General features: G+C 43.1%; 3 protein-coding genes across 7 annotated transcripts in view; 2 read left to right on the forward strand and 1 right to left on the reverse strand.

Moving 5' to 3' along the window:
• Positions 1 to 60298: 60298 nt before the first annotated feature.
• Positions 60299 to 80484, forward strand: APH1A (aph-1 homolog A, gamma-secretase subunit). Of its 2 annotated transcripts, XR_009630323.2 has the most exons (8): positions 60299 to 60474; positions 62923 to 63093; positions 66654 to 66727; positions 70525 to 70647; positions 73421 to 73548; positions 76322 to 76445; positions 77517 to 77640; positions 77735 to 80484. XR_009630323.2 is itself a non-coding variant. In XM_060758028.2 (7 exons), the coding sequence occupies exons 1-7, from the start codon at positions 60362 to 60364 to the stop codon at positions 77579 to 77581; spliced, it is 798 nt and encodes a 265-aa protein (XP_060614011.2). In that variant the 5' UTR covers positions 60299 to 60361; the 3' UTR covers positions 77582 to 80484. The 2 variants fall into 2 exon arrangements, 1 of the variants encoding a protein (XP_060614011.2); XM_060758028.2 differs by having other exon boundaries at positions 77517 to 80484.
• Positions 80485 to 86780: 6296 nt separating this feature from the next.
• Positions 86781 to 120077, reverse strand: CA14 (carbonic anhydrase 14). 2 transcript variants are annotated; one of them, XM_060758026.2, is made up of 11 exons: positions 119638 to 120077; positions 113468 to 113488; positions 105688 to 105864; positions 105352 to 105494; positions 101530 to 101625; positions 100822 to 100888; positions 98162 to 98319; positions 95040 to 95166; positions 93365 to 93385; positions 92651 to 92735; positions 86781 to 90224 (listed from the first exon to the last, which is right to left on the reverse strand). In XM_060758026.2, the coding sequence occupies exons 1-11, from the start codon at positions 119729 to 119731 to the stop codon at positions 90155 to 90157; spliced, it is 1059 nt and encodes a 352-aa protein (XP_060614009.2). In that variant the 5' UTR covers positions 119732 to 120077; the 3' UTR covers positions 86781 to 90154. The 2 variants fall into 2 exon arrangements, with proteins under 2 accessions (XP_060614009.2, XP_060614010.2); XM_060758027.2 differs by having other exon boundaries at positions 90136 to 90224; positions 92598 to 92735; positions 119638 to 120075.
• Positions 120078 to 131531: 11454 nt separating this feature from the next.
• Positions 131532 to 144179, forward strand: part of CIART (circadian associated repressor of transcription) — a 23475-nt gene continuing 10827 nt past the window's right edge. The window contains exons 1-2 of one of the 3 annotated variants that reach the window (XM_060758024.2): positions 131532 to 131833; positions 143039 to 143579. In XM_060758024.2, coding sequence (XP_060614007.2) covers positions 131814 to 131833; positions 143039 to 143579 — 561 coding nt within the window. In that variant the 5' untranslated portion in view covers positions 131532 to 131813. Of the gene's footprint in view, positions 131834 to 134970; positions 135068 to 143038; positions 143580 to 144179 lie in introns of those variants that run through there. The other 2 variants (XM_060758023.2, XM_060758025.2) reach the window with 2 other exon arrangements.

A 144179-nucleotide genomic window follows, 5' to 3' on the forward strand; every position in this document is an offset into this window, starting at 1 on the left:
GCATCTGCGGAGGATTTGGGACAGTTTTAAAGGAGTTCTCCAAACATCCTGTTTGAATGCAAGCAAGTACTCAAGAATGTACATTCAAAGAGGAAAGCAAGGCCGTCGTCCTTGAAAGCAGAAGTAAAATCCAAACAAACTCAAAAGAAGTGAATGGTCTTGAGCTGTGTCCGAAACTCAAAAGGGGCTTTTGCTGGAGGGATTCTTCCAAAGCCAAACCAATGGTTGGAAACAGCAGAATTCACTGAATCATACTAGTTTGGGCAGGAAACTACGAGGGTTGAATGAAAAGTAAGGCGTCCACCTTTGTTACTTGGGTTTGGATGAGAATATTTTAATAAAGCAAGTGCAGAAATAATCCTTAGAATGTGCTCTTTAATGACCACTATTCACTTTTTGACATAATCACCAGACAATTGGATACATTTCTGCCAACCATGAACAAGTTTTCTGAAGCCATCACGGAAGAAGTCTGTGTGCTTTCATTTCAGGCGTCAGCATCCTGGGTACCCATCGTGCACAGATCTTCCGATAGCCAAGCAAAGCAATAACGTGACCCACACATAATCACCAGACAATTGGATACATTTCTGCCAACAATGAACAGGTTTTCTGAAGCCATCACGGAAGAAGTCTGTGCGCTTTCATTTCAGGCGTCAGCATCCTGGGTACCCATCATGCACAGATCTTCCGATAGCCAAGCAAAGCAATAATGTGACCCACACATAATCACCAGACAATTGGATACATTTCTGCCAACAATGAACAAGTTTTCTGAAGCCATCATAGAAGACGTCGATACTCTATTTCCGCAACCTATCGTGCACAGATCTTCTAATAGCCAAGCAAAGCAATAATGTGACCCATACGTTCTTGTGAAATTCAATTTATGCTTGAAATTTCTCTCTGAGTGATGCGACGATCATCCTGAATCAATCTGTCAACCTTTTGCTTGTGAAACTCTGTGGTTGCTGTCACAGGACGTCCAACTCTTTGTTTGTCAGGCAAGACAGATGTTCCCACCACAACATCTTTAAACTTTCTCGCCCAACGACGCACAGTACTCACATCAACACAATCACAATAAACAGCTTGCATTCTCTGATGAATCTCCTTTGGGGTGACACCTTCTGCTGTCAAGAATTCAATGACTGCATGTTGCTTAAGTCACACTTTAACAACACAACTGTTTAATGCTAAGGCTTCCTGCCAAAATGGAACTGTAGAGGAGAGTCTACTGAACAAGCCAGTACCAGCCACATATGTTACTTAAGTCGCATTGACTGACCATCTGCAAAGTGTTCCATACTTCGCACTTTAACAACACAACCGTTTAATGCTAAGGCTTCCTGCCAAAATGGAACTGTAGAGGAGCGTCTACTGAACAAGCCAGTACCTGCCATATACATTGCTTAAGTCGCATTGACCGACCATCTGCAAAGTGTTCCATAGTTCGCACTTTAACAACACAACCGTTTAATGCTAAGGCTTCCTGCCAAAATGGAACTGTAGAGGAGAGTCTACTAAATAAGCCAGTACCTGCCACATACATTACTTAAGTCACATTGACCAACCATCTGCAAAGTGTTTCACACTTCGCACTTTAACAACACAACCGTTTAATGCTAAGGCTTCCTGCCAAAATGGAACTGTACAGGAGAGTCTACTGAACAAGACAGTACCTTCCACATACGTTACTTAAGTCACATTGACCGACCATCTGGAAAGTGTTCCATACTTCACACTTTAACAACACAACCGTTTAATGCTAAGGCTTCCTGCCAAAATGGTGAGCATTGACCTTGAGTTTTGGAGTTGTAGTTCACCTCCACCCAGAGAGAACTGTGGACTCTGGAACAAATTTGGCACAAATACTCAATATGCCTACATGTGAACACTGATGGAGTTGGGGGAAATAGGCCTTGAAATGTGGGAGTTGTAGTTGCTGGGATTTATAGTTCACATCTAATGAAAGAGCATTGTGAACCCCACCAACGAGAGAATTGGGCCAAACTTGACACACAGAACCCCAGTGACCAACAGAAAATTCTGTGTTTTCGGATGGTCTTTGGTGACCCCTGTGACACCCCCGCACGACCCCCCTAGGGGTCCCGACCCCCAGGTTGAGAAACTCTGCTCTACACCAAAGCTAACCAAATGCAAAAAAGATAATGAACAAATAGGACTCCCCAGACCCTTGCTGGATGGTTCCAAAGGGCAGTGGCACTGGAAGAAATGTACATCGCATTAGAAATCATCCCGACTTACCTCTTATACTCGGAAGAGTCCCAGCCAGCAGAAGGAAGAGAAATACACCCATCTTTCTCACGGTGCTTCTCTTAACTGTCTTCTCTCAGAGGGTCACGTTCCTTAGAGGAACAAGCAAACAATGTTATGAATATTACAGGAAATGACACAATTCCAAGGAGGGGGCGGTGGAATTGCCGTCCCGTTGTTTAGAGAGAGCAAAAATAATATTTCCTCAGGTATGTTCTCAACTTGTTCAAGAAAGAAAAGCTCAAGTCATTCACTTTAGAGATATTGAGAAGCTGGAATGTGTCCAGAGGAGGGCTTTTTGTCAGGAAGGCTTTGATTACGTTTTCTTGTCCTGGTGAAGGGAGTTGGACTGGATGGCCTTTAGTATTTTCTGTTGGTCATAGGGTTTTGCATGGGAAGTTTGCCCCAATTCTGTCATTGGTGGAGTTCAGAATGCTCTTTGATGGTCTCTGGTCAAAATGGTCCCTGGTCAAAGTGGTCCCTGGTCAAAGTGATCCCTGTTCAAATGGTCCTTGGTCAAGTAGTCTCTGGTCAATTGGTCCCTGGTCAAAGTGATCCCTGTTCAAGTAGTCCCTGGTCAAAGTAATCCCTGATCAAGTGGTCCTTGGTCAAGTAGTCTCTGGTTAATTGGTCCCTGGTCAAAGTGGTCCCTAGTCAAAGTGGTCCCTGGTCAAGTGGTTCCCGGTCACGTTGTCGCTGGTCAAGTAGTCCCTGGTCAAGTGGTCCCTGATCAAAGTGGTCCCTGGTCAAGTAGTCTCTGGTTAAGTAGTCTGATCAAGTCGTCCCTTGTCAAAATGGAACCTTGATCAAAGTGGTCCCTGGTCAAAGTGGTCCCTGGTCAAAATGGTCCTTGGTCAAGTAATCCCTGCTCAAGTGGTCCCCGGTCACGTGGTCCCTGGTCAAGTAGTCTCTGGCCAAGTGGTCCCTAGTCAAAGTGGTCCCTGGTCAAAGACGTCCCTGGTCAAAGTGGTCACTGGTCAAAGACATCCCTGGTCAAAGTGGTCATTGGTCAAGTACTCCCTGGTCAAGTATTCTATAAATCCCAGTAACTATAACTCCCAAATGTCAAGGTCTATTTTCCCCAAACTCCATCTGTGTTCATATTTGGGCATATGGAATATTCGTGCCAAGTTTGGTCCAGATGATAATCCATCATTGTTTGAGTTCACAGTGCTTTCTGGATGTAGGTGAACTCCAACTCCAAAACTCATGGTCAATGCCCACCAAACTCTTCCAGTATTTTCTGTTGGTCATGGGAGTCCTGTGTGCCAAGTTTGGTTCAATTCCATCGTTGGTGGAATTCAGAGTGCTCTTTGATTGTAGGTTAACTATAAATCCCAGCATCTACAACTCCCAAATGACAAAATCAATTTTTTTGAGTGAAGGACATACATTGGGTTGTTAAGTGTCTTGTTTCCAAATTTGGTGTCAATTCGTCCAGTGGTTTTTGAGTTATGTTAATCCCACAAATGAACATTACATTTTTATTTATATAGATTTACATTTTATTGTTGTTGTCATGATGTTATTATATGCTAATGTTTTAATTGTATTTATGTTTTTGTGGCATTGAATGCTGCCCCGTAAAGGGCCTTGAGTCACCTGAGGGCTGAGAGGGGCGGTATACAAATACAGTAAATATAGAAATAAATAAAATAAGTTTGCATTTGCCTTCCTCTGAAGCTGAGAGAGTGTGACCCACCCAAGAGGGTTTCATGGCTGAGCGGGGATTCAAATCCTGGTCTGCGAGAAAATGTTTCTTCTACTTCTACTTCTTCTTTCTCTTCTCCTTTATTGTTGAAAAGGAAGAGGTGGTGAGAGGTGAAACAGGAAACAGCAAGGGCAGCCAAAATGAATTCTTGCCCAGAGTATGACTGCACTTTTGACAGTTGCATTCCTTTCATTCTCCTGCCCTTCACAAAGCAAAGGTTCTACGAGGGGCGTTCATTAAAGATTTCCGCTGACCCACTTCTATTTATCACAGGATGCCGAAACTGCCCATGTGTAATGATATCAGTCTCTATAGGTTACGTGCTAGTTTACAACTCAGAACTGTTAACGGCCTTGATTTTAGAGGTGCTGAAGTGGTGTGAGGTTTGAGAATGGACCTAGTGGAAGACAGAGCAGTCCTGGAAAGAAGTAGCGAGTGGAGTGCCATCAGCAGGGTTCTGTCATAGAATCATAGAATCAAAGAGTTGGAAGAGACCTCATGGGCCATCCAGTCCAACCCCCTGCCAAGAAGCAGGAATGTTGCATCCAAATCGCCCCTGACAGATGGCCACCCAGCCTCTGTTTAAAAGCTTCCAAAGAAGGAGCCTCCACCACACTCCGGGGCAGAGAGTTCCACTGCTGAACGGCTCTCACAGTCAGGAAGTTCTTCCTCGTGTTCAGATGGAATCTCCTCTCTTATAGTTTGAAGCCATTGTTCTGCGTCCTAGTCTCCAAGGAAGCAGAAAACAAGCTTGCTCCCTCCTCCCTGTGGCTTCCTCTCACATATTTATACATGGCTATCATATCTCCTCTCAGCCTTCTCTTCTTCAGGCTAAACATGCCCAGCTCCTTAAGTTGCTCCTCATAGGGCTTGTTCTCCAGACCCTTGATCATTTTAGTCGCCGTCCTGTGGACACATTTCAGCTTGTCAATATCTCTCTTGAATTGTGGTGCCCAGAATTGGACACAATATTCCAGGTGTGGTCTAACCAAAGCGGAATAGAGGGGTAGCATGACTTCCCTAGATCTAGACACTAGGCTCCTCTTGATGCAGGCCAAAATCCCACTGGCTTTTTTTTGCCACCACATCACATTGTTGGCTCATGTTTAACTTGTTGTCCACGAGGACTCCAAGATCTTTTTCACACGTACTGCTCTCGAGCCAGGCGTCCCCCATTTTGTATCTTTGCATTTCGTTTTTCCTGCCAAAGTGGAGTATCTTGCATTTGTCACTGTTGAACTTCATTGTGTTAGTTTTGGCCATTCATCTCTCTAATCTGTCAAGATCGTTTTGAATCCTGCTCCTGTCCTCTGGAGTCTTGGCTATCCCTCCCAATTTGGTGTCGTCTGCAAACTTGATGATCCTGCCTTCTAACCCTTCATCTAAGTCATTAATAAAGATGTTGAACAGGACCGGGCCCAGGACGGAACCCTGCGGCACTCGTCACTTCTTTCCAAGATGAACTGTCCTGGGCCCAGTTCAGTTTAGGATCTTGATCAATAATAATAATAATAATAATAATAATAATAATAATAATAATAATGTATTGTCTAAGGCTTTCATGGTCAGAATCACTGGGTTGTTGTAGGTTTTTTCAGGCTATATGGCCATGGTCTAGAGGCATTCTCTCCTGACATTTCACCTGCATCTATGGTAAGCATCCTCAGAGGTAGTGAGGTCTGTTGGAACTAGGAAAAAGGGTTTATATATCTGTGGAAAGACCAGGGTGGGACGAAGGAATCTTGTCTGTTGGAGCCAGGTGTGAATGTTTCAACTGACCACCTTGATTAGCATATAATGGCCTGACAGTGCCTGGAGCAAACTTTTGTTAAGAGGTGATTAGATGTCCTTGTTTGTTTCCTCTCTGTTGTTTTGCTGTTGTAATTTTAGAGTTTTTTTAATACTGGTAGCCAGATTTTGTTCATTTTCATGGTTTCCTCCTTTCTGTTGAAATTGTCCACATGCTTGTGTATTTCAATGGCTTCTCTGTGTAGTCTGACATGGTAGTTCAATTTCATTGTTGGTGGGGTTCAGAATACTCTTTGATTGTAGGTGAACTATAAATCCCAGCAACTACAACTCCCAAATGACAAAATCATATTTTTTTTTAGTGAAGGACATACATTGGCCTGTTGGGTGTCTTGTGTCCAAATTTGGTGTCAATTCGTCCAGTGGTTTTTGAGTTCTGTTAATCCCACAAACAAACATTACATTTTTATTTAAATAGATATGTGTATTATGTATTTCCATCATGCCTTCATCAGGTTAAACTGCTGAGCTGCTGAACTTGCTGACCAAAAGGTCACAGGTCTGAATCCGGGAAGAGGCATGAGCTCCCGCTGTTAGCCCCAGCTTCTGCCAACCTAACAGTTCAAAAACATGCAAATGTGAGTAGATCAATAGGCACCGCTCTGGCGAGAAGGTAACAGCGCTCAATGCAGCCATGCTGACCACATGACCTTGGAGGTGTCTATGGACAACGGCGGCTCTTCAGCTTAGAAATGGAGATGAGCACCACCCAAAGAGTCGGACACAACTAGACTTAATGTCAAGGGAAAACCTTTACCTTTACCAATAGGAGTCTAGTTCCTAGATCCAGGCCTCTATAGTGTCTAGAGCCCGAGAAGTCATGCTCCCCATGCTCTATTCTGCCTTGGATAGACCACACCTGGAATCACACTGTGTCCATTTCTGGACACTCACAATTGAAGGGAGATGTTGACAAGCTGGAGGGTGACTAAAATGATCAAGGATCTGGAGAACAAGCCATATGAGGAGCGGCTTAAAGAGCTGCTGGGCATGTTTAACCTGAAGAAGAGAAGGCTGAGAGGAGACATGGTGAGGGCCATGTATAAATATCTGGTCATCTAAGCATAAGCCAACAATGTGATGCGGCAAAATCCCTATAGAGATCCCGGGACGTCATGCTCCCCATGCTCTATTCTGCCTTGGTCAGACCACACCTGGAATCAGACTATGTCCAATTCTGGGCAACGCAATTGAAGAGAGACGTTGACTCTAAACTGGAATGTGTCCAGAGGAGGGCGACTAAAATGATCAAGGGTCTGGAGAACAAGCCCTATGAGGAGCGGCTTAAAGAGCTGGGCATGTCTAGCCTGAAGAAGAGAAGGCTGAGAGGAGACATGATAGCCAAGTATAAATACACAAGAGGAAGTCATAGGGAGAAGGGAGCAAGCTTGTTTTCTGCTGCCCTGGAGACTAGGACACAATGGAACAATGGTTTCAAACTACAGGAGAAAAAAGGAGATTCCACCTGAACATGAGGAAGAACTTCCTGACTGTGAGAGCCGTTCAGAAGTGGAACTCTCTGCCCCGAAGTGTGGTGGAGGCTCCCTCTTTGGAGGCTTTTAAACAGAGGCTGGATGGCCATCTGTCAGGGGTGCTTTGAATGTGAGTTTTTTTTAGATGATGTAAGGGGGAGAATTCAGACCTGATCAGAGGAAGTGAAATGTATTTCTCCCCCCAACATACACATATATACACACAAAGGAAATGAAGTAAGCAGCTCATAAAGAGAATACACACTTCCTTCACGGCTGGAGAAGAAATCAGACCAAGGAGGGTGTTTGTGCGGGCCATGGAAATGCAGCATTCCTGTAGGCTATTTATATATGTCTTTTCCTCCAAAGAGCCAGAGGTTGTATCATTTGGGATTATTGGATGCTGAACTGGGAAACAGCGTTCCTTTTCTCCCCCCAACCATCCCCTATTTTATAGGAAAATTCTATCAAATTCCATGTTTTTGGTCTTCCAACAATCACAAACCAATGTGTTTTCGAAGGCTCTCATGTCCAGAATGACTGGCTTGCTGTGAGTTCCTCGGGTTGTATGGCCATATTCCAGAAGCATTCTCTCCTGACGTTTTACCCACATCTAAGGCAGGCATCCTCAGAGGTTGTGAGGTCTGTTGGAAAGTAGGAAACCGGGGTTTATATACCTGTGGAATGTCCAGAGAGGGAAAAAGAACTCTTATCTGTTGGAAGCAAGCATGAATGTTGCAGTTAGCCACCTTGTTTAGCATTGAAAAGCCTTGCAGCTTCAAAGCATGGCTACTTCCTGCCTGGGGGAATCCCTCCTTAGTAAGCATTAGATTGTTTACTGTCTGGAATTCCCCTGTTTTCTGAGTGTTGTACTTTATTTGCTGCCTTCCCTGAGCAGGAAGCAGCCAGGTCTTGAAGCTGCAAGGCTATTAAATGCTAATCAAGGTGGCTAATTGTAACATTCACTCTTGCCTCCAACAGACAAGAGTTCTTTCTCCCACCCTGGACATTTCACACGAATCTTCTCTGTATCGTTCTCTGTATGTGCTGCTTAAGCGAATGGCCTTGCAGGTTCAAAGCCTGGCTGGGAATCCTTAGTTGGGAGGTATTCACTTTTAGGATTCCTCCAGGCAGAAAACAGGCAGGCTTTGAAGCTGCAAGGCCATTAGCATATCATAATAATGATAATAGTAATAAAAATAAATAAAATAAATAATAATAATGATAATCTATATAAATAAAATTGTAATGTTCGTTTGTGGTATTTACAGAACTCAAAAACCACTGGACGAATTGACACCAAATTTGGACACAAGACACCTAACAACCCAATGTATGTCCTTCACTCAAAAAAATTGATTTTGTCATTTGGGAGTTGTAGATGCTGGGATTTATAGTTAACCTACAATCAAAGAGCACTCTGAACTCCACCAATGATGGAATTGAACCAAACTTGGCATACAGGACTCCCATGACCAACAGAAAACACTGGAAGGGTTTGGTGGGCATTGACCTTGAGTTTTGGAGTTGTAGTTCACCTACATCCAGAGAGCATTGTGGATTCAAACAATGATGGATCTGGACTAAACTGACACCAACTTTGGACACAATCAAGCTGGCCATTTGCAACATTCGCACTTGCCTCAAGCAGACAAAAGTTCTTTCTCCCACCCTGGATATTATTCCACAGATATATCAACCCCACTTGCCTAGTTTCCAACAGACCTCACAACCCCTGAGGATGCCTGCCATAGATGTGGGTGAAACGTCAGGAGGGAATGCTTCTGGAACATGGCCAGACAGCTCGGAAAAAACCCACAACAACCCAGTGATGCTGACCATGAAAGCCTTTGACAATACCTGGAAATATTGCATTTTTTTAAGTGTTCTAGTGACTGAAAATGATTAAATAAAGAAATAGGAATAAATAATAAAATAATAATAAATAAAAATAAATAAAATAATAATGATAATAGTAATAAATAATAAATAAAATAAATATTCATTGTGTACTTATGTTCCAACATTGTGTACTTATGTTCCTTACTTTAAAATAATCCTCGTATTATATTATTAGCATAGTACAATATCAGTATTATATATTACTATATTGTACTATACCATTATATTGTAATATTATTAGTAATGTTACATATAATCTATATAAATAAAAATGTAATGTTCCTTTGTGGGATTAACATAACTCAAAAAACACTGGGAAAATTGACACCAAATTTGGACACAATACACATATTAGGTCAACGAGTGACCATCACTCATAAAAACACAGAAAAACACCGCAGAAGGGACTTAAAAACCCAAAAAACCAAAAAAAAAACATTACAACGCATGCGCAAAACCACATATATACACAGATGCACAAATATATACACACAAAACACATATACACAGACTGGGCCACAGCAACGCATGGCAGGGGGCAGCTAGTAATAATATAATAAAAATAAAAATAATAATGATAATAGTAATAATAGTAATCATAATAATCATAATAATCATAATACTCCTGACCTTACAATTGTGTTAAAGCACCAAGTATGAATTGTCGATGTTGAGAAATGTCAGGAGAGAATGCTTCTGGAATGCGGCCATACAGCCCGGAACTCTGACAACAACCCCATCACAAACCATTTGCTGTCTGAAATTCCACACCTCTCAGGCTAAATGTTTTAAAAGTGTGTTATTTACTTATCAGAAGTATGTGCTAATTCCAAGGCAATGCGTACAGAGGCCCCTTCTACACTGCCATATAATCCAGATTATCAAAGCAGAGAATCCACATTCATTATCATCTTGGAACTGGATTATACGAGTCTAAACGGCCAGTTAATCCAGTTTAAAGCAGATAATATTTAACAGAGGCAAAACATTGTCGAAGGTTTTCATGGAATCACTGGGTTGCTGTAGGTTTTTCGGGCTGTACGGCTATGTTCTAGAAGCATTCTCTCCTGACGTTTTGCCTGCATCTGTGGCAAGCATCCTCAGGATGCTTGCTACAGATGCAGGCGAAACGTCAGGAGAGAATGCTTCTAGAACATGGCCATACAGCCCGAAAAACCTACAGCAACCCAGATGCAAAACAGATTGTAAAACCTGACATCAAACACAATGGCTACACAACAATTGGGTTTTAGGTTCTGGAAACCCAACGGAATTGCCCTATTTTTCCTCTTGGTCGCCATAAAGAGTTTATTTTTGGACACTTAAATCTTTACATCAGAGAGACTGTCCTTTTGGAGATAATTTATTTTGCCCACCTCTCCATCCATGGATTACAATGACCTTTGTTATCAGGGAGGAAGTTGGAAGACACCCAGAAAGGAAGTCTAGAAGCCGGGATGAGCAAAGCTGTGGCTCAGGGAACAAAGCCAAAGCTGAACGAATGGAGCGATGACGAGTCTTTTTGAGGAAGGAGGTGTTTGGATTTTCTGTCTGCAGCTGCAAATAAGAGATATGGCAGCCAGATTCTTTAACAAAAGGCATTGGACGTGCCATGAGATTAGAAAGGAAGTGCAACCACACGTCAGTTCACAAAGTCTCTTCCAAAGTGCTCTTCCAGTAGTCACCAACCAATCCATCTGCAATGCCAGAAATACATCCTCATGCTGTAAGGTTAGAAAATGTGGACCATTTCTGCTCCCTTGGCAGCCACCTCTCCACAAAAGTCAACATTGACACTGAAAGACAACACTGCCCGAGCTCTGCAAGTGCAGCATTGTTCCGAATGAAGCAGAGAGTGTTTGAGGACTGGGATATCCGTAGGGAGACCAAGGTGCTTGTTTATAAAGCTATTGTCTTCCCAACCCGGCTATATTCTTGCAAAATGTGGACTGTCTACAGACGTCAACATTGACACTGAAATACAACACCGCCTGAGCTCTGCAAGTGCAGCATGTCTCCAAATGAAGCAGAGAGTGTTTGAGGACCAGGACATCCGTAAGGAGACCAAGGTGCTTGTTTATAAAGCTATAGTCCTCCCAACCCTGCCATACACCTGCGAAACATGGACTGTCTACAGACGTCAACATTGACACTGAAATACAATACCGCCTGAGCTCTGCGAGTGCAGCATTTTTCCGAATGGAGCAGAGTATTTGAGGATCGGGATATCCTTAGGGAGACCAAAGTGCTTGTTTATAAAGCTATTGTCCTCCCAACCCTGCCATACACCTGCAAAACATGGACTGTCTATAGACGTCAACATTGACACTGAAATACAACACCGCCTGAGCTATGCGAGTGCAGCATTCTTTCGAATGAAATAGAGTTTGAGGACCGGGACATCCGTAAGGAGACCAAGGTGTTTGTTTATAAAGCTGTTGTCCTCCCAACCCTGCCATACACCTGCGAAACATGGACTGTCTACAGACGTCAACATGGACACTGAACTACAACACCGCCTTAGCTCTGCGAGTGCAGCATTCTTCCGAATGAAATAGAGTTTGAGGACCGGGACATCCGTAAGGAGACCAAGGTGCTTGTTTATATAGCTATTCTCCTTCCAACCCTGCCATGCACCTGCAAAAGATAGACTGTCTATAGATGTCAACACTGACACTGAAATAAGCGGTGCAGCATTCTTCCGAATGAAGCACAGAGTGTTTGAGGACTGGGACATCCGTAAAGGGAACAAGGTGCTTGTTTATAAAGCTATTTTCCTCCCAACCCTGCCATACACCTGTGAAACATGGACTGTCAACATTGACACTGAAATACAACACCGCCTGAGCTCTGCGAGTGCAGCATTTTCCCGAATGAAGCAGAGAGTGTTTGAGGACCGGTACATCCATAAGGAGACCAAGGTGCTTGTTTCTAAAGCTATTGTCCACCCAACTCTGCTATACCCCTGTGAGACGTGGACTGTCTACAGATGTCACATGCAACTCCTAGTACGATTCCATCAGCATTGCCTCTGCAGCTTATATCTGTTTAAATTGTTCTTTATTTATTGTATTTTTAAAGTATTTTTTGCACTACAAATAAGATATGTGCAATGTGCATAGGAATTCATTCATGGTGAAATTTTTTTTCACATTATAATCCAGCCCTCCAACAGTTTGAGGGACTGTGACCTGGCCCTCTGTTTAAAAAGTTTGAGGACCCTTGTTTTAGACCTTTCCAAGCACACAGAAACTGGATTCACTTTACTTGAGCAGCCCTTGTCATTTTCTGTCGAAGCCTGGCAGAACACCGAAGGCATTGCTCGGCCTGTTTGTTTTGACTAATTTCAACCCAACTATATATACCAGTGGTTCCCAACCTGTGGGTCCCCAGGTGTTTTGGCCTACAACTCCCAGAAATCCCAGCCAGTTTACCAGCTGTTAGGATTTCTGGGAGTTGAAGGCCAAAAACATCTGGGGGCCCAGGTTGAGAACCACTGATATATACGCTCATTAGTTTCTGCAGGTGCCGAGTTGTTTTCAAGCTCCAAATCCTGGGAACTCTCTGGGAGCAATTCAGGGAGCAAGCCATCATCCCTATGTCCTGTAGGAAGATTCTCATGGGGAAACTACACTTTGAACAGGTGTCTCTATGTTGAGGGATATATTGAGCATGGTGATCAGATCATGATATGAATAAACATAACAGTTTAAATCATGTACCAGTAAGGCCTTCTCGCAGACCACCCTGAGAATTTTTTTTGGGGTGGGTGGGTGGCTGAAGCCCCTCAAGCCCCCCTCCCTGGTTACATGCATGGCGGCCCTTATCATTTTTTGTAGAAGCCTGGCAGAACACCGAAGGCATTGCTCGGCCTCTCTATTTTGGTTAATTTCTGCCCACCTATCTATATGCTCATAAGTTTCTGCAGGTGTCGAGTTGTTTTCAAGCTCCAAATCCTGGGAACTCTCTGGGAGCAATTCAGGGAGTAAACCATCATCTCTCTACCCTGTAGAAATATTCTCATGGGGAAACTACACTTTGAACAGGTGTCTCTCTGTCCTTCTCTGCATCAATATCACTGACCAAACCATTGCCATCTTGAACCTCATTGACATCATTCCACACATCCAAAGCACCCTGATCCTGAAACACAATCACAGGCTGAACTCCAACACTGGGCAAGTTGAACCTGGTGAAGAGAAAACAGGGATTTGTTCTCTGCTGCCTCAGAGCGAAGAACCAGATTGTAAAATTTGAAGTTACAGAAGGGTCGGTTTTGACCGAATTGTAGAAGGCATTTAGTTTGCGTCATGCAAAAGGACCCTTATGAGCAAGCAAGAGGGGGAGGCAGAACGGCAAAATGGAAAGTTTGCAACAGCCATGAGACTATAACGTTCGAGATGTTATCATTCAGAGAAAGCTCAGCAAAGAGACCAACCTTTGCTCGCCTTTGCAAATTTCTATCTGCACACTTTGTGGCTGGTTTTGGACGGAATCTGAGCGTCACCGAGGTGTTCAAGGCCCTTGTGACTAAAGTGTTTGCGGTATCCGACTCTGAAACGCACAGGCAGTGCTTCTGACTTGTTATAGCAGGTCAGGAAAACCGCAGAGAGAAAGAACGAAGTTTGGTCAATATATATATGTACTAGCCATCCCCTGTCACTGTGGCCCAGTCTGGTGATCTGGAAAATGAAGTAACGAGAAAGTGTTGGTTTCTAATCTATGTGATGCCTTTATGTGTGTGGACAATTTCAACAGAAAGGAGGAAACCATGAAAAAATCAGTCTCTCTGTTTTTTTTAAATACTGAGAGCCAGATTTTGTTCATTTTCATGATTTCCTCATAAAACATGGGAATTCCAGACAGGAAACAATCAGGGCCAGCTAACACCTCCCAACAAAGGAATCCCCAGGGAGAAAGCAGCCAGGCAGTCAGACAACACCACCTGAGCTCTGTGAGTGCAGCATTTTTCTTTCTTTTTTTAAAAAAAAATATCTTTATTGAAATTTTTCTTTACATATTAAAAATAGATCCGGTATTCCCAGTATAACGTATAAAGAGAAAGAGAAAAGAGAAATAGAGAAATAAATACAGGATAGGAAAGAGAGAGAAGGAGGGGGGAAAGATAGAGGGAAAGGGGGAGTGAAAAGAGAAAAAGACGGAGGAAGAGTTGAGTGTGTGAGGAGTGTGTATAGAGAGAAAAGATAGACGGGGTAGATGAGAAAGGGAAAGAAAAAAGTAAGAAAGAAAAAAAGTAAGATGTGAAATTTTAAAAACAAAGCAGAATTGAAGATTGAGGTTTCCCTCTTCTTTCGGTCCGACTTCCCAGTGTTGTTGAAGAGGTTTCCTTTTCATTCTTGATGTCTATTCTTTTATGCCTGATACTGTCATAACTTCTTGGGCTGTAGAGTGGAGAGATTTTCTCTTTTTCTCTATCCATCTATCCTTTCCATCCAAAATATTCGTTTATCAATGTCCAATCCGTTTCCTTCTCTAAGAATCCTTTGCCTTTCTGTATTAAATAACTTAGTCTATCCATATTTTTTATGCAGCATTTTTCTGAATGAAGCAGAGAATGTTTGAGGATCGGGACATCCGTAAGGCGACCAAGGTGCTTGTTTATAAAGCTATTGTTCTCCCAAACCTGCTATAAACCTGTGAAACATGGACTGTCTACAGACGTCAACACTGACACTGAAATACAACACGGCCTGAGCTCTGCGAGTGCAGCATTCTTCCGAATGCAGCACAGAGTGTTTGAGGACCGGGACATCCGTACAGAAACCAAGGTGCTTGTTTATAAAGCTATTGTCCTCCCAACCCTGCCATACACCTATGGAGCCCCCGGTGGTGCAGTGGGTTAAACCCCTGTGCCGGCAGGACTGAAGACCGACAGGTCAGAGTTTCGAATCCGGGGAGAGGCGGGTGAGCTCCCTCTACCAGCTCCAGCTCTTCATACAGGGACATGAGAGAAGCCTCCCACAAGGATGATAAAAACATCAAATCATCCGGGCGTCCCCTGGGCAATGTCCTTGCAGACGGCCAATTCTCTCACACCAGAAGCGACTTGCAGTTTCTCAAGTCTCTCCTGACACAATAAAAAAAACCCTGTAAAACATGGACTGTCTACAGACGTCAACATTGACACTGAAATACAACACTGCCTGAGCTCTGCGAGTGCAGCATTTTTCCGAATGAAGCAGAGAGTGTTTGAAGACCAGGACATCCGTAGGGAGGCCAAGGTGCTCGTTTATAAAGCTATTGTTCTCCCAACCCTGCTATACACCTGTGAAACATGAACTGTCTACAGATGTCAACACTGACACTGAAATACAACCCTGCCTGAGCTCTGCGAGTGCAGCATTCTTCTGAATGAAGCAAAGAGTGTTTGAGGACCGGGACATCCGTAAGGAGACCAAGGTGCTTGTATATAAAGCTATTGTCCTCCCAACCCTGCTATACACCTGCAAAACATGGACTGTCTACAGATGTCAACACTGACACTGAAATACAACACCGCCTGAGCTCTGCGAGTGCAGCATTTTCCCGAATGAAGCAGAGAGTGTTTGAGGACCGGAACATTCATAGGGAGACCAAGGTGCTTGTTTATAAAGCTGTTGTCCTCACAACCCTGCTATACACCTGTGAAACATGGACTGTCTACAGACGTCAACATTGACAATGAAATACAACACCGCCTGAGCTTTGCGAGTGCAGCATTCTTCCGAACGAAGCAGAGAGTGTTGCAACATTCACACCTCCCTCAAAGAGCCAAGAATTCTTTCTCCCACCCTGGACATCATTCTACAGATATATAAACCTCACTTGCCTAGTTTCCAACAGACCTCACAACCTCTGCAGGTGTCTTCCATAAATGTGGGTGAAATATCAGGAGAGAATGCTTCTTGAACATGATCAGACAGCCTTTAAAACTCACAGCAACCCAATGCTGATTGAAATGGCATTTGCCTTCTTTACTACAATGTCACATTTGCAGTATGTTCAACCATAATCCCAAACTCCTTTTCACATATGGCGAGTGGCTAGTTAGGACACATCCTCGATTTGTGTTGGTTCATTTTCCGGTCATTTGGACAGAAGGAACCCATCCCAAATTAACCCCAAGGATACAGAAGTTGCCTGATATGGTATTGCATATTCACGCCTTTTTTTATTTGTCTTCTTATCTTGATAAAGGCATTTCGATAAAGCCATGTCTACAAAGCCATTTTATATCTTTACAAACATGCGTCCAAATGTTCATTTTCAGGAGCGCTGTATTCATTCCAAGGCCAAGGTATACTTTTTCCAGATCTCGCACCAGGCTCAACCATCCATTCATCCATGGCCATGGTCAACCTCCGAAATTGCCAATTTTCCACTCAAGACGAGGATAATGTACTCTTCCTTCTGGTCTGACTCTTCCTTGGGAAATCCAGCTGGGAATAGCAAAGGCCATCTTCATCCTAAAAGGCAAAGCAGAAAAAAAATTATTGTCGAAGGTTTTCATGGCTGGAATCACTGGGTTGTTGTGTGTTTTCCAGGCTGTCTGGCGATGTTCTAGAAGAATTCGCTCCTGACGTTTCGCCCACATCTATGGCAGGCATCCTCAAAGGTTGTGAGGTCTGTTGGAAACTAGGCAAGTGAGGAATAATGTCCAGGGTGGGAGAAAGAACTCTTGTCTGCTTGAGGGAAGTGTGAATGTTGCAAATGGCCAGCTCGATTAGCATTGAATGGCCTTGCAGGTTCAAAGCCTGGCTGGTTGCTCCCTGGAGGAATCCTAAAAGCAAACACCTCCCAACCAAGGATTCGCAGCCAGGCTTTGAAGCTGCAGTGCTAATTGCAACATTCACACTTGCCTCACACTCACACTTGCTCTGCAGGAGTCTACTATATACCATACGGCTGTGGACACGTCTAGATAGGGACCACAACAAAGGATTCCCAGCCAGGCAGAAACCAGCAAGGTGTTGAATCTGCAAGGCCATTCAGTGCTAACCAAGGTGCCATAGATGTGGGTGAAACGTCATGAGAGAATGCTTCAGGAACATGCCTACAAATATTCATCCTTGTAGAAGGAGGAAATAGTTGGGGTTTTATATCTCTACTTCATGGAGATTTCATTTGCATCTGGGTGCTTCTCAAAAAATTAAATAGAGGAGACATGTACCTCTGGTCCATCTGATCCTGGAGTTTCAGAGATCTTGGAGGAGAATCCTAGGAAATGAAAATAATGTAAATTCCACTCACTCTGGACTCGTCCACGCTTCACTATTAGTTCCACATTAACAGCAATGGCAACACGAGGAAGTTGGGCAAGGCCCTAGAACAGTGTTTCTCAACCTGGGGGTCAGGACCACTGGGGGGGGGGGGTCAGAGGGGTCGCCAAAGACCATCAGAAAACACAGTATTTTCTGTTAGTCATGCGGGTTCTGTGTGGGAATTTTGGCCCACTTCTATCCTTGGTGTGGCTCAAAATGCTCTTTGATTATCAGTGAACTATAAATCCCAGCAACTATACCTCCCAAATGTCAAGGTCTACTTTCCCCAAACTCCACCAGTGTTCACATCTGGGCATATTGAGTATTTGTGCCAAGTTTGGTTCAGATCCATACTTGTTTGAGTCCACAGTGCTCTTTGGATATAGGTGAACTACAACTCCAAAATGCAAGGCCAATACCCACCAAATCCTTCCAGTATTGTCTGTTGGTCATGGGAGTTCTGTGTGCCAAGATTGGTTCAATTCCATCATTGGTGGAGTTCAGAATGCTCTTTGATTGTAGGTGAACTATATATCCCAGAAACTTCAACTCCCAAATGATAAATCAATTATCCCCCACCCCCCATCCCGCCAGTATTCAAATTTGGGCGTATCGGGTATGTGTGCCAAATTTGGAGTTCTGTATGCCACATTTTTGTCATGGGAGTTCTGTGTACCACATTTGGTTCAATTCTATCATTGGTGGAGTTCAGAATGCTCTTTGATTGTAGGTGAACTATAAATCCCAGTAAATACAACTCCCAATTGTCAAGGTCTATTTCCCCCCACACTCTATCTGTGTTCATATTTGGGCATATGGAATATTTGGGCCAAGTTGGGTCCTGATCCATCATTGTCTGAGTCCACAGTGCTCTCTGGCTGTAGGTGAACTACAACTCCCAAACTCAAGGTCAATGCCCACTAAACCCTTCTAGTGTTTTCTGTTGGTCATGGGAGTCCTGTGTGCCAAAATTGGTTCAATTCCATCGTTGGTGGGGTTCAGAATACTCTCTGGTTGTAGGTGAACTATAAATCCCAGTAACTACAACTCCCAATTGTCAAGGTCTATTTTCCCCACACTCTATCTGTGTTCATATTTGGGCATATGGAATATTCGTGCCAAATTTGGTCCAGATCCATCATTGTCTGATTGCACTTTGATGGTAGATGAACTATAAATCCCAGCAACTACAACTCCCAAATGACAAAATCAATTATATTATACTAGCCAACCCCGCTACTATTCAAATTTGGGCATATCGGGTATTTGTGCCAAATTTGGTCCAGTAAATGAAAATATATCCTGCATGTAAAGATATTTACATTATAATTCATAACAGTAGCAAAATGACAGTTTTGAAGTAGCAACGAAAATAATGTTATGGTTGGGGGGTCAGCACAACATGAGGAACTGTATTAAGCGGTTGCAGCATTAGGAAGGTTGAGAAACACGGTCTTACTTGGTTTAGGAGGACAGAATCGTTGCCAAAGAATGCTGAGGAGAATCAGCAGCAATGCCAGTCCTCCCACGCCAGCCAGGGACACGGCGTAAGGGGGACATTGGCCAGCGGGTTCTTCAGAGGAAGCTTTAAAGGAGGAAGAAGAGACTCAGTCAGGAGCTGCTCTGCTTGCAAACACCCGAAGCCTTGCATTTTGCTCCCGCTTTCCAAGATTTGCAAGAAACGACTGGAAGTTTAAAGGGATTTGTCCAGCCGAATCAGGGCCGTGGAAGGTTAAATGAAAAGTAATGCCTCCACCTTCGCTACTTGGGTTTGGATGGGAATATTTTAATAAATCAAACACATAAACAATCCTTCGAATGTGCTCTTTAACTACCACTATTCACTTTTCCACATAATCATCAGACAATCAGATACATTTCTGCCAACGATGAACAAGTTTTCTGAAGCCATCGTGGAAGAAGTCGACACTCTGTTTCCGCAACCAGCGTCAGCATCCTGGGTACCCATCGTGCTCAGCTCTTCCAATAGCCAAGCAAAGCAGTAATGTGACCCACACATAATCAGCAGACAATTGGATACATTTCTGTCAATAATGGACAAGTTTTCTAAAGCTGTCACGGAAGAAATCGACACTCTGTTTCCACAACTAGCGTCGGCATCCTGGGCATCCATCGTGCACAGATCTTCCAATAGCCAAGCAAAGCAATAATGTGACCCACACATAATCACCAGGCAATCGGATACATTTCTGCCAACGATGAACAAGTTTTCTGAAGTCGTCACGGAAGAAGTCTGTGTGCTTTTATTTCAGGCATCCTGGGTACCCATCGTGCACAGATCTTCCAATAGCCAAGCAAAGCAATAATGTGACCCACACATAATCACCAGATAATTGGATACATTTCTGCCAACAATGAACAAGTTTTCTGAAGCCGTCGCGGAAGAAGTCGACACTCTGTTTCCGCAACCAGCGTCAACATCCTGGGTATCCATCGTGCACAGATCTTCCAATAGCCAAGCAAAGCAATAATGTGACCCACACATAATCAGCAGACAATTGGATGCATTTCTGCCGACGATGAACAAGTTTTCTAAAGCAGTCACGGAAGAAGTCGACACTCTGTTTCCGCAACCAGCGCCAGCATCCTGGGTATCCATCGTGCACAGATCTTCCAATAGCCAAGCAAAGCAATAATGTGACCCACACATAATCAGCAGACAATCGGATACATTTCTGCCAACAATGAACAAGTTTTCTGAAGTCGTCACAGAAGATGTCGACACTCTATTTCTGCATCCAGCGTCTCACAGTTCTCTCATCCTGGGTACCCATCGTGCACAGATAGCCAAGCAAAGCAATAATGTGACCCACATGTTCTGAAATGCCAATTATGCTTGAAATTTCTCTCTGAGTGATACGACGATTGTCCTGAATCAATCTGTCAACAACCACTAATCACTTTTCCACATAATCATCAGACAATTGGATACTGTTTTGCCAACAATGAACACGTTTTCTGAAGCTGTCACAGAAGCATCCTGGGTTCCCATCGTGCACAGATCTTCCGATAGCCAAGCAAAGCAATCATGTGACCCACACATTCTTGTGAAATGCTGATTATACTTGAAATTTCTCTCTGAGTGATACGACGTTCGTCCTGAATCAATCTGTCAACCTTTTGCTTGGGAAACTCGGTGGCTGCTGTCACAAGACGTCCAACTCTTTGTCACACAAGTCAGATGTTCCCACTTCAACATCTTTAAACTTACTTGCCCAACAACGCACAGAACTCACATCAACACAATCACCATAAACAGCTTGCATTCTCTGATGAATCTCCTTTGGGGTGACACCTTCTTCTGTCAAGAATTCAATGACTTCACGTTGCTTAAGTCACATTGACCGACCGTCTGTGCAGGGTTCCATACTTCGCACTTTAACAACACAGCCGTTCAATGCTAAAGCTTCCTACCAACATGGAACTGTAGAGGAGAGTCTACTGAACAAGCCAGTACCTGCCGCATACCAGTACTGCCATCTGTTATGAAGGTGGAGGCATTACTTTGTTTGCTAAGGCTTCCAGCCAAAATGGAACTGTAAAGGAAAGTCTACTGAACAAGCCAGTACCTGCCACATACCAGTACTGCCATCTGTTATGAAGGTGGAGGCATTACTTTGTCTGCTAAGGCTTCCGGCCAAAATTGAACTGTAGAGGAGAGTCTACTGAACAAGCCAGTACCTGCCTTATATCAGTACTGCCATCTGTTATGAAGGTGCAGGCATTACTTCGTCTGCTAAGGCTTCCGGCCAAAATGGAACTGTAGAGGAAAGTCTACTGAACAAGCCAGTACCTGCCACATACCAGTACTGCCATCTGTTGAGGAGTTACGAAGGTGGAGGCATTACTTTTCATTCAACCCTCGTACTTTTCAAAGGAGCATGCAAAAAATCACTCACAGACATTGAATATGGTGCTCTTCTTCACGCTGGTGCCAGAGTAGTTGAACCTGACTTCACACGTCATGTTGCCCCCTCTGCTTTGGACATCCTTGGGAATAGGAAGGAGGCTGACAAAGGTCAAGGAGTTACTATCGTTGTTCACTAGGAATGTCTGGCCTTTTTCCTGGAGTCCTTCGGAAACCTCCCAGAAAACTTCAACCAAGTTGGAGACTCCATGGACCATACAAGCAAGTTGCTCGCTGTGCATATTCTGGGAAGACGGGTCTTGCACAGCGGGATGTAAAAGCATCACCCGGGTGCTTGAGGTGTAGCTGTCTGAGGAGAAGAAAGGAAGCAGAGAGGGTTAGTATTATTCAGGGTCGAGCGTGACCTGGAGAAAAGTCCAAGTAGAGATTTGAACTCCCAGAGCCTTTGTTCAACACACAAGCGAACGCATTGCATAGAAACAACCCTTACTTCAAGTTGTTTTGGCATAAAATCAGAATACGATCTTAGATCTGTCTACAGACGTCCCATGCAACTCCTAGAACGATTCCATCAGTGTTGCCTCTGGAAAATCCTGCAAATATCTTGGGTAGACAAGCGGACAAATATCAGTGTGCTGGAAGAAGCAAAGACCACCAGCACTGAAGCGATGGTCCTCTGCCATCAACTCTGCTGGACCAGCCATGTTGTACAGATGCCTGGCCACCGTCTCCCTACTCCGAACTCAAGAACGGAAAGCGGAATGTTGGCGAATGAAGCAGAGAGTGTTTGAGGACCAGGACATACATAGAGATACCAAGGTGCTTGTTTATAAAGCTATTGTCCTCCCAACCCTGCTGTATCCCTGCGAAACGTGGACTGTCTACAGACATCAAAATTGACACTGAAATGCAACACTGCCTGAGCTCTGCGAGTGCAGCATTTTTCCAAATGAAGCAGAGAGTGTTTGAAGACCGGGACATCCGTAGGGATACCAAAGTGCTTGTTTATAATTCTATTGTCCTGCCTACCTTGCTATATGCCTGCAAAACGTGGACTGTCTACAGACATCAACATTGACACTGAAATGCAACACTGCCTGAGCTCTGCGAGTGCAGCATTTTTCCAAATGAAGCAGAGAGTGTTTGAAGACCGGGACATCCGTAGGGATACCAAAGTGCTTGTTTATAATTCTATTGTCCTGCCTACCTTGCTATATGCCTGCAAAACGTGGACTGTCTACAGACATCAACATTGACACTGAAATGCAACACTGCCTGAGCTCTGCGAGTGCAGCATTTTTCCAAATGAAGCACAGAGTGTTTGAAGACCGGGACATCTGTAGGGATACCAAGGTGCTTGTTAATAAAGCTATTGTCCTCCCAACCCTGCTATACGCCTGCGAAACATGGATTGTCTACAGACATCAACATTGACACTGAAATACAACACCGCCTGAGCTCTGTGACTGCAGCATTTTTCCAAATGAAGCAGAGAGTGTTTGAAGACCTGGACATCCATAGGGATACCAAGGTGCTCGTTTATAAAGCTATTGTCCTCCCAACCCTGCTATACGCCTGCGAAACGAGGACTGTCTACAGACATCACACTCAACTCCTGGAACGATCCATCAGCGCTGCCTCTGAAAAATCCTGCAAGTCTCTTGGGAAGACAAGTGGACAAATGTCAGCGTATTGGAAGATGCAAAGACCACCAGCATCAAAGCAATGGACTGGCCACGTTGTCTAAATGCCCAATAACCTTTCCCAAAGCAGTTACTCTACTCCCAGCTCCAGAGTGGGAAACGTAATGTTGGTGGGCAGGAAAAGAGTTTGAAAGGTGGGCTTAAAGCCAACCTTAAAAACTGTGGCATAGACACTGAGAATTGGGAAGCCCTGGTCCTTGAGCGCTCCAGCTGGAGGTCAGCTGTGACCAGCAGTGCTGCAGAATTGGAAGAGGCATGAATGGAGGGCAAAAGAGAGAAATGTGCCAAGAGGAAGGCGCGTCAAGCCAACCCCGACCAGGACCGCCTTCCACCTGGAAACCAATGCCCTCACTGCGTTGGTCAAGAATAGAGCTCCACAGTCACCTATGGACTCACCCTGGAAGACTATCCTACTCAGACAACATGGGATCGCCTAAGTAAGTATCTTAGATTATCCATGTGCCAACAAGAGGACAATTACAATCTTCTCATGAATGGCCATGAAGTGGGAAAGCCTTTCTTTGATGGCTTCTACGTTTAGAGTTGGGGACTTGTATTTCTAATTGTTGGGATATGTGATTTCCGGCCACCTTTCTGCCCGGCTCACTCACCTCCAACTACCAGTGCAGTGACCACGTGGATATCTTCAGCTCTCGGACCACACAGGTATCGCCCAGAATCTTCCCTTTGAGTTTTGTAGATTTTTAGAACCAGCTTTTTTTCACTGCGTTTGCAAATAAATTTGCCAGCAGCCTTGTCATCTCCGCAACTCTCAACGATAAGAGGTATTTCATCATCGGCTCTCGTTTTGTACCAGCTGAATGAGATTCCTTCATCTTCAGGTTTTCTCATGAAAACAAACTGGATCTCTGCCTTGTCCCCAGCTTTCACAAACTGGAATTGCAGAGACTTGCAGGGTGAAATCAGGCTTTGCAACCCTGTGGAGACACCAACCAAAAGGACGTTTAGTAATGCACATCGCAGACATTTTTCAGGTGAAAACTGGGATTGTATGTGTTCAAGGAATACCAGAAAGTGGTCAAGAGGGCAGTTGTTATGAATGGGGCAGAAGAGACAAGCATGGAGAAGCTGCAGTGGTTTGCTTTTGCCTGAGACGTCTGGGAAAGGCTAGATTTGGCTCCGTCCCCTTCTCTCCCTGTTACTGAAATTAACAGAGTGCACTTGGAGCACAGTATTTTCTGTTGCTCATCGGGGTTCTGTGTGGGAAGTTTGGCCCAATTCTGTTGTTGGTGGGGTTCGGAATGGTCCTAGGTGAACTGTAAATCCCAGCAACTATAACTCCCAAATGTCAAGGTCTATTTCCCTCAAACTCCACCACTGTTCACATTTGGGTATATTGAGTATCTGTGCCAAGTTTGCCCCAGATCCACCATTGTTTGGTGTTGGTGAACTACAACTCCCAGAATTCAAAAACAGCCCCTCCAACCTCACCAGTATTCAATGTTGGCCATGTAAGGTCATGTGCCAAGTTTGGTGCAGATCCATTGTGGGCAGGGTTCAGAGTGCTCTTTGATTGTAGGTTAACTATAAATCGCAGGAATTACAATTCCCAAATGTCAAGGTCTATTTTCCCCAGACTTCACCAGTGTTCACATCTGGGCATTTTGAGTATTCATGCCAAGTTTGGTCCAGATCTATAATTGTTTGAGTCCACAGTGCTCTTGGGATATAGGTGAACTACAACTCCAAAATTCAAGGTCAATGCCCACCAAACGCTTCCAGTATTTTCTGTTGTTCATGAGAGTTCTGTGTGCCAAGTTTGGTTCAATTCTATTGTTGGTGGAGTTCTTTGATTGTAGATGAACTATGAATCCTAGCAACTACAACTCCCAAATGTCAAGATCTATTTTTCCCAGACACCATCAGTGTTCACATTTGGACATACTGAGTATTCGTGCCAAGTTTGGTCCAGATCTATCATTGTTTGAGTCCACAGTGCTCTTTGGATGTAGGTGAACTACAACTCCAAAACTCAAGGTCAGTGCCCACCAAACCCTGTCGGTCATGGGAGTTCTGTGTGCCAAGTTTGGTTCAATTCCATCGCTGGTGGAGTTGAGAATTTGATTGTAGGTAAACTATAAATTCCAGCAACTACAACTCCCAAATGACAAAATCAATCCCTCCACATGTCCACCAGTATTCAGATTTGGGCCAAATTTGGTCCAGTGAATGAAAATGCATCCTGCATATCAGATATTTACATTATGATTTATAATAGTGATGACATAACAATGAAAATAATGTTATGGTTGGGGATCACCACAACCTGAGGAACTGTATCAAAGGGTCGTGGCATCAGGAAGGTTGAGAAACATTGCTGCAGCGCAAAAGGCTAATACAATTCTAGGAGTCTAATATCTAGATCGAGAGGACTCATAGTCCCGCCTTATTCTACTTTGATTCCTTCAACTTGTTCAACTTTGGAACATTGACCAATGGCAATAATCCTGCAATTGGTCAAAATCAATCCACCCAACCCCACCAGTCTTCAAATTTGGGCATATCGGGTATTTGTGCCAAATTTGGTCCAGTGAATGAAAATTCATCCTGCATGTCAGATATTTACGATTCATAAAAGTAGCAAAGTTACAGTTCTGAAGTTGCAACGGAAATAATGTTATGGTTGGGGGTCACCACAACATGGGGAACTGTATTGAGGGTTCGTGACATTCGGAAGGTCGAGAAACACTGGAATCATGAGAAGCCTTACCTGCCCAAGCCAGGACAAAGTAGTTAGCCGGCACCATCTCCAGGAGTAGTGTCCAGAAGAAAGGATCAGAGGCATCTGGCAATCTCCAGAGTGCAATCTTCAAGGGGAGGGTCTGAGGTCTGCCCAGTGCCTTGCAAAGGGACAGCCTCTCCCAGTGGGAGGTCCCACCTCCTGATCAAGAGAAGCCAAAGAGGCTCCTGCATGCATCCGGCATTGGAGCAGAGGGATTGGTCAGCCCAGGACATAGTTCCTGCCTGTTGGGGTCGTTTTACTTCTCCGGCTTCAGCTCTTGTTCTAGACTTTTCAGGTGTCAGACGACGCGATTTCACTAAACTACAGAGTGGCAGGTACAGGAGAAGGTTGGCCATGACAGAACCTTTCTTGTTCTATTAAGGTTGCAGTGAATTTGGAGTTTCTGCATCAGGCGGTGGGTCACTTCGTCATCCAACTTCCACTCTTTGCTTCCACAGAAATTGTCCGCAGACTACCAGGTATCCCCGAAAGGGACCAAGACAGGATCCGCTCACCTGCAAGCCTCTTTTGGGGTTCAAAAGCCAAGAGGACCATTTTCTTGGAGATGAGCTTCCACTTCATTGGGATGGTTCTTCTATCTCTGCACAGTGAGTGTTTTTGGAAACTCATCTGTCCAATTACTGAAACTCATTTACTTTTACTTACTTTTACTTACTTACTTAGGCAATCCCTCATAGTCCGAGGATGATGGTTCTCCAAGTTCGGTGTCCTGGGGTTGGGTTCGTAGGTGGCTGTGGAGCCCTATTCTTGACCTGCATCTTCTCCCGCAATGAGGGCATTGGTTTCCAGGTGGGAGGCGGTCTCGGTCAAGGTTCCTCTTGGCACGTTTCTCTCTTTCGCCCTCCATTCATGCCTCTTCAAATTCTGCAGCACTGCTGGTCACAGCTGACCTCCAGCTGGAGCGCTCAAGGGCCAGGGCTTCCCAGTTCTCAGTGTCTATTCCAGAGTTTTTAAGGTTGGCTTTGAGCCCATCTTTCAATCTCTTTTCCTATCCTCCAACATTCCGTTTTCCGTTCTTGAGTTTGGAGTAGAGCAACTGCTTTGGGAGACGGTGGTCGGGCATCCGGACAACGTGGCCGGCCCAGCAGAGTTCATAGTGGAGGACCATTGCTTCGATGCTGGTGGTCTTTGCTTCTTCCAGCACACTGACATTTCCCTGGCTGTCTTCCCAAGAAGTTTGTAGGATTTTCCGGAGGCAGCAGTGATGGAATCTTTCCAGGAGTTGCATGTGACGCCTGTAGACAGTCCACGTTTCGCAGGCATATAGCAGGGTTGGGAGGACAATTGCTTTATAGACAAGCACCTTGGTATCCCTGTGGATGTCCCAGTCCTCAGACACTTTTTGCTTCATTTGGAAAAATGCTGCACTCACAGAGTTCAAGCGGTGTTGTATTTCAGTGTCGATGTTGACTTTGGTGGAGAGGTGGCTGCCAAGGGAGCAGAAATGATCAACATTTTCTAATGTTACACCATGAAGCTGTATCGCTGGCATTGGAGAGGGGTTGGCTGGTGTCTGCTGGAACAGAACTTTGGTTTTCTTGTTGTTCAATGACAGACCAAGCTTCTCGTATGCTTCTGAGAAGGTGTTTAGAGTGGCTTGTAGATCTTCTTCTGAATGCGCATAGACGTTGTTGTCATCAGCATACTGGAGTTCTATAACAGATGTTGTTGTAACCTTGGTTCTGCCGAAACTCATAGCACATTGGGAATGGGATTCCCAAAAGGATGATATTGGGTTTTTGTTGTTTATTTGTTCAGTCGCTTCCGACTCTTCACCACCCCCAGCTCCTTCAAGGTGAAGCCAATCACTTCAAGGATGCTATCCACTCACCTTGCCCTTGGTTGGCCCCTCTTCCTTTTTCCTTTTCTTTTTTCCCATTATCATTATCTTCTCCAAGCTTTTCCGCCTTCTCATGATGTGGCCAAAGTGCTTCATCTTTGCCTCTTATCGCCTTCCCTCCAGTGGTGCAAATTGATTCTGTATTTGGCCTGCAAATCTAAAGCAACATCCTTTGCTCTCTACTTTTAGCTGCTGGACTGGTGGAGACCTCGCAGAGGCCACAAAAATTGGTCCAGATTCTGGCAACTGCTGGGGAATCTGTAACCATGGAGTGCGTCCTTCCAACAAGAGACAATATTCTGTCCTCCTTGACCTGGTATAAGGAAGATCAAGACCAAAGCTTGAGGAGGATTGACTACCCTATTCAGTACTCAAAATCAGGATTACTCCCAATGAATCTGACCATCTCTTATGCGCAAAGGAATGACTCTGGTGTTTATTACTGCGCTCAGATTATCTATGGGATGTTCATCATTGTGAGTGGAACCAGACTTATCATCTCGGGTGAGTGGATCGGTGGAGTTGGCAAATGTTTATGAACTTGTTTCCAAGGCAAAATCCATTCCAGATGAAATCCAAGAAAAGGCTCAGAGTAGCTTTCAAATTCAGGACTTACATACTGTTGTGATTGTGTTTCAAGATCAAGGTGCTTTGGATGTGGGAAATGATGTCAGTGAGGGTCAAGATGGCAATGGTTTGGCCAAAGATATCAATGCGGAGAATGACATAGAGATGCCAGTTCAAAGTATAGTTTCCCATGAGAATGTTCCTATAGGGTATAGAGATAAGAGTTTACTCCCGGAATTGCTCCCAAAGAGTTTCCAGGATTTGGGGCTTGAAAACAGCTCGGCACCTGCAGAAACTAATGATCATATAGATAGGCAGGCGGAAATTAGTGAAAACAGACAGGCCGAATGTTCCCACGGGGTATAGGGATGAGAGTTTACTCCCTGAATTGCTCCCAGAGAGTTTCCAGGATTTGGGGCTTGAAAACAACTTGGCACCTGCAGGAACTAATGAGCATACAGACACAGGCATGTAGCCGGGGGGGGGGGGGGCTTCTGGGGCTTCAGCCCCCCCCCCCCCCGAAATTCTCATGGTGGTTCGCGAAAAGGCCTTACTGGTGCATTATTTAAACTGTTATGTTTATTTATATCATGATCTGATCACCATACTCAATATATCCCATATGCATGGGGGTATTGGGGTAATGATACAAAAGGTTTGCTAGGGTAGACCCTCTTTCACTCAGACTCAGCCCCCCGAAACCCCCCCTGAAATTTTTTTAGCCCCCCCCCCCCCCAAACGAAATCCTGGCTACGGGCCTGTACAGACAGCTCAACCAAGGCCTTCGGTGTTCTGCCAGGCTTTGAGAGATAAGGATGAGAGGCATTCAGGGTAAGCGAAACCAATTTCTGAGTGCTTGGAATAGCTTAATGTGAGGATATAAAGTTCCAAGCCTGGGAAATATAGTCAGATGAAGCATCGTTTTAGATTCCTGCTAAGTTCTTGCTCTTGTCTCATGGAAGCCTTGCTTGGAAGATTCATTTTTAAGGATTTCTTGCTGTATGGTTTGGCTCTTTGTCTCTTGTGATCACCTACTCATGCCTTGGATCAACGTTTCCCTGTTTCTTTGGATTTTATTAAAGAAGTCTGGATTTTGTTTATGAGCTTTGCTGAATCATACCTTGGACTAATTTGTTCCTTCTTAACTTCTTACCTAATTGGATTTACCTATTCCCTTAAAGTGTTTTTTTCTACTTTGCTGCTTTTACTTATCTATATAAACAAAAATATAATGTTCGTTTGTGGGATTAACAGAACTCAAAAACTATTGGACGAATTGACACCAAATTTGGACACAAGACACCTAACAACCCAATGTATGTCCTTCACTAAAAAAAGGATTTTGTCATTTGGGAGTTGTAGTTGCTGGGATTTATAGTTCACTTACAATCAAAGAGCATTCTGAACCCCACCAATGATGGACTTGAACCAAACTTGGCACACAGTTCTCCCATGACCAACAGAAAATACTGGAAGGGTTTGGTGGGCGGTGTCCTTTGGTTTTGGAGTTGTAGTTGAACCAAACTTGGCACAGACATTCCCATAACCAACAAAAAGCACAGGTACGCAGTCTGGGAGTTCTCCTGGATTCATCGCTGAGCCTGGAACCCCAGGTTTCAGCGGTGGTCAGGGGAGCATTCACACAATTAAAACCTGTGCGCCAGCTGCATCCGTACCTTGGGAAGGCTGACTTGGCCACGGTAGTACACACTTTGGTTACATCCCGCTTAGATTACTGCAATGCTCTCTACGTGGGGTTCCCTCTGAAGACTGCCCGGAAGCTGCAGCAAGTCCAACGCGCGGCAGCCAGATTACTAACGGGTGCAGGGTACAGGGAGCACACCACTCCGCTGTTACTCAAACTCCACTGGCTGCCGATTAGCTTCCGAGCACAATTCAAAGTGCTGGTGTTAACCTATAAAGCCCTAAACGACTCCTGCCCTGTTTACTTCTCTGAACGTATTCTCCCCTATGAACCATCAAGACCACTAAGATCGTCTGGAGGGGCCCTGCTCTCGGTCCCACCGCCTGCACAAGCACAGCTGGTGGGGACGAGGGACAGGGCCTTCTCGATGGTGGCCCCTCAACTTTGGAACTCCCTGCCATTAGAGATCAGAACTGCCCCCTCCCTCATGACGTTCAGGAAACTAACAAAGACCTGGTTGTGGAATGCAGCATTTGACAACTGATTTAATTCTTTGCCCACATGAAAGGAGGAGGATGAATGGGATTGTGATGGTGTCGGACGATTTGGCTCTTTTAACTGTGATGATAATGTTTTAATGTGTATGGTGCTGATATTTTAATCGTGTAATGAAGTGGCATTGTGTTGTTATTGTATATTCTTTGTATGTTAACACATGTTGTGAACCGGTCCAAATCCCTCTTTGAAGGTGAGAGGGTCGGTATATAAAACCTCGAAATAAATACATAAATAAATAAATAGTTCACCTACATCCAGAGATCACTGTGGACTCAAACAATGATGGATCTGGACAAAACTCTACATGAAAACTCAATATGCCCAAATGTGAACAGTGGTGGAGTTTGGGGCAAATGCAATCTTGACATTTGAGAGTTGTAGTTGCTGGGATTTATAGTTCACCTACAATCAACTGGTTTTCTCAACACGTGGTCTTTTCCAGGCAGAGGAAACAGCAAATTGTTAGTTGTTATCATTTTTATATTTCAGATGCTTCAAGTCCAAGTCCTTCCATCTTCATGCCTTCCTTCATGGAAGGGTCTCAGCTCCATCATAGCATCCCCCTCCTCTGTGTCTTCTTTGACCCACGTCCTTCTCGGGATGTGATCTCTTGGGAAATTGATGGAGGAACATCTCATGAAGACCAGAAAGGCGTGAGTTTGATAGACGGAGAAGGAATCCTCAGCATCTGGAGTCTGAAGCTGATTCCACCAGAGAAATGGATCCCAGGGATGTCCTATCATTGCTCAGACCAAGAGAACAGAACAATCGGTGCTGTAATTCCTATGAATCCCACATTCAGAGCGAGAATTCCAACGAATCTCATATCCAAAGGTATATTATGATGAAACATGTTGTTTTGAAATATTCTCATGGAGGCAGTGAACGTATGCTCTGGATAAAACCACCCACTCCATTCTCCATCAGAACTTTGGGAAAGGTTTCCACAAAACTAAATTACCTACCATCCTAGAATCTTTCTCTCAGTCTGGCTCACTGGAGGAGTTTGGGGAAAATAGACTTTGACATTTGGGACTTGTAGATGCTGGGATTTATAGTTCACCTACAATCAAAGAGCATTCTGAACTCTATCAATGATGGAATTGAACCAAACTTGGCACACACATTCCCATAACCAACATAAAATACTGGAAGGGTTTGGTGGGCATTGACCTTGAGTTTAGGAGTTGTAGTTCACCTGCCTCCAAAAAGCACAGTGGACTCAAACAATGATGGATCTGGACCACACTTAGCACAAATACTCAATAAGCCCCAAGGTGGATACGGGAGGAGTTTGGGGAAAATAGACCTTTGCATTTGGGAGTTGTAGTTGCGGGGATTTATAGTTCACCTACAATCAAAGCGCATTCTGAACTCCACCAACAATGGAATTGAAGCAAACTTGGCACACAGAATTCCCATTACCAACATAAAATACTGGGTTTGGTGGGCATTGACCTTGAGATTTGGAGTTGTAGTTCACCTACCTCCAAAGAGCACCTTGGACTCAAACAGTGAACATTAGAAAGAACTTCCTGACTGTGAGAGCCATTCAGCAGTGGAACTCTCTGCCCCGGAGTGTGGTGGAGGCTCCTTCTTTGGAAGCTTTTAAACAGAGGCTGGATGGCCATCTGTCGGGGGTGATTTGAATGCAATATCCCTGCTTCTTGGCAGAATGGGGTTGGACTGGATGGCCCATGAGGTCGCTTCCAACTCTATTATTCTATGATTCTATGATGGATGTGGACCAAACTTTGCACGAATACTCAATATGCCCAAATGTGAACATTGATGGAGTTTGGGGGATATAGACCTTGACATATGGGATTTACAGTTCACCTACAATCAAAGAGGACTCTGAACCCAGCCCACAATGGAACTGCTCCAAACTTGGCACACTACCTACATGACCAACACCAAACACTGCTGGGGTTGTGGGGGGGGGGGGGGGCTGTTTTTGAATTCTGGGAGTTGTAGTTCACCAACACCATAAAGGAAGAGGACAGACCTTCTCTACCAAAAGCGTTCCTAAGACTATCAAAAATATGTATTTTCTGATGGTCTTTGGTGGCCACTCTGAAACCCCCCTCGCGACCCCTCCAGGGGTCCTGAACCCTAGGTTGAGAAACATTGCCCTAAATTGTCCCGGTACCCCCAAATTAGTACAAAACCCATCCTAGTTGCTAATTCCCTTTCTCTCCCATGTCTTTCCTTTTAATAGCCAACTGCATTGCCATGTTATATATCAGGATTCCTTGCATTGTCGGTCTCTTGATGGTTCCTCTCTTGATTGCCCTCTTCTGGAAGCAAGTCTTTGGAGGTAACACATTTTCTAAAAATGACACTTTTAGAGAATAATTCAACGAGATCCACTCCATTATGGATGTTGTGTAGGATTGCACTTTGGCTCTTGTTTATTTATTTATTTACGACATTTCTATGCCGCCCTTCTCATCCCAAAAGTGGCTTTCAAGATATATATATATATATATATATATATATATATATATATATATGTTGTTGTTGTTGTTGTTCATTCGTTCAGTCGTCTCCGACTCTTCATGACCTCATGGACCAGCCCATGCCAGAGCTCCCTGTCGGCCGTTACCACCCTCAGCTCCCTCAAGGTCAGTCCAGTCACTTCAAGGATGCCATCCATCCATCTTGCCATCCATCTTATATATATATATATATACACACACATAATATATATTATATTGTTAGCATAGTACAATATCAGTATTAAATATTACTATATTGTACTAAACCATTCTATTGTAATATTACGTGTAATATAAATATATAATTATAATATCATATTATTATTATTTGTATTATATTGCATTACATCTATATAAATAAAAATGTAATGTTCGTTTGTGGGATTAACATAACTCAAAAACCACTGGACGAATTGCCACCAAATTTGGCCACAAGACACCTACTAACCCAAGGAGTGACCATCACTCAAAAAATTGATTTTGTCATTTGGGATTTGTAGTTGCTGGGATTTATAGTTTACCTGCAATCAAAGACCATTCTGAACTCCACCAATGATGGAATTGAACCAAACGTGGCACACAGGACTCCCATGACCAACAGAAAACACTAGATGGGTTTGGTGGGCGTTGACCTTGAGTTTGTTCTCCTATATCCAGAGAGCATTGTGGACTCAAACAATGATGGATCTGGACCAAACTTGGCACAAATATTCCATATGCCCAAATATGAACACAGATGGAGTTTGGGGAAAATAGACCTTGACATTTGGGAGTTGTAGTTGCTGGGATTTATAGTTTACTTGCAATCAAAGAGCATTCTGAACCCTACCAATGACAGAATTGGGGCAAACTTCCCACACAGAACCCCCATACTTAAGACCATCTAGTCCAACTTCCTTCACCAGGGCAAGAAAATGTAATCAAAGCCCTCCTGACAAAGAGCCATCCAGCCGTAGATATAGAGAGATAGATATGATTCACACACACACATAAATTTGAAAGGGACCCCTAAAGAAGGACAATCATATGTTGTATGTTCCAAAGCTGACATACCAGACATCTCCACATCAACACTGACAAATAAACAGCAAGAAATACTGTTTACCCACAAGCATAAAGAAATTACATTTATTAGAAAACAACACTTTCTAATTACTTTATTTTCCAGATCACCAGACTGGGCCACAGCAATGCGTTGCAGGGGACGGCTAATAATAATATAAATATTATATGTATATACAATATATTATATTATCCAGTGGACACTTTCCATTTGTTTGCAGCCTGAGGATGGAGTGACAAGGCCCATCGCTTGCCCTTTCTGCTTCATTGAGGAGCACTGGCTGAAGTGGGCAAAGTCAATGGGTGCATCCACACCGTACAATTAATGCAATTTGACACAACTTTGATTATCGCGAGAGTTGCTGCTTGGTAAGGCACCAGCCCTCCTTGGCAGAGAAGGCTAAAGACAATTGGAAAAGGACAACTCTCACAAATCCGTAACATTGCGCCATGACAGTTAAAGTGGTGTCAATACTGCTTTGGGCTGCTTTGCATCTCAATCAGAAGATTTAAAAAAGAACAACAACAACAACAAATCAGCTGATCTTTCCTCTTTTTCTCTTTACTCATAGGAAAAGTCAGGAAACCAGCCAATGAAATACCCATGAGGCAAATGCCACAGGTATGTAGTATCCTTGCACGTGCAAAAATCTGGGATTTTTAATTTGTGTTAGAATTTATTTTTCCCCTAAGGATCTTAAGCCCCTTCGACACTACCACGTAATATCCAGATTATTTATTTATTTACGACTTTTATATGCCGCCCTTCCCACCCCGAAGGGGACTCAGAGCGGCTTACAAGATATGTATACATACAATATATGAGGGGTATTTTTAAAGTAAGGTCCTTTTTGTTGTAGACACTAGTAGTTCGCGCGCATACCGTAATGACCTCGTGCGTCATGTACTGGCATGCCTTGGGAACAACTGTGCTCAGTTTCCGCTCTGTAGCTAATCTGTATGGTTCTGTTCTGTGCTTTAAAAATGTTTAAGACTATCAACACACCCGCCGCATGTGAGGTTCGCTCAGTGATACGGTTTTTGTCAGCAAGGAACCTGCCTGCTGCAGAAATTCATCGACAGATTTGTGAAGTGTACGGTGATACTGTTATGAGTGAAAGCAAAGTGCGTAAGTGGGTACGACAATTCAAAGATGGCCATGACAACGTCCATGATGAGGACCGCTCCCTTCTGTGATGACGACGACGTGAAAACGGCAGTGAACTCTTGGTTATCGGAGCAGGCGGCAAGTTTTTATGAAGAAGGCATTTTAAAATTGGTTCAGAGGTATGTTAAGTGTTTGAACAAACTTGGCAACTATGTCGAAAAATAGAGTGAAGTATGTACTTTCTGAAAATAAATTTACTTTTTTGAAATAAACTTTCGTTGTGTACTTATGTTCCAGCGGACCTTACTTAAAAAATAACCCTCGTATTATATTATTAGCATAGTACAATATCAGTATTCTATATTGTACTATACCATTATATTGTAATATTATTAGTAATATTACATGTAATCTATATAAATAAAAATGTAATATTTGTGGGATTAAAATAACTCAAAAACCACTGGACGAATTGACACCAAATTTGGACACAATACACCTCTCAGGACAACGAGTGACCATCACTCATAAAAACACTGAAAAACACAGTGAAGAGACTTAAAAAGCCAAAAAATAAAAAAATACATTACAACTCATGTACAAAATCACATATATGTATGCAAGCACACATATATGTAGATATACACAAATATATGCACACACATATACACACATACATATATACACAGACTGGGCCAACGTGTGGTAGTTATTATTATTATTTTATTATAATATTATTATAGTAATATATATATTAGCAACTATTAGTAGTAGTAGTAGTAGTAGTAGTATTATATTGAATTACATTATAATATCATAATGAGTTCCATCTTGTCTCCAAAGATTATCTGCTTTGAAGTGGATTATATGGCAGTGTAGACTCATATAATCCACTTCAAAGCAGATAATCTGGATTATCTGATTTGATAATCTGGATTTTATGGCAGTGTAGATCCATCCTATAATAATCCAATTGGAGAGCTCCCCCACCCCAGCTGATTCTGCAAACGTAGGGCCTTTCCACATAGAATATCAAGACAGATAATCCACAACATCTGCTTTGAACTGGGTTATCTGAGTCCACACTGCCAGAAAATCCAGTTCAAGGTGGATTTTATACAGCTGGGTGGAAGGGAGCCTTGGAGATCAAACACACCTAATGATCGTTGGCCTTTTCTTCCAGACCGAATTTGCAGAACTCCGTTCCAGCAGATGAAGGCATCTATTTTATGGCCGGTTTTAGAAGACTGGGTGATTATAGAAGCGTATATTAAAGATGATTTCCCCTTATACTGATATGATCTGTGTCCTTATTCAGAAGATCTCACATGCAGTGTGATGCTAGGAAGGAAGTGTCCTGAGATACAAGGCGGCTCATTTACCATCATTTTGCAAATGTTTCCTTTGTGTTTTGCACCTTTATAGTGTTTTTTCCTGCCTTCAAGCCTCAAAGGAAGGTCCATCTGAGCACAGGAACAAATAATCCACATTATCTGCTTTGAAACAGATTATCTGAGTCTACACTATTTTTAAATACAGATTTTTTTTCCTCCCCAAAACAATAATAATTACTTTTTAGCCAAACTTCGCTGGGCTGCTATTTATTAATACACTAGCTGTCCCCTGCCAGGTGTTGCTGTGGCCCAGTGTGTTGATCTGGAAAATAAAGTAATGAGAAAGTGTGGGTTTCTAATATATGTAATTTCTTTATGTTTGTGGGTAAATAGTATTTCTTCTTGGTTTTTTTTTTGTCAGTGTTGATGTGGAGAGTGTCCGGTTTGCCCACCCTGGAACATACAACATATCATTGTCCTTCTTTAAGGGCCCCTTTCAAGTCTATGATACTATATCTCTCTGTGTGTGAATCTATCTATATGTATGGCTGGATGGCTCTCTGTCAGGAGGGCTTTGATTATGTTTTCATGCCCTGGTGAAGGGAATTGGACTGGGTGGCCTTAAGTATTTTCTGCTGGTCATGGGGGTTCTGTGTGGGAAGTTTGCCTCAATTCTGTCATTCATGGGGTTCAGGATGCTCTTTGTAGGTGAACTATAAATCCCAGTAACTACAACTCCCAAATGTCAAGGTCTATTTCCCCCAAACTCCATCTGTGTTCACATTTGGGCATATGGCATGTTCATGCCAAGTTTGGTCCAGATCCATCATTGTTTGAGTCCAAAGTGCTCTCTGGATGTAGGTGAACTACAACTCCCAAACTCAAGGTCAATGCCCACCAAACCCTTCCAGTATTTTCTGTTGATCATGGGAGTTCTGTGTGCCTAGTTTGGTTCAATTCCATCATTGATGGAGTTCAGAATGCTCTTTGATTGTAGGTGAACTATAAATCCCAGCAACTACAACTCCCAAGTGACAAAATCATAATTTTTTGAGTGATGGTCACTCCTTGTGTTGTGAGACGTTTTGTTGCCAAATTTGGTGTGATTTCATTCATTGGTTCTTTTGTTTTTAAGGTACTCATTATGCACAGAGCATTTATAGATAGATAGATTTAATATAATAATAAATGTATCCTTGAATGGTTGAAAGAGTACACCAAAATCAAAACATCTATGTAAAGTTGGAATCGATAACAAAAGCCTTTTACAGGCATTGAAATGTATTATACTAGCTTGGGTACTTGGCGTTGCCTGGGTTATTTGAAAAAGTAAATTTTGCTATTTTACAAAATGCATAATAAGGTGGTGGGTGAACTACAACTCACATCATGCCAAGTTAACTCCTTGAAACTCCAGTTAAAGTTTGTCATCAATGGGGTTTGTGTGGTCTCTGGCTGCAGGGTGAACTACAACTCCCACCATGGTGGGTCAGTCGTTGCGCATTCAGAAGAAGACCCACAAGCCACTCTAAACACCTTCACAGATGCATACGAGAAGCTCAGCCTGTCATTGAACATCCAGCAGTCACCAGCCAATCCCTCTCTAATGAAAGAAATACAGCTCGATGGTGTAACATTAGACAATGTTGACCATTTCCACTCTCTTGTCAGCCACCTCCCCACAAAAGTCAACATTGACACTGAAATACAACACCACCTGAACTCTGCGAGTGCAGCATGTCTCCAAATGAAGCAGAGAGTGTTTGAGGACCGAGACATCCGTAAGGAGACCAAGGTGCTTGTTTATCAACTACACCCCAGAGTATTGAAGGAACTAGTGGAAGTCATTTCCAAACCATTGGCAACCATCTTTGAGAGTTCTTGGAGAATGGGAGAAGTTCCAGCAGATTGGAGGAGGGCCAATGCGGTCCCAATCTTCAAGAAGGGAAAAAAGGATGACCCAAACAACTACCGTCCGGTCAGCCTCATGTCAATACCAGGCAAGATCCTGGAAAAGATTGTTAAGGAAGTGGTCTGCAAACACTTAGAAACAAATGCGGTCATTGCTAATAGTCTACATGGATTTATCAAAAACAAGTCATGCCAGACTCATCTGATCTCTTTTTTCGATAGAGTTACAAGCTGGGTAGATGCGGGGAATGCCGTGGATGGAGCGTACCTGGATTTCAGGAAAACCTTCGACAAGGTCCCCCACAACCTTCTGGCAAGGAAACGAGTCCAATGTTGCCTAGGCAAAACTACAGTGAGGTGGATCTGGAATTGGTTAAATGGATGAACCCAAAGGGTGCTTCTCCCCAATGCTTCCTCTTCATCCTGGAAAGAAGTGATGATTGGAGTGCCGCAGGGTTCCATCCTGGGCCCGGTCCTGCTCAGGATCTTTATTAATGACCAAATTGGGAGGGATAGCCAATACTCCAGAGGATCTTGACAGATTCAAGAGATGAAGGGCCAAAACTAACAAAATGAAGTTCAACAGGAACAAATGCAAGATACTCCACTTAGGCAGAAAAAAAAACGAAATGCAAAAATACAGAATGGGGGACAATGGGGCCTGCATCAATAGGAGCCTAGTGTCTAGATCTAGGGAAGTGATGCTACCCCTCTATTCTGCTTTGGTTAGACCACACGTGGAATATTGTGTCCAATTCTGGGCACCACAATTGAAGAGAGATAATGACAAGCTGGAATGTGTCCAGAGGAGGGCAACTAAAATGATCAAGGGTCTGGAGAACAAGCCCTATGAGGAGCGGCTTAAGGAGCTGGGCATGTTTAGCCTGAAGAAGAGAAGGCTGAGAGGAGACATAGTGGCCATGTATAAATACGTGAGAGGAACTCATAGGGAGGAGGGAGCAAGCTTGTTTTCTGCTTCCCTGGAGACTAGGACGCAATGGAGCAATGGCTGCAAACTACAAGAGAGGAGATTCCATATGAACACGAGGAAGAACTTCCTGACTGTGAGAGCCGTTCAGCAGTGGAACTCTCTGTCCCGGAGTGTGGTGGAGGCTCCTTCTTTGGATGTTTTTAAACAGAGGCTGGATGGCCATCTGTCAGGTGTGCTTTGAATACAATATTCCTGCTTCTTGGCAGAATGGGGTTGGACTGGATGGCCCATGAGGTCTCTTCCAACTCTTTGATTCTATGATTCTATGATTCTTCACTGGGGAAGGGCATGAGGATCAAGAATAAGGCTCCACAGCTACCTACGGGCCCACCACCAGAACATTACACTTGGAAGGCCATCATACTTGGACAACAAAGGATTGCCTAAGTAAGTAAGCAATTATAAATGAATGCACCAAGGAACCAAGAACCCTTTAACTATTTCTACGTCTTCTTCCCTATACTCAGCCTATGTTTTAGAATCACAACAACATCTTTTGCATCAAGTTTCTGTACAGGAGAAGCTCTGTCTCTTACAAGGCTCCTGTGCATTGAACAGTCCCAGAACAAATCGCAATTCAGAAGCGAACCTGGTGGCAAATTATGAAAGCGGGTCCAAGCCCCAAGGATACCAAATCATATGCTTGCACTTATTGTTTGCTATGTGTTTAGTATGAGCCTGGGAGGTTGTGTGTGTGTTGCAGAACATATATACTGACCAAACTTGTTTTTTTCTCTCTGCGGTTTTCCTGTCCTGCCATAACAAGTCAGAAGCACTGCCTGTGCATTTCAGAGTCGGATGCCGCAAACACTTTAGTCACAAGGGCCTTGAACACCTCGGTGACGCTCAGATTCCGTCCAAAACTAGCCACAAAGTGTGCAGATAGAAATTTGCAAAGGCGAGCAAAGGTTGGTCTCTTTGCTGTGCTTTCTCTGAATGATAACATCTCCAACGTTATAGCCTCATGCCTGTTGCAAACTTTCCATGTTGCCTTTCTGCCTCCCCCTCTTAGTTCCTCACAAGAGTCCTTTTGCATGACGCAAACTAAACGCCTTCAACAATTTGGTCAAAACCGACCCTTCTGTAACTTCAAACTTTCCGATTTGGTTCTTCGCTCTGAGGCAGCAGAGAACAAGTCTCTGTTTTCTCTTCACCGGGTTGAACATGCCCAGTGTTGGAGTTCAGCCTGTGATTGTGTTTCAGGATCAGGGTGCTTTGGATGTGGGGAATGATGTCAATGAGGTTCAAAATGGCAATGGTTTGGTCCATGGTACTGATGCTTAGAAAGACAGAGAGACACCTGTTCAAAGTGTAGTTTCCCCATGAGAATCTTCCTACAGGGTATAGGGATGATAGTTTGCTCCCTGAATTGCTCCCGAGAGCTCCCAGGGTTTGGAGCTTGAAAACAACTCGGCACCTGCAGAAACTAATGAGCATATAGATAGGCGGGCAGAAATGAGTCAAAACAGAGAGGCCGAGCAATGCCTTCGGCATTCTGCCAGGCTTTAACAGAAAATGATAAGGGCCGCCAGGCATGTAACCAGGGAGGGGGGCTTGAGGGGCTTCAGCCACCCCCCCCCCCCCGAAATTCTCAGGGTTGTCTGCGAGAAGGCCTTACTGGTACATGATTTAAACTGTTACGTTTATTCATATCATGATCTGATCACCATGCTCAATATATCCCATATGAATGCGGGTATTGGGATAACGATACAAAAGGTTTGCTAGGGTAGTTCTACAGCCCCCCCCCCCCCCGAATCAAACTCAGCCCCCCCCCCCAAATCAAAATCCCACAAACGACAGAATCGGGGCAAACTTCCCACACAGAATCCCCATGACCAACAGAAAATACTTAAGGCCATCCAGTCCAACTCTCTTCACCAGGGCAAGAAAATGTAATCAGAGCCCTCCTGTCAAAAAGCCATCCAGTCATAAATATAGATAGATAGATAGATAGATAGATATGATTCACACACAGAGAGAGATATAGTATCCTAGATTTGAAAGGAACCCCTAAAGAAGGACTATGATATGTTGCATATACCAGAGTAGGCAAACCAGACATTCTCCACATCAACACTGACAAAGAAACAACAAGAAATACTGTTTAACCACAAGCATAAAGAAATTACATATATTGGAAACCAACATTTTCTCATTACTTTATTTTCAAGATCACCAGACTGGGCCGCAGCACAACGCGTGGCAGGGAACCGCTAGTATTACAATATTATGGTATAGTACGATATAGTAATATTTAATACTGATATTGTACTATGCTAATAATATAATATATTGTATGTATATATGTCTTGTAAGCCGCTTCGGGGTGAGAAGGGCTGCATATAAATGTGGTAAGTAAATAAATGTGGTAAGTAAATAAATAAATAAATAAAACCCACCCAGCCCTGCAGAACAATTGAGATCGGCGTTGTTGTGGGACTGAGGTCTTCGCATTTCTAATGGCAGTGAGGAGAAAAATATTGTACAAATATTCATCCTTGTAGAACAGTGGTTCTCAACCTTCCTAATGCCATGACCCCTTAATTCAGTTTCTCATGTTGTGGTGACCCCCAACCATAACATTATTTTTGTTGCTACTTCACAACTGTAATTTTGCTAGTGTTATGAATCGTTATGTAAATATCTGATGTGCACTATGTATTTTCATTTGGCACAAAAAACCGATATGCCCAAATTTGAATACTGGTGGGGTTGATTTTGTCATTTGGGAGTTGTAGTTGCTGGGATTTATAGTTCACCTACAATCATAAAGCACTCTGAACTCCGCTCATGATTCAGTTGAACCAAACTTGGCACACAGAACTCGCAAGACCAACAGAAAATACTGGAAGAGTTTGGTGGGCACTGACCTTGAGTTTTGGAGTTGCAGTTCACCTACATCCATGTTCTCTTGGACATCTCAGCGGCTTTCGATACCATCGATCATGGTATCCTTCTGGGTCGTCTCTCTGGGATGGGCCTTGGGGGCACGGTTTTGTCGTGGCTCCGGTCCTTCCTGGAGGGACGAACCCAAATGGTGAAGCTGGGAGACGCCTGCTCAGACCCCTGGCCTTTGACCTGTGGGGTCCCGCAAGGCTCTATTCTGTCTCCCATGCTTTTCAACATCTACATGAAACCGCTGGGAGAGGTCATCCGGGGTTTTGGAGTTGGGTGCCATCTTTATGCAGATGACACACAACTCTACTACTCCTTTCCACCTAATTCCAAGGAGGCTTCTCGGGTGCTGGACGAGTGCCTGGCCGCTGTGTCGATCTGGATGAGGAGGAACAAGCTGAAGATCAAGAGGTCCTCCTGGTCAATCGCAAACCGGATCGGGGTATAGGGTGGCTACCTGTGTTGGACGGGGTTACACTCCCCCTGAAGCCACAGGTCCGCAGTTTGGGTGTCCTCTTGGATTCTTCGCTTACACTTGAGGCGCAGGTGTCGGCGGTATCCGGGAGGGCCTTTGCACAATTGAGATTTGTGCGCCAGCTGCGACCGTACCTCGCGAAGGCGGATCTGGCCGGGGTGGTCCATGCCTTGGTCACCTCTAGAATGGATTACTGCAATGCGCTCTACGTGGGGCTGCCCTTGAAGACGGCTCGGAAACTTCAATTGGTCCAGCGGGCAGCAGCCAGGATGCTAACCGGGGCTCATTATCAAGAGAGGTCTACCCCTCTGTTTAATGAGCTCCACTGGCTGCCATTTATTTTCCGAGCCCAATTCAAGGTGCAGGTGCTCACCTACAAAGCCCTGAACGGTTTGGGACCACCCTACCTGCGTGACCGCATCTCCATCTACGAACCCACACGCTCGCTCTGGTCATCTGGGGAGACCCTGCTCGTGATCACACCCATGTCGCAAGCGCGCTTGGTGGGGACACGGGACAGGGCCTTCTCTGTGGCGGCCCCCTGACTCTGGAATGCCCTTCCAAAAGATCTTCAGCAGGCCCCTACTTTAGCAGTTTTCAGAAGGAATCTAAAAACTTGGCTGTTCCGATGTGCCTTCGCAGATTAGGAATCCCCATCCCAAGTCCTAGAAGCACTTTAGTACAATCAATATCACTGCACACTGCACTATTTAATCCTACGTTCCTCCTGCCATTTCAGCACTTTTAACCCTGTACCCCATTGCGCCGGCCGGCCCAGTTTTAAAGTGTCTTGATGTATTGTCACTGTTGCTGTTATTTTGCTTAATTATTTTGATTTGCTTTGTTATTGTTGTGTTTGTTCTACTGTATTGTGTTTTGAGGCTTCGGCCTGTGTAAGCCGCATCGAGTCCTTCGGGAGATGCTAGCGGTTTACAAATAAAGTTAATAATAATAATAATAATAATCCAGAGAGCACTGTGAACTCAAACAATGAGGGATCTGGACCAAGCTTGGCACGGATACTCAATATGCCCAAATGTGAACAGTGGTGGATCGTTGTGTAAATATCTGATATGCAGATGTATTCTCATTCACTGGACCAAATTTGTCACAAATATCCAATACACCCCAATTTGGTGGGGTTGGGGGGGGGGGTTGAGTTTGTCATTTGGGAGTTGTAGTTGCTGGGATTTATAGTTCACCTACAATCAAAGAGCATTCAGAACCCCACCAATGATAGAATTGGGCCAAACTTCCCACTCAGAACCCCCCATGACCAACAGAAAATACTGTGTTTTCTGATGGCCTTTGTTGATCCCTCTGATCCCCCCTTGCGACCCCCCAGGGGTCCCGACCCCCAGGTTGAGAAATGCTGTTGTAGAAGGAGGAAATTGTTGGGGTTTTATATCTCTACTTCATGGAGATGTCATTTGCATCTGGGTGCTTCTCAAAAAATTAAATAGAGGAGACATGTACCTCTGGTCCACCTGAGCCTGGAGTTTCATAGATCTTGGAGGAGAATCCTAGGATATCGAAATAATGTAAATTTCATTCACTCTGGACCCGTCCACACTATTGGTTCCACATTAACAGCAATGGCAACACGGGGAAGTTGGGCAAGACCCTATGAGAAGCCTTACCTGCCCAAGCCAAGACAAAGTACTTAGCTGACACCATCTCCAGGGGTAGCGTCCAGAAGACAGGGTTGGAGGCATCTGGCAATCTCCAGAGTGCGTCTTCAAGGGGAGGGCCTGAGGTCTGGCCAGTGCCCAGCAAAGGGACAGCCTCTCCCAGGGGGAGGTGCCACCTCCTGATCAAGAGAAGCCAAAGAGGCCTCTGTATGCATCCGGCATTGGAGCAGAGGGATTGGTCAGCCCTGGACAGAGTTCTTGCCTTTTGGGGTCCTTTTACTTCTCCAACTCTTGTTCTAGACTTTTCAGGTGTTAGACGAGGAAGACTCTGCTCTGAAGGAGGCTGGAAATTTCGCTAAAGTACAGAGTGGCAAGTGCAGAGGAGGGTTGGCTGTGACAGAGCCTTACCTGTCCTATTAAGGCTGTAGCAAATTTGGAGTTTCTTCATTCTCCCTGAAGAAAGGGGCCAAGACAGGATCCACTCGCCTTCAAGCCTCTATAGGAGTTCAAAAGCCAAGAGGGCCATTTTCCTGGATATGAACTTCCATTTCATTGGGATGCTCCTTCTTTCTCTGCACAGTGAGTATTTTTGGAAACTCATCTGTCTAATTCAGCATTTCTCAACCTGGGGGTCAGGGCCCCTGTGGAGGTCACCAGGGGGTTTCAGAGGAGACCATCAGAAAACACATATTTCTCCTGGTTTTAGGAACCCTTATGGTAGACAAGGCTGAAGATCTCTCGGTCTGCCCTTCTCTTCCTTTTTGTTGTTGGTGAACTACAACTCCCAGAATTCAAAAACAGCCCCCCAACCTCACCAGTATTCAATGTTGGCCGTTTAAAGTAGTCTGCCAAGTTTGGTGGAGATCCATTCTGGGCTGGGTTCAGAGTGCTCTTTGATTGTAGGTTAACTATAAATTGCGGCAATTACAACTCTCAAATGTCAAGGTCTCTTTTCCCCAGACTCCACCAGTGTTCACATCTGGGCATTTTGAATATTTGTGCCAAGTAGGGTCCAGATCTATCATTGTTTGAGTTCACAGTGCTCTCTGGATGGTGGGGTCCAGAATGTTCTTTGATTGTAGGTGAACTATAAATCCCCAAACGCCACCGGTATTCACATTTTGGCATATTAAGTATTCGTGCCAAGTTTGGTCCAGATCCATCATTGTTTCAGTCCGCAGTGCTCTCTGGATGTAGGTGAACTACAACTCCAAAATGCAAGGCCAATGCCCACCAAATCTTTCCAGTATTTTGTGTTGGTCATGGGATTTCTGTGTGCCAAATTTCGTTCAATTCTGTCATTGGTGGGATCCAGAATGCTCTTTGACTGTAGGTGAACTATAAATCCCTGCAATTACAACTCCCAAATGTCAAGGTCTGTTTTCCCCAAACTCCACCAGTATTCACATTTGGACATACCGAGTATTTGAGCCATGTTTTGTCCAGGTCTATCATTTTCTGGTGATCATGGGAGTTATGTGTGCCAAGTTTTGTTCAATTCAATCGTTAGTGGAGTTCAGAATGCTCTTTGATTGTAGGTAAACTATAAATCTCAGCAACTACAACTCCCAAATTACAAAATCAAGCCCCCCTCCCAACCCCACCAGTACTGAAATTTGGGCGTATCGGGAACAATCATTTAGGAGTGGGTCGACAGGCCAGCAGGCCGGGATGCCTTGTATTCATATATGGCTTTACTGTATGTATGGGCAAATGTGTATGTTTTGTATGTTTTGCACGTTTTGATCTGGTCAAAACTGACTAATTAATAAAGAATCATTGTTGTAAATGTGTATCAGGTATTTGTGCCAAATTTGATCCAGTGAAATAAAATGCATCCTGCATCTCAGATATTACATTACCATTCATAACAGAAGCAAAATTGCAGTTATAAAGTAGCAATGAAAACAATGTTATGGTTGAGGGTCACCACAACATGGGGAACTGGATTTAGGGGTTGCGGCATTAGGAAGGTTGAGAAACACTGGTCTAATTACCGAGACGCATAGCACATTGGGAATGGGATTTCCAAGAGGATTATATTGTGTTATTATTATTTATTATTTATTTCCTATATTTATACCCCACCCTTCTTCCCCCGAAAGTTGTTTATTCGTTCAGTCGCTTCCGATTCTTTGCCACCCCCAGCTCCTTCAAGGTCAAGCCAGTCCCTTCAAGGATGCCATCCATCCACCTTGCCCTTGTCGGCCCCTCTTATTTTTTCCTTCCATTTTCCCCAGCATCATTGTCTTCTCCAAGCTTTTCTACCTTCTCATGATGTGGCCAAAGTACTTCATCTTTGCCTCTAATCTCCTTCCCTCCAGTGGTGTAAACTGATTCTGTATTTGGCCTGCAATCCTAAAGCAACTTCCTTTGCTCTCTCCTTTTAGCTGCTGGAGTGGTGGAGACCTCGCAGAGGTCACAAAAATTGGTCCAGATTCTGGCAACTGCTGGGGAATCTGCAACCATTGAGTGCGTCTCTCCAGAAAGAGAAATTTTGCTGTCCTTCCTGACCTGGTATAAGGAAGATCAAGACCAAAGCTTGAGGAAGATTGACTACCAAATTCAGTACTCAAAATCACGATTATCTCTAGCGAACCTGACTATTACTCGTGCACAAAGGAATGACTCTGGTGTTTATTACTGTGCTCAGATTATCAATGGGATGTTCAACATTGTGAATGGAACCAGACTTATCATCTTGGGTGAGTGGCTCAGTGGAGTTCTCAAATGTTTTTGATTTTGTTTCTTTGGCAAAATCCATTCCAGATGAAATCCAAGAGAAGTCTCAGAGTAGCTTACAAATTCAGGACTGTTTGAGTTCAGGCTGTGATTGTGTTTCAAGATCAAAGTGCTTTGGATGTGGGGAATGATGTCAGTGAGGGTCAAGATGGCAATGGTTTGGTCAATAATATCAATGAGGAGAATGACATAGAGACGCCGGTTCAAAGTGTAGTTTCCCATAAGAATGTTCCTACGGGGTATAGGGATGAGAGTTTGCTCCTTGAATTGTTCCCAAAGAGTTCCCAGGATTTGGGGCTTGAAATCAACTCGGCATCTGCAGAAACGAATGAGCATATAGATAGGCGGGCAGAAATTAGTCAAAACAGACAGGCAGAATGTTCCTATGGGGTATAGGGATGAGAGTTTACTCCCTGAATTGCTCCCATAGTGTTCCCAGGATTTGGGGCTTGAAAACAACTTGGCACCTGCAGAAACTAATGAGCATACAGACAGCTCGACCAAGGCCTTCGGCGTTCTTCCAGGCTTCTACAGAAAAGGATGAGAGGCATTCAGGGAAAACGAAACCAATTTCTGAGTGCTTGGAATGGCTCAATGTGAGGATATAAAGTTCCAAGCCTGGGAAATATAGTCAGATGAAGCATCGTTTTAGATTTCTGCTAAGTTCTTGTTTTTGTTTCATGGAATCCTTGCTTGGAAGATTCGTGTTTAAGGATTTCTTGCTGTATGGTTTAGCTCTTTGTCTTGGATCAACGTTTCCCTGTTTCTTTGGATTTTATTAGAGAAGCCTGGACTTTGTTTTTGAACTTTGCTGAACCATACCTTGGACTAATTTGTTCCTGCTTATCTTCTTACCTAATTGGATTTACCTATTCCCTTAAAGTGCTTTTTCTATTTTGCTGCTTTTACTTATCTTCAATACAAAAAGAATTGTTTTCCTACTCAACATATGGTATTGCTGTTCTAGAGTGCAATACATACAAAACATTGTAAGGTACACAATACATCCACAGTTTGGGAGCAAAAAAACTTTCTTCTGGCTGACTTCAGTTTGTGTTGTCCAGGTTTGTGCTTTTTGGTGTTTTTATTTGGGGCCAAACAAACGCTTTTTAAAAGGCTTCACCTTTCCTATATTTGTTAGTAAACCACCATTATTTTGCAACTTGTATAGGACTGGTTTTCTCAACACGTCGTCTTTTCCAGGCAGAACCTATGAGAGGAAACGGCAAATTGTTAGTTGTTATCCTTTTTACTTTTCAGATGCTTCAAGTCCAAGTCCTTCCATCTTCATGCCTTCCTTCATGGAAGGGTCTCTGCTCCGTCATGGCATCCCTTTCCTCTGTGTCTTCTTCAACCCACGACCTTCTCGGGATGTGATCTCTTGGGAAATTGATGGAGGAACATCTCATGAAGACCAGAAAGGCGTGAGTGTGATAGATGGAGAAGGAATCCTCAGCATCTGGAGTCTGAAGCTGATTCCATCAGAGAAATGGATCCCAGGGATGTCCTATCATTGCTCAGACCAAGAGAACAGAACAATCAGTGCTGGAATTCCTATGAATCCCACATCCAGAGCTGGAATTCCAACAAATCTCACATCCAAAGGTATATTAAGACGAAACCCAGGCCTGTAGCGAGGGGGTGGTTTTAGGGGTTCAATCCCCCCCCCGAAATGTTTCAGATTTTTTTAAAAAACCTGGTTTACTCATGAATTTTAACTGGTTAACCAAATCCCCCTGCTGCTAAGTCTATGAGATGCAAAAAATTAAGAGTCCCTCCAGAATTGTAAGCACTATCTCAAGCAAATATTGACAATTTATTCACACTGTCATTACTTGCAGCAATAGCTGATGTAGCGAAGCAACCAAGTTGGGGGGGGGGGGGAGTGTTGAGTGGTCACATTAAGGAGGCCAGACTTGGTGGAGGTGGTTGACAAGGGCAGAGCTGCAGGCTACTGAAGGTTGCTCTGCCCCCTGCTGTGCTCTTTGCTTCAGCGTGAGCTAGGAGGCAGGTTTCAACCCCCCCCCCCCGGAATTTTCAACCCTCCCCAAAATTTTCAACCCTCCAAAATTTTCACCCCCCCCCCCCCCCAAAAAAAATTTCAACCCTCCCCGAAATTTTTTTCTGGCTACGGCCCTGACTAAACCTATTCATCCTATACAGGCAGTCCCCAAGTTACAAACAAGATAGGTTCTGTAGGTTTGTTCTTAAGTTGAATTTGTTTCTAAGTCAGAACAGGTACATTTTAAAGTGTAATTCCAGCCTCTCTCTCTTTCTCTCTCTCTGTTCTGTCGCGCGCTGGGCCTGTAACAGCTGTACTTTTCTATAGGATGTATACTTCCTTTGAGGGGCGCCTCAAAGAGAGGTTCTCAGGGATTTTTCTGAAGTGATGGTCTTTAGAGTCTTTAATGATACAACAAAGTCTTTATTATGGAACAAACAACAAATCTTCAATGGTTCAAACAACACTTCAAAGCTTTCTTAGTCGAGTCCTCAATGGACTAGTACTTGACTTTGATTAACTAAACTTTCTCTGTAGGAAAAACCCTTTTTAACCTCTCCCAGGCTGCTTTCTATCTATGCCTCATCGGTGTGGGTCCTACTACCGATTCCAAGTGCGCCTGGGTATCAAGTAGACCTACCAGCCGAGGCTTGAAGATATTTGAGCTGGAGTTCCGTGGATCTGTAATGCTGTTCTCCCTTCGAGAATTCTTAGAGACTTCAGGGCTGTTCCCTCTGATGCTGTGAGGCTGAGAGGCTGTGAGCTCTCAGCCAGAGCTTTTGGGACCTTTCTCCTGGAATTTCTGCTTCGGTATCCCCGGATGTTACTTTTTCCCTGGATGGTTATTTAGAAAGGAAGCTTTTCTATGGGACGAGTTGGTCTACGTCCTATAGCTTAGCTACCATGTGTGAGACTGCCCAAAAAATGGCTCCTTTCCCTCCCAGAGCCCAGAACAAGGGGGCGGAACCAAAGCTTAATTATGATGGACAGGAGGCCTGTCCTATGACTGCAAAATAGATAACAGAAAGAATATAAAGTTGGAGCTCCTGGTACAGCCGTACCAGCACTCTCTCTCTCTCTCTCTCTCTCTTTGTCTTAATATATAAAAAACTTCTGTGTGTCGTGAGTAGGCCAAAAACAACCCATGGGGCCAACTGACATCAAATTTGGCCTCCAAATGTCTCATACCCCAAGGTATGACCAACAATTAACCCCCCCTCCAAAAAAAACTGTGAAAATAGCTGTTGTTGTTCATTCGTTGAACCGTTTCCGACTCTTTGTGATCTCATGGACCAGTCCACACCAGAGTTCCCTGCTGGCCATCACCACTCCCAGCTCCTTCAAGGTCAATCCAGTCACTTCAAGAATGCCATCCATCCATCTTGCCTTTGATCGGCCCCTCTTCCATTTTCCTTCCATTTTTCCCAGCTGTAAAATAGCTGTAAAATCCTTTTAAAAAACCACATATATATATGAAAATACATACACACACACACACACACACATATATACACACACACACACAACATATATACACAGACTGGGCCACAGCAACATGTGGCAGGGGACAGCCTATATATAAATACACACATACACACACACACACACACACACACACACACATATATATACATATAGATATAAACACACACTAACCATTCCTTGCCACGTGGTTCCTGTGGCCCAGTCTGTGTATATGTGTTTTGTGTGTGTATATGTCTGTGTATATGTTTGTGTATATGTGTGTTTGTGTATATATATGTGGTTTTGCACATGCGTTGTAATGTGATTTTTGTTTTTTGGCTTTTTAAGTCTCTTCGGCTGGGTTTGTCAGTGTTTTTATGAGTGATGGTCACTTGTTAGCCTGATAGGCGTATTGTGTCCAAATCTGATGCCAATTCATCCAATAGTTTTTGAGTTATGTTAATCGCACAAAGGAACATTACATTTTTATTTATATAGATTATATGTAATATTACTACTAATATTACAATATAATGGTATAGTAGTTTTTGAGTTATGTTAATCCCACAAACAAACATTACATTTTTATTCATATAGATTGTATATACATATAATATTTATAATATTATAATGCAATACAATATAGTACTAATAATCGTGCAATAATAGTGCAATATTATAATTATATATTTTATATTGCATGTAATATTAGTAATAATATTACGATATAATGGTATAGTGCGTATTGTGTCCAAATTTGGTGCCAATTCATCCAATAGTTTTTGAGTTATGTTAATGCCACAAACAAAAAAGACCGGAGAGATCGCGTGGGTTCGTAAACAGAAATGCGGCCACGCAGGTAGGCGGGTCCCAAACCGTTTAGGGCATTGTAGGTAAGAACCTGCACCTTGAATTGGGAGCGAAAAATGAACGGCAGCCAATGGAGCTCCTTCAACAGGAGGGCTGACCGCTCCCTGTAAGTTGCTACAGTTAGTAACCTGGCTGCTGCCCGTTGGACCTATTGAACTTTCCGAGCCGTCTTCAAGGGCAGCCCCACGTAGAGTGCATTGCAGTAATCCAATCTGAAGGTGACTAAGGCGTGGACCACCATGGCCATATCCGACTTCACGAGGTATGGTCACAGCTGGCGCGTGAGTTTTAGTTGTGTGAAGGCCCTCCCAGCCACCGCCGACGCCTGGGCTTCAAGCGTTAGCAATGAGTTTAGGAGGACACCCAAGCTGTGGACCTGTGACTTCAGGGGGAGTGCAACCCCATCCAGCACAGGTTGCTGACAGCGGGCGCTGCCGGTAGCCCAGCCTTCACATTGGTATGAACTGCAGCAGGGAGTTCCGCAGTTCCTGGGCCGAACTTTGAGGCCAGCAGATGGAATGTGCCTCAGCCGCCAGCTCCAAGACCAGGAATGCCTGCAAACCTCAGCTAACTTTCCCCCTCCCTTACTTTGTATCATTCCCTAATAAACCACTTGAAACTTGAAACTTTTTATCTTTCCGCATGCTACTTTTGTACCCCTTCCTGGCTCAACACTCCATGAACGTTTCCATAAACTCCTTTCTGGGCTCCGGAGAGCCGTGAGCCCGCGGGGGGGGCGCTTCCAGGTGGCCCCCGGACCCCGAATCTGCGTTCGACCAAAACGCGGATAAGGAAACCACCATTACGGACCCCGCTATCCACTAAACCATTTAACATGGCGGATCGCCGCCGTTCCAATTTTGGCTTGTTCTATGATTAATTCTAAGTCTATCTGCCATCTCAGTTTCTCTGTTTTGGGCTGCTCCTCCCGGGAAAAAATTAGTTTTGTTTCGAGGACTTCTGTCTTGGAGAGAAACAGCTGATTGTCAGTGGCTGGGCTCTTTTCTCGCTTCCCCGCGGCGGCCGGCTGCAGCAGCCCCGAGGAGGGGCCAGATGGCTCCCAGGTCTTGACTGGGAGCTGCGGTTCACTGAAGGACATTACTCCACTCTCCACTACTTGCAGATTCTTTGCGGACCTTTCTGCCCTCTCTGATTGACTTGGTGCCCTAGCATCACGGGCTTCCTCCATGAACTCCAAACCAAGCCGCTTGGGGAGAAAGAGCCCCCGCCTGTATGTGCGTGGCCTTGTTGAAAAGGATCATATCTCAAGAACTCTGCTGATAGCCTCTATCAATTGCTGTGGTTTTCTAATAAACTTTATTGGGATGGGACGGGGATCTTTCATATGAAATCCATGAGTTATAAGAATCTATAAAGAATATATGTATGAAATATGAAATGAAATGAGATGAGATGTACCCTCACCCCCTTTTTCTCTTGCCTTTCCCCTCTTGAACTTTACCCTATAAAAGAGTATGTGACCTGGGGATTACAGTTAAGGAAATCCAATTTCCTTGGAAGAAACTCCATTCATATTGACATTTGCATGGACAAATACTGGCAAATCTATGGCTTTGTTTTCAGAGTCAGACAAACAAAAGCCAGAGATTTTGTCAGCCAAAAGCCCGGAAAAACAGACTGATTAAATCAATCATGGTGTTTGTGCATGCTCCCTTTGTGTCAAAGGATCTCCTTTGCCTACAGGGTTGAGATCCAGACACCATCCATAGCCACCCATTTTGCTCATACACATCTTTTATCAAGACCCAGGAAATCCCTTGTTCTCCCCATCCGCCTCCCTGCCGTGAAGAGACAAAAGGTGTTCCATCAGCTGGCAGACGCCTCCCAGGCATTCCGCCCCTCTGCGCTGTCAAACTAGAGCCCGCCTCCTGGCCGCTGATTGGACAATCTCTGGAGGCGCTCCGAGGGCTCTGATTGGCCCTCTGGAGGCAACAGCGGCCGGCGATTGGAGGGAGGGTGGGACCAGCGGCCAAGCCTCCTCCCAGCTGTTCCGGAGCCGGCCAATCAGGACAGAGGGAACTGACAGAAGGCGGGCGGGGGATTCAAACCGGGATTTCTTTGTTTTGCCTGTATAAATATGCCTGAAATTCACTGTACTGTATGCCTTATGGAGGATTCATCCCTGTAACGCATCCTTTTCAGCTGAATCGCTAAATAAACGCTTCGGTCGCTGGGTACCTCTTCAGCCTCTGGCGAGATTAATTCTTAATATTTTTGCGTCTTATTGAATTGGCATCCGCTGGCCGCTCGCCAAGGTCAGGACCCCATTCGCGGTCCTTAGGGACTCTCCTCGCTGGGAGAACCCCCAAAAAGAGCTCGATATCATTGCCACCCTATACCCTGATCCGGCTTCCTTTGAGAAGAAATTCAGTGAAAAATTGCCTCGCTGCCCAAAATTGCCTGGCCTTCCCTGAACATTTTGCTTCTGAAAGAGAGCTGTGGGGCATGCATGGGCAAATTTTGGTCCTCCAAGTGTTTTGGACTTATGTTCAAGTCCAAAATACCTGGGTTGCCAAAGTTTGCCCCTGTCGACTGTAGGTAGACACAAAGATTTACAGAAAAGGTGTATTTTGTGGAAGAGACACGTGCTGTGTGTAAACTTCCCTCTAAAATGTGTCTGTACTCCAGATTAGAACAAAAACCATTGTAGTTGCTAATTCCCTTTGCTTCTCATGCCTTCTCTTTTGATAGCAAACTGCACTGCCGTATTATATATCGGGATCCCTTGCATTGTCGCTCTCCTGACAGTTCTGCTCTTGATTGCCCTCTTCTGGAAGCATGTCTTTGGAGGTAACACCGTTTCTCAAGATTATATTGATCAAATCCACTCCAATTATTAACGTACTTAGGCCATCCCTTGTTGTCCAAGTAGGATAATCCTCCAGGGTGGGTCTGTAGGTGGCTGTGGAACCATATTCTTGATCTGCATCTTCTCCTGCAGTGAGGGCATCTGTTTCCAGCTGGAAGGTGGTCTCGGTCGGGGTTGGCTTGACACGCCTTCCTCTTGGCACGTTTCTCTCTTTCGCCCTCCATTCGTGCCTCTTCACATTCTGCAGCACTGCTGGTCACAGCTGACCTCCAACTGGAGCGCTCAAGGGCCAGGGCTTCCCAGTTCTCCGTGTCCATGCCAGAGTTTTTAAGGTTGGCTTTGAGCCCATCTTCAAATCTCTTCCTACCCACCAACATTACGTTTTCCTTTCTTGAGTTCAAAATAGAGTAACTGCTTTGGGAGACGGTGGTCGCGCATCCAAACTAGATGGCCAGTTGATGGCGGAGCTTCAATGCTGGTGGTCTTTGCTTCTTCCATCATGCTGACATTTGTCCGCTTGTCTTCCCAAGAGATTTGCAGGATTTTTTGGAAGCAACGCTGATGGAATCGTTCCAGGAGTTGCATGTGACGTCTGTAGAGAGTCCACGTTTCACAGGCATATAGCAGGGTTGGGAGGACAATGGCTTTATAAACTAGCACCTGGCCTCTGGAGCCACTGGATTTTTAAATGTATTGTGTTTCTTTTTTTACATGTAGTGGACTGCTTTGCATCTCGGTCAGAAAAGCAGAACAACAACAACAAATCAGCTGATCTTTCCTCTTTTCTCTTTACTCATAGGAAAAGTCAGGAAACCAGCCAATGAAATACCCATGAGGCAAATGCCACAGGTATGTAGTATCCTTGCATGATGACAATCTGGGATTTTACATTAGTTTTTGAATGTATTTCTTTCTAAGGATCTTAGGCCCCTTCTACACTGCCACATAATATCCAGATTATTTATTTATGTGTTTATGTATTTATTTTTTTACATGTATATGCCGCTCTACTCACCCCAAAGTGGAGTTCTGTTTTGTAGGGTTTAAAAATGTAAATCAGTGTGTGAGCCCCCCATGCAGCAATCAGCCAGGCTTTGAAGCTGCAAGGCCATTCAGTGCTAATCAAGGTGGCCAATGGCAACATTCATACTTGCCTCAGACTATTTATTTGTTTATTTATTTACGACATTTATATGCCGCCCTTCTCACCCCGAAGGGGAATCAGAGCAGCTTACACTTTATATATATATATATATATAGAGAGAGAGAGAGAGAGAGAGAGAGAGACACGCATATATTATTAGCATAGTACAATATCAGTATTATATATTACTATATTGTACTACACCATTATATTGTAATATTACATGCAATCTATATAAATAAAAAATGTAATGTTTGTTTGTGGGATTAACATAACTCAAAAACCACTGGACGAATTGACACCAAATTTGGACATAATACACCTATCAGGTCAACAACTGTCCATCACTCATAAGAACATTGAAAAACACAGCAGAAGAGACTTAAAAAGCCAAAAAATAGAAAATACATTACAATGCATGCGCATAACCACATATATACACACATATACACACACACAAAACACATATACACATATACACAGACTGGGCCACAGCAACTCATGGCAGGGGACAGCTAGTGTGTGTGTATGTATGTGTGTGTATATACTGTATATATGTATATATGTGTGTGTGTGTAATGTTTGTTTGTGGGGCTAACATAACTCAAAAACCACTGGACGAATTGACACCAAATTTGGACACAATACACCTATCAGGCCAACGAGTGACCATCACTCATCAAAACACTGAAAAACACAGCGGAAGAGACTTAAAAAGCCAAAAAGATAAAAAAATACATTACAACTCATGTACAAAACCACATATATGTATGCAAGCACACATATATGTAGATATACACAAATATATGCACACACATATACACATATATACACACACAAAACACATATACACAGACTGGGCCAACGCGTGGTAGTTATTATTATTATTATTATTATTATATTATATAATATGTAATATGCGCACACATATACACACACAAAAAACATATACGCAGACTGGGCCAACGCATGGTAGTTGTTGTTGTTATTATTATTATTATTATTATATTATATAATAATATAATATATATTATAGTAATTATTAGTAGTAGTATTATATTGCTTTACATTATAATATCACAATGAGTTCCATCTTGTCTCCTCTTCAAAGATTATCTGCTTTGAACTGGATTATATGGCAGTGTAGACTCATATAATCCAGTTCAAAGCAGATAATCTGGATATTCTGATTTGCAAAACTGGATTTTATAGCAGTGTAGATTCACCCTATAATCCAATTGGAGAGCTCCCCCCCCCCCCCCGACGTAGGGCCCTTCCACATAGCCAGAATATCAAGACAGATAATCCACAACATCTGCTTTGAACTGGGTTATCCAAGTCCACACTGCTAGAAAATCCAGTTCAAGGTGGAATTTATACAGCTGTGTGGAAGGGAGCCTAGGGGATCAAACAATCCTAGTGATCTTTGGCCTTCTCTTCCAGACTGAATATGCCGAACTCCGTTCCAGCAGATGAAGACATCTATTTTATGGCCGGTTTTAGAAGACTGGGTGATTATAGAAGCGTATATTAAAGATGATTTCCCCTTCTACTGATATGATTTGTGTCCTTATTCAGAAGTGAGATCTCACATTCAGTGTGATGCTAGTAAGTGTCCTGAGATACGAGGCCGCTCATTTACCATCATTTTGCAAATGTTTCCTTTTTGTTTTGCACCTTTATAGTGTTTTTTTTCCTGCCTTCAAGCCTCGAAGGAAAGTCCATCTGAGCACAGGAGCAAATAATCCACATTATCTGCTTTGAAACAGATTATCTGAGTCTACACCAGTGGTTCTCAACCTTTCTAAAGCCGTGACCCCTAAATACAGTTCCATGTTATGGTGACCGCTATTTCGGGAGTCAGAGGGGCAACCTCACGACCCCTCTGAAATGGCCAGGCGACCCCTTGGGGGGTCGCGACCCCCAGGTTGAGAACCGCTGGTGTACACTATTTTTACATACAGATTTTTTTTCCTCCCCAAAACAATAATTATTACTAGGCCTGGTCAATCCATGGTTCTAAATGGTTCTAGAGTACTTACAAAACTAAAGTTCGGGTGGTGAAAATTTCAGAACTCTAACAAAACTTTCAAAATTTAATTATTATTTAATTATTGGTGATTTTAATGATAGAACCAATTAGGAACGGCCATTTAGAATGAAATTTTGAGAGTTTTGTTAGAGTTCTAAATTTTCACCACCAGAACATTAGCAACACTGTAGAAGCAAAGCACCAGCACCCCCTAGTTTTCACCACCAGAACTTTAGTTTTGTAAGTACTTTAGAACCATTTAGAACCATGGATTGACCAGGCCTAATAATTACTTTTTAGTCAAATTTCGCTGGGCTGCTATTTATTTATATGTTTAATATAATAATAAATGTATCCTTGAATAGTTTTAAGAGTACACCAAAATCAAAACATCTATGCAAAGTTGGAATCAATAACAAAAGCCTTTTCCAGGCATTGAAATATATTATATTAGCTTGGGTACTCAGCATTGCCTGGGATATTTGAAAACATCATTTTGTTATTTTTGTGGGTGAACTACAACTCACAGTTAAACTCCAGTTAAAGTTTGTCATCGGTGGGGTTTGTGTGGTCTCTGGCTGCAGGGTGAACTACAACTCCCACCATGGTGGGTCAGTCCTCTCAATCCCCTCCAGTAGGTTCAGTTGGTCATGGGGGTTCTGTATGTCAAGTTTGGTTCTGGTCTGCTGTCTGTAGTGGTCACCATGTCTCTGGATGTAGGTGAACTACAACTCCCAGAAATGAAGGTCAGTTGTCGTCGTCCCCCAAACCTCAGCAGTAGGTTCAGTTGGCTATGGGGTTATGTGTGCTGAACTTGGTTCTGGTCTGTTGTCCGTGGTGGTCACTGTACCTCTGGATGTAGGTGAACTACAACTCCCAGATATGAAGGTCAATGCCCCTTCCCCCCAAACCTCGGCAGTAGGTTCAGTTTGTTACGGGGTTCTGTGTGCTGAGTTTAGTTCTGGTCTGTTGTCTGCGGTGGTCACTGTGTCTCTGGATGTAGGTGAACTACAACTCCCAGAAATGAAGGTCAGTCCCGTCCCGTCCCCCCGCCCCCCAAAACCTTGCCAGTAGGTTCAGTTGGTCATGGGGGTTCTGTGTGCCAAGTTAGGTCCATGTCCATCATTGGTGGGGATCAGAGTGCTCTTTGATTGCTGGTAAACTATACATCCCAGAACCTACAATTCCCAAATGTCAAGGCCAATTGTCCCCAAATCCCCCTAGTATGTTTTGTTGGTCATGGGGAGTCTGTGTGCCAAATTTGGTCCAGGTCCGTCATTTGTGTGGGCCGCAGTGGTCTTGGAAGTTGGTGATGAAGGTACTGCAAATCCCATCATCCATGGTACATCCTCCCCCAAAACGTACCAGGATGTGTAGTGGGTCATGGCGGGATCTATGTGCCAAGTGTGGTCCAGGTCCCCCCTTCGCAGTGGTCTCTGGAAGTAAGTGAAGGTACTACAAATCCCATCCTCCATGGCAAGTTTGGTCCAGATTCATCGTTGGTTGGGTTCACAGTGCTCTCTGGATGTAGGTGAACTACAACTTCTATAAATGAAGGTCATCTTCCCCCAAACCTGGTCATGGGGGTTCTATGTGCCAAATTGTTGGCGGGTGTTATGGTGTTATTTTCATTATTTTATTTTATTTTTGCTATTCTTATTTATTATTTTATGGTGTTGCTTTTATTTATTTTACTGTTTATGTTTTTTTGTTATTTTATGGTGTTATTTTAATTTAATTTATTTATTTATGTTTTTATTCTTGTTTTTTATATTTATGGTGTTATTTTATTTATTTTATTGTGTTTTTTCTGTTTTTCTTGTTTATTATTTTTATTTATTTTATTGTTTATGTTTTCTTGATATTCTTGTTTGTTATTTTCATGGTGTTATTTTGTTTCTTTTATTCTTTTTTTGCTTTTATTGTTTATTATATTTATGCTGTTATTTTTACTTATTTTATTGTTGGTTTTTTGTTATTCTTGTTTATTATTTTTATGGTGCTTATTTATGTTATTGTTTATGTTTTTGTTATTCTTGTTTATTTATTTTATTTATGGTTTTTGTTTATTATTTTTATTTATTTTATTTATATTTTTGTTATTCTTGTTATTTTTATTTATGTTATTTGTGTTTTTTGTTATTTTTGTTTATTATATTTATGCTGTTATTTTTTATTTATTTTATTGTTTATGTTTTTTGTTATTCTTGTTTATTATTTTTATACTTTTTATATTGTATATTATTTTATATTTTTATTTTTTGTTATTTCTGTTTATTATATTTATGGTGTTATTTTTATTTATTTTATTGTTTATGTTTTTTGTTATTCTCGTTTATTATTTTTATATTTTTTTATATTGTATATTATTTTATATATTTATTTTTTGTTATTTTTGTTTATTATATTTATGCTGTTATTTTTATTTATTTTATTGTTTATGCTTTTTGTTAATCTTGTTTATTATTTTTATAGTATTATTTTCATTTTTTTATTATTTTATGGTGTCATTTTTATTTATTTTATTATTTATATTTCTTTTGGTTATTCTTGTTTATTATTTTCATGCTGTTTTGTTTTGAGTTGGCCAAGGACTCATGGGGCTTGTAGTTTGACAAGCCTTCCTTGGCCTCCTCTGCTCAAGAGGGCCATTTCCTCCCCGAACTACAATTCCCATGATTCCATTGCCTTCAATCATAAAATGGCGCCTTTAAACTCTTCCGCACTCTTTCTCTTCCCCCACTTCCCGCCTTTCCCCCCACTTCCCTCCTCAGAACTACGACTCCCACAATGCACCTCCCTCTTTCTCTCTCCCTGTGGGCGTGTCTAGCCCAACCCTCCTCGCTCCTCATTGGCCGACTCCTCTGAGGCGCCCCTCCCTCCGGGACCCTTCTGGCCCCGCCCCCTTACACCATTCCCTTCCTTCCTGGGCCGGAGCCGGAGCTTGTCCCTCATCCGGGCCTTGGCGATGGGGGCGGCGGTGTTCTTCGGCTGCACCTTCATCGCCTTCGGGCCGGCCTTGGCCCTCTGCCTGCTCACCGTGGCCGGGGACCCCCTCCGCGTCATCATCCTCGTGGCCGGGTCAGACCCAAGGGGTTCCCTCAGGGGGGAGGGGGGAAATTGGGGAAACGGGGCGGGGCTTAGGCAGGACACGCCCACTTGCGGAAGTAGGGGGCTCCCTGCTTTGGGGGAGGTCATATCAGGACAGTGGCTTGGGAAAGTTACTTTCTGATGGCAGTCTCTAAACATCCAGTAAGGTTAATTTAAAAAAAATCTCTTTAGCATGACTATAATGGCCATAATCCCCTATCAGTAGCTTGCAGCTTCCTTCCCCTATTCAGTAGGACTGCAACTCCCAGAATCCCCCGTATGGCATGGCTGTAACTCCCCAGATCCCTGATCTATCTGCTTCCCAATCAGCATGATTACAATTCCCAGAATCCCCCAGAAGACATGGCCATAACTCCCCAGATCCCTACCAATTGGTGTGACTTCAATTCCCAGAATCCCCTAGATGACATGGCTATAACTCTCCAGCCTCCCAATCAGTGACTTCAACTCAGGTGACATGGCTATAACTCCTCAGATCCCTTCCATTTGGTGTTACTGCAGTTCCCAGAATCCCCCAGATGGCATGGATATAGCCCCCCAGATCCCTCCCAGTTGCTGTGACTGCAACTCCCAGAATCCTCCACATGGCATGGCTATAACTCTCCAAATCCATGATCTATCTGCTTCCCAATCAGCATGACTGCAACTCCCAGAATCCCCCACATGATATGGCTATAACTCCCCAGATCCCTGATCTATCAGCCGCCCAATCAGTGTGACTGCAACTCCCAGAATCCTCCACATGGCATGGCTATAACTCCCCAGATCCTTGATTTATCAGCTGCCCAATCAGTGTGACTGCAACTCCCAGAATCCCCCACATGATATGGCTATAACTCCCCAGATCCCTGATCTATCAGCCGCCCAATCAGTGTGACTGCAATTCCCAGAATCCCCCACATGGCATGGCTATAACTCCCCAGATCCCTGATCTATCAGCCGCCCAATCAGTGTGACTGCAACTCCCAGAATCCCCCAGGAGACATGGCTATAACTCCCCTAATCTCTGATGTACCAGCTTCCCAATCAGCAGGATTGCAATTCACCAGAATCCCCCAAATGACATGGCTATAACTCCCCAAATTCCTGATCTATCAGCTTCCCAGTGTGACTGCAGTTCCCAGAATCCCCAAGTGACGTGGCTATGCCTCCCCAAATTCCTGATCTATCAGCTTCCCAATGAGTGAGACTGCAATTCCCAGAATCCCCCAATGACGTGGCTATGCCTCCCCAAATCATTCATCTATCAGCTTCCCAATCGATGTGACTGTGATTCCCAGAATCCCCCAGATGACATGGCCATAACTCCCCAGATCCCTCCCAATTGGTGTGACTTCAACTCCCAGAATCGCCCAGATGACATGGCCATAACTCCCCAGAGCGCTGATCTATCAGCTTCCCAATCAGTGTGACTGCAATTCCCAGAATCTCCAGATGGCATGGATATAACTCCCCAGATCCCTGATCTGTCAGCTTCCCAATTCCCAGAATTCCCAGTTCCCAGATTCCCCCAGATCCCTCCCAATTGGTGTGACTCCAACTCCCAGAATCCCCCAGATGTCATGGCTCCCAGATCTATCAGTCTCCCAATCAGTGTGACCGCAACTCCCAGAATCCCAAGTTGACATGGCCATAACTCCCCAAATCCCTGATTTATCATCTTCCCAATCAGCAAGATTGCAATTCCCAGAATCCCGTGATGACAGGGCTATAACTCCCCAGATCCCTCCCAGTTGGTGTGACTTCAAATTCCCAGAATCCCCCAGATAACATGGCTATAACTCCTCAAATCCCTGATCTATCAGCTTCCCAATCACTGTGACTGCAACTCCCAGAATCCCCCAGATGGCATGGCTATAACTCCCCAGAGCCCTGGTCTATCAGCCTCCCAATGGGTGTGCCTGCAACTCCCAGAATCATGACAGTAAATAAGGAAGAACACTTAGAAAACAGGGGAATTCCAGAAAGGAAGCAATCATGGCCGGCGAATCACCTCCCAACAAAGGATCCCCCAGGCAGGAAGCAGACAAGCCTTGAATCTGCAAGGCCATTCAGTGCTAATCAAGGTAGCCAATTGCAACATTCCCACTTGCCTCAAGCGCCCTGGACATTATTCCACAGATATATAAACCTCACTTGCCTAGTTTTGATGGGAAGGTAACGGTGTTCCATGCAGTCATGCCGGCCACATGACCTTGGAGGTGTCTATGGACAACGCCGGCTCTTTGGCTTAGAAATGGAGATGAGCACTAACCTCCAGAGTTGGACACAACTGGGGAAAACCTTTACCTTTACTCCACAGCATTGATATTCTCAGTATCGTCTGCTGGATTCACTTAATCTTCTCTGTTGTAGAGAAGGCCAAACGTGGTGTTATGGTGGCAATAATGTTCCTTTCTAAACCTCTCTTACCTGCAGGGCCTTTTTCTGGCTGGTGTCTCTCCTCCTGGCCTCTTTGATCTGGTTCATTTCTGTTCACCTGAGCGACCGGGAGGACGGGCGGCTGCAACACGGGCTCCTGATGTTCGGGGCGGCCATATCTGTTTTGCTGCAGGAGGCTTTCCGCTTTGCTTACTTCAAACTCCTCAAGTAAGTCAAGGGCCCTGTCTGTATGGACTATTTGATGCAGTTTGAAGCCAACTTCAAACTGTGGCTACTAGACAACAAGCTCCCTTAATGTGCCTCAATGCTCTGTGGTTTGTCTCATCACCATCAATAATAATAATAATAATAATAATAATAATAATAATAATAATAATAAGGATTGCAGGGAAACAACTAGAAAAGCGGACACGATATGAGGATTTAAAGATTGAACTGCAAAACTCTGGCACAAGACAGTCAAGGTGGTCCCAGTGGTGATGGGCACACTGGGTGCAGTGCCTCAAGACCTTGGCCTGCACTTAAAAACAATTGGAAAAGCTGATACGATATGAAGATTTAAAGATTGAACTGCAAAGACTCTGGCACAAGACAGTCAAGGTGGTCCCCATGGTAATGGGCATACTGGGTGCAGTGCCTCAAGACCTTGGCCTGCACTTTAAAACAATTGGAAAAGCTGATATGATATGAAGATTTAAAGATCGAACTGCAAAGACTATGGCACAAGCCAGTCAAGGTGGTCCCAGTGGTGATGGGCATATTGGGTGCAGTGCCTCAAGACCTTGGCCTGCACTTAAACACAATCGGCGCTGACAAAATTACCAGCTGCCACCTTACTGGGATCTGCACACGTTATTTGCCGATACATCACACAATCCTAGACACTTGGGAAGTGTCCAATGTGTGACCCAATTCAACAGCTAGCAGAGTGTCTCCTGTAGACTCATCTTGTGGTGTTTGAAATAAATAATAATAGTAATAATAATAATAATAGTAATAGTAATAATAACAACAACTTTATTTTTATACCCCGCCAACCATCTCCCCAAGGGGACTCAGGGTGGCTTACAAGAGATAAACCCAAAAATTACACATAGGACGCAATCAATTAAAAACATTAGATAAAATATAATAACAATTACAATCTTGTCTCCTATGCTTTACTTATAATATACTAGCTGTACCTGCCACGCATTGCTGTGGCCAACCTTCCCTCCCTCTTTCTCTCCTTTTTTCTTTCTTTCTTTCTTTCTTTCTTTCTCTCTTTCCTTCCCTCCCTCCTTCCTTCCTTCCCTCTTTTTCTTTCCCTTCTTCTTTCTTCCTTCTCTACCTGTTTCTTTCTCACTTCCTTTGCTCTTTGGTTCCATCCTTCCTTGTCTCTTTCCTTCTCTCCTTCCTTCCCTCTTTTGCTTTTTATTTCCTTCTCTACCTTTCTTTTTTTCCCTCCTTCTCTCCCTCCTTCCTTCTCTACCCTTCTTTCTTTTCTTCTTTCTCTCCTTCCCTTATTCTTTCCTTCTTTTTTTCTCTTTCTCTCCCTCCTTCTCTCCATCCGTCCTTCTCTACCCTTCTTTCTTTTCTTTTTTCTCTCCTTCCCTCCTTCTTTCCCTCTTTCTTTCTCTTTCTCTCCCTCCTTCTCTCTTTCCTTCCTTCTCTACCCTTCTTTCTTTCCTTCTTTCTCTCCTTCCCTCCTTCTTTCCCTTCTTTCCCTCTTTCTTTCTCTCCCTTCTTCTCTCTTTCCTTCCTTCTCTACCCTTCTTTCTTTCCTTCTTTTTCTCCTTCCCTCCTTCTTTCCCTCTTTCTTTCTGTCTTTCTCTCCCTCCTCTCCTTCCTTCTTTCTCTACCCTTCTTTCTTTCCTTCTTTCTCTCCTTCCCTTCTTTCCCTTCTTCTTTCCCTTTCTTTCTCTCTTTCTCTCCCTCCTTCTCTCCTTCCTTCCTTCCCTACCCTTCTTTCTTTCCTTCTTTCTCTCCTTCCCTCCTTCTTTCCCTTCTTTCCTTCTTTCTTTCTCTCTTTCTCTCCCTCCTCTCCTTCCTTCTTTCTCTACCCTTCTTTCTTTCCTTCTTTCTCTCCTTCCCTTCTTTCCCTTCTTCTTTCCCTCTATCTTTCTCTCTTTCTCTCCCTCCTTCTTCCTTCCTTCCCTACCCTTCTTTCTTTCCTTCTTTCTCTCCTTCCCTCCTTCTTTCCCTTCTTTATTCCCTCTTTCTTTCTCTCTTTCTCTCCCTCCTTCTCTTCTTCCCTACCCTTCTTTCTTTCCTTCTATCCCTCCTTCTTTCCCTCTTTCTTTCTCTCTTTCTCTCCCTTCTTCTCTCTTTCCTTCCTTCTCTACCCTTCTTTCTTTCCTTCTTTCTCTCCTTCCCTCCTTCTTTCCCACTTTCTCTCCCTCCTTCTCTCTTTCCTTCCTTCTCTATCCTTCTTTCTTTCCTTCTTTCTCTCCTTCCCTCCTTCTTTGACTCCTTCTCTGCCTCCTTCTCTCTTTCCTTCCCCCTTTCTGTGTATGTGTTTTGTGTGTGTATATGCATAGATGTATGTATATGTGTGTGTTTGTGCATATATATATGTGGTTTTGCTCGTGCATTGTAATGTATTTTGGGGGGTTGCTTTTTAAGTCTCTTGTGTTGTATTTTTCAGTATTTTTATGAGTGATGGTCACTCGTTGGCCTGAGAGGTGTCTTGTGTCCAAATTTGGTGTCAATTCGCCCAATGGTATTTGAGTTATGTTAATCCCACAAACAAACATTACATTTTTATTTAGATAAATTGTATATACATATAATATTTACAATATATAATATAATACTACTAATAATAATGCAATATTATAATGATATATTTTATATTGCATGTAATATTAGTAATAATATTACGATATAATGGTATAGTGCAATATAGTAATATATAATACTGATATTGTACTAAGCTAATAATCTAATATATTGTATGTATATATATCTTGTAAGCCGCTCAGAGTCCCCTTCGGGGTAAGAAGGGCGGCATATAAATAAATACATTGTAAACAATATCCAAACAATATGTCTGATTATGATAGATTATGGTTGCTTCTATAATATCCTTGTTTTCTCATTCCTTGATTGCAGTCTCTATTTTAATTAGAATCATAAAATAATTTTGAGTTGAGATAGACCAACTCCCTGTAGGAAAGGCACAATCAAAGCCTTCCCAGCAGATGGCCACCCAGCCTCTGTTTACAATCCTCCAAGAAAGAAACTCTGAGGCGGAGAGTTCCACTGTTGAACCGCTCTCACAGTCAAGAAGTTCTTCCTAAAGTTCAGGTGGAATCTCCTTTTCTGTCGTTTGAAACTATTACTGTGAACCCACAGTATCTGATGTTGAATGCAATATTCCTGCTTCTTGGCAGAATGGGGTTGGACTGGATGGCCCATGAGGTCTCTTCCAACTCTTTGATTCTATGATTCTATGTAATGCAGTGACCATAGAATCAAAGAGTTGGAAGAGACCTCATGGGCCATCCAGTCCAACCCCATTCTGCCAAGAAGCAGGAATATTGCATTCAAATCACCCCTGAGAGATGGCCATCCAGCCTCTGTTTAAAAGCTTCCAAAGAAGGAGCCTCCACCACACTCCACGGCAGAGAGTTCCACTGCTGAACAGCTCTCACAGTCAGGAAGTTCTTCCTCATGTTCAGATGGAATCTCCTTTCTTGGAGTTTGAAGCCATTGTGATAGAGTTGAATAGGTTGTGCATGTGTTGTCTCATTTTGGAATCACCTCTTGTTTTTCTGCATCCGTAGGAAAGCTGACGAAGGCTTGGTGACCATAAGCGAGGATGGACGGTCTCCCATCTCCATCAAGCAGATGGCATACGGTGAGTTTGATTACGTTTAATTTGTTGATGTTAGGCTCTAATGTTGTTTACATATGTGGGTTTTTTCTGGAATTATTATGTTGGTACTTGTTTGTTCTATGGAGGCATTGAATGTTTGCTTTTGTATGTTGGAATTCACGTTATTATTATTATTATTATCTATATAAATAAAAATGTAATGTTTGTTTGTGGGATTAACAGAACTCAAAAACCACTGGACGAATTGACACCAAATTTGGACACAAGACACCTAACAACCCAATGTATGTCCTTCACTAAAAAAATTAATTTTGTCATTTGAGAGTTGTAGTTGCTGGGATTTATAGTTCACCTACACTCAAAGAGCATTCTGAACCCCACCAACGATGGAATTGAACCAAACTTGGCACACAGTTCTCCCATGACCAACAGAAAATATTGGAAGGGTTTGGTGGGCAGTGTCCTTTGGTTTTGGAGTTGTAGTTCACCTACATCCAGAGATCACAGTGGGCTCAAACAATGATGGATCTGGACCAAACTCTACACGAATACTCAATATGCCCAAATGTGAACACTGGTGGAGTTTGAGGGAAATAGAATCTTGACCTTTGGGAGTTGTAGTTGCTGGGATTTATAGTTCACCTACAATCACAGAGCATTATGAATCCCACGAACAATAGAATTGGGCCAAACCTCCCACACAGAACCCGCATGTGGGCCACAGCAATGCGTGGCAGGGGACAGCTAATAATAATAATAATAATAATAATAATAATAATAAAGGTAGAACTGCAGAGACTCTCGCACAAGCCAGTCAAGGTGATCTCAGTGGTGATCGGCACACTGGGTGCAGTGCCTAAAGACCTTGGTCTGCACTTAAACACAATCAGTGTTTCAAATAACGATGATGGTGATGATGTAGATGTATCCCTAGATTCTTCCTTGTATGTCTTACTTGGGCCTTGGGATAGTTTCCACTGGAAACAGTCCACGACTGGCTGCATTTTTCCATGTTTGGAGAGCGCTATGTATGGGTTAAGCCAGTGGGTCCCATCCTGTGGTCCATGGACCACCAGCGGTCCACAAGAACAAAAATATGGTCCTCAACCTCAACATGACTATGTTGAAACCATGTGGCAAACAAGAGTGACTGGTCTTGTGAAACCTTCTTATAGTGCTGACTCTACAACTCCTGGGATCCCATAGCACTGATCCACGGCCTGCGTTTGGACTGGCAAACTAGGCCGGAACCATTTAGGGCTTTCTAAGCTACTTTGAATTGTGCTCGGAAACAGTTGGGCTGGCGTAATAGGGAGGTTGTATGTTCCCCGTTTGCCACTCTGGTGAGAAGTCTGGCTACCACCCTGTGGACCACTTGGAAGCTCCTGAACAGTCTTCAAAGGCAGTCCCACGTAGAGCGCATCGCAGTAGTTTATTCAGGATGTAACAAGAGCGTGCACCACTGTGGCAAAGTCTTGCTTCCAAGGTATGGGTGCAACTGGTGCACAAGTTATGCAAAACCTACCCATGCCATCGTCAATAGCTATTATTTTCAAAATGGAAGTGACATTTGAGGAAAGATTGGGTTGCAAATCAAGTTATTTAGTGATGCCAGAGGACTTCATAGGTGTTTTTGCACATTCCCATTTGCTTGCAAAAAACCCCACAAAATCATGCTGATTTGGGTATTTTCAGAGCTCAAAAAAAGGTCAAATGTAACCCTTGAATGTTTTGCCACTTCCTCCATTTTTTCCTTGCGGTCCCAAAGGAAATATCCATTTTGTGCAAGTTCCTTCCTGAGTTGCCTTCCCTGTTGAAGTCTGCTTCTGCTACATCTTTTTATGAAACGCTGCTATTTTTAAGACAGATGGAAGTGTTGCGGAGGAGGAAGCACAAGCTGGCCCTGCCGTCCTTAAATACGACTCTGCAGTTGAAGGCTTTTGTGCCTCGTCCTTTGTTCCGGGGATATCCAATAGACTTCTTTTGGTGACGAACGCTGCAATAAAGAGACGCTTTTTCTTTATGGTCAGAGGAGGGAAGGGATGGTTGAAATTTATTTATTTTATTTATCATGTCAGGAGCAACCAGACATTTGTATTACATTTTTAACAAAACAAACAAGCAAACAAACAGATTAAAAAACACAAAGTTTGGTAGTTGATTAAATGTCCTTTGACCAGTATCTGGCCCCTTGGAGTGCCTCTGGTGTTGCCGCAAGAAGGTCCTCCATGGTGCATGTGGCAGAGCTCAGGGTGCATTGCAGCAGGTGGTCAGTGGTTTGCTCTTCTCCACACTTGCATGTTGTGGATTCCACTTTGTGGCCCCATTTCTTTAGGGTGGCTCTGCATCTCGTGGTGCCAGAGCGCAGTCTGTTCAGCGCCTTCCAAGTCGCCCAGTCCTCTGTGTGTCTCTCATTTGGTATCAGCCATTATACCCTTAATACCCTTTGCAAAACATGAAGGCGTTTCTTTGGCCTCTGGCCTCCCTCTTGTTAGCTATTCTCACACTCCTTCGAACTCTGAATTCCAAACAGTTAGCCTGATCTAAGGCTCCCAGTTTGTCAAGGTCAGTCTGTTCGTTAGTGTCAGCCTGTTTCCCTTCTTGAGCCTGCCACTTTTGGACTCTCACTTGCTGAGGTGTTCCAACGAGTGTCTCTGTAGATCTTAGAAAACTATTTCTAGATTTAAGTCGTTGACGTGCTGGCTGATACCCAAACGGGATGAGCTGGAGATGTCCCTGCCTTGGTCCTTTCACTATTGGCTGCTACTTCCCAGTGGATGTCAGGTGGTGCAATACCGGCTAAACAGTGTAATTTCTCCAGTGGTGTAGGGCGCAGACACCCCGTGATAATGCGGCATGTCTCATTAAGAGCCACATCCACTGTTTGAGTGTGGTGATATGTGTTCCACACTGGGCATGCATACTCAGCAGCAGAGTAGCATAGCGCAAGGGCAGATGTCTTCACTGTGTCTGGTTGTGATCCCCAGGTTGTGCCAGTCAGCTTCTGTATGATATTGTTTCTAGCACCCACCTTTTGCTTGATATTCAGGCAGTGCTTCTTGTAGGTCAGAGCACGGTCCAGGGTGACTCCCAGGTATTTGGGTGCGCTGCAATGCTCCAGTGGGATTCCTTCCCAGGTCATCCTCAGAGCTCGGGATACTTGTCTGTTCTTGAGATGAAAAGCACATGTCTGTGTTTTAGATGGATTAGGGATCAGCTGGTTTTACCTGTAATAGGTAGTAAGCACCTAGAGCTTCGGAGAGCTTCTGTTCAACCATCTCAAAGCTCCCTGCTTGAGCAGTAATGGCACGATCGTCAGCGTAGATGAAGCTCTCTGTCCCTTCTGGCAGTGGCTGGTCATTTGTGTAGATGTTGAACATGGATGAAGCAAGCACGCTCCCCTGAGGCAGGCCGTTCTTCTGTTTCCGCCATCTGCTTCTCTGGCCCTGGATCTCAACAAAAAAGCTCCTGTTTTGTAGCAGGTTTCCTATGAGGCGGGTGAGGTGGTTGTCCTTTGTGATATTATACATTTTTCTCAGGAGGAGGCGGTGGCTCACAGTCTCATAAGCTACTTCGTCTGTGATTGGGGTACTGATGGAAGATGAACTGCCGAGGTTGATATACAAAGAAAATTAAATTGTGGCTGGAGCAAACAAATCCAATCTCTTTCAAGCATTCAGGTTTTTTTCCCAGTCTCAAACTGTTAAGATAAGGGGGAAATGCATCAAACAAAGTTGCTAACCCAGCTATATAGCCAAGATGCTAATATGGACTCCAAAACCCATCTGTCCAGCTCACTGCAGCTCTCTTTCTCATAGTGTCGGGTCTCTCCTTCGGCATCATCAGCGGCGTCTTCTCCGTCATCAACATCCTTGCGGATTCCATCGGGCCGGGGACCGTGGGCATCTATGGGGATTCGCCCCATTATTTCATCACATCAGGTAATTATCTATCTATCTATCTATCTATCTATCTATCTATCCATCCATCCATCCATCCATCCATCCATCCATCCATCCATCTATCCATCCATCCATCCATCCATCCATCCATCCATCCATCTTCTATACACATAATACAAGTGAAAATATGTCTGTGTGTATGTATGTATGTATGTATGTATGTATGTATGTATGTATGTCATCAGCTGGGGACCGCCCCTGGTCATCTTCTTTCCTGAGCCTCTTTTGTGAGCAGAGAAGGAGATGTTCCAGCTTGTTAATATCCTTATCAAAGCCTGGCTGCTTGAAACAACTAGGGCCAGCTAACACCTCCCAACAAAGGATTCCCTAGGCAGGAAGCAGCCAGGCTTTGTACACAGAAATGACCACATTTCTGTGTACGAACCCACACAATCTCTTCGATCATCTGGAGAGGCCCTGCTCGCGCTCCCACCTCCTTCACAGGCGCGATTGGTGGGGACGAGGAAGAGGGCCTTTTCGGTGGTGGCTCCCCGACTCTGGTACTCACTTCCCAAGGATATCAGACATGCCCCAACGCTGGCAGTCTTTAGGAGGAGCCTGAAAACGTGGTTGTTCCAGTGTGCCTTCCTAGAATAAGGAAAACTCTTAGCAATATGTCCTCAAATGCACTTTAACATTGATTTAGGATTGCCTACCGTACTCATCTTCCTTTCTTTGAAAACCTATCCTAATTATACCCTACCTTGTTCATGCCCAGCATTATTTTTTAAATTTTAAATTATTACATTTGACCCGTCCATAGGTTTTTTAAATGCTTGTATGTTATATTTTATTGTTATTGTTTATTGTTTATTTTGTTTTGAGGTTTATTTTACTGTTTTGTATTGATTATTTTGTTATTGCCTTCGTTTTATTGATGTACTGCGGGCTTGGCCTCATGTAAGCCGCACCGAGTCCTTTGGGGAGATGGTAGCGGGGTATAAATAAAGTATTATTATTATTATTATTATTATTATTATTTGAAGCTGCAACACTATTCTTACTTACTTAAATTCTACCTTGTCTCCTGTTCTATGCTAATATAATATTATGTGATATAATGTAATATATTGTATATACATATAATATTTATAATATTATAATGTAACGCAATATAATAATATGATATTATAATTATATATTTATATTACATGTGATATTACTAATAATATTACAATATAATGACATCATACACTATAGTAATATATGATACTGATATTGTACGATGCTTATAACATCGGGATTGTGGCACAGCTGGCTGTCAGCTGCGTTAAGATCACTCTGACCAAAAGGTCATGAGTTCGAAGCCAGCCCGGGTTGGAGTGGGTTTCCAACCAATTGTGTTTAGCCTGTTGTTGACCTTTGCAATCCGAAAGACACCTGCATCTGTCAAGTAGGAAAATTAGGTACCACCTTAAAGTGGGGAGGCTAAATTAACTAATTTATGAGGCCATAAAGAAGACTCCAGCAAAGCATTCCAACGGGGAAGCATGCGGGGAATGCGGAAGTGCTTCATCGGCATCGCAGATGGACGAATAAAGCGACAGCTCCCCTGGTGGCCAGAAAAAAAAGTTAAATAGCCTCTGTGTATGTCTGTATATGTTTGTATGTCAAAAATTGGCATATATGTGTGCACTGTAATCCGCCCTGAGTCCCCTGCGGGGTGAGGAGAAGGGCGGAATATAAAAGCTATAAATAAATAATAATAAATATTGTATGTATATATATCTTGTAAGCCGCCTTCGGGGTAAGAAGGGCGGCTTATAAATGTAAATAAATAAATATGTGTCTGGGGTGTCCATATACACAAACAGCTAGCACTCCCACTACGGAAGAAACACCAATGGCCTTTCTTCCAATGACAGTGCAGGTTATAGCGAGTGCCATATACATGTCCAAGAGCCCTGCCAGTGTCCTCCACCCAAGTGAATGCCTTCATACAGAGACAATTTCATCCTAGATGTTCCGTTTTTCCTCCACCAGACATCCCAGTGTTGGTGATGGGATTTTCAGCACCTCTGTGGCAGCTGTTAGGAGAAAATAAAATAATAAAGGGAAATCATAATAATTTAGAATAAAATAGAAGATTCATGTTCCTACCTGATCCAGGGAGTTAATTTGCAAGCATTCAAAACCTGCAGATGATATCGATTGACACAGGGTCAGTGTGCTCCAGCCTGTTTGCTCTAGCCGATGGTTACATAGATATGAAGTTGACAAGAGAAGTTGGCAGGACAAAGAAATCAATAATATTGATCCAAGACTTGGAACATCTAAGGTCATATGGTGAGAGAGCGCCATCCTCTGACCACTTAGTGTAAATAGCAGGCAATTTCAGAAACGCTTTTATTTTAAGTAAATTCCCTCATGGTCTTCATATTAAGAAATAAGTTATAACGATTGGTTAGAGGAGATTGCCTTGATCAAATCTTATGTTATAAGCATATAAAAGTTATAATTCAATTAGAAATTTAAGGAATTGAACATACGTGTCGTCTTAGGGTAACGGGTGAAAGTTGGGATAAGTTACATAATCGAGCAGATGTTTGGGGTCACAACGTGCCTGCCAAGACCTGATGAAGATGTCCTTGGCAACTATACATGAAAACACCTGTTAATGATTGTATTGTGTAAATGTCAGACTCATTCTGCGCATGTGTAAAACAAGTAATTTTATGCTATAAAAACTGGAGCAATTGCGACTTCAGAGTTGTGACAGTCATTTGAGCTGGTCACCCTATACTCTTTCCAGCCTTCCTGACCATGGCCATCGTTCTGCTGCATACATTCTGGGGGACCATCTTCTTTGACGCCTGTGAGAAGAGGTGCTACTGGAAGCTGGCGCTGGTGGTGGCCAGCCATTTGATGACGTCCGGGTTGGTGAGTCGAAATCCTTGCCTGCGTCCGTCTTCCAAATACACTAGGAAACATTTTTTAATCTGTTCCAGGTTTAAAAGTGTTATTTCCTGTTTAATTGCTCAGTCCTTACTTTGAAAGTAGTTGCTCTACTCCAGAAACTTTGTTTTTTGTGGCTGCCACAAATGAGGTTGAATTGGTTGAGATACTCATTGGAAAAGAATAGTAAAATGTGTTATAGGATGTCCCTCTGTGTTCGTATATTTTCCGTCCATGGATTCAACAGCCCTTTGAAGGTAAACAAAAGGACGATGTGGCCCTTGATGAAAATGTGTTTGATGCCCCTAATACTCAAACTAAGGTATATTTACTAATAATTATTAATAATATTATATTATATAGTATTTACATATAATATTTATAATATTATAATGTAATACAATATAATAGTACTAATAATACAATAATATAGTTATTAATAATATTACAATATAATGGTATAGTACAATATAGTACAATATAGTACACCGGGAGCCCCCGGTGGCGCAGTGGGTTAAAGCACTGAGCTGCTGAGCTTGTTGATCGAAAGGTCGCAGGTTCGATTCCGGGGAGCGGCGTGAGCTCCCGCTGTCAGCCCTAGCTTCTGCCAACCTAGCAGTTCGAAAACATGCAAATGTGAGTACATCAATAGGTACCGCTCCGGCGGGAAGGTAACAGCACTCCATGCAGTCATGCCGGCCACATGACCTTGGAGGTGTCTACGGACAACGCTGGCTCTTCGGCTTAGAAATGGAGATGAGCACCACACCCCAGAGTCAGACATGACTGGACTTAATGTCAGGGGACTACCTACCTTACCTACAATATAGTAATATATAATCCTTTTTTTGGTTGTGTCAGGAGCAACTTGAGAAACTGCAAGTCGCTTCTGGTGTGAGAGAATTGGCTGTCTGCAAGGATGTTGCCCAGGGGATGTTGCCCGGATGTTTTGATGTTTGACCATCCTTGTGGGGGGCTTCTCTCATGTCCCCGCATGAGGAGCTGTAGCTGATAGAGGGAGCTCATCCATGCTCTCCTCGGATTCAAACCTGAGACCTATCGGTCTTCAGTCCAGCCGGCACAGGGGTTTAACCAGGGGACAGTTCCATCTTGTCCCCTGCTTATGTCCTCAACTGGGGACCCTCTCCGCAGCACTAACTGCTGCTCTGGGCCAGAGTGAAAAGGGAGGGGGCCAGGGGACAGTCCCACCTTGTCTCCTGTCCTATTCTAATAATATAATGTAATATAATATAATATATAGTATATACATATAATACTTATAATATTATAATGTAATGCAACATAATACTACTAATAATATGATATTATAATTATATATTTATATTACATGTAATATTACTAATAATATAGTACAATGTAATATATAATATTAATATTGTGTTATGATAATAATATAATATATTGTATTTACTTTTTACTTGTAAGCCGCTCTGAGTCCCCTTCGGGGTGAGAAGGCTGGCATATGAATGTCGCAAATAAATAAATAAATAAATAAATAATATTACAGTATAATGTTATAGTACAATGTAATATATAATATTAATATTATGATAATAATATATATTGTATTTACTTTTTACTTGTAAGCCGCTCTAAGTCCCCTTCAGGGTGGCATATGTATGTCGTAAATAAATAAATACATAAATAATATTGCAGTATAATGTTATAGTACAATGTAATATATAATATTAATATTGTGCTATGGTAATAATATAATATATTGTATTTACTTTTTACTTGTAAGCCGCTCTGAGTCCCCTTCGGGGTGAGAAGGGCGGCATATGAATGGCGCAAATAAATAATATTACAGTATAATGTTATAGTACAATGTAATATATAATATTAATATTATGATAATAATATATATTGTTTTTACTTGTAAGCTGCTCTGAGTCCCCTTCAGGGTGGCATATGAATGTCGTAAATAAATAAATAAATAAATAATATTACAGGATAATGTTATAGTACAATGTAATATATAATATTAATATTGTGCTATGGTAATAATATAATATATTGTATTTACTTTTTACTTGTAAGACGGTCTGAGTCCCCTTCGGGGTGAGAAGGGCGGCATATGAATGTCGCAAATAAATAAATAATATAGTATAATGTTATAGTACAATGTAATATATAATATTAATATTGCGCTATGGTAATAATATAATATATTGTATTTACTTTTTACTTGTAATCCGCTCTGAGTCCCTTTGGGGTGAGAAGGGTAACATACAAAAAGTCATAAATAATAAATACATAAATACATAAATAAATAAATTGTCATATCCCGGAGGTGGAAGGGGCGCCCAAAGGCCACCTAGTCCAACCCCGTTCTGTCATGTAGAAAAAATACAATCAATGCCCTTTCAATGGATGTCCATCCAGCCTCTGTTCCAAAGCCTGGAAGGCATCGTATTGTGGGACACCCTCTTAACAAGAATGCAGACTAGGCTGCTCTGGGTTTAAGTCTGAGCTATAAAGAATGCTCAGGGAGACTGAGATGGTGAAGCAGAACCCAGAGAAGTCGGGAGTAATCCACTAAGCCCAGGAGGGGTTTCCTTGGAGACGACAGATCCTTTTGCACGAGGGGCTTTGGACGTCACCCGCGGTGGCTGCAAGCGAGGCTTACAGCAGGCCGATGGGGGTTGGAGTGGAGGGTGGGATTAGCGGCTCTGTTCTCAAATCCCCCTTTATCTCTCTCTCTCTCTTTCTTTGTTTTCTCCTCCCTTCTCTCCAGACGTTCCTCAACCCTTGCTACGAGGCCAGCCTCATCCCCATCTTCATGATCACGCTCTCCACCGGAGTCTGGGCTTTCTTCACGGCCGGCGGTTCCTTCCGCAGCATCCTCTCCTGCCTCTCCTGTGAGGATTGTGGCAAATTCGGGGGTCGCAAAAAATAATCCATGAGGAATACGGTTGGCCCTCCATATCCACAAAACCTATATCCACAGTTGCAACCACCTGCAGCTTGTATGAAAAACAAAAACAAAAACAAAAAATCATTTTATATAAGGGTACCCATTCTACTACAGTGTTCCCTCACTTATCGTGGGTGTTATGTTCCAGGATCACCCACAAAAAGTGAAAATCCGTGAAAATATTTATTTTAATATTTATACATTATTTTAGTAGTTTTACATTATTTTATAAAACCACCTCTACATAACCCTTTTTAAATCTTATAAACAAAATCCTTCAGTCACTTTAGTTGAGCAGTTCCTCGGTGTTTACCTCTCATCCAAAGGTGCTCGCTTGTGTATTTACTAATACTTAATCATCATTTATATTCTCATTTATTTCAAATATTAATGCCAATATTATTTGTATTTACTATTATATATTAATTTACTATTATATATTAATATTGTATTTACTATTATATATTAATTTACTATTATATATAAATTAATGTTATCATTTTATCATTCAATATGTCCATCGTGTGTTGCAATCGATATACTACTGGTAAATGTGCCCGTCTGGCTGACGATCTTAACTGGGGCTTATTTTTTAGCTAGGGCTTATATATTACGAGCCTCCTGAAAAGTTAAGCTTATATGTTGTAGGCAGCTTTCATGACCAGAATCACTGGATTGCTGTGAGTTTTCCAGGCTGTATGGTCGTGTTCCAGAAGCATTCTCTCGTGATGTTTTCCCTGCCATAAATGTGGGCGAAACATCAGGAGAGAATGCTTCTGGAACTTGGCCAGACAGCCCGGAAAACTCACAGCGACCTAGTCATGCTTATGTTCCTGTTAGGTCTTTATTTGGGAAAACAGGGTATCAAGCAGAGCTCAGAGCCATTGCTTGCTTTCTTGGACTGCATTCTGAGATTTATAGTTCTCAACGCATGTTTCCAGACTTTTGAGATTTTCAGCCACGTTTGCAGGGAGGTTGACCGAATTTCTCTCTTTCTTTTTCCCCTTCCTTGCAGGCCGACGGAAAGAAGAGAACCACGTGATGGTTTACTCCGCACTACAGCTCCCCGGTGAGAACTGAGTGTCCCAGGATCCTCTGAAGGGAACGGGAATCACCCAAGTGCCTTCTTCTTGCCAATGGTACACATCCATTTCTCTCTTTTCTATTGCTCTCTTTCCTTTCGGAAGAAAAAGCAACCACTCTTGACGTTTTGTACATTCCTCTTGGATTCAGGATATAAGCGTCGCTCCAGTCGAGATGTACCATTTGGAGTTATAATTTTCCCTCGCTTCTTCCGTTCAAGATCGGGATTGTTGGTTGGCTTTGAGCTCCTCCTTTTGAGGATCCGGCACATTTCGGCATGGTTGTGAGATGTTTCCTGTGGCGATGTGGCGAGCCTTTTTGGATTCGTGCCATTTGTAAACATCTCTGAGTACGGCCAGACCTTTGGACGTAGAGCTTGCCAAGACAAACGGAGGAGTGAAAAATGGGGGCTCGTCCGGGATCGGAAAGGAAATCCCTCACTTTGTCCTTCTGAATGTAAACAAAGACAGGACTGGAGGAAGAGTTTGGAATACGTGTTGCAAGCGAGGCTGCCAAGCCACGTTCTTCCTTTCCTGCTTGAACAAATCCTCCACGGTGTACATTTATTGATATTTTTATTGGGTAGGATCGAATCGGAACTCATTAGATTGTATTTTTGAAGCCACCGGTTCAAGCGAGTGGACTCGTCTGGCTCCACCACTTAGGAGGTTTGGTCTTAGATTTTCCATATTTTGTTTTGTATTTTTCCTTCCTCGTTCAGTGCTAAGAATCACAGCCCTCTTGGAAAAAAAATATAAAGAGTGGAAGAAGGAAACTGAGGCCGTTTTGAGAAAGACCGGAGCCTCCATGTTCTAGTCATTCTTGTCCAAGCGGTAGATCAGGCATGAGCAGATGTTTTGAACTTCAACTCCTACAATTCCTAACAGCCTTAGGCCCTTTCCTTTTCTCCCTCAGCTGCTTAAGTGAAAAAGAGTAATTTCAACAATTCAGCAGCAGATCAGTTGCACAACTTCAGCGCTTTCCAGTAGCTTCTTCCTGCACAGTATTTTCAGTCAACTGCTCCCACAGTCTGCAGTACTCTGGAACCTTTTGCAGACACTTGAGCACATGCCTGGCCATTGTCAGTTGTACCATTGTCTTTCCCCCAGTCTAGATGATATTACAAACTTACCACAGCATACAGTTATATCTTGTCTTAGCAGACAGGTTCTTTAATTACATATAGCCTTCGACGAACAACATCACAGCACAAGGAGAGAGAATACACTGTACACGACTTCCTTATATACCAGTGGTTCTCAACCTTCCTAATGCCGCAACCCCTTAGTACAGGTTCCCACGTTGTGGTGACCCCCAACCATAACGCTATTTTCATTGCTACTTCTTTAATTTTGCTACTGTTGTGAATCGTAATATAAATATCTGATATGTAGGATGTATTTTCATTCACTGGACCAAATTTGGCACAAATACCCGAAACGCCCAAATTTGAATACTGGTGGGGTTGGAGGGGATTGATTTTGTCATTTGGGAATGTTGGAATTGCTGGGATTTATAGTTCACCTAAAATCAAAGAGCCTTTTGAACTCCATCAATGATGGAATTGAATCAAATGTGGCACACAGAATTCCCATGGCCAAGAGAAATACTGGGAGAGTCTGGTGGACACTGACCTTGAGTTTTTGGAGTTGTAGTTCACCTATATCCATAGACTCAAACAGTGATGGATCTGGATCAAACTTGGCACAGATAATCAATATGCCCAAATGTGAACACTGGTAGAGTTTGGAGAAAATAGACCTTGCCGTTTGAGAGTTGGAGTTGCTGGGATTCATAGTTCACCCACAATGAAACAGCATTCTGAACCCCACCAATGATAGAATTGGACCAAACTTCCCATGCAGAACACCCATGACAAAGAGAAAATACTATGTTTTCTGATGGTCTTTGGTGACCCCTCTAACACCCCCTCGCGACCCCCACAGGGGTCCCGACCCCCAGGTTGAGAAACACTGACATATAGCCTTCGACGAACAACATCACAGCACAAGGAGAGAGAAGACACTGTACATGACTTCCTTATATACAATTCATTTACACATAGCAATCACTGATTGGTTCCCAACTCATTGACTTAAACCCAGGATTACGTCATTCACAATCACCTGGACTAGGCCAGAACACATTCCCCAAATGATTCCCTATATACAGTTAATGCATGACTCGGCATTTCCAATAGAAGCCCATTAGCAGTGCATGACTCCGCTATATTACATTACAATACATTGTAAAACCTGACATGGGGCCTCATCCGGGATTGTACTTCTGAATGTAAACAAAGGCTTAAGCGGCTGAGGGGGAAAAGGAAAGGAACCGAGGCTGTTAGGAATTGTGGGAGTTGAAGTCCAAAACACCATGTTTGCCCATGCATAGATGGTGGCATTAATTCCAAAGATAGGTCCAGGATCCAAGAGAGATGTTTTGAGACTCTGATTCCCAGAATCCTTCACTGCTCAAAATGGTGGCTTTCAAATGGGGATGATTGGTAGTTGCCAGTTGTTTCTAGTATCTAGTAATCTATATGGACAATGGTGAGGGATGTTGGGCAATGCAGTCCATCATCTCTGATTCCTCACCTCTGGTTTAGAAGAAGATAGAACCACTTCCACCTGTTTACCTGGGTTGCATAGCTAATATGGCTGATGGAAGTTGCAGCTCAACGGCATCCGACGATCCACAAAGAAAAGACCTTTGTTGAGTGGTTGTTGATGTAGTTTATGTTTCTTCTGTGAGACGCGGGGGGGCGGCATTGGAACCCGGTCCTTTGACAAAAATGCTGGCCCTTTAAGAAAAGGTTCTGACGCCAGAGTCCTGTGATTCGCAGTCCTTCCCCTTCCCTGAAAAAATTGTGCAATGAATAAAAAGGGCTTTTCTTGTGACCCGGGTGGTGTTTCATACACAGCTGCTGTGATTCGCCTACTTGATTACACTATGCAACACAATTTTTGGTCCTGGGTTATAAATGTTGCTTCCTAATTGGTTCTGTCATTAAAAATATGGAGAAAGGTTATTAAACTGCAAAAAACTTGGTTTCTGAGAGACATTATCCTGCAGCACATTTTGCAATAGCAAGGCAGGAAACTAATCATAGCCACCTTAGGCTATAAACTACTTTATTTTACAGCTATATACATTAGAAGCTACTTAACACTCAGCACATCGTAAACTTGCTCCTTTGCTGTCCGATCATAACATTGCGAACACACAAACTGCTGTCTGTTATCAGTACTAGTCCACACCTCTTGCATTCCAGAGTGACGTGTGACGTACGATGCTGTCTGTTATCAGTACTAGTCCACACCTCTTGCATTCCAGAGTGACGTGTGACGTACGATGCTGTCTGTTATCAGTACTAGTCCACACCTCTTGTATTCCAGAGTGACGTGTGACGTACGATGCTGTCTGTTATCAGTACTAGTCCACACCTCTTGCATTCCAGAGTGACGTGTGACGTACGATGCTGTCTGTTATCAGTACTAGTCCACACCTCTTGCATTCCAGAGTGACGTGTGATGTACAATGCTGCAACTATTTGTTCTATACACTTTCAGTTTCCAGAAGGCTTTGGCACCATCCTGGGCCCAATGGTAGAGGGTCATGGGTGTTGTAGCTGACACGTTTTGCAATGTTCAAAGGTACCTCAGTCCTGACATAAAGTGGCAACATAAAGCAATAACACGAATGCCCCATTCTCTGGCAAGTTTTTGACAGCATGGAAAGAAGGAGGAGAAACGTATAGCAATAAAAATTGCTAACTCACCCACTTCATAGGAAATCAGCTACAAAACAGGAGCTTTTTTGTTGAGTTCCAGGGCTGGAGAAGCAGATGACAAAGACAGAAGAACGCCCTGCCTCAGGGGAGCGTGCTTGCTCCATCCATGTTTAACATTCACACAAATGACCAGCCATTGCCAGAAGGGTCAGAGAGTTTCATCTATGCTGATGATCGTGCCATCACCGCTCAAGCAGGGAGCTTTGAGATGGTTGAACAGAAGCTCTCTGAAGCTTTAGGCACTCTTACTGCTTATTACAGAGAAAGGCAGCTGATTCCTAATATTTACACAAATGATCAGCCACTGTCAGAAGGGACAGAGAGTTTCATCAACGCTGATGATCATGTCATCACCGCCCAAACAGGGAGCTTTGAGATGGTTGAACAAAAGCTCTCTGAAGCTTTAGGCACTCTTACTGCTTATTACAGAGAAAGGCAGCTGATTCCTAATGTTTAACATTCACACAAATGATCAGCCAGTTCCAGAAGGGACAGAGAGTTTCATCTACGCTGACGATCATGTCATCACCGCCCAAGCAGGGAGCTTTGAGATAGTTGAACAAAAGCACTCTGAAGCTTTAGGCACTCTTACTGCTTATTACAGGGAAAGTCAGCTGATTCCTAATGTTTAACATTGACACAAATGACCAGCCACTCTCAGAAGGGACGGAGAGTTTCATCTACGCTGACGATCATGTCATCACCGCCCAAGCAGGGAGCTTTGAGATGGTTGAACAGAAGCTCTCTGAAGCTTTAGGCACTCCTACTGCTTATTACAGGGAAAGGCAGCTGATTCCTAATGTTTAACATTTACACCAGCATGCAAGCAAGCAAGCACTCTAGAAATAATATCATATGAAAGCTGACTGGCACATCCTGGGGATCACAACCAGACACAGTGAAGGCATCTGCCCTTGCACTTTGCTACTCTGCTGCTGAATACACATACCCTGTGTGGAACACATCTCACCATGCTAAAACAGTGGATGTGGCTCTTAATGAGACATGCTGCATTAACACAGAATGTCTATGTCCTACACCACTGGAGAAACTACACTGTTTAGCTGGTATTGCCCCACCTGACATCTGTCGGGAAGTAGCAGCCAGTAATGAAAGGACCAAGGCAGCGATATCTCCAGCTCATCCTCTGTTTAGATATCAGACAACATACCAACACTTTAAATCATATTATATAATATTATATTGAATACACTGCCTTTGGAGGTTTGGCCATCTGTCGGGAGGGCTTTGATGGTGTCTCCCTGTCTGACAGAAAGGGGTTGGACTGGGGGCCTCTTCCAGTTCTCGGATCTTATGATCCCAGCTTACATTTCTTTGTCTCAGTCCTTGAGACCGACTGCCTCTTCAACCCGAAGGAGCGCTGGGTTATTTTGAGCGGGGAATGCAGCAAAGCCTGATCTCAGGCCAACCCCTGTTTGCACCCTCCAAGCGGTTGGTGTCAGATTTAAAGAGTAGGTCCCAAAATACATGGCTGACACAAAACAAAAGGAATGGCAGAACGGGATGTGCGTCTTTGGAGTGCAACTATGGAGGTTGTTGTCAACGAGTGGCATTGCTGTACTATCTAAGCCCAAAGAAAACAGGTTACATGCAGACCTTGGGAGGCAAAGAAATTCATACAAATCCCAGAATGCTAAACAACAGTTTCCAGAGGTCCTACTTGCAGGGGATTCTAAAGATAATAATCTCTACCCTAAGTTTTGTTTATAGATACACCAGCTTCGCCCTACTTGGCACCTTTATTTCTTGTGTCCCAGTATTCAATGCCTTCAATACTCTTGGGTGTAGTTGATTTGGCCCTGGGGACTTGAACTCATTAAGAGCGGCCAGGTATTCCTGGACAACTTGTTTCCCAATTTGGGGTTGGGTGTCCTCTAATCCCTCATCCACTCCATCTTGCTGAGGTTAAAGATGACTTTCTTTTTGTGAGAAGACCGAGGCAAAGAAGGCATCGAGCAGTTCTGCCTTCTCCCTACCCCCTGCCAGCATTGCCCCATCTTCTCCGCGAAGAGGTCCTATCGCCTCCTTATTCTTTTTTCTACTGAAATAAGAAAAGAAGCCCTTTTTATTGTTTTTAATGTCCCTGGCAAACCTGAGCTAATTTTGTGCTTTAGCCTTGCGGACCTTTTCCCTACAGGAGTTGGCTATTTGTTTGCATTCTTCTTTGGTGATTTCTCCCTTTTTCCATTTCTTGTGCATGTCTCTTTAGAGTCCTATCACAGTTAGACATTCTTTGGACATCCATTCTGGCTTCTTTGCACTAGTCCTATTTTTTCTCTTTGTTGGCACTGTTTGCAATTGCACCTTGAGTATTTCACTCCTAAAAAACTCCCATCCATCTGTGACTCCCTTGTCTTTTAGTATCTGTGTCCACGGAATGCTGCTCAGTGTTTCCTTCCTTTTAAGGAAATCATGTCTCACAACTCCAAAATGCAGGTTTGCCTTGTCTTATTTTCGACCTTCCTTTGTACCTCAAATTGCAGGAGCACATGGTCACTTGCCTCTAAGGATCCGACCGCTTCGACCGCATCGATCAGGTCCTCTGCATTTGTTAGGATGAGATCAAGAGTAGCCAACCCCCTTGCTGCCTCTTCTACCTTCTGGACCATGAAATTGTCTGCAAGGCAAGCGAGGAATTTGTTGCTTCCTGCCTGGAGGTATCCTATGGTGGGAGGTGATTATCTGGCAATGATTGTATCCTGACTGGAAATTCCAATTTTTCTGTTTCCAGGCAGGAAACAATCAGGCCAGCTAATACCTCCCAACAAAGGATTCCCCCGGGCCTTGAGGTATTCCCCCCTTTCTGCCTTGAAGTATCCTATGTTGGGAGGTGTTTACTGGCCCTGATTGTATCCTGTCCAAAAATCCCATTTTCTGTTTACAGACAGGAAACAATCGGGCCAGCGAATACCTCCCAACAAAGGATTCCCCCAGGCCTTGAAGTATCCCTCCCCCTTCCTGCCTTGAAGTATCCTATGTTGGGAGGTGATTATCTGGCAATGATTGTATCCTGACTGGAAATCCCAATTTTTCTGTTTCCAGACAGGAAACAATCGGGCCAGCTAATACCTCCCAACAAAGGATTCCCCCAGGCCTTGAAGTATCCCCCCCCCCCCACCTGCCTTGAGCTATCCTATGTTGGGAGGTGTTTACTGGCCCTGATAGTATCCTGTCTGAAAATTCCATTTTCTGTTTAGAGACAGGAAACAATCGGGCCAGCTGATACCTCCCAACAAAGGATTCCCCAGGCCTTGAAGTATTCCCCCCTTCCTGCCTTGAGGTATCCTATGTTGGGAGGTGTTTACTGGCCCTGATAGTATCCTGTCTGAAAATCCCATTTTCTCTTTACAGACAGGAAACAATAGGGCCAACGAATACCTCCCAACAAAGGATTCCCCAGGCCTTGAGGTATCCCCCCCTTCCTGCCTTAAGATATCCTATGTTGGGAGGTGTTTACTGGCCTTGATTTTATCCTGTCTGAAAATCCCATTTTCTGTTTACAGACAGGAAACAATCAGGCCAGCTAATACCCCCCAGCCAGGAAGCAGCCAGGCTTTGAAGCAGCAAGGCTTTTAAATGCTAATCAAGGTGGTTGAAGTGCAGTATTCGCACTTGCCTCAAGCAGACAAGAGTTCTTTCTCCCATCCTGGATATTATTCCACAGATATATATCCCACTTGCTTTGTTTCCAGCAGACCTCACAAACTCTGGGGATGCCTGCCATAGAGGTGGGAGAAAGGTTAGGAGAGAATGCTTCTGGAACATGGCCAGACAGGAAAACTTGTGATTCCAGCCAACACATTATAATTCTTATAATAATTATACTGGGACGATAACCCTCTTGGGGTGTTGTACTCCTGGGGTTCTGAGAGTCGTAATCCATCCTCCCATGGCTGTGTTTCCCGGGGATGATGGAGACAGTAATCCAGTATTGCTGGGAAGGTGAGAATTAAGCTTGCCTTGCTCTTCATCCTTTAAGAGCTTGTCCCAGCTGCTTATCTCTGGAAGCTTAGCCAAGGCTGCTCCATCTTCAAAAATTCACTCACTCATTATTATTAGTATTATATTGTATAACATTATAATATAAATATTATATGTATATACAGTATAGGGCAAGATGGATGAATGGGATCCTTGAAGTGACTGGATTGACCTTGAAGGAGCTGGGGGTGGTGACGGCCGACAAGGAGCTCTGACGTGGGCTGGTCCATGAGGTCACGAAGAGTTGGAAACGACTGAACGAATGAACAGTATATTATATTATATTATATTATTGTAATTATATATCTATATATATATATAATTAGTATAGCACATTTTGTAGAATTATAGAGTTGGAGGAGACCCCAAAGGGCCATCCAGTCCAACTCCCTGCCATTCAGGAAAAGCACAACCAAAGCACTCCCAACAGATGGCCATCCAGCCTGGCAGATGGTAATTTTGTCAGCGCCAATTGTGTTTAAGTGCAGGCCAAGGTCTTGAGGCACTGCACCCAGTGTGCCCATCACCACTGGGACCACCTTGACTGGCTTGTGCCAGAGTCTTTGCACTTCGATCTTTATTATTATTATTATTATTATTATTATTATTATTATTTGATACACAACAAGATGAGTCCACAGCAGACTCTCTGCTGACTGTTGTATTGAATCACACGCTGTGTGATGAATCACATACTGTGTGATGTATCAGCGAATAATGTGTGCAGATCCCAATACGGTGGCCTTCTGCAGCTGGCAGATGGTAATTTTGTCAGCGCTGATTGTTTTTAAGTGCAGGCCAAGGTCTTGAGGCACTGCACCCATTGTGCCGATCACCACTGGGACCACCTTGACTGGCTTGTGCCACAGTCTTCGCAGTTTGATATTTAAATCCTCATATCGTGACAGTTTTTCCAGTTGTTTTTAAATGCAGGCCAAGGTCGTTAGGCACTGCACCTAGTGTGCCAATCACCATTGGGACCACATTGACCAGCTTGTGCCAGTTTTTGCAGTTCAGTCTTTAAATCCTCATTTTGTGTCAGCTTTTCCAGTTGTTTTTAAGTGCAGGCCAGGATTCCGGCCATGAAGGACTTCGACTGTCAGACTGTAGGATCTATATAGCAATATTAAATAACTACTCACAAGCCGGCTTGCTTAGAAATGGATATATTGCTTGTATCTCCGCAGCAAAGAAAGACACTACTGACTTTTTCCCACCACCACTTCCTTGTATACACCTTTCCTGCCCATCTCCCCCTCTTCTCAGTTTCCTTATTAGAACTTGTTGGTTCACAAGTTCCACAACATGGTTTTCATGCTGGCTTCAGGATGTCACGGAAGGAATTTGTCTTCATGCCATCAGAAATTGACTCCCGACATAGACAACACAATGAAACAACCGTTTTCGGGGGCCAAATGTTTATTTTAATGTTTTAGATGATGGAATGAAAACGGCAACCAACCAACGAGCATCAGAACGAAGTTACAAATGGTATTGACATCAGCTGCATTTTACACCCAAATGCCTTCCACAAAATCCCCTTGTTTTGCTTGTTGAAAAGGGAGCTTTTCCTCTGCAAAATCTGAGTTCAAATGTTTTCCTATTTCCAGGATAGAGTGTGTACAACTCTCGGGATTCATAGTATTGACCCATGGCCATTAAAGTGGTGTTCAAACTGCATTTATTCTACAGTGTAGGCTGTTAGGAATTGTGGGATCTGAAATCCAAAACACTTGGAGGGCCAAAGTTTGCCCATGCCTGATATAGACACACCTAAAAAATGGTTAGGAAAAATCAATGCACACAGGAGCCTCAAGGGGGCGCCATAATTCAATCACAACCACTGCTCCATAGGATACTGTTGTTTTGGTTGCATTATGGCACCCTCTTGAGGCCACTGTGTGCATTGATCTTTTCTCCAACTGTTCGAGTTGCTGCTATAACATATTTGAAGTCATAAGTGACCTAAAAATTATTAAAAGAGATCAGACCTCCCCAGCAAATCCCATTATCCCCACTGAATAAATGTCCTGAGTTCTGGCATATAGATGACATTCTTTTTGTGAGAAGACCAAGACAAAGAAGGCATTAAACAGTTCTGCCTTTTCCCTACCCCCTGTCAGCACTGCCCCATCTTCTCCTCGAGGAGGCCCTATCGCCTCCTTGTTCTTGCTTTTTCTACTGACATAAGAAAAGAAGCCCTTTTTATTGTTTTTAATGTTCCTGGCAAGCCTGAGCTCATTTTGTGCTTTAGCCTTGCGGATCTTTTCCCTACAGGAGTTGGCTATTTGTTTGAATTCTTCTTTGGTGATTTCTCCCTTTTTCCACTTCTTGTGCATGTCTCTTTAGAGTCTTAGTGCAATTAGAAGTTCTTTGAACAGATAGATAGATAGATAGATAGATAGATAGATGAATCACTGGATGGATGGATGGATGGATAGATAGATAGATAGATAGATAGATAGATAGATGATAGATAGATAGATCACTGGATAGATAGATAGATAGATAGATAGACAGATAGATAGACAGATAGATAGATAGACAGATAGATCGATGAATCACTGGATAGATAGATAGATGAATCATATTAATTAATTGTTGTAATCCAACACACCCAGAGGCTGCCAAGTCTTGGGCTCTAGGCCTCTATTCTCTTCCACTGGAAGGCAATGGGATTGCTGTTAACATGAGTGGTGGATTATGGAAATTGCAGTCCAACCTGTTTGGAGGGTGCGAGGTTGGAGGACTCGTTTGCAGGAAAGCTTTGAATTTGCAACAAATACCACAAGTGTGTATGCTATCAAAGCACAGGTGTCATGGATAAATATGATGTATGGTTTGAATGGAATTGTATGAAAGATGTATGGTTGGGGTCTATATCGTCTCGAGATACCATCCTAAGATGAGGCCTGGAGGTGAAGAATGTCAGCAGTTGGTGAACTGCTGACATTGATGACCTGTGACAAATGATTAACTGTTGACATTGCTGACTTGTTGACTTCTTGGGGGGAAAACAACATATTTTCATCATCAGAGACAATGGCTGTTTAAGTTAAGGGAATGGTTACAAGGTTCCTTACGTTAAGAAGGAAGTCAACACAAGGTTCCTTATGTTTACTAACACCAATTAGGAAGAGTTAGCATTTGCTAGGAAGTGAGATGAAGCCAGGATGTTTCAGGCTGGAAAATGGAACTGTAGAGGAGAGTCTACTGAACAAGCCAGTACCTGCCGCATAGAATTCAGTGACTGCATGTTGCTTAAGTTGCATTGACTGACCGTCTGCGCAGGGTTCCATACTTCTGTTCAATGCTAAGGCTTCCCACCAAAATGGAACTGTAGAGGAGAGTCTACTGAACAAGCCAGTACCTGCCGCATAGAATTCAATGATTGGGTGTTTCTTAAGTCGCATTGACTGATCGTCTGCATAAGGTTCCATACTTTGCACATTAACAACACAACCGTTCAATGCTAAGGCTTACCGCCAAAATGAAACTAGAGGAGAGTCTACTGAACAAGCCAGTACCTGCCGCATAGAATTCAATGACTGCACGTTGCTTAAGTCGCATTGACCGACCCTCTGCCCAGGGTACCATACTTCGCACTTTAACAACACAACCGTTCAATGCTAAGGCTTACCGCCAAAATGAAACTGTAGAGGAGAGTCTACTGAATAAGCCAGTACCTGCCGCATAGAATTCAATGACTGCATGTTGCTTAAGTCGCATTGACTGACCGTCTGCACAGGGTGCCATACTTCGCACTTTAACAACACAACCGTTCAATGCTAAGGCTTCCCGCCAAAATGGAAATGTAAAGGAGAGTCTACTGAACAAGCCAGTACTGCCATCGGTTGAGGAGTTACGAAGGTTGAGGCATTTCTTTTCATTCAACCCTCGTACAGGAAAGAAAGGCGATTCCACCTCAACATGAGGAAGAACTTCCTCACTGTGAGAGCTGTTCAGAAGTAGAACTGGTGGAGGCTCTTTCTTTGGAGGCTTTGAAACAGAGGCCGGATGGCCATCTGTCGGGGGTGCTTTGAATGTGATTTTCCTGCTTCTTGGTAAGGGGTTGGACTGGATGGCCCACCAGGTCTCTTCCAACTCTAGGATTCTATGATTCTGTCATTCATTTACAACTTTGGAACAACACCAGCAAGAAATATTGCGACATAAGAGACCTTATTACAATCCAAAAATGGTGGCCGACCAGAGGAGTCCGGCCCACCCGCCATGCTCTTCCCCATAAATGTAGTATTAATAAATGTATTATTATCATCATAATCATCAATATGCCAGAACTCGTGACATTTATTCAGTTGGATTACATATCCCACACAGCCATATGTGAAGTCTGGGAGTTGTAGTTCAGAAAGGGGGCTTTGTAATGAGCATTGAAATCGCGTTCCTTCCCGTCGCACACCTTTGAGTATGAGATTTGAGTTCTAGTTGCAAAAGATTCAACGCTTTCCTATGTTGGGATCAGAAGCCCTTGGAGAGAGTTGCAATGCTACAAATCCCATAACACACTTTCCTTCTCGTCAAACCCGAAAAAGGATTGGTTGAGCTGCGGAGGCAAATTATTATTGTTACATCATGATTGGGACTCAAAGTTGGCACTGTGATGCTAGTCCTCATGGTTTCCAAGAGGTTGCCCTCCCTTCCACGTCGTTCCACGAACGACGAGTGCAACCCCCTCTTATTTGCATCACAGTGAAGAAAGTAAAGGGTGAAATGTTTGGGGACGCGTGTCTCCGTCGCTGCAAGGAAGGGTCTTAATCCGAAATGGCTCGCCGCGTGGAGGAGGTAAAGACAACGCCCTTCTGTTCCTGCATTCTTCCATCCCTGTAAATAACAACAACAACAAGTAAATAACAACAACAAATGGCGATATTCCTTCCCCGGATTGGTTCTCCGCCTTCTGCTTTGCTATGGCTACAATATCTCCAAGTGACTGTCACTCAAAGCTTTCCAATGAGCAAATCAAAGAAAAAATTGCATCAAATGCCTTTTAGTGGTTTGGAAATATCGCAATTCGAGATATTGCAAAAAAATTTCCAAGGCATTGTTGTGGTTGGTTTATGGCTCCCTCTAGGGACAGCTGTGAGTATTGCGGGTATAACATTTAGGAAGTATGTATTGTCGAAGGCTTTAGGAAATAGTATTGTCGAAGGCTTTCATGGCTGATATCACTGGGTTGTTGAAGGGTTTTCGCGCTATATGGCCATGATCTAGAAGCATTCTCTCCTGACGTTCCCCTGCATCTATGGCAAGCATCCTCAGAGGTTGTGAGGTCTGTTAGAACTAAGAAGGCTTTCATGGTCAGAATGTTGTCGAAGGCTTTCATGGCTGGAATCACTGGTTTGCTGTGAGTTTTCCAGGCTGTATAGCCATATTCCAGAAGCATTCTCTCCTGACGTTTCTCCCACATCTATGGCAGGCATCCTCAGAGGTTGTGAGGTTTCCAGGTCTGAAAATTCACAGCAAGCCATTATTATTATTATTATTATTATTATTATTATTATTATTATTGGGTTGCTGTGAGTTTTCAAGTCTGTCTGGCCATGTTCCAGAAGCATTCTCTCCTGATGTTTTGCCTACATCTATGGAAGGCATCCACAGAGGTTGTGAGGTTTCCAGTCTGAAAATTCACAGCAACCCATTATCATAATAATAATAATAATTATAATAATAATAATTATTATTATTATTGGGTTGCTGTGAGTATTCCGGGCTGTATAGCCATATTCCAGAAGCATTCTCTCCTGATGTTTCTCCCACCTCTATGACAGGCATCCTCAGAGGTTGTGAGGTTTCCAGGTCTGAAAATTCACAGCAACCCATAATAATAATAATAATAATAATAATAATAATAATAATTATTATTATTATTATTATTATTATTATTATTGGGTTGCTGTGAGTTTTCAGGTCTGTCTGGCCATGTTCCAGAAGCATTCTCTCCTGACATTTCACCCACCTCTATGACAGGCATCCTCAGAGGTCTGTTGGAAACTAGGCGAGTGAGGTTATATATCTGTGGAATAATGTCCAGGGTTGAAGAACTCTTGTCTGTCTGAGGCAAGTGTGAAGTATGCCATTGGCCACCTTGATTCGCATTGATTGGCTTTGCAGCTCCAAAGTCTGGCTGCTTCCTGCCTGGGGGAATCCTTTGTTGGGAGGTATTAGCTGATTGTTTCCTGTCTGGAAACAGAAAATGGGGGATTTCCAGTCAGGATGCAATCAGTGCCAGCTAATCACCTCCCAACATAGGATACCTCCAGGCAGGAAGCAGCCAGACTTTGAAGCTGCAAGGCTATTCAATGCTAAGGTGGCCAATGGCAATATTCACACTTGGCTCAAACAGACAAGAGTTCTATCTCCCACCCTGGACATTATTCCACAGATATATAAACACCATTTACGTAGTTTCCAACAGACCTCACAACCTCTGAGGATGCCTGCCAGAGATGTGGGTGAAACGTCAGGAGAGAATGCTTCTAGAACATGGTCATACAGCCCGGAAAACTCACAGCAAACCAATGATTCCAGTTATGAAAGCCTTCGACAACACAACTTCATAAATGTTATACCCGCAATACCCACAGCTGCCCCTGGGGGGAGGCATAACCCAACCACAACAATGCCTTGGAACATGGCCATACAACTCAGAGCAACCCAATTTTCTATGTTATTATAATAGAACCAATTAGGAAATTAGGAACAAAAATCATGTTACATTGTGTTATTATTATTGTTATTGTTATTACCGGTAATCATTATTAGAATCGACCTCTCTCTGCTCAGCACACTACAGATTGGAGTAGCAGCAGCACAACAAGCCAGCAGGGTAGAGATTATTATTTTTGTCTTTGACCATATTATTATTATTATTATTATTATTATTGTAATTATCATTATTGGCCTCCCCCTCCTCAGTGCACTACAGATTAGAGTAACAGCAGCACAACAAACTAGGATAGAGATCATTTCGGGGCATTATTATTATTATTATTATTATTATTATTATTAGAATAGGCCCTTCCATTCTCAGATTGGAGTAACAGCAGCACAACAAACTAGCAGGGTGGAGATAATTTTGGATTATTATTATGATTATTATTATTAGAGTAGGCCCCTCCATGCTCAGATTGGAGTAGCAGCAGCACAACAGCCCAGCGGGGTAGAGCGTTTGGGCCTTGCGACGCCAAGGGGTACCTCCGTTGGGTGGAAGACAACAGGTCGGCCTCCCATCTCGGCCTGCATCTCACCGTATTCTCTTCGCCACGATCCAACCGGCCAGGAAGACGCCCAAGCAGCCCAAGAGCACCCCAAAAATGATGGCCACAATCTCACCTGGGATGAGAACGGCGAGAGAGAGAAACTGTCAGAATTATTGAAGGTATGCATGTATGTTTTTTCAATGTGATTAATATGTAATTCAAGATGGGTTAAAATATGTATTCAGGAAGGATAATTGTGTATTGGAATGGTTGTTGTAAGAGACAGAGAGGCAGAGAAGAAAAGACCTTGATAGAAGTTCGATAACGAATGTCTCTGTCTGGGAAGAATTAGGGAGTAGCCGGCTTACAGCCAAAGTGAAACTGATAAGCAGATGTTCTGAATACTGTTTTGTGCTGTGCTTTGTCGTTCCCGATGTAAGCTCGCTTGGAAATAGATGTGTAGACATGTATTGAGTAAAAACTTTGTTATTTTCTGAAACTGGCAGACTGCAGTGTCCTGTTTTGTGTCTGTGTGATCTAGTAACCTCAACTCCGACTCCAGGGTCTCACTCTGACAGAAACAACATAAGGAACATTATACGAACGACGAGTGGGAGCCTCGAAAAAGGGGGAATGCATGCCCTCTAATGCGGGCATGGGCAAACTTTGGCCCTCTGGGTGTTTTGGACTTCAACTCCCACAATTCCTAACAGCCTACATTAGTATTATCCCACCAACGGAAGACAGGGAGGCCAAACTTACCTGCGGAATATCCAGAAGGAGCTGAAAGACACAAAAAAAGAGATATTAATCAACTGTTTGAAAGAATGTTTTGCTCAAAAAATACAGTATCATCAGCTTTCCTGAGACTTTCAGTACTTGGGGACAGAACTTGAGCATCCTTTACAGTTCGGACTAAAACCCGGAGCAAATTCCCAGATCAGCTTAATCTGTATTCTTGTTAGAGGGCGTCCCACAATACGATGCCTTGCTTATTTTTTATTTGGGTTGTTGTAGGTTTTTTCGGGCTATATGGCCATGGTCTAGAGGCATTCTCTTCTGACATTTCGCCTCCATCTGTGGCAAGCATCCTCAGAGGTAGTGAGGATAATAATAATAATAATAATAATAACTACAATCGGCACAATTCGATGCCCCCAACAACATAAAATTCAGCAAATAATCTATTACAAAATATAATAAATAATATAAACAATAATAATGTAATAATAATAATAATAATAACTACAGTCAGTACAATTCGATGCCCCCAACAACATTCAGCAAATAATATAAACAAAATATAATAATATAAATAATATAAACAATAATAATGTAATGATGATGATGATGGTGTAGTGCAACATAATACTAATAATTTACTAATAATAGTAAATAATTTACTATTATTTATATTATATTGTTATTATATTATTCCTATTTAAATAATTTACTATATAAATAATTTACTATTATTTATATTATATTGTTATTATATTATTCCTATTTAAATAATTTACTATATAAATAATTTGCTATTATTTATATTATATTGTTATTATATTATTCCTATTTATAATTCTAAGGTAGAGAGGAAGGAAGGTAATACCTGGGATTATTTATTATTATTTTAATAATACTATGATATTATTGGATTGTTGTAGGTTTTCGGGCTATATGGCCATGGTCTAGAGGCATTCCCTCCTGACGTTTCGCCTGCATCTATGGCAAGCATCTTTAGAGGTAGTGAGGTCTGTTGGAACTAGGTATATATGATATTATTATTTATATTGTCGAAGGCTTTCATGGCCGGAATCACTGGGTTGTTGTAGGTTTTTCCGGGCTATATGGCCATGTTCTAGAAGCATTTTCTCCTGACGTTTCGCCTGCATCTATGGCAAGCATCCTCAGAGGTAGCTCTACCTCACTACCTCTGAGGATGCTTGCCATAGATGCAGGTGAAACGTCAGGAGAAAATGCCTCTAGAACATGGCCATATAGCCTGGAAAAACCTATAACAACCCATTATTTTATATTATTTACTATTTATAATTATTATATTTTATATTATTGCTATTTATCATTATTAACTTTCTCAAATCTCAACATACATGATATAAAAAGAAGCAAAACAATTAATTTTTGTGGGACGTTCGGCATCCCCTTCTGTTCATAATTCTCATTTGTGATTTCTTCAATTACAGTAATCAATTAAAAAAAACTTGGGATTCATCAATACCTATTTATTCCACCAGATGGCACTCTTGCCTAAGCAATGAACATGGCTTCCTAGAATTCAGTGTAATGCTAAAATGCGTCCACACTGTGAAATTAAAGCAGTTTGATACCACTTGATACCACTACCTTGACTTAAGAGCATTGCCTTGAGGTTCAGCGACATACAATCTATCCATGATGTTCCCAAAGAGAGACTTACTTGTAAGGAAAGAGGAGTAAATGACCCGTTGGTTCACGTTTTGGGGGTCTCGGAAGTTATCCACCAGAAGCGCCTCGGGCATCTTGCCTTCATCCGTCGCATACAATGATTTCTGCAGTTTCTCCAGCTAGAAAAGAGATGGGGACCCCCATAAAAACTCAGTCTGGAACATCTAGACATCTATCATTACAAGATAGAGGCTCCATTCCCACACTGACCATTTAAACCAGTTTCAAACTGGTTATTGTTGTGGTTTCCCTCTTTGGGACTCTGGTGCTCATCTCCATTTCTAAGCCAAAGAGCCGGCGTTGTCCGTAGACACCTCCAAAGTTATGACTGCATGGAGCACCTTTACCTTCCCGCCAGAGCGGTACCTATTGATCTACTCACATTTGCATGTTTTCGAACTGTTAGGTTTTCAGGAGCTGGGGCTAACAGCGGGAGCTCACCCCACTCCCTGGATTTGAATCAACAACCGGCATTACTGCATGGAGCGTCCTTACCTTCCCGCCGGAGCTGTAACTATTGATCTACTCACATTTGCATGTTTTCGAACTGCTAGGTTTTCAGGAGCTGGGGGTAACAGCGGGAGCTCGCCCCACTCCCTGGATTTGAATCAACGACCGGCATTACTGCATGGAGCGTCCTTACCTTCCCACCTGAGTGGTACCTATTGATCTCACATTTGCATGTTTTCGAACTGCTATGTTTTCAGGAGCTGGGGCTAACAGCGGGAGCTCACCCCACTCCCTGGATTTGAATCAATGACCGGCATTACTGCATGGAGCGTCCTTACCTTCCCGCCAGAGCTGTAACTATTGATCTACTCAATTTGCATGTTTTCAAACTGCTAGGTTTTCAGGAGCTGGGGCTAACAGCAGGAGCTCACCCCACTCCCTGGAGTTGAATCAACGACCGGCATTGCTGCATGGAGCGTCCTTACCTTCCCGCCTGAGTGGTACCTATTGATCTACTCACATTTGCATGTTTTCGAACTGCTAGGTTTTCAGGAGCTGGGGCTAACAGCGGGAGCTCACCCCACTCCCTGGATTTGAATCAACAACCGGCATTGCTGCATGGAGCGTCCTTACCTTCCCGCCTGAGTGGTACCTATTGATCTGCTCACATTTACATGTTTTCGAACTGCTAGGTTTTCAGGAGCTGGGGCTAACAGCGGGAGCTCACCCCTAGGTTGGCAGGTCAGCTCCTGCCAACCAAGCAGATCAAAAACATGTAAATGTGAGTAGATCAATAGGTACCACTCCGGCGGGAAGGTAATGTTGCTTATGCCAGTTCCCCTTCTATTTACAGTCAGTTATTATTATTATTATTATTATTATTATTATTATCAAAGATCATAATAGAATAGTAGTAGTAGTAATAATAATAATAATAATAATAATAAATAGAATCATAGAGTTGGAGCTCCCGGTGGTGCAGCAGGTTAAACCACTGAGCTGCTGAATTTGCTGACGGAAAGGTTGGCAGTTCAAATCCAGGGAGTGGGGTGAGCTCCCACTGTTAGCCCCAGCTTCTGCCAACCTAGCAGTTCAAAAACATGCAAATGTGAGTAGATGAATAGGTACTGCTCCGGAGGAAAGGTAATGGTGCTTATGCCGGTTGACCTTCTATTTACAGTCAGTTATTATTATTATGATTATCATAGATCATAATAGAATAGTAGTAGTAATCATAATAATAATAATAAGCAGTAGTAGTAGTAGTAGTAGTAGTAGTAATATTTGTGTGTGTGTGTCAGGAGCGTCGTTTCTGGTGTGAGAGAATTGGCTGTCTGCAAGGACGTTGCCCAGGGGACACCGGATGATTTGATGTTTTTATCATCCTTGTGGGAGGATTCTCTCATGTCCCCGCATGAGGAGCTGGAGCTGATAGAGGGAGCTCATCCACCTCACCCCGGATTCGAACCTGCTACCTGTCAGTCTTCAGTCCTGCCAGCACAGGGGTTTAACCCACTGCGCCACCGGGGGCTCCATAATAATATTAATATTAATATTAATAATAATAATAATAATAATAAATAGAATCATAGAGTTGGAGCTCCCGGTGGTGCAGCAGGTTAAACTGCTGATCTGATGAACTTGCTGACCGAAAGGTTGGCAGTTCAAATCCAGAGAGCGCAGTGAGCTACCACTGTTAGCCTCAGCTTCTGCCAACCTAGCAGTTTGAAAACATGCAAATGTGAGTAGATGGATAGGTACCACTCCGGTGGGAAGGTAATGGTGCTTATGTTGGTTGACCTATTTACAGTCAGTTATTATTATTATTATCATAGATCATAATAGAATAGTAGTAGTAATAATAATAATAATAAAAATAATAACTTCTAATAATAATAATAATAATAATAATAATAATAATAATAACAATAATAATAAATAGAATAATAGAGTTGGAGCTCCCAGTGGTGCAGCAGGTTAAACCGCTGAGCTGATGAACTTGCTGACCAAAAGGTTGGCTGTTCAAATCCAGGGAGCGGGGTGAGCTCCTGCTGTTAGCCCCAGCTTCTGCTAACCTAGCAGTTCAAAAAAATGCAAATGTGAGTAGATGAATAGGTAATAATAATAATAATAATAATAATAATAATAATAATAGATAGAATCATAGAGTTGGAGCTCCCGGTGGTGCAGCAGGTTAAACCACTGAGCTGCTGAACTTGCTGACCGAAAGGTCGGCAGCTCAAATCCAGGGAGCGGGGTGAGCTCCCGCTGTTAGCCCCAACTTCTGCTAACCTAGTAGATCAAAAACATGTAAATGTGAGTAGATCAATAGGGAAGGTAATGGTGCTCCATGCAGTCATGCCGGCCACATGACCTTGGAGGTGTCTATGGACAACGCCTGCTCTTCGGCTTAGAAAGGGAGATGAGCACCAACCTGCATTGTCGGAATCGATTACACTTCATACCAGGGGAAAACTTTTAACTCTACCTTTACCAGGCCTGGGCAAACTTCAGCCCTCCTGGTGTTTTGGACTTCAACTCCCACAATTCCTAACACCCTCAGGCTCTTTCCTTTCCCCCCTCAGCCTGGTCCAGACCGTACTGCAAATGGGAAGTCCAAAGCTTTGAAACCGAAAGGATGATGCTGATGATGAGGTGGGCTACCTGGCTGGCGGAGATGCTAGCCGGCTGGTGGAAGACGGTCCAGAGGACGCTCTGGTAGCAAGGCGGGGTGGTCAGCGAGCCGTTGTAGCGGAAATAGTGGCCCAAATGCACCGGGAGGAGCTCACGGACGTCGAAAGGATCAATCTGTATTTCCTGTTCTGGCCCGGTCCGGAGGTGGGATGGCGGGAAGGAGAGACGGAGAGAAAAAGAGCAAGAGAGAGGATGAAACACCCGTATCGGTGGAGGAAAAACCCAAACGCAGCCTCCCTATCATGCCTTTGCATCACAGAATAATAATAATAATAATAATAATAATAATAATAATAATTTACTGACACAAAAGCACAGTATATCACATCAAGCGAGATCTATACAGCTCCAACTCTATGATTCTAATTATTATTATTATTATTATTATTATTATTATTATTATTATTCTATATGCTGGTTTTCGTATCAAAAAATTCCCAAGCGTCTAGGACTGTGTGATGTATAATAATAATTATAATAATTATAATAATTATTATTATTATTATTTGGGCACCCTAGTGGCGCAGCTGGTTAAACCGCTGAGATGTACTTGCTGACCAAAAGGTCAGCGGTTTGAATCCAGAGAGTGGGATGAGTTACTGCTGTTAGTTATTATTATTATTTGGGCACCCTGGTGGCACAGCTGGTTAAACCACTGAGCTGCTGAACTTGCTGACCAAAAGGTCAGCGGTTTGAATCCAGAGAGTGGGATGAGTTGCTGCTGTTAGTTATTATTATTATTTGGGCACCCTGGTGGCACAGCTGGTTAAACCACTGAGCTGCTGAACTTGCTGACCAAAAGGTCAGCGGTTTGAATCCAGAGAGTGGGATGAGTTGCTGCTGTTAGTTATTATTATTATTTGGGCACCCTGGTGGCACAGCTGGTTAAACCACTGAGCTGCTGAACTTGCTGACCAAAAGGTCAGCGGTTTGAATCCAGAGAGTGGGATAAGTTGCTGCTGTTAGTTATTATTATTATTTGGGCACCCTGGTGGCACAGCTGGTTAAACCACTGAGCTGCTGAACTTGCTGACCAAAAGGTCAGCGGTTTGAATCCAGAGAGTGGGATGAGTTGCTGCTGTTAGTTATTATTATTATTTGGGCACCCTGATGGCGCAGCTGGTTAAACCGCTGAGCTGTTGAACTTGCTGACCAAAAGGTCAGCGGTTTGAATCCAGAGAGTGGGATGAGTTGCTGCTGTTAGTTATTATTATTATTTGGGCACCCTGATGGCGCAGCTGGTTAAACCACTGAGCTGTTGAACTTGCTGACCAAAAGGTCAGCGGTTTGAATCCAGAGAGTGGGATGAGTTACTGCTGTTAGTTATTATTATTATTTGGGCACCCTGATGGCGCAGCTGGTTAAACCACTGAGCTGCTGAACTTGCTGACCAAAAGGTCAGCGGTTTGAATCCAGAGAGTGGGATGAGTTACTGCTGTTAGTTATTATTATTATTTGGGCACCCTGATGGCGCAGCTGGTTAAACCACTGAGCTGCTGAACTTGCTGACCAAAAGGTCAGCGGTTTGAATCCAGAGAGTGGGATGAGTTGCTGCTGTTAGTTATTATTATTATTTGGGCACCCTGATGGCGCAGCTGGTTAAACCACTGAACTGTTGAACTTGCTGACCAAAAGGTCAGCGGTTTGAATCCAGAGAGTGGGATGAGTTGCTGCTGTTAGTTATTATTATTATTTGGGCACCCTGGTGGCACAGCTGGTTAAACCACTGAGCTGCTGAACTTGCTGACCAAAAGGTCAGCGGTTTGAATCCAGAGAGTGGGATGAGTTGCTGCTGTTAGTTATTATTATTATTTGGGCACCCTGATGGCGCAGCTGGTTAAACCGCTGAGCTGTTGAACTTGCTGACCAAAAAGTCAGCGGTTTGAATCCAGAGAGTGGGATGAGTTACTGCTGTTAGTTATTATTATTATTTGGGCACCCTGATGGCGCAGCTGGTTAAACCGCTGAGCTGTTGAACTTGCTGACCAAAAGGTCAGCGGTTTGAATCCAGAGAGTGGGATGAGTTACTGCTGTTAGTTATTATTATTATTTGGGCACCCTGATGGCGCAGCTGGTTAAACTGCTGAGCTGTTGAACTTGCTGACCAAAAGGTCAGCGGTTTGAATCCAGAGAGTGGGATGAGTTACTGCTGTTAGTTATTATTATTATTTGGGCACCCTGGTGGCACAGCTGGTTAAACCGCTGAGCTGCTGAACTTGCTGACCGAAAAGGTCGCAGGTTCGAATCCGAGGAGCAGGCCGAGCTCCCACTGTTAGCCCCAGCTTCTGCCAACCTAGCAGTTCAAAAACATGCAAATGTGAGTAGATGAATAGGTACCGCTTCTGCAAGAAGGTAACAGCGCTCCATGCGGTCGACTTGGAAGTGTCTACGGGCAACTCTGGCTTGGAAGAGACCCTAAAGGTCATCCAGTCCAACCCCATTCTGCCATGCAAGACAAGCACAATCAAAGCCCTCTGATAGATGACCATCCAGGCTCTGTTTACAAGCCTCCAAGGAAGGGCTTCCACTGGACTTTCTGCTTTGGTGACGAATCCTACATTTTTCCTTCATTCGTTTGGCTATGTACCATTTTGCACGTGCCTTTGGGCCACCTTGAAACAGCCCTTTACCTTTATATTTGATGTCTTCCAGGTGTTGCAAGATGTGGTCATACGCTGGATTTTCCTCCCCTCCAACCTGTCGGACACAATGAAGAGAAGAAGACAGAGGTGAGATGGCTGCAGAGCATGAACATTTAATATTTCTACTATTTAATATTATTTAATATTATTTAATATTTCTATTAATATTTCTCACCCCATTGGAAAGAAAGAGAAATGGATGGATGTTCTTAATATCTTATAGGTCAGAGCTCTGGTTTACCTCTTTGTGTTGGGAGATATTAGCTGGCCCTGATTGTATCCTGTCTGGAAATCCCCTAGTTTTCCAGACAGGAAAACATCAGGCTAGCTAATACCTCCCAACAAAGGATTCCCCCAGGCAGGAAGTAGCCAGGCTTTGAAGCTGCAAGGTCATTCAATGCTAATTATAATATAGTATTTGTTTTATTATGGGATGGTACCAGAAAACACTGCAAAAATATGGGAAAGCTCCATATTTGCTGTGGAAATGGGACAGTTGTTGACATCCAGTGCCTTTCTGAGCTATGGTAATCCTAAAGCAAAGGGTTTTCTGATGTGGTTGAGAGAGTGTGACTTGCCCAAAGCTACCCAATTGGGCTCATGGATAAATGTGGAGTCGAACCTTGTTATCTAGAGCCAACAGTCCAGAGTTTCAAACCATGTTTGCATTGTCCTTTAGAGGGGACACGGACTCACCTGTAGGAAAACACCCAAAACTGCCAGTCCGTCCGGTTGGCGTAAAGCCGCACTGACGTTGGGATACTTTTCGGAGTTGAAATGCACCACGTGGAGCTGGGATCCAATGAGAAAGAGAGAGAGGAAAGTTGAAAAGCGCCAAACGTAGTTTAGGAATGGTTGGGAAAAGCAAGGCAATGTCTACATCGCGGTATGTGGAGACATATAATGCAGTTCAATACAAGGCTTGAATGAAAAGTAATGCCTCCACCTTCGTAACCCCTCAACAGATGGCAGTACCAGTATGTGGCAGGTACTGGCTTGTTCAGTAGACTCCTCTACAGTTCCTTTTTGTCGGGAAGCCTTAGCATTGAACAGTTGTGTTGTTAAAGTGAAAAGTAATGCCTCTACCTTCATAACTGCTCAACAGATGGCAGTACTGGTATGCGGCAGGTACTGGCTTATTCAGTAGACTCTCCTCTACAGTTCCATTTTGGCGGGAAGCCTTGGCATTGAATGGTTATGCTGTTAAAGTGCGAAGTATGGAACCCTACGCAGACGGTCAGTCAATGCGACTTAAGTAACGTATGCGGCAGGTACTGGCCTGTTCAGTAGACTCTCCTCTACAGTACCATTTTGGTGGGGAGCCTTAGCATTGAACAGTTATGCTGTTAAAGTGCGAAGTATAGAACCCTGCGCAGAAGGTCAATCAATGCGACTTAAGCAATGTGCAGTCATTGAATTCTTGACAGCAGAAGGTGTCAATATCTTTAAACTTATTCGCCCACAATGCACAGTATTCACTTCAACACAATCACCATAAACAGCTTGCATTCTCTGATGAATCTCCTTTGGGGTGACACCTTCAATGACTGCACGTTGCTTAAGTTGCATTGACTGACCGTCTGCACAGGGTTCCATACTTTGCACATTAACAACACATCCGTTCAATGCTAAGGCTTCCCGCCAGAATGGAACTGTAGAGGAGAGTCTACTAAACAAGCCAGTACCTGCCGCATATGTTGCTTAAGTCGCATTGACTGACCGTCTGCACAGGGTTCCATACTTCGCACATTAACAACACAACCGTTCAATGCTAAGGCTTCCCGCCAAAATGGAACTGTAGAGAGTCTACTGAACAAGCCAGTACCTGCCACATAGAATTCAATGACTGCACGTTGCTTAAGTCGCATTGACCGACCGTCTGCACAGGGTTCCATACTTCGCACATTAACAACACAACCATTCAATGCTAAGGCTTACCGCCAAAATGGAACTGTAAAGGAGAGTCTACTGAACAAGCCAGTACTGCCATCTGTTGAGGAGTTACCAAGATGGAAGCATTACTTTTCATTCAACCCTCGTACAGGAAAGAAAGGAGATTCCACCTCAACATGAAGAAGAACTTCCTCACTGTGAGAGCTGTTCAGAAGTCGAACTCTCTGCCCCGGAGTGTGGTGGAGGCTTTGAAACAGAGGCTGGATGGCCATCTGTCGGGGGTGCTTTGAATGTGATTTTCCTGCTTCTTGGTAGGGGGTTGGACTGGATGGCCCACCAGGTCTCTTCCAACTCTAGGATTCTATGATTCTATCATTCATTTACAACTTTGGAACAACACCAGCAAGAAATATTGCGACATAAGAGACCTTATTACAATCCAAAAATTGTGGCAGACCGGAGGAGTCCGGCCCACCCGCCATGCTCTTCTCCATGGGAAGGAGAGAGATAGTGTACCTTTCAGAGGGACAGGTCTGCAATGGAAAGCAGACGTCAATTTCTGCAAACTTTTCAAACTTTCAGGCCCGTTGACTTGTTCGGGTGTTCTTTCCTGAGTCTTTCTGCACGGCGTTAAACGGTCTCGATGCCGATGCCCTGTGGCATTTCTCACGGGCCTTTAAGCCGCTTATGAGTCTGGTGTGAACGGGTCATTTCAGGTTTTCCTTGGGCTTAGGAAGAAGGTGGCAAATCAAAAAAAGTGTCGCTTTTCCCTTCCCTCCGCGTCTTAAGTCTCTTTCTCCCAGGTTGCTTTTTGTGCTAATCCTTCCTCGCCCCTTTTGGAAACCCGCGGAGACTTAATCCGGAAGAAATCCTCCATCCTTCTGGAACAATTACGCAAATTAGCAACGGCCAGGCTTTGGGATGCCAGGCGTGCCAAAGCCAAGGAAATGAAAAGGTGCGTCTACACTATAGAACTGAAACACGCTTTGGCACTGCTGTGGAAACCTGGGAGTTGTGGTTCCATAAGGTCTTTAGGCTTCTCTGCGTAACAGTACTGGGGCCGCACCAAACTACAACTCCCAGGATTCCACAACATTGAGCCATGGCAGTCTCCTCCTCTAGAGAGTGGATGGCCATCTGTCAGGAGGGCTTGGGTGGTGTCTTCCTGCCTGGAAGAAGAAAATTGGATTGAATGGCCCTTGAGGGTCTCTTCTATGATTATGTAATTCTGTGATCCTTCTCTGTAGGTTTGTAAACAGAGGCTGGATGGCCATCTGTTAAGAGGGCTTTGATGGTGTCTTCCTGCCAAATCTAATCATCATCATCATCATCATCATCTTGGATAATGATGATGATGATGATGATGATGATGATGCAGTCTCCTTCTCTGGAAGTTTTAAGGAGAGGCTGGATGGCCATCTGTTAAGAGGGCTTTGATGGTGTCTTCTTGCCAAATCTAATCATCATCATCATCATCATCATCTTGGATAATGATCATGATCATGATCATGATCATGATGATGCAGTCTCCTTCTCTGGAAGTTTTAAGGAAAGCCTGGATGGCCATCTGTTGGGAAGGCTTTGATGGTATCTTCCTGCCTTCTAACTCTAGGATCCTATCATTATCATAATGATCATAATAATATTTGATAAGTGTCTGGATGACCACCTGTTGGGAGGGCTTTGATTGTGTCTTCCTGCCTAGTAAAAAGAGGATGGACTGGATGACCATTGAGGGTCTTTTCTATGATTTTGTGATCTTTCTCTGGAGGTTTGTAAACAGAGACTGGATGGCCATCTGTCGAGAGGGCTTTGATTGTGTCCTCCTGCCTGGTAGAAAGGGGATGGCCCGGAAGGCCCTTGAGGGTGTTTTCTATGATTCTGTGATCTTTCTCTGGAGGTTTGTAAACAAGAGTCTGAATGGCCATCTGTTGGGAGTGCTTTGATGGTATCTTCCTGCCTTCCAGCTCTAAGATCCTATCACTATCATAATCATCATAGTCATATTTGATAAGAGTCTGGATGGCCATCTGTCAGGAGGGATTTGATTGTGTCTCCCTACCGGGTAGAAAGGGATTGGATTGGATAGCTCTTGAGGGTCTCTTCTATGATTCTATGATCCTTCTCTGGAGGTTTTTAAACAGAGGCTGGATGACCATCTGTCAGGAGGGCTTTGATTGTGTCTTCCTGCCTGGTAGAAGGGATGGACTGGAAGTTCCCTGAGAGTCTCTTCTATGATTCTGTGATTTTTCTCTGGAGGTTTGTAAACAGAGTCTGAATGGTCATCTGTCGGGAGGGCTTTGATTGTGTCTCACTTCTTGATAGAAAGGGGGTGGACTAGATAGCCCTTGGGGGTCTCTTCTATGGTTCTGTAATCCTTCTCTGGAGGTTTGTAAACAGAGGCTAGATGGCCATCTGTCGGGAGGGCTTTGATTGTGTCTTCCTGTCTGGTAGAAAGAGGATGGACTGGATGACCCTTGAGAGTCTCATCTGTGGTTCTGGGATCCTTCTCTGGAGGTTTGTAAACAGAGGCTGGATGGCCATCTGTCGGGAGGGCTTTGTTTGGATTGGAGTCTCTACCAAACCTAGGATTGTATGGTGGCCACAAAGCATGTCTCCACGTACCTCTGCAGGAAAGGACTGGCCATCAACCTGGTGCTCCGACCCTCCAGGACGACCCTTGCTGCCCCAATGCAAGTGCATCTGGACTCCGGAGTAGATACTGGGAAGGCCATGCAAGCGCAGGGTCTGGGGGAGGGAGAGCTGCACTGCAAGAGAGCGAGAAAAATGCATGCTTCTTTCTCATAGTCTTAGGCAAGCGGGTCATCTTCTGTCTCTGAAGCCATGAGGGATTTGGGGATATCTAGTCCTAGGCAATCTCTGGGATTTGGAGATATTGAGTCCAATCTCCGGAGAGTCAAGATGGTGCCGGCCACCCACCCCACCCCATCCCGTTCTCACCCGTGTGGCCGTTATTTATCATGGTGAACTCGCCCTCAGGGTCCCGGTACCCCTCGGTCTCGATTGGCGGCAAGTTGGGGTCGTATTGGACGTAACCAGTTTGGATATCAATGGGGGACTGGGACTGGAACCCGCAGTCCGGATACGTCTCCGGCCAGTGTTCCTGACCGTGGGGACCTGCGGAGAGAGAGAAGCAGAGGCAGCGTTTGAACCCAGGACCCGTCCTTGGAGGGAGAAGGAATCAGGAGACAATCAGAGGCGCTCGTGCAAACCACGATGCTATAAGGAGGAGAATGTAAGCTAGTTGCGTTTGTCGTCATTTGCTTTCAATGACCGTATATTACACCAAGTCAATATAGAGTTGTTGCTATGGTCTAGTATAGGGTGTAGTATTAGTTAGGCCTATTTTTCAGAGTAACTCTCAAGCAACCAGAAACCAAATCCCATGGGTGCCGATTAACAGAGAGTCTATTGTGTTAGTATTTTCATCATTGTCTTATGTTTTTTAATAGATGTATTTTTATGGAAGAGGCAGGTAACAAATACAATTTATTATTGTTGTTGTTGTTGTCATTTACTCTTGATGTCTTGTACATCAGCCAACTAAACAATAACAAAGCCAGCGGACCTGATGGGATCCCTGCTGAATTCTTTAAAGAGAGTGGACCTGAGCTAACAACTCCACCGACTCATTGAAAAAGAGGGAGATCTGATAAGAGGGCATTGAAGTAAATATTGTTATTATTTACTCTTTATGTCTTGTACATCAACCAACTAAAAAATAACAAAGCCAGCAGACCTGATGGGATCCCTGCTGTATTCTTTAAAGAGGGTGAACCTCAGCTGACACAACTCCACCAACTCATTGAAAAAGAGGGAGATCTGATAAGAGGGCATTGTAGTAAATATTGTTATTATTTACTCTTTATGTCTTGTACATCAGCCAACTAAACAATAACAAATCCAGTGGACCTGATGGGATCCCTGCTGTATTACTTAAAGAGGGAGGACCTGAGCTGACACAACTCCACCAACTCATTGAAAAAAGGGAGATCTGATAAGAGGGCGTTGTAGTAAATATTGTTGTTATTTACACTTTATGTCTTGTACATCAGCCAACTAAACAATAGCAAAGCCAGCGGACCTGATGGGATCCCTGCTGTATTCTTAAAAGAGGGTGGACCTGAGCTGACACAACAACTCCACCAACTCATTGAAAAAGAGGGAGATCTCATGAGAGGGCGTTGTAGTAAATATTGTTATTATTTACTCTTTATGTCTTGTACATCAGCCAACTAAACAATAACAAAGCCAGCGGACCTGATGGGATCCCTGCTGTATTCTTAAAAGAGGGTGGACCTGAGCTGACACAACAACTCCACCAACTCATTGAAAAAGAGGGAGATCTGAGAAGAGGGCATTGAAGTAAATATTGTTATTATTTACTCTTTATGTCTTGTACCTCAGCCAACTAAAAAATAACAAAGCCAGCGGACTTGATGGGATCCCTGCTGTATTTTTTGAAGAGGGTGGACCTGAGCTGACACAACAACTCCACCAGATCATTGAAAAAGAGGGAGATCTGATGAGAGGGCAAAGCAGACTCATTGCTGTGTTGTTCTGAACGAGTTTCGGTTCAGCAAAAAAACAGAGGGGATGAATTGGCCTGTTTCTCGGTTGGCTGCAGAGCTATTTTGACTTGTTCTTCCAAGCCGGGTAGCAAGGATAAAGCTGTTTGCTTTGCCTTTGTGATTCCAGTGGCCAAAGAGCTTAAAGTCCCTGCGTTTCATTTTACAGTTTGACTAAATAAAAAGCAGAGAGGGAGTGCAGCATTAAACATCCACAAAAGGGATGAAGAGCCCCAAATAGTCCAGACTCGCATACAAAGGTGAATAATAATGTATGTTGCTTATTTTTCCCATTGTTTGGGGAGAAGAGGAAGGCTTTTGCACAGGAATATGCCTAACTTGTAACATCGCAAAGAGGGACGGGGGTGTTGTAGATCAGCCAGGGACTGATGGTTTAACTAGTGATTTAGAGAGGATTGTGAGATTTCCTGTGACACAAAGTGATGGGCCTTCAAATCTAGGAAATTCAAGTCTGAGAAATGATGGTTCTCTCTGTGAGAAAACCAGCTTGGAAAGTGCAGCTCAGGGGAGTCAGAAATAGCAACAGTAGATAAGGAATCGAGTGAAGAGCTTTTTGTGTGTGTCAGGAATGACCTGAGAAACTGCAAGTTGCTTCTGGTGTGAAAGAATTGGTCGTCTCCAATGACGTTGCCCAAGGCACTCCCAAATGTTTTGATGTTTTACCATCCTTGTGGGAGACTTCTCTCATGTCCCCGCATGGGGAGCTGGAGCTGATAGAGGGAGCTCATCTGCACTCTCCCTAGATTTGAACCTCTGAACCATTGAGCTACTGGGGGCTCCTGAGTGAAGAGCTGAGTGATAAGGAAGGTCCTCTCCAATGCCAGCGATACAGCTTCATGGTGTAACATTAGAAAATGCTGACCATTTCTGCTCCCTTGGCAGCCACCTCTCCACCAATGTCAACATCGACACCGAAATACAACACCGCCTGAGCTCTGCGAGTGCAGTATTATTCCGAATGAAGCAGAGAGTGTTTGAGGACCGGGACATCCGTCGGGAGACCAAGGGGCTTGTCTATAAAGCTATTGTCCTCCCAACCCTGCTCTACACCTGCGAAACATGGACTGTCTACAGACATCAACACTGACACCGAAATACAACACCGCCTGAGCTCTGCGAGTGCAGTATTTTTCCGAATGAAGCAGAGAGTGTTTGAGGACTGGGACATCCGTAGGGAGAACCCACTATTGTCCTCCCAACCCTGCTATACACCTGCGAAACGTGGACTGTCTACAGACGTCACATGCAACTCCTGGAACGATTCCATCAGCGCTTCCTCCGGAAAATCCTACAAATCTCTTGGGAAGACAGGTGGACAAACGTCAGCGTGCTGGAAGAAGCAAAGACCACCAGCACTGAAGTGAAGGTCCTCCGCCATCAACTCCGCAGGACCAGCCATGTTGTCCGGATGCCTGACCACTGTCTCCCAAAGCAGTTGCTCTACTCTGAACTTAAGAATGGAAAACAGAATGTTGGAGGACAGGAAAAGAGATTGAAAGATGGGCTCAAAGCCAACCTTAACAACTCTGGCATAGACACTGAGAACCCCTTGAGTGCTCCAGCCGGAGGTCAGCTGTGACCAGCGGTGCTGCAGAATTTGAAAAGGCACGAATGGAGTGCGAAAGGGAGAAACGTGCCAAGAGGAAGGCGCGTCAAACCAACCTGACCGAGACCGCCTTCCACCTGGAAACCAATGTCCTCACTTTGGAAGAAGATGCAGATCAAGAATAGGGCTCCACAGTCACCTACGGACCCACCGCAGGTACACCGAACTTGGAGGACCATCATCCTCGTACTATGAGGGATTGCCTAAGTAAGGAAGGAAGGTTCCCATGAGAACCCACTCAAAGCTACAGAGATCAACAAAAGTCTTTTTTTACAGATCAGAGCAGAAAAATAGATTGTGTTGTTCAGAGTGATTACGTGGGAAAGTTGTGGAGTAAAGTCATGGGAAACTCAATGATTTCATGGGTGTCTATTAAAGAGCAAGTTGTTTATCTTTAGGTTAATTCAGGCAACGTAGTGTTAGAGAGAGAAGCTAAGCCTGAGTTCGCTGATTCTTGGTTCAAGCCAAGTCTTGGTTTTGGATTTATGTATCCTGGAAGTTTTTGTTAATGTACGATTGGTGTTTAAATGTAATTTTGTGCAATGCCTGTGAATGGAACCTGATTGCATTACCTAAGAGTGTATCAACACTGAAACAGTCAAGCCTCTAATGCAGCGGTTCTCAACCTGGGGGTTGCGACCCCTCGGAGGGTCGTTTGGCCAGTTTCTGGGGGTCTCGAAGCCGCATTGGCTGGCCATGCCCCCTCCAAAATGGCGGCCGACCCCCTGAGCCATTGGCACTCCCCCGCGCAAAGCCATCCACCTATCCCTCGCCTCCTTCTGATGGCAGAAGCAGGCGAGGGCTCTTCGTTGCAGGTGAACTATAAATCCCAGCAACTGTATCTCCCAAATGTCAAGGTCTATTTCCCCCAAACTCCCCCAGTGTTCACATTGGGGCATATTGAGTATCCGTGCCAAGTTTGGTCCAGATCCATCATTGTTTGAGTCTGCAATGCTCTCTGGATGCAGGTGAACTACAACTCCCAAACTCAAGGTCAGTGCTCGCCAAACCCTTCCAGTATTTTTCATTGGTTGTGGGAGTTCTGTGTGCCAAGTTTGGTCCAATTCCATCATTGGTGGAGTTCAAAATGCTCTTTGATTGTAGGTGAACTATAAATCCCAGCAACTACAACTCCCAAATGACATAATCAATTTCCCCTCCAACCCCACCAGTATTCAAATTTGGGCATATTGGGTAACGTAAGGTAAAGGTTTTCCCCTGACATTAAGTTCATTCGTGTCCAACTCTGGGAGTTGGTGCTCAATTTCTAGGCCAAAGAGCCGGTGTTGTCCATAGACACCTCCAAGGTCATGACGGCATGGAGCGCTGTTGTTGGGTATTTGTGTCAAATCTGGTCCAGTGAATGAAAATACATCCTGCATTTCAGATATTTACATTATGATTCATAACAGTAACACAATTACAATTGTTGTTGTTGTTGTTCATTCGTTCAGTCGTCTCCGACTCTTCGTGACCTTACAATTACAATTACAATTACAATTAGGAAGTAGCAATAATAATAATAATTTTATGGTTGGGGGGTCACAACAACGTGAGGCACTGTATTAAGGGGTCGCGGCATTAGGAAGGTTGAGAACCACTGCTCTAATGAACTGTGAAGATGTGACCCTGAGTGCCTGGAACACGTAGGGAGGATCCAGAGATGAGGTTTCGTTCGCCCTTCTTACTTCGATGTGTTTTTTTGTCTTGTTCCTGCCTGTTTGGTTGGATGTCAGGAGTCTCAAATCTAGATCGAGAGGAGTCACATTCTGCTTTCTTCTGCTTTGATTCCTTCAACTTGTTCAACTTTGGAAAGTTGACCACTGGCCCTAATCCTGCGATTGGTCAAGGGGTGGAGTGGGCTTCCCTCCCTCTGTGGCTAAGCCCGTCTAAGTCTCCCCATAATGCCTTTATGTCTTTCTTTTTCTCCAACTCTGGAATGCGTAGGGTCCGGATTATCGTCCCCATCATGCCCGACTGAGCACTCAGCTCTTTGCAACAACAACAGGGGATTCTTTTCTTTCTTTTCTTTTCTGTTCTTTCCTTTCTTTCTTTTTTTCTAATTGGAACAGGACTTTGGCGGCGGCAAAAGGGAAAGGTCTAGCAAACACACTTAGCATTAGGAAAGGTGCTTTGGGGACACGGCACGGAGGGAGAGAGAGAGAGAGGCCTGGAGGGCCTGAGGAATGAGGTGGGCACAAGGGGAACCTGAAAGCCAGGGGTCATCTAGTCTGACCCCCTTGCAGATAGGTGGGAAGATCCAAGCCAAGCCCTCCCAACAGATGGCTATCCAGCTTCTGCTTCAAAACATCCAGGGAAGGAATCATAGACTTGGGTGAGACCCCCAGAGGTCATCTAGTCCAACCCCTTTTCAGACAAGTGGGAAGATCCTATCAAAACCCTACCAACAGAAAACATCCTAGCATAGACTTGGGAGAGATCTCCGGGGGTCATCTAGTCCGACCCCTTTTCGTCCAGACAATCAAAACCCTCCCGACAGATGGCCTTCCAGGTTCTGCTTTAAAACATCCTAGCTTAGACTTGGGAGAGACCCCCAGAGGTCATCTAGTCTGACCACCTTTCGGCCAGGCAGGAAACTCCAATTAAAACCCTATGATAGATGGCCTCCCAGCTTCTGCTTCAAAACATTCTAGGAAGGAAACAGAATCATAGACTTGGGAGAGACCACAGAGGTCATCTAGTCCAAGTCGTTTTCAGACAGGCAAGAAGATCCAACCAAAGCTCTCCCAACAGATGGCCATTCGGCCTCTGCTTCTAAACGTCAAGGGATCATAGCATCACAGAGTTGGGAGAGACCTCAGAGGTCATCTAGTCCAACCCCTTTTCAGACAGGTGGGAAGATCCTATCAAAACCCTACCGACAGATGGCCTTCCAGGTTCTGCTTTAAAACATCCTAGCATAGACTTGGGAGAGACCTCCAGGGGTCATCTAGTCCGACCCCCTTTCGGCCAGACAATCAAAACCCTCCCGACAGATGGCCTTCCAGGTTCTGCTTTAAAACATCCTAGCTTAGACTTGGGAGAGACCCCCAGAGGTCATCTAGTCTGACTCCCTTTCGGCCAGACAGGAAGATTCAATCAAAGCCCTCCCGACAGATGGCCTTCCAGCTTCTGCTTCAAAACATCCAGGGAAGGAATCATAGACTTGGGTGAGACCCCAGACGTCATCTAGTCCAAATCCCTTTCAGCCAAGCAGGAAGATTCAATCAAAGCCCTCCCGACAGATGGCTTTCCAGCTTCTGCTGCAAAACATTCTAGGAAGGAATCACAGAATCATAGAGTTGAGAGAGACCCCAGAGGTCATCTAGCCCAACCCCATTTCAACCAAGCAGGAAAATAGAATCAAAACCCTACTGACAGATGGCCTTCCAGCTTCTGCTTCAAAACATCCAAGGAAGGAACCATAGAATCATAGTTGGGAGGGAACCCCAGGGGTCATCTAGTCTGACCCCCTTTCAGATAGGTGGGAAGATCCAAGTAAAGCCCTCTTGACAGATGGCCTTCCAGCTTCTGCTTCAAAATACCCAGTGAAGGAATCATAGAATCATAGACTTGGGAGAGACCCCAGAGGTCATCTAGTCCAACCCCCTTTCGGCCAGGCAGGAAGATCCAATCAAAACCCTCCCAATGGATGGCCATCTAGCTTCTGCTTCAAAACATCCAGGGAAGGAATCATAGAATCATAGACTTCAGAGCAACCCCCAAAGATCATCTAGTCCAACCCTCTTTCGGGCAGGCAGGAAGATCCAGTCAAAACCCTCCTGGCAGATGGCCATCCAGTTTCTGCTTCAAAACATTCTAGGAAGGAATAATAGAATCATACAGCTGGGAGAGACCCCAGAGGTCATCTAGTCCAACCCCTTTTTGGCCAGGCAGGAAGATCCAATCCAGTCATAGAATCATAGACTTGGGAGAGACCCCCAAAGGTCATCTAGTCCAACCTCCTTTCGGCCAGGCAGAAAAACCCAATCAAAACCCTTCTAACAGATGGCCATCCAGCCTCTGCTTCAAATCCTCCACGAAAGAAGTCTCCAATGGACTCCCAAGAAGAATAAACATCTAAACAGCTGCAAGTTCTTTCTAATATGTATCTGGAATCGCTTTTCTTGCAGTTTGAACCCGTTGCTCCATATCCATTGTGTCCGTCTCTTTCTTAAATTGCTCTGCCCATTTTGGATCCTGATCCTATTGGTTATCATCCCTCCCAATGTCAGAGCATTGTGTGGCATGAGGATGACCAGGCATGGCTTGGAACCCACAAAACAATTGGCTTCTCCATCAGATTCAATGGAGTTGGCTCCTCTTTGGAGCTGGCAAGGCCCTGCAGGAGCGCCATCCGAAACAATGGTGAGAAAGAAGGTCAGCTCAGGTCGTGGTCTCCCATCCCCAGAAACAGCCCTTGAGGGCCTGAAATGCACAACGGAAGGATTCCAAATCCCATTCACGTCAGCCAATCTGTGGATTCCCCTCCCTTTAAACCGGCCGTTCATTCGTTTCTCCTTACCTTCATATGTCCAGTGAGAACCTGCAAAGGAAGAAGAGATCAAAGTGAGGAAGTCCTCTTTCTTTTCTTTTCTTTTCTTTTCTTTTCTTTTCTTTTCTTTTCTTTTCTTTTCTCTGCCTTCCTTTTTCTTCCCTTCTTTTCTTTCTTCCTCCTCTTTCCCCATCCCTTCTTTCCTCTTTTCCTTTCTCTTCCCTTCTTTCACTTGACTCCCCCCATACCTTTTCACTGGTCTCTTCCTTCTTTTTGTCATTTTTTCATTCTTCCCCTTCTTTCCTCCCTTTCTTTCTTCCTCCCTCCCCCTTATACACCTTTCTTTCTCAGTGACATCACAGAGGGCCACTCCACCTAGCACCACCCTTTCAGACAGCCTTTGATGCAGATGAAAAGATAGATAGAAAGACAGACGGATGGATGGAACGATAGATAGATGGATGGATAGATGGAAAGCTGGACAGATGGCTGGCTGGCTGGATAGGTGGGTGGATGGATGGATAGAAAGAGGGATAGATGGCTACCTAGAAGGATAGATTGATAGATGGATGGATAGATGAGTGGGTGGATAGAAAGATGTATAGCAAGATAGATGGATAGATTGATGGGTGGATGGATAGAAAGATGAATAGATGGCTAGATAGGTGAATGGATGGATGGATGGATGGATGGATGGAAGGATAGATGGATAGGTGGAGAGAAAGAGGGATAGGTGGCTAGCTAGATGGATGGATGGATGGATGGATGGATGGATGGATGGATAAGTAAGTGGGTGGTTGGATAGAAAGATGGATGGATAGGTGGGTGGGTGGGTGAGTGGGTTGATGGATGGATAGATGGCTACCTATATGGATAGATTGATGAATGGATGGATGAGTGGGTGGGTGGATGGATGGATAGAAAGATGTATAGCTAGATGGATGGATGGATAGGTGGGTGGGTGGATAGAAAAATGAATAGATGGATAGATTGATGGATGGATAGATTGGTGGGTGGATGGATGGATAGAAAGATGAATAGATGGCTAGATAGATGGATAGATTGATGGATGGATGGATGGATAGATTGGTGGGTGGGTGGATGGATAGAAAGATGAATAGATGGATAGATTGATGGATGGATAGATTGGTGGGTGGATGGATAGAAAGATGAATAGATGGCTAGATAGATTGATTGACAGATGGGCAGTCAGACAGATAGGTAGGTGGCAGGTAGGTAGGTAGATGGTGGATGGATGAAAGGATTGATAGATAGATGATAGGACAAGACAGACAGACAAATGGATTGCGGGATAGCTAGACAGACAGACAGGCTAGACAAGTAGATTTTTGGATGGATGGATGGATGGAAAAATAGGTTGGTAGATAGATGCTGTTTGCCCCCATGGCCTTCCTCTGAGGCTGAGAGAGTGTGACCCAGCAGGTCTCCATGCGTGATCACAGTTCTTTTCCCTTTTCGTTTGGGTGTTTCCTGCAGCCCTTGCCTCAAGTGTCTCATGGACAAGGCCCTTTTGATTTTGATTTGCTCCAACTGGGCTCGAAACATGACTCAGGGGGGAAATTGGAGCCCGAGCTGATGGAGAGGAGATAAGCGGATCCGAAATTTGTCCCGCTCTTTCAAAAGGGCAGCCGGTCCCAAGGCGGCCGAGATGTGATCTCTCCTAGCAGGACAGACCGGTCTCTTTCTTGCTGCAGCTGCTAAATATATTCCGGTGAAGGAAAGGACAGAGTGAGCCCAGGACGAGGGGCGAGCTCTTCCTCTTCCTTGCAATTTGGGGAAACAGGGAAGGAGTGGTCACCTTGAGAGGCCCACGTGGTGACTTTCGGTGAATCGTCCCATAGTTTCTCAAAGTTTGCTTGTTTTGAATCATAGAGTTGGAAGGGAACCCAAGGACCATCGTCATGATGATTATCAATTATTATTATTATTGATTATTATCCATTATTATTATTATTATTATTATTGAAATCCTAGTGCTGGAAGGGACCTCAAGGCAGGAAGACACCATCAAAGCCCTCCCGACAGATGGCCATCCAGCCTCTGCTTCAATACCTCATCTATATATCTCTACCTATCTATCTATCTATCTACCAGCCTTCCAGGAAGATAGATAGAATCACCATTGGAAGAGATTCCAAGGGTCATCCAGTCTGACCCCATTCTTCCAGGCTTGAAGATACAATCAAAACCCTCCTGACAGATGACCATCCAGGCTCTACTTAGTGACATCTATCTATCTATCTATCTATCATCTATCTATCTATCTATCTATCATCTATCTATATTTTGGCTTCCCAGGAAGATAGCCAATCCCATTCTTCTAGGCTTGAAGACACAATCTAAACCCTCCTGACAGATGGCCATCCAGCCTCTGCTTAAAGACATCTATCTACCTACCTACCTACCTACCTACCTACCTACCTATTGGCTTCCCAGGAAGATAACCAATCCCATTCTTCCAGGCTTGAAGACACAATCAAAACCCTCTTGAGAGATGACCATCCAGCCTCTGCTTAAAGACATCTGTCTATCCATCCATCCATCCATCTATCTATCTATCTATCTATCTATCTATCAGCCTCCCAGAAAGATAGATCGAATCATCATTGGAAGAGATTCCAAGGGTCATCCAGTCTGACCCCATTCTTCCAGGCTTGAAGATACAATCAAAACCCTCCTGACAGATGACCATCCAGCCTCTACTTAGAGACATCTATCTATCTATCTATCTATCTATCTATCTATCTATCTATCTGTTGGCTTACCAGGAAGATAGACAATCCCATTCTGCCAGGCTTGAAGACACAATCAAAACCCTCCTGACAGATGACCATTCAGGCTCTACTTAAAGACATCTATCTATCCATTCATCATCCTCCCAGGAACATACATAGATGGATATATAGATAGATAGAATCATACTTGGAAGAGGTACCAGAGGTCATCTAGTCCAACCCCATTCTTCCAGGCATGAAGACACCACCAAAACCCTCCTGACAGATGACCATCTAGCCTCTCCTTAAAGACATCTATCTATCTATCTATCTATCTATCTATCTATCCATCCATCCATCCATCCATCCAATGGTTTCCCAGGAAGACAGATAGATAAAATCATCATTGGAAGAGATCCCAAAGATCATCCAGTCCAACCCCATTCTTCCAGGCATGAAGAGATCATCAAAACCCTCCTGACAGGTGGCCATCCAGCCTGAAAACCTCCTGAGAATGACTCCGAGGCAGCATGTTCTACTCCTACTCTCAGAACATTCTTATTAATGTTTAAACTGAATCTTTTTTTCTGCTTTGCTTCTCTGTGCTGATTCCTCAATCAAGATAAAAGCTGTCTCTTTGCATCGTGGTTCACTTTCCCTGGGTTGAAGCCGTGTGCCGAGGAGGAAGGTTGAATCCGTGTAGGTGACCTTTCTGTTTACACTGGAGGAATGTCAACAGGAAGGTGTCAGCTGAGAATCGGACTTGCACAACAGGTGGAAGGGACTCTGCTCCGTAAAAGCATTGGCCGGGGTAAACATCATATTTATTTTAAGTTCTTCCTAACGTTCAGGTGGAATCTCTTTTCCTGTCATTGAGACCCATGGCTTCCTTGTGTCCTAGTCTCCAGGCTATAGATAAAATCATAGACAGACAGATTGATAGATAGATAGAAGATCAATGGACCACTGAATAGATAGACACAAAGACAGATAGACCAATGAATGGATCAATGGATGGATGGATAGACAGACAGACAGACAGACAGACGGATGGACCAATTCCTTTTCCTCATTCTTGAACTCTTGAAGTATCGTTGTTATTTGCAACTATTACTACTATGCTTACTACTAATACTATTACTATATGGGAGTTATCCATGCTGAATTTCCAATAACTATCTCTATCCATCAGTGCATTCATCTGTCTATCTGTCTGTCTGTCTGCCTATCTGTCCATCCATCGATCCATCAAATCTTCTTTCTATCTATCTGTCTCTCTATCTGTCTCATCTATCTATCCAACAATCCATTTGTCTGTCTGTCTTGTCCTATTAGCTATCAATCAATAATTTCTTCCATCCATCCGTCTGTCCATCCATCCATCCATCCATCAATAGTCTATCTATCTATCTTCCATCAATCCATCAAGCAATTCATTTGTCTGTCTTGTCCTATCATCTATCTATCAATCCTTTCCTCCATCCATCCATCCATCCATTCATATATCTATCTTCTCATCCAACCAACCAAACAAGCAACAATCCATTTTTCTGCCTGTCTATCTGTCCTATCTATCTATCTATCTATCTATCTATCTATCTATCTTCCATCAATCCATCCATAAATCCATTTGTCTGTCTTGTCTTATCATCTATCAATCCTTTCTTCCATCCATCCATCCATTTTTCTGTCTTTCTTATCCTATCATCTATCAGTTCTTTCTTCCACCTGTCCATCCATCAATCCATTTATCTGTCTTCCCATCCATCCATCCATCTATCCATTCAACAATCAATTCATCTATCTATCTATCTATCTATCTATCTATCTATCTATCTATCTATCTTGTTCTATCTATCCACCCATCTATCCATCCAACAATCAATTTGTCTATCTATCTATCTATCTATCTATCTATCTATCTATCTATCTGTCATCCATCCAGCTATCCATCCATTTGTCTTGTCCTATCATCTATCTATCTATTAATCCTTTCTTCCATGTGTCCATCTATCTATCCATCCATTTATGTATGCATCCATCCATCCAACAATCCATTCCTCTATCTGTCAGTTTATCAGTTCATCTATCTATCCAATTATCCATCCATCTATCCAAACAATCCATTCATTTATCAATCCAACCATCCATCCATCTATCCATCTACTGATGTATATATGTCTGTCTGTCTATCCATTCATCTATCAATCCAACGATCCATCCATCCATCTACTGATGTATATGTCTGTCTATCCATTCATCTATCAATCCAATCATCCATCTATCCCTCAATCCATTCCTCTATATATCTATCTTCTATCTATCTATCTACCTACCTACCTACCTACCTATTTATCTGTCTATTTGTCCATCCATCCATTCCTCTCTCTCCATTCATCTATCAATCCAACGGTCCATCCATCCATCTATTGATGTATCTGTCTGTCTATCTGTTCTATCCATCCAACGATCCATCCATCCATCTATTGATGTATCTGTCTGTCTGTCTGTCCATTCATCTATCCATCCAACGATCCATCCATCCATCCATTATCTGTCTGCCTATCCGTTCATCTATCCATCCAACGATCCATCCATCCATCTATTATCTATCTGTCTGTCTGTTCATTCATCTATCCATCCAACAATCCATCCATCCATCTATTGATGTATCTATCTGTCTGTCTATCCGTTCATCTATCCATCCAACGATCCATCCATCCATCTATTGATGTATCTGTCTATCTGTCTGTCTGCCCATTCATCTATCCATCCAACAATCCATCCATCCATCTATTGATGTATCTGTCTATCATTCATCTATCAATCCAACCATCCATCCATCCATCTATCCATCAGTCCATTCATCTATATATCTGTCTTCTTCTATATCTGTCTATCTATCTATCACCTATCTATCTATCTATCTATCTATCTATCTATCTATCTACCCATCCTTCCTGCCTTCCATTCATCCATCCATCTATCTGTCTGTCTGTCTATGCATATCTCTTTTTCTCCATCCAGTGATCCATTCCTCAGTAATACCATCTCTCTCTATCTCTCTCAATCTGTCTATCTTGAGAAGCCTCTTTGGGGCAGAAACTTCCATGGGACATTCTCACAAGAGTCCCAAGGAGGAGAAAGCCTCCGTGTTGCTGCCAACTTGCCCGGCTCTTCCAGCCAGACCCAAACACCCTTTTGTGCAAAATGGGCTTTGTAGCCCCAAAGAGACCCAAGGCTTTGCAGAGGAGAAAGCCCCAGTGTTTGCAAGCTTGGCCGGCAGTGCTCGCCAAACATCATTAATTTGGAACCGATGAGCTTTTGAAGAAAGAAGAAAGGGTGATGTTTACTTCTCTTCCTTTGCCAGGCAGAGGAAAGGGTCCCTTTCCGCCCCGAAAACCCAAGTGAGTTGCATCCAAATCACACCAAAAAGAGCAAAAGGAGGAAAACAGGGGGACTTACCTGCGCTTGCAGCCAAGTTTAGGGACAAAACTTGGAAGATGAGAAGAGTGAGGAACATCTTGGTATTGGAAAGATGGAAATTGAGACTTTCCATCCCAATTTAGCAAAGGCTTCGAATACAAAGACCAAAAATATTGGATTTTGGACCCAAAGGGATGCCAAGTTGGGTTTTTTGCCCTGCTCTGCTCTCTTTGCAATACACCAAATAAGTTTCCAAAAATGGCCCCTAATTGGTCCTTCTCAAAGGAATCCCGGGGTCTCAATGCCCCCGACCCATTTGCCACCCTGGAAAATCCAAAGGAGAGGGCTTTTGCCTTCTGTTAAGGTGGCTCCTGGCCCCAGAACGCCTTTGCCCGCTGACCGAGGTCCCTGCGCCTTAAATACCTCCATCCACTTGTCTCTGAAAGTCCCAACAGTGTTTGGACAGAGCAAAGGGGGGACCCAGAGGGGGGGGGGTGGCCTGGAATTTGGCCGCCGTTCAGAGCAGTGCCAGCCAAGCCGCTGAGCAAAAGGCCACAGAGAGGAAAGCAGAAAGGAATGGGGGCAGGAAGGGTGGTCTCGGGGTTGAGGCTGGAAGGGAATGTCGGGGACCGGGGTCACGTTTCCCACCAACTCCCTGGAATTTATTATTATTGGTGGCAAGAGTTCCTCTGAGCATACCCAGAGTGCAAAGTGCAAAGCAAAAACAAGCCCAACAGTTTTAAAGGAATGTTCAGGACGGGGGTCTCTTTCCCATCAACTCACTGAAATGTATTATTGTTTGTAGCAAGAGTCCCTCTGAGCATACACAGAGTGCAAAGTTCAGAGCAAAAACACTAAGCCCAGGACATACGTTTTAAGGGAATGTTTGCAACCGGGATCTCTTTCCCACTCACTCCCTGGAATGTATAATCATTCGTGGCAAGAGTTCCTCTGAGCATGCACAGAGTGCAAATTGCAAAGCAAAAACACTACATTGTAAGGGAATGTTTGGGACAAGTGTCTCTTTCCCATCGACTCACTGAAATGTATTATTGTTTGTGGCAAGAGTTCCTCTGAGCATATGCAGAGTGCAAATTGCAAAGTAAAACACTACGCCCAAGATTTAAGTTTTAAGGGAAAGTTTGCAACCGGGATCTCCTTCCCATTGAGTTCCTGGAATGTGTGATTCTTTTGTGGCAAGAGTTCCTCTGAGCATGCACAGAGTGCAAATTGCAAAGTAAAACACTAAGCCCAAGGTTTAGGTTTTAAGGGAATGTTTGCAACTGGGATGGCTTTCTCACTGACTTCCTGGAATGTGTGGTTCTTTCTGGCAAGAGTTCCCCTGAGCATATGCAGAGTTCAACGTGCAAAGCAAAAACGCTAAGCTCAGTGTTCACATTTTAAGGGAATGTTTGGGACAAGGGTCTCTTTCCCATCGACTCACTGAAATGTATTATTGTTTGTTGCAAGAGTTCCTCTGAGCATATGCAGAGTGCAAAGTGCAAAGAAAAACACTAAACCCCAAGGTTTAGGTTTTAAGGGAAAGTTTGCAACCCGGATCTCTTTCCCACCGACTCCCTGGAATGTATAATCGTTCGTGGCAAGAGTTCCTCTGAGCATACACAAAGTGCAAAGCGCAAAGAAAAACACTAAGCCAAGGATTTAAGATTTAAGGAAATGTTAGTATCCCAGATCTCTGTCACACAGACTTCCTAGCATTTGAGATCATTTCTGGCAAGAGTTCCTCTGAGCATACGCAAAGTGCAAAGCCCAAAGCAAAAACAAGCCCAAGGTTTAGGTTTTAAGGAAAAGTCTGCAACTGGGATCTCTTTCCCACTGACTTCGTAGTATCTGGAGGTCCACTGAGCATACACAGAGTGCAAAGCACAAAGGAAAACAAGCCCAAGGTTTAGGTTTTAAGGGAAAGTTTGCAACTGGGAATCTCTTTCCCACTGACTTCCTGGAATGTGTGATTCTTTGTGGCAAGAGTTCATCTGAGCATACACAGAGTGCAAAGCGCAAAAAAACACAATAAGCCCGAAATTTAAGTTTTAAGGGAATGTTTGCAACTGGGATCTCTTTCCCATTGACTTCCTAGCATCTGGAGGTCCACTGAGCATACACAGAGTGCAAAGCACAAAGGAAAATAACATTGAGTTTTAGGTTTGAAGGGAATGTTTGCAACCGGGATCTCTTTCCCACCGACTCCCTGGAATGTATAATTGTCCATGGCAAGAGTTTCTCTGAGCATATACAGAATGCAGATTGCAAAGCAAAAACACTTAAGTTCAGTGTTTACATTGTAAGGGAATGTTTGGGACAAGGGTCTCTTTCCCATCGACTCATTGAAATGTATTATTGTTTGTGGCAAGAGTTCCTCTGAACATACACAGAGTGCAAGAGTTCCTCTGAGCATATGCAGAGTGCAAAGCGCAAAGAAAAACACTAAGCCCCAAGGTTTAGGTTTTAAGGGAATGTTTGCAACCAGGATCTCTTTCCCACCGACTCCCTGGAATGTATAATCGTTCGTGGCAAGAGTTCCTCTGAGCATACGCAGAGTGCAAAGCACAAAGCAAAAACACCAAGCCCAGTGTTTACATTTGAGGGAATGTTTGGGACAAGGGTCGCTTTCCGATCAACTCCCTGGAATGTGTGCTTCCTTGTGGCAAGAGTTCCCCTGAGCATAAGCAGAGTGCAAAGTGCAAAAAAAAAAAACAACACCAAGGCCAGGGTTTGGGTTTTAAGGGAATGTCTTCAACTGGGACTTCTTTCCCACTGACTCCCTGGAACGTGAGCTTCTTTGTGGCAAGGATTCCCCTGAGCATGTGCAGAGTTCAAAGCGCACGTGCAGAGTTCAAGCCTTGACTTGAACAATTGGAATGGAAAAATTGGCCGCCCACCAGCACACCTGGAGAGTAGGTGGGTCCACTCCATTTGCTGCTGATCAAAGGGATTGAAAGTACATATTTGGCACCACAACCCTCTTTTTTTCCTTTCTCAGCAGAGGCGGGATGGCCATCTGTCGGGAGGGGTTTGATTTCTATAACCATAATAATTGATAATAATCATGAGAGTCTCCTTCTCTGGAGGTTTTGCAGCATGCCCTGGATAGCCATCTCTCGGGAGGGTTTTGATTGTGTCTTCCTTTAATGGCTGAAGGGGGGTTGGACTGGATGCCCTTTGAGGTCGTTTATTAATCCATCTCTAGGATTCTATGATGGCTATACCATAGAATATAATGTATTTGGTGATCATAACTATGGCTGGATGGCCATCTGGGGGGAAGGATTGGATTGTGTCTTCCTTTATGGCTGAAGGGGGTTGGACTGGATGCCCTTTAGGGCCGTTTCCATCTCTAGGATTCTATGATGGCTTTATCTTAGAATATAGTGTATCTATCGATCATATTTATGGATGGGTGGCCATCTGTCGGGGTGGATTGGATTGTGTCTTTTTATGGTAGAAAGGGGGTTGGATTGGATGCCCTTTCCATCTCTAGGAGTCCTTTCCATCTCTAGGATTCTAAGTTGGCTATATCATAGAATATAGTCAGTGTGTCTGTTGATCATATCTATGGCAGGATGGCCATCTGTTGGGAGGGATTGGATTGTGTCTTCCTTTAGGATTGAAGGCAGGAGGAAGACTGTTATAAAGACATAAAACCCTTCTGACTTGCAAGATGGGGGTTTAACCCTTCTTCGCTATCCTTCCATTCAGGAAGGTACCACCCGATCCCTCCCGACAGATGGCCATCCCACCATAATTAAATAGACATACCATATTCTATGATATATCAGCCATAGAATTGTAAAGATGGAAGGGACTCCCCAAAGGACAACCAGTCCAACCCCTTTCTGCCATGAAGGAATATACCATCCGACGCCTCCTGACAGATGGCCATCCCTCAGTTTAACTGCATCCTATGTGTTTACACTGTCCATATATCAAGCAATTTCTAACTTAATGGAGGTGGGACCTCGGTTCAAGGTGCCATAGAGTCTCCTAAGGTCTCATTTCCTCTCCATCCATCATTCTATCCTGTTCAAAGCTCACCGGGAAGATCCTGGGGATTAGGAGGAGATCTTTTGGATCCCTGTTTACAAAAGATAGCGATGGAGGATGGGCAAGAATCCCTTGGCGCCTTTGGCAGCAAACAGATGGCGGTGGCTGACGTCTTCTTGGCCGGGAATCCATCCATTATCTCACCCAATGCAGGAGGAATGGTGCCAGGCCATGCTCTCAGAGGATTTATTTCGGTCCAAGACGGATAGATTGCAGGGATTGTGGTGAACACAAAGCAGATAGACAGGTGGATATATGGATAGAAAGATGGATGGATGGATGGAAAGATGGATAAATGGATAGATAGAAGGATGGATGGATAGATAGAAGGATGGATGGATAGATAGAAGGATGGATGGATGGATGGATGGATGGATGGATGGATGGATGGATAGAAAGATGGGTGGATGGAAAGATGGATAAATGGATAGAAAGATGGATGGATAGATAGAATGATGGGTGGACTGATGGATAGAAAGATGGATAAATTGATAAATGGATAGAAAGATGGATGGATGGATGGACAGAATGATGGATGGGTGGGTGGATGGATGGATAGAAAGATGGATGGGTGGGTGGGTGGATGGATGGATAGAAAGATGGATGGATGGGTGGGTGGGTGGGTGGATGGATAGAAAGATGGATAAATTGATAAATGGATAGAAAGATGGATGGATGGATGGATGAGTGGGTGGATAGAAGGATGGATGGATGGTTGGATGAATAGAAAGAAATAAATAAAGATGGATAAATGGATGGATAGAATAATGGATGGAAAGATGGATAAATGGATAGAAAGATGGATGGATGGGTGGGTGGGTGGATGGATGGATAGAAAGATGGATAAATTGATAAATGGATAGAAAGATGGATGGATGGATGGATGAGTGGGTGGATAGAAGGATGGATGGATGGTTGGATGAATAGAAAGAAATAAATAAAGATGGATAAATGGATGGATAGAATAATGGATGGAAAGATGGATAAATGGATAGAAAGATGGATGGATGGGTGGGTGGGTGGATGGATGGATAGAAAGATGGATAAATTGATAAATGGATAGAAAGATGGATGGATGGATGGATGAGTGGGTGGATAGAAGGATGGATGGATGGTTGGATGAATAGAAAGAAATAAATAAAGATGGATAAATGGATGGATAGAATAATGGATGGAAAGATGGATAAATGGATAGAAAGATGGATGGATGGATGGATGGATGGATGGATGGATGGATAGAAAGATGGATGGATAGATAGAAAGATGGGTGGATGAATGGATAGAAAGATGGATGGATAGATAGAAGGATGGATGGGTGGGTGGATAGAAAGATGGATAAATGGATAGAAAGATGGATGGATAGAAATAAAGAAAGATAGATAAATGGATGGATGGACGGATAGAAAGAAAATGGATAAATGGAAGGATAGAAATAAAGAAAGATGGATAAATGGATAGATGGATTGATGATGGATGGATGGATGGATGGATGGATGGATGGATAGAAAGAAAGATGGATGGATGGATAGAAAGATGGATAGAAGGATGAATTGAGAGATAGAAAGAAAGAAAGATGGATAAATGGATAGATGGATTGATGATGGATGGATGGATGGATGGATGGATGGATGGATAGAAAGAAAGAAAGATGGATGGATGGATAGAAAGATGGATAGAAGGATGAATTGAGAGATAGAAAGAAAGAAAGATGGATAAATGGATGGATGGATAGAAAGATGGATGGATGGAATGTTGTTACGATGCAGGGATCCTCCATCCCAACACTGGAATGGGTGACAACGCACAATTTCCAGGTTGGCTTCTGTTAATGAATACCCAGAATGGGAAGGAAGACCATTGTCTTTGGTAAATCCTAAACAAATGGAACCAAATCCCACAAATTCCTGCTGGGCTTTTTCCTTGGCTAATGATCAGCTGGGAAAAATCACAAGCAGCATTTGGAGAGATCCCAAAAAAGATTAGTATTTCAAAGCTTTGGGTGGAAGACCAGGTGAGCAATAAAATCCACTATAGCCTGAAAAAACCTACAACAACCCAAAAATCCACTATTATTATTATTATTATTATTATTATTATTATTATTATTATTATTTTATATTGTTATTATTTAAATAAATAAATAAATAAATCAAAACAGAGAGCAAAACACTGTGAATGCATAAGATTAAAATGCCATTTCTGCACCCGAAACCCTATGTTTCCCCCCCTTGGCTTCTTTAAAGGGATATTAATCCAGATCCCAGCCGGACGGGCACCCAGTTGCCATGCGCTTGGGGAGGAATAGGGGCACCCTGACCTCTTCCCGGGATTGCCAAAGGCAGGCTCAGAGGCCGCGCTTTGATTCCGAGTGTTTGCCAGTCAATGACCCAGAGAGAGAGTCCAAAGTGGAGGAAAGGTGGCATCCCATCCGCAGGCACAACAGGGATTTTCTCCCCAGTGTTTTTTGCCAGGCATTGGTTAGGATTGTAGATTCCTAAAGATGGAAGGGACACGTCATTGTTTGATTTCTTGGATGTCATGAATGGACTCATTGGGACTCTTAACAGGGCTAAGATGGGACTTGTGATCCTTATAGGACCCTAATAGGACTAGGACTGGACTTCTGATCCATATAAGACCCTAATAGATGGGACTTCCGATCCATATAGGACCCTAATAAGACTAGAATGGGACTTCTGATCCGTATAAGACCCTAATAGATGGGACTTCCGATCCATATAGGACCCTAATAAGACTAGAATGGGACTTCTGATCCGTATAAGACCCTAATAGATGGGACTTCTGATCCATATAGGACCGTAATAGGACTAAGACAGGACTTCCTGATCCATATAGGACACTAGTAAGACTAGAATGGGACTTCTGATCCATATAAGACCCTAATAAATGGGACTTCCGATCCATATAGGACCGTAATAGGACTAAGACAGGACTTCCTGATCCATATAAGACCCTAATAGGACCATAATGGGACTTCTGATCCATATAAGACCCTAATAGATGGGACTTCCAAATCATATGGGACCGTAATCGGACTAAGATGGGACTTGTGATCCATATAGGACCCCAATAAGACTAGAATATGACTTCTGATCCATATAAGACCCTAATAAATGGGACTTCCGATCCATATAGGACTAGAATGGGACTTCTGATCCATATAGGACTTTAATAGGATTAAGACAGGACTTCCTGATCCATATAAGACCCTAATAAGACTTGAATGGGACTTTTGATCCATATAGGACCCTAATAGATGGGACTTCAGATCCATATGGGACCATAATCGGACTAAGATGGGACTACTGATCCATATAGGACCCCAATAGGATTAGAATGGGACTTCTGATCCATATGTTGTTGTTCATTTGTTCAGTCGTCTCTGACTCTTCGTGACCTCATGGACCAGCCCACGCCAGAGCTCCCTGTCAGCCGTCACCACCCCCAATTCCTTCAAGGTCATCTGATCCATATAGGACCCTAATATTTATTTATTTAGACATTTTGTATACCGGTCTTCTCACCTCCGTCGAGGGACTCAGGCCGGTTTCCAACAACAATATTACAAACAATAATTAAAAACATCATATTCCATATTACACTAAAATAGCAAAATACAGTCATATAATTACAATGGTCAGTCGTCACCATAAAATCGTTGTTCACCATCATCCATCCATATCACAGGATATTGACTCACTCGTCGAATGCCAGTTTCCAGAGCCAAGTTTTCACCTGTTTTCTAAACGTCAAGATAGAAGGGGCAGTTCTGATCTCCAGTGGGAGAGAGTTCCAGAGTCGAGGGGCCACCACCGAGAAGGCTCTGTCCCTCGTCCCCACCAGACGCACCTGTGAGGCTGGTGGGACCGAGAGTAGGGCCCCTCCAGATGATCTTAACAATCTTGATGGTTCATAGGGGAGAATATGTTTGGATAGGTAAACTGGGCCGGAGTTGTTTAGGGCTTTATAGGTTAACACCAGCACTTTGAATTGTGCTCGGAAGCTAATTGGCAGCCAGTGGAGCTGGCGCAACAGAGGAGTAGTATGCTCCCTGTACCCCGCTCTTGTTAGTAGTCTGGCTGCCGCTCGTTGGACTAGTTGGAGCTTCTGGGCAGTCTTCAAAGGCAACCCCATGTAGAGAGCGTTGCAGTAGTCTATATGGGATGTAACCAGAGTGTGGACCACCGTGGCCAAGTCAGACTTCCCAAGGTACGGGCGCAGCTGGCGCACAAGTTTTAAGTGTGCAAAAGCTGCCCTGACTACCGCTGAAACCTGGGTCTCCAGGCTCAGCGATGAGTCCAGGATCACTCCCAAGCTCCTAACCTGCGTCTTCAGGGGGAGTGTGACCCCGTCCAGCACAGGCTGTAACCCAATGCCCTGTTCGGCCTTTCGACTGACCAGGAGGACCTCTGTCTTGTCTGGATTCAATTTCAATCTGTTGGCCCTCATCCAGTCCGTTACAGCAGCCAAGCACCGGTTCAGGACCTGGACAGCCTCCTTAGTAGTTGGTGGAAAGGAGTAACAGGGTTAGACGTCATCTGCGTACAGATGACACCGCACCCTGAAACTCCGGATGGACTAAGGACTAAGATAGGACTTGTGATCCATATAGGACCCTAATAGGACTAAGACGGGACTTCTGATCCATATAAGACCCTAATAGGACTAGAATGGGACTTCCGATCCATATAAGACCCTAATAGATGGGACTTCCGATCCATATAGGACCCTAATAGGACTAGAATGGGACTTCTGATCCACATAGGATCCTAATAGATGGGACTTCTGATCCATATAGGACCCTAATAGGACTAGAATGGGACTTTTGATCTACATAGGATCCTAATAGATGGGACTTCTGATCCATATAGGACCCTAATAGGACTAGAATGGGACTTTTGATCTACATAGGACCCTAATAGATGGGACTTCTAATCCATATAGGACCCTAATAGGACTAAGACAGGACTTGTCATCCATATAGGACCCTAATAGGACTAGAATGGGACTTCTGATCCACATAGGACCCTAATAGATGGGACTTCTGATCCATATAGGACCCTAATAGGACTAAGACAGGACTTGTCACCCTAATAGGACTAAGATGGGACTTCCTGATCCATATAAGACCCTAATAGGACCATAATGGGACTTCTGATCCATAAAGGACCTTAATAGGACTAGAATGGGATTACCCGATCCATATAGGACCCTAATAGATGGGACTTCCGATCCATACAGGGCCCTAATAGGACTAAGATGGGACTTCTGGTCCATATGAGACCCTAATAAGACTAGAATGGGACTTCCGATCCATACAGGACCCTAATAAGACTAGAATGGGACTTCTGATCCATATGTGATCCTAATAAATGGGACTTCCGATCCATAAAGGACACTAGTAAGACTAGAATGGACTTCTGATCCATATAGGACCCTAATTTTTTTTTAATTTATTACATCTGGCCCAGCCATAACGTTTTAAATTCTCTGTGTTATTGTTTATATGTAAGTTATATTAATGGTACTGTTATATTTGCTTGCTGTTTTGTTTTTACTGATGTGTTGTTGGGCTTGGCCTCACCTGAGCCACCCCTAGTCCCCTTGGGGAGATGCTGGTGGGGTATATATAAAGTATTATTATTATTATTATTATTATTATTATTATTATTATTATTATTATTATTATTATTATAGGACTAAGATGTCAGGTTCCCAATGAGCTGCTCTGGTCCTTTGGTGCCGCCTTGTGGACAAGTTGATATTGCACCCGCCTTGATGTTATGCACTTTCCATGCCCAAGACTCCAATGTAACTGTCCTTTGCTGCCATCGTGTGGCCAGAATGGGAAATGGCACTGCTTCATGTATTTCCTTCAAAAGCAACAACAACAACAACAACAACAACAATAATAATAATAATACAATATTTTGTTCTATAGACTTGTCCACAGCTGCATGGTATACTGTAGACTCCTGCAGAGGTAAGGGGCTCCCTCTTCCTTTGCTGAGCCTCCCAACAAAGGATTCCCCCATGCAGGAAGCAGCCAGGCCTTGAAGATGCAAGGCCGTTAAATGCTAATCAAGGTGATTAATTACAACATTCACACTTGCCTCAAGTAAACAAAGAGGTTTTTTTTCTTCCAACCTTCATTGAACCCCTTGGAATGTGATGGAGACCTCTTCTATGGAGGAGGCGGGATGGCCCTCTGTTGGGAAGGTTTTGATTGTGTGGAAGAATAGGGTTGGATTGGATGGCCCTTGAGAGTTTCTAATTATTATTCCTTGAGAGTCCCTTCGAACTCTGAGATATAATAATAATAATAATAATAATAATAATAATAATAACAATGTATTAATAATAATGTATTAATAATAATAATAATAATTTTTGGTAGTAATCATGATGATGATGATGATGAAGTCTTCTCTAGAGGTTTTTAAGCAGGGACTGGATGGCCATCTGCAGGGAGGGCTTTGATGGTGTCTTCTTTCCTGGCAGAAGGCGGTTATTCTCTTTCAATTCTAGGATTCTTTTTTTGTATTATTATTATTATTATTCCTTCTCTGGAGGTTTTTCAGCAGAGCCTAGATGACCATCTGCCTGGAGGGATTGGATGGTGACTTCCTGCAATGGCAGAAAAGGGTTGGACTGGATGTCTTTTGGGGGATCCCATCCATCCCTAGGATTTTATAATCGATATATCATAGAATATAGTGTCTATATTTATCATGTCTATGGCTGGATGTCCATCTGTCAGGAGAGATCAAATGGTGTCTTCCTGAATGGAAGAATAGGGTTGGACTGGATGGCCTTTGGGATTGCACCCGTCTCTATGATAGATATGTTATAGAATATAGTGTTTCTCTTTGTCATATCTATGGCTGGATGGACATCTGTCGGGAGGGATCAGATGGTGTCTTCTTGAATGGAATAGGGCTGGAGTGGATGGCCTTTGGGATCCCACCCATCTCTAGAATTCTATGATACATATATCATAGAATATAGTGTGTATTTATAGTGTGTATATCTATGGCTGGATGGACATCTGTTGGGAGGGATCGGATAGTGTCTTCTTGAATCGAACAATAGGGTTGGACCGGATGGTCTTTGGGATCCCACCCGTCTCTATGATGGATATGTTATAGAATGTAGTGTTTCCCTTTGTCATATTTATGTCTGGGTGGACATCTGTCGGGAGGGATTGGATTGTATCTTTTTGAATGGAAGAATAGGGTTGGACTGGATGGCATTTGGGATCCCACCCATCTCTATGATAGATATATTATAGATGATAGTGTTTCTCTTTGTCATATTTATGGCTGGGTGGACATCTGTTGGGAGGGATCGTATTGTGGCTTCTTGAATGGAAGAGTAGGGTTGACTGGATGGCCTTTGGGATGCCACCTGTCTCTATGATAGATATGTTATAGAATATAGTGTTTCTCTTTGTCATATCTATGCCTGGATGGACATCTGTCGGGAGAGATCAGATAGTGTCTTCTTGAATGGAAAAATAGGGTTGGACTGGATGGCTTTTGGGATCCCACCCACCTCTATGATAGATATATTATACAATATAGTGTGTTTCGTTGTCATATTTATGTCTGGGTGAACATCTGTCGGGAGGGATCGGATAGTGTCTTCTTGAATGGAAGAATAGGTTTGGACTGGATGGCCTTTGGGATCCCACCCATCTCTATGATAGATATGTTATAGAATATAGTGTTTCTCTTTGTCATATTTATGGACATCTATTGGGAGGGATCGGATTGTGTCTCCAAAAATAGGAATAAAGCAGGCGACTGACTCATTCAAAGTCTCTCTTTGTGTCCCCAGAGTCTCTGTGCTGACGCTCCGGCGCTTTCAGCCAATCAGGCGGCCCCTTTGGACATTTCTGAATGAGCATCGGCGCATGAATCATCCTCCTCATCGCCGGCCTTGTGATCCATGCGCAGTCATTATTTCCCCATGGGTTCTCTCTTCCCGGATGGACCACCACGGCTCCCAGGAGGGGCCACAGTCACTCCGGATCAGCAAAGGATGCTCTCCTGCGCCATTGAGGCCGAGGCGAGGCATGCATGCGCCTACATGTGCCGCCGTGATATATATATATATGTCCCCAGAGCAGCATGGAAGGAAACACGGAGAAGTAAGTGGGGATCCGCTCTCTGTTTTCGTCCTCTCGCTGTTGTTGTTGATTGAATGCCAAACATAGAAATGCAGCACAAAAATGCAACCATGCAAAACAATGCAGGCGTCGCATATAAAACAAGTTGCACATCATATTAAAATCTCATGTAGTTCACTGGAAATCACAAGCAAGCAGTGAAAAATATTTAAAAAATAGTATTTTAAATAAAAATTAAAATAAAATAGTTCTAATATATTTTAATACTTTTACAATAATACTTTTAATAGAAATGCAGTTATAATATAATAATACAGTATAATATATATAATACTTCTATCATAATACTGTAATTTAATAATACCGTTATTTATTTATTTATTTAAATGTATTTATTTATTTAAAATACAGTTATAATAAAATATATATAATATATAATATAATATAATAATATATTACAACTGTCATATTATTATATTATGAGAGAATCAGAATAATGTATTTATTTACATTTATTTATATATTTTTTTAAAATTAATAAATACAGTGATAATATAACAACATGTTACATAATACATTATGTAATGTGTTGTTATATTTCTGATTCTCTCATAATTTAATAATATGAAAGTTGTAATATTTCACAATATGATAACTATTGCTATGGCATTAAATTATGACATTATTATTAAAAAATATTGTAACCATTAGATAATAATATATTAATTAATATATCTAAATATTAATATATTAATATTATTATTAAAATTATTTTAACCATTATGTAATAGTATATTAATATATTAATTAATATATCTCTAAATATTAATATATTAATATTATTATTAATACCTCACTACCTCTGAGGATGCTTGCCATAGATGCAGGGGAAACGTCAGGAGAGAATGCCTCTAGACCATGGCCATATAGCCCGAAAAAACCTACAACAACCCATTATTAAAATTATTTTAACCATTATGTAATAACATATTAATATATTAATTAATATATGTCTTAATCTATTAATATTAATGTGTTTATATATATTAATAATATTACATTTATAATATTATTATTAAAAATTTAAAACATGTAATAATATATAAATATATATCAATGTATTAATATATATATATCAATATATTAATCTACTAATATTAATGTTAATATATAAAAATAATATTACATTTATAACATTATTATTTAAAATATTTTAACCATTAGGTAATAATATATTAATGTATATAAATATATTAATATATATAAGTATATTAATCTATTAGTATTAATAGAGTCATATATATAAATAATATTACATTTATAATATTATTATTAAAAATATCTTAACCATTATGTAATAATATATATATCAGTATATTTAATATATATCAATCTATTAATTTATTAATATTAATCTATATAAATAATATTACATTTATAATATTATTATAAAAGTATGTTAACCATTTTGTAATAATAGATATCAATATATTAATTCATATATATAACTATATATATATACATTTATAATATAATAATATACTAGAATAATTTTGAAATAATAATAATAATAGAATGCTGTTATAATAGTATATTATGTTTATATATATCAATATATTAATTCATATATATCAATATATACACATTTATAGTATTACAATATACTAGAATAATTTTGAAATAATAATAGTATGATGCTATAATAGTGTGATATTATGTTTATATATATATCAATATATTAATTCATATATGCCTATATATAATACACATTTATAATATAATAATATAGTAGAATAATTTTGAAATAATAATAATAATATAATGCTCTTATAATAGTGTGATATTATGTTTAAATATATCAATATATATATATATATACATATACACATTTATAATATTATAATATACTAGAATAATTTTGAAATAATAATAATAATATAATGCTCTTATAATAGTGTGATATTATGTTTAAATATATCAATATATATATATATATACATATACACATTTATAATATTATAATATACTAGAATAATTTTGAAATAATAATAATAATATAATGCTCTTATAATAGTGTGATATTATGTTTAAATATATCAATATATATATATATACATATACACATTTATAATATTATAATATACTAGAATAATTTTGAAATAATAATAATAATATAATGCTCTTATAATAGTGTGATATTATGTTTAAATATATCAATATATATATACATATACACATTTATAATATTATAATATACTAGAATAATTTTGAAATAATAATAGAATGATGCTATAATAGTGTGATATTATGTTTATGTGTATCAATATATTAATTCATATAGAATAATTTTGAAATAATAATAATAATAATAATATAATAGTGTGATATTATGTTTATCTTCATTGGTTGGAAACTGGGCAAGTATTGTTTCTATATCTGTGGAATCATGTCTTGATTAGCACTGAATGGCCTTGCAGCTTCAAAGCCTGGCTGGTTGCTGCCTGGGCGAATCCTTGGTTGGGAGGAGATTAGCGGGCCCTGATTGTTCCCAGTCTGGAATTCCTCATCCTTGGTTGGGAGGTGATTAGTTGGCCCTGATTGTTCCCAGTCTGGAATTCCTCATCCTTGGTTGGGAGGTGATTAGCTGGCCCTGATTGTGCCCAAGGTGGCCACCTTGATTGGCACTGAATGGCCTTGCAGCTTCAAAGCCTGGCTGGCTGCTGCCTGGGTAAATCCTTGGTTGGGAGGTGATTAGCTGGCCCTGATTGTTCCCAGTCTGGAATTCCTCATCCTTGGTTGGGAAGTGATTAGTTGGCCCTGATTGTGCCCAGTCTGGAATTCCTCTCTTTTCTGCATCCATTCATTCATTCATTGACAGATCCATTCATTCCTCAAAGACTGTTGCACTCGAGGCCCCGCCCCCTTTCCCCCTTTGGCCCCGCCCACCGCACGCCGCAGCCACGTGAGGCGAGGCAGCCGGGCCCGGACACGTGCCTCCCACATGGGCCCGCCTGCGCCTCTCAGCTCCGCCCCGGAGGGACGGACGGCCAATGGGAGAGCGCGGGGGCGGAGCCGCGTCCTGGCCAATGGGAGGGCTGCGAACGGCGAAGAAAGCACTGCGGCGTGGCGGGCTGGGCGGAGCTAGGGGCGTGAGGGGGCGTGGCCGGGGCGGGCACGTGCGGAGGTCACGTGTCCGCGTGGCTTGGAATAGCAACACTGAGCTCAGCCTGGCTCAGAAGGAGAGAAGCCGAGCTGGTGAGTAGACCTCTCTTCTGAGGGCTTAGCTATTTATGGCTGGAGGGATCCATTAGGATGGAGTTAGTTATCAATGGGGTTAGCTCTTACCAATTGCTTACTACTTAGTAATCAGTTACAAGCTGAATGATCACTTGGATAGATCAATGAGTTATATCTATAGTTATCAATTATTACAGGACTGTTGATTAGTCATAACTATAGCTAGCAGTAATAACTTGGCTATTGATTCATGATCAATTACAACTATAGTTATCAGTTACCACTTGCCTATTGATTCTTTATCAATTCGTTATAACTATAGTTATCAATTAATACTGGACTATTGATTCATTATCACTATAGCTAGCAATAAGAACTTGATTTGTTATCAATTAGTTACTACTATGGTTAGCAATTATAACTTGGCTATTGATTCATGATCAATTATTACAACTATAGTTATCAGTTACCACTTGTCTATTGATTCTTTATCAGTTCGTTATAACTATAGTTATCAATTATTACTGGACTATTGATTCATTATAACCATAGCTAGCAATAATAACTTGGCTATTGATGTGTTATCAATTACTTATGACTATACTTCACAATTATAACTTGGCTATTGATTTGTTATCAATTAGTTATGACTATAGTTTGCAATTATAGCTTGGCTATTAATTCATGATCAATTATTACAACTATAGTTATCAAGTATAACTTGGCTATTAATTCATGATCAATTATTGCAACTATAGTTACAACTTGGCTATTGATTCGTTATCCATTAGTTATTAATATAGTTTGCAATTATACCTTGGCTATTAATTCATGATCCATTATTACAACTATATACTTATAACTAATTGATGACGAATCAATAGCCAAGCTATAATTGATAACTATAGTTGTAATAATATTTTTTTGCATTTTTTTTTGCAATTATAACTTGGCTATTGATTTGTTGTCAATTAGTTATGAATATAGTTTGCAATTATACCTTGGCTAATAATTCATGATCAATTATTGCAACTATAGTTAGCAATTATAACTTGCCTATTGATTCGTTATCAATTATTACAACTATAGTTATCAAGTATAACTTGGGTATTAATTCATGATCAATTATTACAACTATAGTTAGCAATTATAACTTGGCTATAATATAGTTTGCAATTATACCTTGGCTATTAATTCATGATCAATTATTACAACTATAGTTAGCAATTATAACTTGGCTATAATATAGTTTGCAATTATACCTTGGCTATTAATTCATGATCAATTATTACAACTATAGTTAGCAATTATAACTTGGCTATTGATTCGTTATCAATTATTACAACTATAGTTAGCAATTATAACTTTGTTGTCAGTTAGTTATAACTGCAGTTATCAATTACAACTTGGTTATCACTTAAGTTCTCAATTATTTAGAATGAGTTACCAGTTAGTTATGACTTGGTTATCACAGGGTTATAATAGGATTGATCACTTAGTTATCACTTATAATGGGTTCTTAGATATTACTTGCTTACAAATGGAGCCCTCGGTGGCGCAGTGGGTTAAACCCCTGTGCTGGCAGGACTGAAGACCAACAGGTTGCAGGTTCGAATCCGGGGAGAGGCGGATGAGCTCCCTCTATCAGCTCCAGCTCCTCATGCTGGGAAATGAGAGAAGCCTCCCACAAGGATGATAAAAACATCAAATAATCCGGGCGTCCCCTGGGCAACGTCCTTGCAGACGGCCAATTCTCTCACACCAGAAGTGACTTGCAATTTCTCAAGTCACTCCTGACACGACAAAAATACTTGCTTACAAAAGGATTTATCACTTAGTTATCAATTAGTTAGAATGAGTTATTGGTTAGTTATGACTTAGTTATCACAGGGTTAAAATAAGATTTATCACTTAATTATCAATGACTTATAATTGGGACTCTCAGTTATAACTTGCTTACAAAAGTATTTATCACTTAGTTATCAATTAGTTAGAATGAGTTTGTTGTACTTAGTTATCACTTGGTTATAATATGATTGGTTGCTTGGTTCCCAATTACTTATAATTCTGGTTCTCAGTTATGACTTGCTCAAAATAGAATTTATCACTTAGTTATCAATTAGTTAGAATGACTTATCAGTTACTTATGACTTTGTTCTCAATTGCTTATCATTGGGTTGCTCAGTAATGACATGCTTACAATAGGATTTTTGAGTTATCAGTTAGTTATGAATTAGTTATAATTTGATAACTAAGGGATTTATCGTTTAGTTCCCAGTTACTTATAATTGGCATCTTTAGTTATCAATTACTTAGAATGAGTAATCAGTTATGACTTAGTTCTCAATTACTTATCATTGGGATTCTCTGTTACAACTTGCTTAGTTATCAATTACTTAGAACAAGTTATCAGTTACTTATGACTTAGTTCTCAATTACTTATAATTGTGGTTCTCTGTTATAACTTGCTTACAATAGAATTTATAACTTAATTATCAATTACTTAGAACGAGTTATCAGTTACTTATTACTTGGTTCTCAATTACTTATCATTGGGGTTCTCCGTTATAACTTACTTACAATAAAATTTATCTTAGTTATCAATTACTTAGAACAAGTTATCAGTTACTTATGACTTGGTTCTCAATTACTTATCATTGGGGTTCTCAATTAGATATGACTTGTTCATAATCGGATTTATTACATAGTTGTCAATTAGTTAGAATGTGTTATCAGTTAGTTAGGGCAGTTATAATATTATTAGCTTTCAATTTGTTATATTGTTAACTTTCAATTAGTTAAGATTGGAGTTGCCACTTTGGGTGCATCTCCACTGCAGAATTAATGCAGTTTCACACCACTTTAATTGCCACGTCTATGGATCCACGGGATTTATGGTTTGGTGACACACTATCACATTTGGCAGAGGAGGCTCTTGTCAAACTACAAACTCCCGGTTTGCCATTGCATCGAGCCGTAGTAATTAAAGTGGTGACAAACTGTGTTGTTTCTATAGTGTAGACAGAGTGAGAAGCCCGCTCAGTCGGATGTGTTTACACTTCTTGCACTGAAGTTTTCTGCCTGCTGTATATCATATAATTGGAATTATATGATATACAATTGGGGTTGGACTACATGACCTTTGTGGTCTAGCCCAACACTATGAGTCTTTCTTTGGATGTTTTGAAGCAGAGGCATGATGGCCATCTGTTGGGAAGTCTTTGATTGGATCTTCCTGCCTGGCCAGAGGGTTGGACGAGATGACCTCTGTGGTCTCTCCCAACTCTTATCATTCCTTCCCTAGATGTCTGAAGCAGAGGCTGGATGGCCATCAAATTGGGAGGGCTTTGATTGTGTCTCCCTGCCTAGCCGAAAGGGGGTTGGACTAGATGACCTCTGGGGTCTCTCCCAACACTTTGATTCTATGACCTCTGGGGTCTCTCTATCATTCCTTCCCTAGATATCTGAAGCAGAGGCAGGATGGCCATCTGTTGGGAGGGCTTTGATTGTGTTTCCCTGCTTAGCCAAAATGGGGTTGGACTAGATCAGTGGTTCTCAACCTGGGGTCCCCAGATGTTTTTGGCCTACAACTCCCAGAAATCCTAACAGCTGATAAACTGGCTGAGGTTTCTGGGAGTTGTAGGCCAAAAACATCTGGGGACCCCAGGTTGAGAAGCACTGGACTAGATGATCTCTAGGGTCTCTTCCAACATTATGATTCTCCAATTCCTTCCCTGGGTGTTTTGAAGCAGAGGCTGGATGGCCATCTGTTGGGAGGGCTTAGATTGGGCCTTCCTGCCTGGCCAAAAGGGGGTTGGATTGGATGGATGGCCATCTGTCAGGAGGGCTTTGATTGGGTCTTCCTGCCTGGCTGAAAGGGGGTTGGATTGGATGACCTCTGAGATCTTTCCCAATTACTTCCCTGGATGTTTTGAAGCAGAGGCTGGATGGCCATCTGTTGGGAGGGCTTTGATTGTGTTTCCCTGCCTAGCCAAAAGGGGGTTGGACTAGATGACCTCTGGGCTCTCCCAACACTTTGATTCTCTGATTCCTTCCCTGGGTGTTTTGAAGCAGAGGCTGGATGGCCATCTGTCGGAAGGGCTTTGATTGTGTCTCCCTGCCTGGCCGAACGAATGGGATCGGAGAGGATGTCCCTTTGGGGTCTCCCCCAAACTCCCTTTTGCTTCTCGACCGCAGCATGCGCTATAGACTCGGAAGGAGCAGGTGGGACATAACGTGCGCCACAAGCCCGACCTCCTCCAGTGCGCGAGTGTGAATGAAAACAAGATGATGCTGGGTCTCATGGCTCCTCTTTGGGGTTCGGAGTCATGCGCAGAAAGACCATTTGCACATTTGGGGGAGGGCGGGCGCCAGTTCGGGTTGTGAATGGCGCCACCAGGCCATTGCGCACTACAGCTGTGGAATTAATGCACTTTGGCACCACTTTGACCTGCCTTGGCTCCGTGCCATGGAATCCTGGGAGTTGTAGTTTGGCTTATAAAACCTCCGACTTCCTTGATCCCGTAGCTTTGACCCCATGGGGCTTAAAAATGGTGCCGAGCAGCATTCATTGGGCAGTGCGGTCGCCAGACGTGTCAGAGCCACAGCAGGAATGGGAGCACCTTGTTCTTGCATGCGCATTGAGAGTAGATGCAATCGGGAAAGGCACGATCCCATTCAGGTTTCCTTTGCACCCTACGTGCGAATCTGGGTTATTCCCTGGGTGTGGAAACCCAGCCTTAAGGAAAAACGTGCCTGGCCATCTGACGGGAGGGTGCAGCTAGGTGTGGCAAGGTGCGCGCACCACAAGACCGGTCCCTCTTCCTCCACATTCCTCCATAGAGTTGGAAGGGGAGACCTCGAGGGCTATCTAGTCCAACCCCCTTCCGCTAGGCAGGAAGACACAATCCAATCCTGTGAGAGCTGTTCAGCAGTGGAACTCTCTGCTCTGGAGTGTGGTGGAGGCTTTTAAACAGAGGCTGGATGGGCCATCTGTTGGGGGCGCTTTGAATGCAATTTTCCTGCTTCTTAGCAGGGGGTTGGACTGGATGGCCCATAAGGTCTCTTCCAACTTTATGATTCTATAATCCCTCCCGACAGATGGCCATCCATCCAGCCTCTGCTCTTTACTAGACTTTACTAGACTCCACTTGTTACCATCTTCCTCCTGTGTTGTCGAAGGCTTTCATAGCTCACATAGTTGTTGTGAGTTTTCCAGGCTGTCTTGCCATGTTCCAGAAGCACTGTGTCCTGATGTTTCACCCACATCTATGGCAGGCATCCTCAGAGGTTGTGAGGCCTGTTGGAAACTAGGCAAGTGGGGAATGATGTCCTTTGTTGGGAGGTGTTGGCTGATTGAGGAGGAAGGAGCCAGGCTTTGATGCTGCAAGGCTATTCAATGCTAATCAAACTGGCCAGTAGCAACAATCACACTTGCCTCCAACAGACAAGTTATTTCTCCCACCCTGGACATTGTCTGCTTGAGGTACATGTGAATGTTGCAATTGGGCATCTTGATTAGCATTGAATGACCTTGCAGCTTCAAAGCCTGGCTGCTTCCTGCCCAAATAGCTGAAGACTATTTTTAAAATCACAGAGGGAGGCAAAGGAAGCTCTCAAACACTTTTGCCAAAGTCATCGCAGTAAATTGGGAATGACTTGAAGGCACACAACAACCACATTAAGGTGGTTGTCTGTTGGAAAATAGGCAAGTGAGGTTTATATATCTGTGGAACGTCCAGGCTTTGAAGCTGCAAGGCCATTCGATGCTAATCAAGGTGGCCAATTGGAGCATACACACTTTTCTCCAACAGACAAAGAGTTCTTTCTCCCATTGTGGACATTATCTCACAGATATAGAAACCCCACTTGCCTAGTTTTCAACAGACCTCACAACCTTTGAGGATGACTGCCATAGGTGTGGGTGAAACGTCAGGAGAGAATGCTTCTGGAACATTGCCAAACAGCCTGGAAAACTCACCGCAACCTGGTGATTCTGGATATGAAAGCATCCGACAACAGACCTCACAACCTCTGAGGATGCCTGCCATAGATGTGGGTGAAATGTCAGGAGAGAATGCTTCCGGAATATGGCCAGACCGCCTGGAAAACTCACAGTGACTTAGTTCTGTTTATGTGGCGTCTCTTTCCTTGCAATTTGAACCAGGATGGCAGAAAACAAGCTCAACGTGACTTCCTTGTGATGCAGAATCGCATTGGCTTTTTAAGCTGCCGCACCACATTTGATGCGCAGACACATCAAAACTCATTGCCTTAGTGGAAAATCCTGTATTTGGGGTTGGACTGCCATTCCCAGCATGCCTCGCTCTCGGGTAGACGGCCGCTGGGACTTGCAGTCCGACAACATCCGGAGGCTTACGTTGTTTTCCGGATGTTTGAGACCAGAGGCGCCGCGGTTAATGATAGGGAGGAATATCATATGTATTTATGCGCAAAGAGGATGTTGTGATCCTAAGTCACTTGCCTAGTTTCCGACAGACCTCACAACCCATACATGTGGGTGAAACGTCAGGAGAGAATGCTTCTGGAACATGGCCTTGCAGCCCGGAAAACTCACAGCAATTTGACTCCTGATTGTGATCAATTGTGATTCCAATTTGACCAGGGCTCTTGAGAAATTATTCTGGCATTACCTTTTCCAGTTAGCTGGGGCTAACTGCGGGAGCTCATCCCACTCCCCAAATTCAAACCGCCGACCTTTCAGTCAGCAGCGCAGCAGTTTAATCTGCTGCACCACCAGGGCTCTTGAGTACTGGTCAGAAATTATTCTGGCATTACCTTTACCATTTAGCTGGGGCTAACTGCAGGAGCTCATCCCACTCCCCGAAATCAAACTGCCGACCTTTCAGTCAGCAGCTCAGCAGTTTAACCTGCTGTGCCACCAGAGCTCTTGAGTTTTGGTCAGAAATTATTCTGGCATTACCTTTTACAATTAACTGAGGCTAACTACAGGAGCTCACCCTGTCATCTTTTGGTCAGCAAGTTCAGCAGCTCAGCGGTTTAACCCGCTGCACCACTGAGTGCTCCTACCCAAAGGGTTACGAATCAGTTTTTGGTCAACTTATATATTATAATATAATATTATAATGTAATATAATACAATAAATAATAATAATAATAATAATAATAATAATAATAATAATAATACAATATTATAATTATATTTTTATATTACATGTAATATTACTAATAATATTACAGTGTGCTGGTGTAATACAATATATTAATATATGGTATTGATATTGTACTATGCTAATAATTTAATATATTGTATATGTGTGTGTATATATATCTTTTTATTATTATTATTACTTATAATATTTTAATGTAATACCATATACTACTACTAATAATAATAATACAATATTATAGTTATATATTTTATATTACATGTAATATTACTAATAACATTACAATGTGATGGTGTTGTAAAATATAGTAATATATGGTACTAATATTGCACTATGCTAATAATTTAATATATTATATATGTATATATATATATATCTTTTTATTATTATTTTTATTTATATAATATTTATATTTTAATGTAATACCATATACTACTAATAATAATAATACAATATTATAATTATATATTTTATGTTACATGTAGTATTACTAATAATATTACAATGTGATGGTGTCGTAAAATATAGTAATATATGGTACTGATATTGTGCTATGCTAATAATTTAATATATTGGTACTATATATACTACCATATACTACTACTAATAATAATACAATATTATAATTATATATTTTATATTACATGTAATATTACTAATATGCAATATTAGTTATATGCAATATTACTAATAATATTACAATGTGATGGTGTAGTAAAATATAGTAATATATGGTACTGATATTGTACTATGCTCATAATTTAGTATATTGTATGTATCTATATCCTGGTATCGTCTCTTTGCTTGACCTTCTCTTTGCTTGTGCTCCTCTCTTCAGATTTCTCTCGATGGCGATCATGGAGTCCTCTCGCAGCGTCTCTTCCCGGGAATCTTTGTATTCGGTGGAAAGCGAGGAGGAGGACGAGGACCAGCAACGCTGCGGCGAATTCGAGGTCTTCCTTTCGGACAGCGGGAGCGATACGGAGAAGGAGCCCGTACGGACAGGCGAAGGGAGCTTCCTCTTCTCTCCGCGGTCCAGATCGGGACGGACTAACCCGGCCTTGCTTTGCCCCAAGCGTCGCTCCCGGAAGCCCGCTAAGCCCCAGCCCTTGTCTCCTTGTTGCCGTTACCCGGTGGCGGTAGCGGAGGGCGAGTACTGCAAGCGTTTGACCGATACGGAGCAGCCAGTCGCCAACCCAAAACGATTGGAAGTGGGCAGCGGGCGGAAACGGTCAAGCGGTGCTTTGGGAGGCGGCCGGCCTTTCGGAGCCCAGTTGTCCGCACAAGGAAAGAAGAGGCAGCGGAATGAGGAGACGGAGGACCGGGAACGTTTCTGCTCTCCTTGTTGGACCGAGAAGGACCACATCTTCGCGCAAAAGGTGGGTCCGGCAGCAATGGTGGCATTCCGGGTGGCGGGAGCAATTTGCCCATTGGTTTTACTCTATCGACACTTCAGATGAGCCCAATATTTGGCCCATATTGTTAAGTCCCCGCAGATCTTGACTTTTAGGAGCTGGGATGTTTTCAAACGTGCGTAGGTTGTTTTGTTATCTTAGGTTTTGTTTTGTTTTTGGCCACCAAGGTGATTTGGAATAACCATCAGGAAGAATGTGTTGTCATGGCTAAAAAATTGGGTTGCTGTGACTTTCCTGGGCTGTCTGGCCTTATTCTAGAAGCATTCTCTCCTGACATTTTGCCCACATATATGGCAGGCATCCTCAGAGGTTGTGAGGTCTGTTGGAAATTAGGCAAGTGGGGTTGATATATCTGGATGGGAGAAAGAACTCTTGCTCTGCTCTTTACTAGACTTTGCTAGACTCCACTTGTCACCATCTTTCTCCTGTGTTGTCGAAGGCTTTCATAGCTCACATAGTTGTTGTGAGTTTTCTGGGCTGTCTTGCCATGTTCCAGAAGCATTCTCCCCTGACGTTTCGCCCACATCTATGGCAGGCATCCTCAGAGGTTGTGAGGCCTGTTGC

Source organism: Anolis sagrei, chromosome 12, assembly GCF_037176765.1.
Source record: "Anolis sagrei isolate rAnoSag1 chromosome 12, rAnoSag1.mat, whole genome shotgun sequence".
Lineage (NCBI taxonomy): Eukaryota > Metazoa > Chordata > Lepidosauria > Squamata > Dactyloidae > Anolis > Anolis sagrei.

What these genes read in the sequence shown, in the direction of transcription:
- APH1A (XM_060758028.2), top strand. Translation starts at nt 60,362, where the DNA reads ATGGGGGCGGCGGTGTTCTTCGGCTGCACCTTCATCGCCTTCGGGCCG. An exon ending in GTCATCATCCTCGTGGCCGG is followed by an intron (nt 60,475 to 62,922) that starts GTCAGACCCAAG and finishes TCTTACCTGCAG; the next exon opens with GGCCTTTTTCTGGCTGGTGT. An exon ending in ATTTGATGACGTCCGGGTTG is followed by an intron (nt 73,549 to 76,321) that starts GTGAGTCGAAAT and finishes CCTTCTCTCCAG; the next exon opens with ACGTTCCTCAACCCTTGCTA.
- CA14 (XM_060758026.2), bottom strand. Translation starts at nt 119,731, where the DNA reads ATGGAAAGTCTCAATTTCCATCTTTCCAATACCAAGATGTTCCTCACT. An exon ending in TTCTCACTGGACATATGAAG is followed by an intron (nt 105,865 to 113,467) that starts GTAAGGAGAAAC and finishes CTCTCTCCGCAG; the next exon opens with GTCCCCACGGTCAGGAACAC. An exon ending in GATAAATAACGGCCACACGG is followed by an intron (nt 105,495 to 105,687) that starts GTGAGAACGGGA and finishes GCTCTCTTGCAG; the next exon opens with TGCAGCTCTCCCTCCCCCAG.